The 144,179-nt window shown below is 40.1% G+C and overlaps 5 protein-coding genes and 1 long non-coding RNA gene across 8 annotated transcripts; 3 read left to right on the forward strand and 3 right to left on the reverse strand.

Annotated features, from left to right (window-relative positions):
• The first annotated feature begins 202 nt into the window (after window positions 1–202).
• On the forward strand, window positions 203–11,518 carry slu7 (SLU7 homolog, splicing factor). Of its 2 annotated transcripts, none has more exons than XM_047354192.1 (15): window positions 203–352; window positions 538–712; window positions 5,183–5,336; window positions 5,411–5,491; window positions 5,605–5,769; window positions 6,922–6,987; window positions 7,079–7,210; window positions 7,365–7,462; window positions 7,547–7,614; window positions 7,896–8,035; window positions 8,385–8,546; window positions 8,650–8,751; window positions 10,448–10,528; window positions 10,610–10,729; window positions 10,823–11,518. In XM_047354192.1, exons 2-15 carry the CDS (start codon window positions 564–566, stop codon window positions 11,000–11,002), a joined length of 1,698 nt encoding a protein of 565 aa, XP_047210148.1. In that variant the 5' UTR covers window positions 203–352; window positions 538–563; the 3' UTR covers window positions 11,003–11,518. The 2 variants fall into 2 exon arrangements, with proteins under 2 accessions (XP_047210148.1, XP_047210150.1); XM_047354194.1 differs by having other exon boundaries at window positions 10,451–10,528.
• A 151-nt stretch (window positions 11,519–11,669) lies between these two features.
• On the forward strand, window positions 11,670–17,274 carry c1qtnf2 (C1q and TNF related 2). The gene is made up of 3 exons (XM_047354195.1): window positions 11,670–13,432; window positions 13,719–13,976; window positions 15,736–17,274. Exons 1-3 carry the CDS (start codon window positions 13,405–13,407, stop codon window positions 16,374–16,376), a joined length of 927 nt encoding a protein of 308 aa, XP_047210151.1. The 5' UTR covers window positions 11,670–13,404; the 3' UTR covers window positions 16,377–17,274.
• Window positions 17,275–18,295: 1,021 nt separating this feature from the next.
• Window positions 18,296–43,894, forward strand: ccnjl (cyclin J-like). Its single transcript, XM_047352664.1, has 6 exons — window positions 18,296–18,542; window positions 19,175–19,282; window positions 25,690–25,900; window positions 37,853–38,152; window positions 38,244–38,403; window positions 40,123–43,894. Exons 2-6 carry the CDS (start codon window positions 19,205–19,207, stop codon window positions 40,643–40,645), a joined length of 1,272 nt encoding a protein of 423 aa, XP_047208620.1. The 5' UTR covers window positions 18,296–18,542; window positions 19,175–19,204; the 3' UTR covers window positions 40,646–43,894.
• Window positions 43,895–49,272: 5,378 nt separating this feature from the next.
• Window positions 49,273–50,300, reverse strand: LOC124860648 (gastrotropin-like). The gene is made up of 4 exons (XM_047354111.1): window positions 50,140–50,300; window positions 49,878–50,038; window positions 49,708–49,797; window positions 49,273–49,581 (listed from the first exon to the last, which is right to left on the reverse strand). The coding sequence occupies exons 1-4, from the start codon at window positions 50,204–50,206 to the stop codon at window positions 49,522–49,524; spliced, it is 378 nt and encodes a 125-aa protein (XP_047210067.1). The 5' UTR covers window positions 50,207–50,300; the 3' UTR covers window positions 49,273–49,521.
• Window positions 50,301–65,428: 15,128 nt separating this feature from the next.
• Window positions 65,429–89,510, reverse strand: LOC124859825 (alpha-1A adrenergic receptor-like). Its single transcript, XM_047352673.1, has 2 exons — window positions 88,135–89,510; window positions 65,429–66,537 (listed from the first exon to the last, which is right to left on the reverse strand). The coding sequence occupies exons 1-2, from the start codon at window positions 89,096–89,098 to the stop codon at window positions 65,972–65,974; spliced, it is 1,530 nt and encodes a 509-aa protein (XP_047208629.1). The 5' UTR covers window positions 89,099–89,510; the 3' UTR covers window positions 65,429–65,971.
• Window positions 89,511–102,657: 13,147 nt separating this feature from the next.
• LOC124860711 lies at window positions 102,658–104,721 on the reverse strand. 2 transcript variants are annotated; one of them, XR_007036423.1, is made up of 4 exons: window positions 104,431–104,721; window positions 103,825–104,021; window positions 103,622–103,704; window positions 102,658–103,421 (listed from the first exon to the last, which is right to left on the reverse strand). It is a non-coding gene; the product is annotated as an uncharacterized LOC124860711 (long non-coding RNA). The 2 variants fall into 2 exon arrangements; XR_007036422.1 differs by having other exon boundaries at window positions 104,381–104,516.
• Between the last annotated feature and the right edge of the window lie 39,458 nt (window positions 104,722–144,179).

Below are 144,179 nucleotides of genomic sequence, written 5' to 3' on the forward strand. Positions count from 1 at the left end.
AGCAAAGTATAATTCTCAGCAGAAGGGGCTGATCTTGATACAGCATAGAGCTGAGAGGGAGCTCAGTGGACAGAGGTTCAGTTAAATAAAACAAACAGGATTTAAAAGAAAAATAATGTATAGAAATAAATATGTAAAATGGTTTTACGTTTTCTGGATGTAAACAGTCTCTGAATTAGCGACTCCACGCCAGATGGCGGCGTTAATGAACCAATTAAAGTGACAAGAAGAAGAAGAAGAAAAAGAACATGGCGACGACGTCGTTTTGACCAAAACACCTAAAACAAAGTCCAAAAAGAGGCAAAATACGACAGAAATATCAGCTGCCTAAACATTCTTCGTTCTTATTAACGTAAGTAACAGTACATCATCTTAAAAGAAAGTTACGTGAATATTCATCTCACATTAACTCGTAAACATGTTAGCGAGCTAAATGCTCTGCTCTTGGTTGAAATAAACATTCAGTGCTGGTCCAACTAGATTTGTGGATCAAACGGAACACATTATGTAGAACTATTTTGTCCGTTTGATGTGTAGGTGGTTTAACTAGAAGAGATCCAATCATGACCGAGGAGACCAGTGCCAGTTCGGAGGGGATCGTGGGTCTGGATGAGCCCAAGAAGATGACCAGGGAGGACTGGAGGAAGAAGAAGGAGTTGGAGGAGCAGAGGAAGCTGGGAAACGCTCCAGCTGAGGTGGACGAAGAGGGAAAGTAAGTACACCCGGATGTACACTTATCATGCATAACATTATGACCATTAACACTGGTTGTTTCTTCATCATGGCAGCTGTTAGTGGGATATACAGGTCCTTCTCAAAATATTAGCATATTGTGATAAAGTTCATTATTTTCCATAATGTAATGATAAAAATTTAACATTCATATATTTTAGATTTATTGCACACTAACTGAAATATTTCAGGTCTTTTATTGTCTTAATATGGATGATTTTGGCATACAGCTCATGAAAACCCAAAATTCCTATCTCACAAAATTAGCATATTTCATCCGACCAATAAAAGAAAAGTGTTTTTAATACAAAAAACGTCAACCTTCAAATAATCATGTACAGTTATGCACTCAATACTTGGTCGGGAATCCTTTTGCAGAAATGACTGCTTCAATGCGGCGTGGCATGGAGGCAATCAGCCTGTGGCACTGCTGAGGTCTTATGGAGGCCCAGGATGCTTCGATAGCGGCCTTTAGCTCATCCAGAGTGTTGGGTCTTGTGTCTCTCAACGTTCTCTTCACAATATCCCACAGATTCTCTATGGGGTTCAGGTCAGGAGAGTTGGCAGGCCAATTGAGCACAGTGATACCATGGTCAGTAAACCATTTACCAGTGGTTTTGGCACTGTGAGCAGGTGCCAGGTCGTGCTGAAAAATGAAATCTTCATCTCCATAAAGCTTTTCAGCAGATGGAAGCATGAAGTGCTCCAAAATCTCCTGATAGCTAGCTGCATTGACCCTGCCCTTGATAAAACACAGTGGACCAACACCAGCAGCTGACACGGCACCCCAGACCATCACTGATTGTGGGTACTTGACACTGGACTTCTGGCATTTTGGCATTTCCTTCTCCCCAGTCTTCCTCCAGACTCTGGCACCTTGATTTCCGAATGACATGCAGAATTTGCTTTCATCCGAAAAAAGTACTTTGGACCACTGAGCAACAGTCCAGTGCTGCTTCTCTGTAGCCCAGGTCAGGCGCTTCTGCCGCTGTTTCTGGTTCAAAAGTGGCTTGACCTGGGGAATGCGGCACCTGTACCCCATTTCTTGCACACGCCTGTGCACGGTGGCTTTGGATGTTTCTACTCCAGACTCAGTCCACTTCTTCTGCAGGTCCCCCAAGGTCTGGAATCGGCCCTTCTCCACAATCTTCCTCAGGGTCCGGTCACCTCTTCTCGTTGTGCAGCGTTTTCTGCCACACTTTTTCCTTCCCACAGACTTCCCACTGAGGTGCCTTGATACAGCACTCTGGGAACAGCCTATTCGTTCAGAAATTTCTTTCTGTGTCTTACCCTCTTGCTTGAGGGTGTCAATAGTGGCCTTCTGGACAGCAGTCAGGTCGGCAGTCTTACCCATGATTGGGGTTTTGAGTGATGAACCAGGCTGGGAGTTTTAAAGGCCTCAGGAATCTTTTGCAGGTGTTTAGAGTTAACTCGTTGATTCAGATGATTAGGTTCATAGCTCGTTTAGAGACCCTTTTAATGATATGCTAATTTTGTGAGATAGAAATTCTGGGTTTTCATGAGCTGTATGCCAAAATCATCCGTATTAAGACAATAAAAGACCTGAAATATTTCAGTTCGTGTGCAATGAATCTAAAATATATGAATGTTGAATTTTCATCATTACATTATGAAAAATAATGAACTTTATCACAATATGCTAATATTTTGAGAAGGACCTGTATATTGTAGCAGGTAACATCTGTGTACTGAAAGTAAACGTGATAAGCAGGAAAATAAGCATGTATAAGGGTTGGAGTACCAAGTTGAGGTTTAAACATGGTTTATAGTCCTTTGTCTAACAATAATGGCTGCAAATTCCAGTCTGGTTTCCAACCTCTACATAGTACAAAAACAGCAATGGTTCAAATTTTTAACCAACTTCCTTACAGCTGCTGATTCTGAACCTGTTAGCCGTCCTCACGCTTCTGTTGACTGCAGCCTCACACAGTATCTTCCCTACTGAACTCCTTGACACATTAGCTTCTATGGATATCTGTGGCATACCCGTTAAAGTGGTTAAAATATTTTCTCCTCACATTTAGATCAAAGACATTAAATCTAGGCCAGCTCTAATCACTAACATGGTTTCTTAGGGTTTCTGTCTGGTGGTTATTTCTGTTTGTTATACATCCAGGGGATACGGGAAGTACACACCTGCTGCTTCCATAAGTTTTAGCAGCCTCTGTAAAGGCAAGAATTTTAGATGATGCCAAGGAAATGTGACATCATCGGTGACCTCAGAGAAGCACCCTAATCTGTGAAGGATTTTAAAGCCAGTTTGTAAATAATTTTTAATTAATCTACAGTGAGAAATATCACTGCAAATTGGAAAACATTCGAGGCAGTTCCCAGGCTTCTCAGGAAGGGGATTGTGAGTATATTCAACCTAAGGCCAAACTGTGCAATGCTAAAAATAAACAAGCAAGCACAGTATTGCTGTGACCCAGTCCAGACCTCAGCCGGATGAAGTGCTATGGTGGGACCTTAAGAAAGCCGCGCAGAAGCAAATGTGTGCAAACCTCACTGAACTGTAGCAATTGTGTAGAGAAACGGGGGCCAGAAGTCTTCCACATTGACACGAAAGTCTTAGAAAGTCATACAAAAAGTGGCTATTTAGTTTTTTTACATGACTATGACATATCCCTTCATTTAAACTGTGTTGTATACCAGGAACCAGTACTCTGTGTGGATCAGGATTTTGGTTGAATGTGTGATAGCAATAAGTTCACCATAATAAGTCCTGATATACTTAATCTCCTTTGTAACTGTGCATCAGTCTTGTGTTAATGTTTTAAGCTTTTGAGCTGTGTGTGCTGATGGTCTTCATTCAACTTGTTTTTGTCTCATGACTATAGCTGCTTGATTGTATTTTCTTTAAATGTGATTGGAGCTTTAACTGGTATGTGGATGACACTGAACCAGTTTTGCCTCCACGTCCATCCCTACCCAACCAACTCCTTCCCTCTCTGGTTATTTGAATGTGATTAAAGCTGTGGTCTCCACAAGGTTTCTCAAATTTTAACAGTGATAAAACATCAGTTTGTTCCAAAGTAGAGAGCTTTCTCATATTAATAACTTAGCTATTTCCCCTCAAATTAAAAGCTTCTATCTTATACAGCTCACATGAATTATGTCACTTATACCTCTTTTCTATGGGCTCTACTTAGCCTGGCTCCACTCCACTCAACCCGTGTTGCGAGCGTTTCCATTACTGTTTTTTTCCTTACCGGTACTTGCTTTTTTATGGTCCCTGTTCCTGAGCATGTATGACTGAATAAAGGCTACATGTGACATGAACAGACTACTGTTCACTGATTCACTTGCCATGGGACCAGGAGAATCAAGAAGGTTTTCGCTGAGGTAGCGCAGGGAAAAGTTAATGAAACTCAAGAGCGAACACAACAATATTAAGGACCACAATGGCTGGAGCGGGTCAAGCCGAAATATAATTTGACTTTTTACAAATCATGAACCATGCCTGAAGGCTGAAAGAAAAGAGAAAGGACACATCAGCCTTCTGAATTACACGCAGATGGGGCGCTGTTTTTAATAACATCCTAAATCAGCTGATCACGCGTAAAACCAGCTGTTCAGACGCACGAACGTTTCCGAAAACACACAAATGCAATAGTCCATATAGAAAATAGAAAGTAAATCCTCCTGCGATCTCACCGTTCGATATCTCTTAGAAACCAAATTAAAAAACATAAAAGAAGTCCAGCAAAAGTCTTTGTTTTCGCTCACAAGCGCTCAAAAATTACTTTAAAGTGACAATGTCAAACAGTAATATGCTACACTGCTGGCTGGGGCTTCAAGCTGTAACTCCAGCCGTTAAGTCAATAAAAAGGTGGAGCGTGTGGAGCTGGTACCATCAATGGTTTGCTTCCATATCTATAAATGGTCTTTTCCCATCTTTCAGACCCTGCTCTTTCATACTGGTTTGGTTTCATCTGGATTTAAATTCTAACGTCACTATTATACCAGAACTTCTTCTGCTGACTATTTTTACTCTTGTTCTTAAAACGGCTTCCTGTTCCAAATCAAAAAGCCTGCTTCTCATCTCTAGGGCCTTCATAGCTCAGATAATCTACCTCTGTGTACTGTATTGCGCTCCCAGGTTCTCCTCATCTGTTCACTTCACTGTTCCTCTGTCCGACTGTCATGGGAAGTAGAAGATTCATTGCCCCACATCTGCAAGTCCCTGTCACCAAATATGCACATTGACTCTATCTAATAGGCTTTAAAAACAAATAAGTTTAAACTAGTTTGATTCTTTTTGGCTCCGTTCCCTCTGTTCGATAATGGTGTTGTTTTTAATGACAGTTTGTTTACTTTTTTCTTTTTTAGTTTTCTGCCTTCCTTTTTAAAAGGACCGTAGGTGTTTTAAAAGTCGCTTATAAATGAAATGTATAACTATTAACTGGGGGTCCTTTTTCCTCTCCACCAGGGACATAAACCCCCACATTCCTCAGTACATTTCATCAGTGCCGTGGTACATCGACCCGTCCAAGAGACCCACACTAAAGCATCAGAGACCACAGGATGAAAAGCAGCCGCTGTTCTCATCCATTGGAGAGTGGTACAAAAGAGGAGTGCAGGAGGTAAGTATGAATCAGATACTGATGTTCCTGCAAGTTGGTTTTCATGTATTTATATCTCTTTTGACTTTGCACAGAATGCTATTACAACTAAATACCGCAAAGGCGCATGTGAAAACTGTGGGGCTATGACACACAAGAAGAAAGACTGTATGGAGGTAAAACATGGAGGCTTTTTCTGAATTGTTTCCCTCTAAGGTTAAAATATTTCTCCCTTTTTTTTTCTTTTCTTTTTTTAATGAACATCCAAATGTCATTTGTGTTCCCTCAGCGACCCAGAAAAGTTGGAGCCAAATTCACTGGAACAGAGATAGCTCCAGATGAACACTCTCAGGTCCAGCTCGCGTTGGACTACGATGGAAAGCGGGATCGCTGGAATGGGTATGACCCCGAGGAGCATCAGCGCATTGTGGAGGAGTATGCCAAAGTAGATTTGGTAAGGCGTGCGTGAGGAAACTTTAAACCCGAAAACTTGCTCCTGCTTGTGAGAGGAGGAGACTTTGTCAGCCTTCAGGCCATGTTCGCAATATTAGCTTCAAATGACACAGCGCCTTGCCAAAGTATTCATTCCCCTTGGCAGTAATTAGCAATATGAGCATGGTTTAAAAACTAATTACAAGTAAGAAAATATGATGTGTTTAACCCCACCCGCGTCAATACTTGGTAGAACCATCTTTAAATGAAGTTCCAGCTGCAGGTCTTTTGGAGTATATGTCTCTCAGCTTTGTACACTTCACAAAATCACTCAGGTTCAGTCAGATTGGATAGAGAGTATCAGCGAACAGCAATTTTTAATTCTCAATCGTATTTAGTTCTGGACTTTAAATGGGTCATTCTGATGTATAAATAGACTTTGAGCTAGACTTGGACTGAATGTTTCGGGTCATTTTCGTGCTGAAAGACAAACGTCCACCCCAGTCTCAAGTCTTTGCGGCCATTTACTGGTTTTCTTCCAGGATTGCTCTGTCCATCCGGCTTCCCTTTCCCCTGATGAAGAACAGCATCTCCTCAGCATGATACTGCCACCATCGTGTTTCACAGCAGAGATATTCAGTATGATATGCGCTGTTAGTTTCCACATGTGCTGTAATGTTCAGTTTTGGTCTCGTCTGTCCAGAGCTTCGTCTTCTGCGTTTTCTGTGTCACCTAAGTGGGTTGTGGCAAACTGCAAATAAAATTTTGTCTCTTTCATCATTTGTTTCTTGCCCCTCTTCCTTAAAATAATGACTAATAGTCGCCCTGTCAACAGATTCTCCCACCTGAGCAGTGGATCTCTGTAGCTCCTCCAGAGATACCAGGGCTTGATCAGGTTTTTATTTATGGTTTTGCGACTTAAGGAGTCTGAGTGCATAGACATGCCAAACTAGAAACCCGGTTATTTTTGGAAACCATTCATAACTTTCCCTTTACTTAATAACCTTTAGATAATTTGCGTTGGTTTGTCACATGAAATCTCAGTAAAATGCATAAAAGTTTATGGCTGTAATGGGATAAAGCGTAAAATAGTTTAAGGGGTGGGAATACCTTTGCAAGGCTAGTGCATTATTTCATTCATCCGCAAAGCTGTGTTTTTGTTTTTGTCTGTTAGGCCAAAAGGACGTTGAAGGCTCAGAAACTTCAGGATGAGTTGGCTTCTGGGAAATTAGACCAAAGTGTAAGTGATCTGTCAGCCGACAGACAAGACTTTAGTTATTTCACGTTAATCCCGAGGATTTGTAAAAAGGTTTTTGTTTCTCTCTGCATAGGAGCGCGAATATGACAGCGAAGACGAGGATGAGGACAAATATGCAGACGACATCGACATGCCGGGTCAGAACTTTGACTCGAAGCGACGCATCACAGTGAGGAATCTGCGTATCCGAGAGGACACAGCTAAAGTAAGAGGCAGAAGAACTGAGAATTGATATTTGCAGTCCAGCGATGGCAGTCTTTACTGATAATGTCCATTCTTGAAGAGCTGAAGTTCAAGGTTCAGATCAAATCAAACTCAGAATTTTGATCAACTGAACTCTGCGTCTCTGTCACCTGCAGTACTTGAGAAATCTGGATCCAAATTCAGCTTACTATGATCCAAAGACCCGAGCTATGAGAGAGAACCCGTACTCCAACACTGGCATGAACACTGATGAGTGAGTGTTGGTTTGTATTTTCTGAGTAACCTGCTTTTCACAGGCTTACGCCGAAACAGTCTCAAACTTTGGTTTGTCTTACAGGGTGGGCTATGCTGGAGACAACTTCGCTCGCTACTCCGGGGACACCATCTCCATGGCTCAAACACAGTGCAAGTCCAGCATTATTCCACTCAGCACCTCTTATTTACTTGTGTGGGAATTTGACTGAAGAAGTTAATTTAATAACTCATAAGGAGGAGAACCAGGTCATATTTGTGACATCTTTCACATCTAGTGATGCACAGATTGACCAGTGATTGTCACATTTTCTTGATTTTTGTGGCCTGCTTCAGATGAAGGCCGGTTATGATCAGCAGCTGGAGACGTCCCAGTCACTGTGAGGAGATGTGGTTCATGTGTTCCTGTAATAATTGCTTCTCTGTTGTGACAGTGTTTGCTTGGGAGGCTTACGAGAGAGGCTCCGAGGTCCATCTTCAGGCTGACCCCACCAAACTTGAGCTGCTTCATCGTTCCTTCAAAGTCAAAAAGGAGGACTTTAAAGAGGAACAGAGAGAGAGCATCCTGGAGAAGGTACGCTTGTTCATCAGACTGTTTTAATTGTTAGTCAAAGTGTCTTTTATGATGTTTTCTTTCTGCTTTTCTGTGCAAATGCAACAGCAGCTACATTTTACTTTAAGGACAGCAAGTGGGTCGCTGGTAGAGCATGGACACCATATAGTCCTCAGTGCTGCTGTCCCAGATTTCTTCTCTCTCTGCCCTTCTTCCTGTAAAGCTAATAAAGGCCACCGGTGGCACAAAATCCTAAGCAAATACAATAAACGATACTTTGAAAGAGTATTTAATGTATAGATGAAGTTATTTAAAAATGCTTATACTAAAACGTAACTTTTTTCGCTTCTTTTCCGTCGTGTGTCATCAGTATGGAGGTCAGGAGCACTTGGACGCACCGCCGCGGGAGTTGCTTTTGGCGCAGACTGAGGATTACGTGGAGTACTCCCGTCACGGCGCTGTGCTGAAGGGACTTGAGAAGGCTGTCGCCCGCTCCAAATACGAGGAGGATGTCCTTATCAACAACCACTCTGTGAGGGCAATAGACAAATAGCTGCTTTCAATGATTTGCTGTTTTTTTGTTTTTTTTTTTGTTCCGCCGTTTTTCAATATTCCTTTGAATTGTTTCTCCGTAGTGCATATGGGGCTCCTACTGGAAGGATGGCTACTGGGGATACAAGTGTTGCCAGTCATTGGTCAAGCAGAGTTACTGCACGGGACAAGCAGGAATTCAAACGGTAAGTAATGATGCAAAAAGTTGTTTTATTTCAGTAATTCACTTCAGAAGCTGAAACTCTCCTACATAGATTCACTCCCTACAGAGTGATATATTTTTGTTTACTTAATATTAAGTTTATTTTGATGATCACTGGTTACAGTTGATGAAAATACATATCCTGTTTCTCAGAACATTTAAATTATTATTTAAATAAATGTTTTATCGGAGACACAATCATGAGGGCGATTGCAGAATTAAGTTGTCCAGCAAACAGTTTCTGACACCCTCCACAAGGAGGGCAAGTTACAAAAGCTCATTGGGAAGGAAGCTGGCTGTTCACAGACTACTGCGTCAAAGCATGTTACTGAAAATTAAGTGGTAGGAAAAAATGCACAAGCAACATAGATAACCGCAGCTTAGAGAGTATTTTGAAGCAACGCCTACTGAAGGTGGATTGACAAGGAGTGGACTGTGGCTCCAGTCAGAGTCACTGCACTCTGGTGGATCCACACCATGGCCTATGACTGTTGTAGTCCTTGTGGAAATGCCACTCCAGAACCAGAGACATCAGTTGCTTGTTGTCCTAATTCCTCTTTTCTGATCAAAGTAAATTTGCCATTTAATTTGGAAATCAAGGTCCCAGAGTCTGGAGGAAGAGTGGAGAGGCACAGAATGCCATCTGCTTGAGGTTCCCACAGTTAGTGATAATGTGGTTAGCCATGTTTGCTGGTGTTGGACCACCGTGTTTTATCAAGGCGCAACCGTCCCTACCTGGACATTTTAAAGTAGTTCATGCTTCCTGCTGCTGGCAAACTTTATGGAGATCCCAGCAGGACGTGCTACCTTCCCACACTGTCAAAGGTACCAAAACCAGCTTAAAGGCCATGGTTTCACGGTGCTTGATTGATCAGCAAACTGGCCTGACCTGAACTCAAAAGAGATTGTGTTGTGAAGAGGAAGATGAGACACCTGAGCAGAACCACAGACTGATCGCCTCCATGCCAAAAACTATTTCTATCATGGGAGAAGAAGTGGAGGTGGTGGAGGAGTATAAATACCTCGGTGTTCACCTGGACAACAGACTAGAGTGGAGATGCAACTGTGAAGCCATCTACAAGAAGGGACAGAGCAGACTGTACTTCTTGAGGAAGCTTAGGTCCTTTGGTGTTTGCAGCAAGATGCTGCATATCTTCTATAAGTCTGTTGTGGAAAGTGTGATCTCTTCTACCATCATCTGCTGGGGAAGCAGCATCAGAGACTTAAAAAAGCTCAACAAGCTGATAAAAAAGGCTGGTTCTGTTCTGGGGACTCCTCTGGAACCTCTGGAGATCATTGTGGAAAGAAGGATTCTTCATAAAATGAAGAACATTATGGAGAACCCTGAGCATCCTCTTCATCAGACTGTCCTACAACAACAGAGTGTCATTTAATTTCCCTTTGGGATTAATAAAGTATTTTTGAATTTTGAATTGAATTGAATTGAATTGAATGCCACGCCGCATTGACGCAGTAATTCATGGAAAAGGAGGCCCAACCAAGTATTTAGTGCTGATACTGTACAGTACATGGCCATTATTTTCTGTAGGCCCCCATTTCTGTTTTAGTAATCATTTGAATTACTAAAAATAATCTTTTTGATGTGTGTAAATATATACTGTGTCTAAAGCCTGTTACTAATAAAGTCTCCGACATTGTTCTTTTTCTTCCTTAAACAGCAGAGCACCTCAGACTGTGCTCCGTTTGAAGAGGGACTTCAGGAGCCCCAGGAAGAAGAACAGCCAAAGTCTTTGCTGGAAGTAAGCACCTGTCTTAGGTAGATCATTGTCCGTTATGCTGTACGTTTCTTTCTAATGCCGAGGGGTTTTTTTTATTGCCAGATTCATCAAGATAAGATGAAAGAGAAGAAGAAGAAAAGGAAGAATAAAAAGAACAAGAAACACAGCTCAGACAGCAGTGACTCGGAGGATGAAGAAAAGAAGAAGGAGAAGCTGAAGAAGGTAAAAGTGTTTGTTGTTGGGAAAAGGGTTTTGATGTCTGTGATTTGGCATTTTTATTTGTGACTAGACTCAGCTCCTCATATGTCCACCCAGGCCCTGGAAGCAGAGGACAAGCGAGTGAAGCACATAGACTCGTTGATGCAGCTGGATGAGAGGAAGAGGCCCTACTACAGCCTGCAGGAAGTTAAGGCGCCGACTGAGGAGGAGATGGAGGCCTTCCGCATGAAACGCAGCCGGCCGGATGATCCCATGGCTTCCTTCCTTGGACAATAACCTCATCCTAATCCCTGTTGGTTATCCTAAATGTTCTGCAAGGACTCCAACAGAGTTACAGCTTAGTTGGACCACAACCCTGTACAGTATTTGATTTTCATCTCTGGACTTTACAGCAAATTGCAGAGTTTTTTCCACAAACTGATGAATGCTTTTTACTATTAATATAGTTTTTCTGAAGTTAATGTGTTGTCTGGAAACATTGTATTTGGCTTATGTTCAACATCTAAAATAATCAAAAATTTGGAAAGAAAAAAACCCCCATTAACCTGCATTATGTGGACTTATGTGTGGCACTTGAACTGTTTTTAGACAAAACAGTTTGTATAAATGATCTAGTGTTGCATCACAACATGCACAGAATAGTAATATCAAAGTTTCACATGTGTACAGTTTGGTCACATCTTCTATGGGAATTTGCTATAACATTTTCATAAGTCATAGTAAAATAATGTACACCTTTTATAAATTGTAATGTTTTGAAGTTCAGGATAAAATAAAAAAAAATCCCCTGGGCTTTTGTAGGTTGTGAAATAATCTAGATCTAACTTCAAATGTAGAAAAATCAAAAACAGATTCCACACTGTCATTAAATGGAAATTAACCCAAATAAAATTGCTAAGTATAAAACGGTTAAGTACACCACATGGTTCAGGGGTGGGTGGTCATTATCAGAGCCTGATGATAAACTGAGGAGATAAGTCAATCAGGAACACTGATGTAGATGGGATCATTGTCCTGTTTTATAATCCAGTTTCAGAGCTTCAGCTGCTGGGACAGATGCTCTCACATTTGATTTTATATTATGGTAAACAGATGAGTTCAAGACCATTTCAGTTATGAAAGGTATAGAGATCAACAAAACATGCCCAGATCATCACCCCTCCACTACTATGCTTAACAAATGATATCGCTGCTTTGGTCTGATCTGTCCAAAAGACACGGTTCCAGAAGTCTTGGAAGTTTATCCAAATGTAACTTTTCAAATCAAAGTCTTGCTGCCATAAAGTTCTTCTATTCATGCTTTGTTTAATAAATAATAGCTCAGTGGAATATGTGTTAATTCTTGAGGTTAGCTGGAAGTAACTTTAGAAACTTGCTAACACCAGATCAGTTTTATTATGACCCGATATGTAAAACCCTGGAACTAGAAGTGGATATAATTTTTTTTCTCTAGGTTCTAGGTTGAACACAAAGCAAAACTGCTGCAGTTGCTCCTAAAATTACTTAACCTATGACTGTAAATTTGATTTATTGGCAAAATAGTTCAACTGCAGCTTCAAAGATTACATCAAACAAGAACTTTTTTTTCCTTCTGGCAGCATTCCTGAGGAATTCTGGCCCAATTCATTAGTATTCTTAGGTCGGCTTGTTGTAACCGCCACTTTAATCTCTTCCAGGACGTCCTCTGAAACAAAGCCCTGGTAAACTTTGTGATATTCTTCAGCTCCAGTGATGTTCCCAGGATTTTCTTAAATCCTTCTTTCCCTCTACACACCAGATCATCACTAAGCCACTGCCATGCCTCATTGCAGGCGTATGCTTCATTCCTCCCCTTCCAGACATACTGCTAATTCAAAGGCCACAAACACCACTGTTTTGATTTTTTGCTCCACAAACTTCCGTAGTTGCTATCACCAAGTCTTGCTGCAGGTCTTTTGCAGTCATTTGAGAGTTTTTTTGGCCACCTTCAACGTCAGGTATCTGGCGACAGGGGTTGAATAACTTTGCGACCACAGTGGTCATTGAAAATCGGGATAGTGTTGAATAATTTCCTTGTAGTATTTGTTTTAGTCGTTTAAACTGTTTGCGGGTGTCGTGTTTATTGCAGACACTTTAATTAAAAATGTTGAAAATAAACGTTATTTTCAGTGGGGTTTGAATAATCATAGTTTCATTACAATAAATGAGTACTATTATCAAGAACAATGTCAGTAAAAGACACCAGCAACATAGTAACCTTAATAAAACATCTGCCATATTATACTGATCACAATGCTGTCAAACTCAAGTCATTCCATCCCCCAAACTCCCACAAGTGTTTATTTACCTCTTCATGTTGCATTTTACTCAGTTCTGCAGACCGCCTTGTTCAGTTAGTATTGCACCTACAATTCCTCCATATTACTTGCTCATGATACGTGTTTGGGAGCAAGTGATGTCATTGCTTCGGCTGTGTAATCCTGGTGAACTGTCTTGAATTTAATGACATCATGCCAGAAGTATTTTTTGGGCCCAGCTGTTGCATAAACAGGGTGGATGTTTTGAGCTCTGGTTCTCTGGGTTGAGCAGCTTTCTGCAGAGCTCCTCTTGAAGAATATTCAATCACCAGTTTACTGAACATTCATGAAGGGAACCTGCTGCACCTTAATGCTGATAAAAAGGAGAGGCAGAGCTGAAAAATGACCCCGGGACATGATTTCTCAACCGGTGAGTTGTTTCTTTGTCTTTTTAAAGTGGCGGACATGCTCCACTTGTTAAATGCGATGTACACAGCAGCTAACTTCTACTCAGCCTTTAAATAATAGACTTCTCACAAAGGACTGGGGAAACTCTTTAGCTTTAAAGATGTGATTGCTTTAAAGTCTAGATTCTGTCATTACTTTCCTCTCCTAGAATATCTTGTTAATTCCATGTTTATCTCCTTGTATGCAAACCCAAATCAATTTGAATGCCTTTAATACTTCCTGTCCCTCATCTTGTTGTGCCTCTGCAGTGCCCACCATGCTCCAGATGTGTGTGATCGTCTATTTGCTCTCAGCTGCCGTCTCCCAGTCAACCAATTCTTCATCAAACAGAGGTCGTAATTTAACCATCCATTCCTCCCAGCTGGTTTGCAGTCTACCTGGCCCAGCAGGACCGCCGGGACACCCAGGAGCTCCTGGACCCACAGGGTCCGTGGGCCCTATGGGACCGCCAGGGTTGGATGGTCCAGATGGAAAAGATGGAGAAAAGGGAGAAAAAGGAGATGGAGGTAATTCTGTTCTCTTCTGTTAGGGTTAATCTGATGATGCAAAAATATAATTGTAATTTATTCTACATGCTAGTTTTGGAAAAATCACATTAAGCATCAATAAGCCTTAATTGATGGCACCAATAGTTATTCCGCCTTATTAAATAACTCTCAGGAAGTCTCAAAGATTTGCTACATAAGTCTTTGAGGCTCATATAGTTCTGGTTCTGAAGCGCGAGATCAATGTTTGATCAGACTACACTGATGAGGGGCTGCAGTTGGTAACACCGTTGCCATGCTTGGCGTGCATGTGTGGATTATCTCCGTGTACTTCGGCTTCCTCCCACAGTCCAACACTGACTGTTGGTTAATTGGCCTCTCTAAACTGTATTGTTTAGAGAGGTTGTATGTTATATTTATTTGTATACCTTTCAAGTCAAAAACAACTCTTAAAGCAAAGTCAGCTTAAAAAGTAATCCTTTTTCTAACTTATTTCAAATTATATAATAATATTTCAAAAGCAAATGTTGCATATGCAGAGTTGCTGAGTGATTATTGTGTTTTGGATGAAAAGCCTGTTCTTGTTTAACATTTGCATGCTCAAAGTTTGTTTTTACTGTGAACTGTCTTGAATCACCACAGGTCCAAACATATGCAAGTCTCACCTCGACCACATACTATTTGTGGCCATCAACAAACTTATTTGACCACTCATCTTGGTTTTTACGCACAGACAACACATTTTAGCAGGGTTTGAGTTGGAGGGATTCCAGACGCTCAATATTAGTCTGGTTTATCCGTTTATAATATAACTGTTAGTCATGCACACTACAGATCAAGGCAGTAAATAAGAATGGGGGAAAGCCATTGCTGAAGGTAAATCACAATATTTCCTATTTGCAGTTTAACACAGCCATATAGAAGATAACAAACATGTTCTGGTCAGATGAGACCAAAATCGAACTTTTTGTTCCAAATGCAAAATTCCATGTAAGGTGGTAAACTAACACTGCACATTTGCCCTCTTTGAAACATGGTGGTGTCAGTGTAATGCTGTGGGGGATGCTTTTCTTCAACAGGGACATAGTTGATGGGTTGATGGATGGAGCTGCCTACAGGACAATCCTGAAAGATAACCTTTTAGAAAAACCTGTTAGAAGCTATAAGACTTGAGACCCGGGTGGAGGTTCAGTTTCCAGCAGGACAACGACCCTGACCATACAGTCACAGCTACATTGGGAGAGTTACGATTACAGCATATTCATATTATTGAATGGTTCAATCAAAGTTTAGATCTAAATCCAATTGAGATTCTGTGGCAAATGACTGAGTTTGAGAAACATTAGAAAGAAGAAAATATCAGTGTCCAGATAAACATACCGAAAGACCTGAGGTTCTACAAAGGTTTCACTTTTGGGGCTGAATACAAATATATGCCACACTTTACAGATTTTTATTTTTAGAAGAATGTCCATTTATCGTTTTTCTTCCTCTTTAAAAGTAGGCACTAATTAGTGTTGGTCTATCACATAAAAAGTCTATGTGTGGTTGTACCATGACACAGTTTGATTAAAGGGGATAGGAGTACTACTGAAAGGTTCTGTAATCAATAATAAATGTTAGTTGAAAATTAGAAGGGGGAGCTCAAACTTTTGTATTTTCAAAAATACAGTTAAATCAAAAATAAAATTCATATAGACCCTAATCTTTTGAATAGAACTGTTGGCCTCTCTGGATCCTGTATTGTCTTGTCATCATGTTTTTTTGCATCTGTTTTTAGGTGATCCAGGTAGACCTGGGAACCCTGGCAAGCCAGGTGTGAAAGGCCGTGAAGGCTTTATTGGCAAGGCAGGACCTCGGGGCCTGAAGGGTCTGCGTGGACCACCAGGTGTGCCTGGAGGACAGGGACTAAAAGGAGAGTTGGGTGACAGGGGACTGCAAGGAGCTCCTGGTGGCTGTAACTGTGGCACGGCGGCTCGTTCAGCTTTCTCTGTGGCTATGACAAAGAGTTACCCAAAAGAGCGAATGCCAATCCGTTTCAGCCGGATCCTGCTGAATGAAGGGAATCATTACAATGCCAGCAGCGGGAAGTTTGTCTGTGAGATCCCTGGGGTCTATTATTTCACCTATGATATAACATTGGCCAATAAGCATCTGGCTATAGGACTGGTGCATAATGGTCAGTACAAGATCAAGACATTTGATGCCAACACGGGGAACCACGATGTGGCATCTGGATCTACTGTTCTCCGCCTAAAGCAATCAGATCAGGTCTGGCTGCAGATCTTCTACTCAGAGCAGAACGGACTCTTCTTCGACCCCTTCTGGACAGACAGCACCTTCACTGGGTTTCTCATTTACGCTGATCAGGAGTTTCTAAACGAGGCGGATAAAAAGGCAAATACTCAGGATGACAGTTGACATTGTAGTCCTAAATTTATCCTGTTTTATCAGCGGATTTATAAAAATAACTGCATTTCTTTAAAATATGTTGACACCAGGGGGCGTACAGGTAAAGAAAACAAACAAAAAGACTCAAACTAAAAAGGTTTATAGACTGCAATAGTAATGTGTCTAACTCCAGCGAAATTGCTAGAAATATTTACCAGAGTGTCTGGGTGCATTGATCACTTGTGTTTTTCTGCCAATCTATGTTTTTTTTTTTTTGCCAACCTCCGTAATTAGTCGTTTTTCCCCCTTTACAGAAATGTGCATTTCTGGGGGTTAGTGTAAATTATTTCATTTCAATAAAAGAGGAAAAACTATTGATGCACAAACAATGAGAAAATATATACCGACAATTTGCAGCTTAACCCTTGTTTATGAATTAAAACCATCGTACAAATTTTTAATATTTAGGATTAAGATCACAAGCATTTATGTAGTAGAACTGGGTAAATAAAGCAATAATTTTAGGAAGCAAGAGACACGTGTTGTATCTTAGACTTCTTCCTTGTTTTGTTTTTGTTTGTTTATTTTTGTTTTTGTTTTTATATAATTCTTGTGCTACATCAGTTATTGACCCTGGACCAAAAATGTGAATATATTGAAGAGATTATGCAAAATTAGGTTAGTTTAGGTTAGGTTGTCCTTTGCATCACACACGCAATCAGATATAATCTAATCTAGTTTTTCATATTTTTTCCCCAAAGATTTGATGTTAACTGAAACAAAAACAGCAACATATGATCTAAGCATCATTTTAAGATTTGTTTCAGTAGAGATTATGCTGTAGGAGTAGTTTGATGCCTTATGTCATTTATCAGAATTTGTAAAGCAATCTGGGGGAGTCAGAAATAAAATGTAGCATGTCTCATAATTTTGTTACTTTGCATGACCTTTGCAAATCATAAATTTACAGATTATTTCATTACAGTACAATTATTTATTTTAGATTTCACACTTTCTGTACGACAGTTCATGAAATAATTTAGATTGTCGCTTCTGCTGCCCAGTGAAACCTTATCCTAGGCCTTCAGAGAAAATAATTCAATAAATAAGTAAATTATGAAATGATTACCCAAATGTACCATGAAGTAGTTAAAATGAATTAATCATGTCTTGAATATATTATCAATTATCAAATAAATATGAATTTATGCATTTTTAATTTATTTATCAGTAAAGATTTGAAGTATTTAATTACATATTTCATGGGGGTATGTATATCCTGTATCATAAAATAAATATATAAATGAGAAAAACATTATTTGTGATTGAAAAATAATTAATTGAACTTTTAGTTAATACTTTTGAGATTTAATAATTTTTCTATACTTGTAATATATTTTTTAGATATTTTTATTGTTCGATTAATTTTTGGATATTTTTTTTTCACCAGTCTTCACATATTCATAGTTATATTTAATCCGTTATGTATTTATTTATTGAATTGTGGCACTTTTAAACCTGCTTCCTTTAGCGTAGGAAGCATGAAATAATTAAATACATACTAAAATACTAAATCATCACTACGTAATACTACAATAATTACATATGTTTTTAATTAGCAATCAATTCAAATTAAATAAACGACTTCCATGATTTTAATTATGAATGGATTATGTTTACATTTTTAAATAATTAATGTGGTGCATTTGTTTACTTATTAGAGTTTTATTGAAGTTATCACATATTTATATTTGTATTTAATTAGATATTAATTAATTGGATTGTAGCATTTTTCGATAGGTTTGAAACCTATGCTAGTTGTAGTTTTAGGCAGTGACCTGGTAAAAACTACAACTCCCATGTTATGTGTAGGAGGGATCTAACGTGCGGCGCACGAGCCCAGCAGCAGCAGCTGGCGCAGCCGAAGAGGCTACTTTGTTACAGCCGAGCCACCGGAGAGAAAACGGCGGAGCAGATTGTGGATGGAAAAAGTGTGAACTCTTGCGGGGAAAGCTGGTTAAACCGCAGCGGGATTTTCTCGGCGGTGGCTGTTCGATGAGCTCTCTGGCGGATTTGAAGTTTTTGTTTTCGGCGACAGAGAGAGGTCTGCTTAAAAGTTGAGCCGCGGAGGAGTTCTCTCATTCAGGATGTCGGACTGAGACAAAGAGGGTCTGGGGGGGCATTCCCGACGGAGCGGTGAGTGGCACATGTAATAACCACTGCCGTGAAAAGTTAGCCATGGTTCAGGTTTTGTAAGAAAACCGGCGTTAGCTTGAGGTGCAGCGTCAGTTTGTAGCGTTAATGGGCTGTTTTTGTTTTACACGAGGGGATAATATCAAAGCTCGGTGGGCATCTTAGTCTCCCGTCGTGGTGATGTTTTACTAACGAATTAAATGTTAAATGTATTATCTACTTCCTGTATTATTTAAGAACTTTCCAAAAAGGCACATAACTGAAAGGCTTTATGAAAAATGTGGCCGAGCGGGCATTTAAATGAGCCATTTAAATTCCCGAGCAGAGAAGATGGCCTGTGTTGGCAAATAATTACTGCTGTTTAATTAGCACCAGCATTCTCCACGTTGATTTATTTTGTATAAAAACATATAATTAATACATGTAATCACAAGTCAGGGTACAATAATCATTCATTGTTCTATAATTAAATCATCTACGGAGAAACTTCAGCACTAGTCCTTCTGTCAAGGATGCTGTCTCTGCGGCTGCATTAAAGCTCCAAATGTTGTAGCTATAAAACTCTTTTTAGCCCTGTTTCCTGCACGTTGAGGTATCTGAACGTTGTTCCGTGTGGGAAACATCCATTTCTGCAGGTAAAACTTGATTGTGGACGCCTCCTCTGAATGGGAAGGATGGAGAGGGAGCTGCAGTGGTGGAAAGGACAGCTGGCTTCAGACATCCATCAGTCTTTACGCATTAAGGTGAGTTAGCCTCAAAGATAGATGTGTTCGTCAGGTTTAGAGCATCAAAGGACCTTTTAAATGACAGTAAGATCATGTGTGCAGGTTTAAATTTAAGGTTACGTATTTTACTACCTGTAATTCTGTCAATGATATCCCTCAATTTACATTAAAACATGAGGAAATTCCTGACCCGACACAGAATATTCATCACAAACATTGGCTTGAGTTTGATCATTTTTACAATATTGCCCAGAAACATTCAGCAAATGTTATCTGATTAATGTTCTGCTCAGTGGGTGTAATAGAAATGACCTGTGATAGTCCTTTATTCAGTGACATAGACAATGAATATGTTTCATAGTTAAAGACAGCAATGGAGAACATTGTGAATTGAAACAACCAGGTCATCTGCTTGAATCCTTTGCTAATGTAAACCTGATGGTTAAATTCTGAAATACAGCTAAAAGCTCTTGGTAAATTGTTGGAAAAGGGTCAGAACCTTGCCTGCAACAGGACTTTTCTCAGGTTGGAAATGGATGTGCTCACATGTCAGGTAGTTGGTTTTTGGGTGTTTAGGTACCTGTAAAGTTTCACTTCGTACTCCGGCTATGTCTCCAACAGGTAGTAAATAAATAGATAACAAATTGCACTCTTGGCGTGTTTTTCGTTATTTAAAGGGATTTTCAAAACTACAACCTGTAATTGTAAATAAGTAGTTTTTGCCAGGATGGCACAGCCAGTAACTGGGGAAAAAAACAGCAGCCGCGGACTCCCTGATTGTGACGTATCTATAATTACTCCCTCTTAACTTGAAGCAAGGTTGTTTTGTTTTTGTTACATGTCTAAGTCGGACTTGTTTTGACAGAACGTTTTTGAAATGTTTTCATGCAAATGTGTTAACTTGGGGTATTTCTTGTCTTGTATTTCTGCCGTCTGCAGCAAAGAAACCCTTTCCACAATAATGTTAACTCTGTATGTATGTTGAAAACATCTTTTAAAACAGTCGTATGGGGAGAATTCACCTGAAAAAGCAATAAAATAAAGTTTTACATTGACACCAGGTTTATATGTGTAGAGAATCTGTTTTTTAGTGTTTTAACAACTGAACGTCTGAGGAAATTCACAATGACACGTGAAAAGTTTAAGACCCTAAATCACTAACAAAAGACGTTTGATGAATGATTTATCCATTCTAGGGGTTAGAAAACATGAGGTTAATTGACTTCTTCGTTATTGCAAAAAATACATTTTCCCCACTTAAACATCAACAGAGCAGATCAATATTATGCCTTGAAACAAAAAGACACTCATCTTGCCTTCTTTTTCTAATGAAAAATCATTTAAACTTTTAAGTTAGAAATTAGTTGATCTCTAACTTAAGTCCTTGAAACATTAACAGACTACTTGGTTAATTATAAAAACAATCTTCCGATCTTCAGGTAAACACAATTTGGTCCCTGCTATGTGGCTTACAGCAATCCAGAAAAACAGATAATATAATATATTCTAGGTATATAGAACTTCTTGAAGTGCAGCCAGCAACGGCAGATAAAAAGTTGTTTTTGAGAAAATGGCGCCACCAGTAGTGTAATTGCGAAGAGACTGGAGCGAAACCAGTAAAGCTCTTTGTTTGGTGTTACTCCTTGGACAAAGCGAAACTTTTTGAATTGTCACCAAAATCGTGTTTCAGTTATGCGGCTATGTAGCTTATTTTAGCAGCTTTTAAAAATTAAATATTACATGTCTCATCAGAGATGCACATAAGGGTAAAAGCAGTTGTTGATGTTCTTGCGGAGTATTCAAGCAAACATGAAGTACAAAAAATATTCATGGCTCTGTTGCCTTGATTTAAATGTAACTGCATCAATAAATGAAGAGGTAGAAGTTAGGATTGTGTTTAATTATCCTCAAAGCATTATCACGCCCTTCCATTTGTGTCACTTTAATTGAGATATTTGTGACTTGACTGACATTTCCAACTCAGGGAGCCCTGTGGTGGTGAAGACACATCGAGACGTGAATATCAGGTGTCTTCATTTGTCGTAGACGGCGCTCAGGAGTGGAGTGATCTCTGTGGCATTTAGGACTTCTAACCTGATGTTTTTGAGTCACTTTGAGGCGTCGTTTGATTCAGTTTTCTCATGCTGGACATTGTCTGACTCAGAAAAACCGTAAGACAGAAAATCTGCACAGAGGTGGAAACTGACAGAACACCCACATTTTGTTTCCATGTGCTATATTTACTGTCAGCCCTATGTTGGGTTTTGGTTGCGCTGTATCTGTATTTCCGATTGCATCTCAAGCAACAGCCTCCGTATATTACGGTGTACCTTTATAGTACGATACCTTTGTTGCAAACTAAAGACTACAAATGATCACATTTATTATGAAACAGTGTGGTGTCTTCCTGCTGTCGAACGTGCATATGTTTAACTGTGTCAGCCAGCAGTGAGGATGCTCTGTACAGGGATTTCCCAATTACAAAACACCTTTTTGATTGTGCAATTTATGATGCATTGAAACACTGGAAGAGTTAAAGTGTTTTCTGACAGATTTATCCGTTGATCTCCTTTGCCTCACATTTTGTTTCTTTTTTCAGTTTTTATGTTTTGGCAGTGATCTCAGTTGTGTTGACATGCGTTTCGCACCTTCACCAGATGAGAAAATTGTATAAACTGGTATGTTAGATAATAGGTTAAACATTCTAAGGAGGTAACAAGGCACATGTAAGTGGGAAACAATGGGATGACATTGAAGAATTAACTGTGGAGCCATTTACAGCCAAAAATGGCGAATGTTAAGTCTAGTTGGTGCTAAATAACAAACTAGTTGGGTTAAAGAGTAATTTACAGTTAAAGTATTTTACTAAAAGGCTGAGACTGATGTCAGCTGGATCATATTATAACGTTTTAGAGAATTTACTGCAAAACAAGCTTACCTATTACTGAATTTATAGTCAATAAAAAAGTTAATGTTCTTTATTGGCACACAACATTATTGTAAATTGATTTCCTTTTGATTTTGTCCAATCAGTCAAGCAAAAAAGAGAAAAATGGTCAACCCTAATGAATATTATGGTCTGTGCTTGAAACAAGAAAAAAACAAACCCTCTTGATGAGCAAAGATAGTTTGATATTTTCTGGGAGATTACATGAACCAGAAAATATCCCAAGTCATTATCAGAGCCTCACACTGCGTTCAGATCTCCTGAGTGGCGCCTGCTCCCCCCACGTCTCATCCAGCTTTAATGACGTTTGCTGCAGCGATAATGCCCTGATGTGGGAGATAGTGGTGCTGTGTAGCATGTGGCAAATTATCAGACATGCAAATCGGCAGGCAGTTGTGGAATCCTTAATTACGGTGCCCCCCCAACAAAGGCACTTCTTCTCTCCATGCACACTCCACCACCACCTCCTCCCCAGCCCCCCAGACTGCAGCAGCCTCCTCCCTTCGACCACTCCACCCCCCTCCCTTCCTCCTGCTGCCCTTGCACCTCTAGATAGACAGATGGACCACAGGCAGTGGGAGGGGAGGAGAATTTTTGGAGGATTGGCTGATATGGGAGTTCGAGGCTCTGGGGGTGGTGCTGCTCCTATACATTGATGGTGGGGAGAGGAAGGGAGGGGGGCACTGTTTATTTTTGGATTCCATTGAAGTGTCAGTTGGAGCATCACCGTTTTTTTTAAAGTTGTGTTCAAAATAAGTACTTGACAGTTTGTGTAAGTCTGACCATGATGGCAGTTTTGCCCTCACAGCAGAGTCTATTGACTGTAAACATGTTTACCTGAGAGCTGATCTTAAAACTTGGGTCGGCTCCAACAAGCAGATATTTTCAATATATAATAATCAACCAGCAGCTTCCTGAGCTTTTGTATGTCCAGCCAGAAATATTCAGTGTAGTAATTGTGGGGGAAAAATAGCCTTTCAGAATCGAATGGCCCTGCATTTTACAGTGAAATGCCCAGCTCCAGATAAACCCATCAGGCTTTTAATGGTTGATTTTCATTCAGGTCTGATAAATACAGTTTTGACCAGTTCTAAAATATTACGCTTTTCTTCTATTATAACATATAGAAGAGAAAATATGCACCTGATGTGCTTTCATAGAGTTGGTAGTTTAATCCAACAGCAAATGAAGTATATCCCTAATTATGAATCAAATAATTGAATGAATGAATTAATTGAACTTATTAATCAAAGTACATTCTGTTGTGTGATGCATTTACAGACCAAACTTATTTTTAGTTTTGATGCAGTTAATAATTAGGGACAAATTCAGATTTTTTATCATTTGATCTGCCAATCACTGATCAGAGCTGATCAAGGGGATATACTGCTGTTTTCTTTAATACTGAGTTTTAATTCAATCTTTTGGACTTACAGGGGTTGGACAATGAAACTGAAACACCTGTCATTTTAGTGTGGGAGGTTTAATGGCTAAATTGGACCAGCCTGGTAGCCAGTCTTCACTGATTGCACATTGCACCAGTAAGAGCAGAGTGTGAAGGTTCAATTAGCAGGGTAAGAGCACAGTTTTGCTCAAAATATTGAAATGCACACAACATTATGGGTGACATACCAGAGTTCAAAAGAGGACAAATTGTTGGTGCACGTCTTGCAGGCGCATCTGTAACCAAGACAGCAAGTCTTTGTGATGTATCAAGAGCCACAGTATCCAGGGTAATGTCAGCATACCACCAAGAAGGACTAACCACATCCAACAGGATTAACTGTGGATGCAAGAGGAAGCTGTCTGAAAGGGATGTTCGGGTGCTAACCCGGATTGTATCCAAAAAACATAAAACCACGGCTGCCCAAATCACGGCAGAATTAAATGTGCACCTCAACTCTCCTGTTTCCACCAGAACTGTCCGTTGGGAGCTCCACAGGGTCAATATACACGGCCGGGATGCTATAGCCAAACCTTTGGTCACTCATGCCAATGCCAAACGTCAGTTTCAATGGTGCAAGGAGCGCAAATCTTGGACTGTGGACAATGTGAAACATGTATTGTTCTCTGATGAGTCCACCTTTACTGTTTTCCCCACATCCGGGAGAGTTACGGTGTGGAGAAGCCCCAAAGAAGCGTACCACCCAGACTGTTGCATGCCCAGAGTGAAGCATAGGGATGGATCAGTGATGGTTTGGGCTGCCATATCATGGCATTCCCTTGGCCCAATACTTGTGCTAGATGGGCGCGTCACTGCCAAGGTCTACCGAACCATTCTTGAGGACCATGTGCATCCAATGGTTCAAACATTGTATCCTGAAGGCAGTGCCGTGTATCATGATGACAATTCACCAATACACACAGCAAGACTGGTGAAAGATTGGTTTGATGAACATGAAAGTGAAGTTGAACATCTCCCATGGCCTGCACAGTCACCAGATCTAAATATTATTGAGCCACTTTGGGGTGTTTTGGAGGAGAGAGTCAGGAAACGTTTTCCTCCACCAGTATCATGTAGTGACCTGGCCACTATCCTGCAAGAAGAATGGCTTAAAATCCCTCTGACCACTGTGCAGGACTTGTATATGTCATTCCCAAGACGAATTGATGCTGTATTGGTCGCAAAAGGAGGCCCTACACCATACTAATAAATTATTGTGGTCTAAAACCAGGTGTTTCAGTTTCATTGTCCAATCCCTGTATCTGCAGGCAGATTTGTAATGTTTTTGACAGCTAATGTCCTAGGAAATTGCTTACCAGTCCTCATAAGGATTCTTTTTGTTATTTGCCTTTATGGTTTTGCATTTTACAGACTGTGTAGACACTAATCTACCCTCTACCTGTTGGCATCCTCTGATCGAACACATTATGTCTTGTTTACTCCTATTTACATGGCACACAACATTTTTAAAAATAATTCAGGTTATGCTTTTTTTTAAACCATCTGCTGTGTAAATGTGAACATGCCGTTCTAAATATTTTTGGGTTCTGAAGCAAAAACCAGAACCTTTTTTTTCTTTCCAGCTTATTTGAAGATGGTTCAGAAAGTCCTGGTCTGATTTCTTGCTAATGCCCCAGAGTGTCTTCTTTCCACTTTGAAACACATGCAGCTAATTGAACATGAATAGGAGATGTGTTAAGGGTGAAACCTAATCCTATCTGCTGCTGAACCCTCCCCAGACTATACACTCATGATCCCTCGGCCCATTGTTCATAGCCCCCTGCAGTGATCCATATTAGCTTCAGTTTTCTGCAGCAATGGCAAATTCAGTACAACTGAATCAAGGTTGAATATTGGAAAATTCTCTCTATTAGGTGGAAACTCTCTCCTTTATGTGAATGTTTTCATCTCACTTGAGAGCAGTTAAACTCAGCGAACTGGAGATGTGGAAGGATCTATTATGCATACCAGGCTCATCCCCCACATTTCTTCATCACTGCTTCCGCTCGCCTCATCTTTCTTTTCCCCCTCCAGGAGCTGAAGCTGCCCGTCTACCGGGCCCACTCTCCACAGATCGGCATGCGACGCTACTTCGCAGACTTGTTGGCCATCCTGAGCAATCGGTACCAGCTGTGTCCTACAGCACGCCACCTGGCCGTCTACCTGCTCGACTTGTTCATGGACCACTACGATGTTGCTGTAAAACAGCTCTATGTCATCGCCCTCTCCTGTTTGCTGCTAGCTAGTAAGTCCAGAAATGCAAATTAATCTTCTATGTCTGAAGAAACTGCACATTTGTTTAATTTTTTGTGGATTTCTTTTTTTTTTACTGAAATATTGAAGACATTATTGTTAATGGGTTTGGAGTAGTTATCTTGAAAAGAATGGCTTCTCTTTATCTGTAAGTAAACAGCTTCAGGCAGATATCTTGGTGTTATCTTCTGTGGTTTCTGCAACATGGCACAAGGTAAAGCATTTCCTGAAAGAAGGCTAATTTTAAGCAGCGCCCTAGACACCATCTTCACTTTCTAGACTGATCTGCTGTTTCTAACGTGAGCTAAAAAGGAACAGTGGTTGAAAAGATGCACCAATCAGAGTATTGTGGCTTATTGTGATTTTTCACTATACATAAAATCTAAATACTTTTTTCTACTTCCAGAACTGAATTAGTTGAAAATCGAACTGTCCTAAAAATAACACTTTTGTAGATTAATAAAGCGATGACTCTCTCTCTACATCTCTGAACACAGTAAATTTTCCAGGTTCTGAGAAGTTATCTAAACAAATATGGTTATATTCCACTTACTCTAAATAATAGACAGTGCCAGTTTAATTATAAAGGAGAAAAGGGTTGTTATATAAATTTATTGCATCTAGACCAGAGCCTTAGGTTTTTCTGTTGTGATTATACAGGTCCTTCTCAAAATATTAGCATATTGTGATAAAGTTCATTATTTTCCATAATGTCATGATGAAAATTTAACATTCATATATTTTAGATTCATTGCACACTAACTGAAATATTTCAGGTCTTTTATTGTCTTAATACGGATGATTGTGGCATACAGCTCATGAAAACCCAAAATTCCTATCTCACAAAATTAGCATATTTCATCCGACCAATAAAAGAAAAGTGTTTTTAATACAAAAAACGTCAACCTTCAAATAATCATGTACAGTTATGCACTCAATACTTGGTCGGGAATCCTTTTGCAGAAATGACTGCTTCAATGCGGCGTGGCATGGAGGCAATCAGCCTGTGGCACTGCTGAGGTCTTATGGAGGCCCAGGATGCTTCGATAGCGGCCTTTAGCTCATCCAGAGTGTTGGGTCTTGAGTCTCTCAACGTTCTCTTCACAATATCCCACAGATTCTCTATGGGGTTCAGGTCAGGAGAGTTGGCAGGCCAATTGAGCACAGTGATACCATGGTCAGTAAACCATTTACCAGTGGTTTTGGCACTGTGAGCAGGTGCCAGGTCGTGCTGAAAAATGAAATGTTCATCTCCATAAAGCTTTTCAGCAGATGGAAGCATGAAGTGCTCCAAAATCTCCTGATAGCTAGCTGCATTGACCCTGCCCTTGATAAAACACAGTGGACCAACACCAGCAGCTCACACGGCACCCCAGACCATCACTGACTGTGGGTACTTGACACTGGACTTCTGGCATTTTGGCATTTCCTTCTCCCCAGTCTTCCTCCAGACTCTGGCACCTTGATTTCCGAATGACATGCAGAATTTGCTTTCATCTGAAAAAAGTACTTTGGACCACTGAGCAACAGTCCAGTGCTGCTTCTCTGTAGCCCAGGTCAGGCGCTTCTGCCGCTGTTTCTGGTTCAAAAGTGGCTTGACCTGGGGAATGCGGCACCTGTAGCCCATTTCCTGCACACGCCTGTGCACGGTGGCTCTGGATGTTTCTACTCCAGACTCAGTCCACTGCTTCCGCAGGTCCCCCAAGGTCTGGAATCGGCCCTTCTCCACAATCTTCCTCAGGGTCCGGTCACCTCTTCTCGTTGTGCAGCGTTTTCTGCCACACTTTTTCCTTCCCACAGACTTCCCACTGAGGTGCCGTGATACAGCACTCTGGGAACAGCCTATTCGTTCAGAAATGTCTTTCTGTGTCTTACCCTCTTGCTTGAGGGTGTCAATAGTGACCTTCTGGACAGCAGTCAGGTCGGCAGTCTTACCCATGATTGGGGTTTTGAGTGATGAACCAGGCTGGGAGTTTTAAAGGCCTCAGGAATCTTTTGCAGGTGTTTAGAGTTAACTCGTTGATTCAGATGATTAGGTTCATAGCTCGTTTAGAGACCCTTTTAATGATATGCTAATTTTGTTAGATATGAATTTTGGGTTTTCATGAGCTGTATGCCAAAATCATCCGTATTAAGACAATAAAAGACCTGAAATATTTCAGTTAGTGTGCAATTAATCTAAAATATATGAATGTTAAATTTTCATCATGATATTATGGAAAATAATTAACTTTATCACAATATGCTAATATTTTGAGAAGGACCTGTATACACCACAGGTCAGATATTTGGAAGCAAGTTTTATTTGTATACTTTGCAAAAAAATAAACCTAATTATTATATTAAGAGTCGCTTATCAGAATATATATCTACAATAATTATGAGATAGTTGGTTTTAGACTTTACTTTCCTCAAAGTAACCTTCAGTGGATTTAATAACAGCATTTCAATCTTCTCAGCCCTAAAACTAGGCCCCTCTTTGTTGCTGTTGTTAACACTTCTTCAGCAATGATCTGGTTACATCAATGTATACTGAACAGCAAATTGAGAAAGATGGTGGCTGTAAGTGAAGTCAAAGTCTGATCGTGCAGTAAATGCATATCTAAAATCCATAGAAGTCATACTGGTAATTAAGAAAGGCAAAATTAACAGAAAATAGAATTTAATTATATATTTAACCAAATATTTAACTTTTATTTCCTAATCTGAAATGTTGCACAGCATTTAGAACTAGAAAATTTCGGAAGAAATTTAGACGGGGCCTGCCTCTTGGTGCGTGCTTCTCCGCCCGGAGCTTGCAATATAAAAATCATTGTCTTTGCTATTATCAGCTTAAAAAACAATTACTAGTAACTCTGGTAGACTGAGGCTTTTATTTTGAAAATTTTAGTAAGCCTTATTTCAAAGGACCAGCATAGTCCCATTTCCAACACTGGTTGAGCTCCAACAGTAGTGTGAAGCCCAGTCCTGTAATGTTCTATTGTTTAAAATCCTAAGGCTTTTATTTTGTAGAGCATGTTTTGTCTTATTTTGAAAGTCCAGCATGGTTGTCCCTTCAGGTCTGGGTTAGTTCCATTAGTTATATAGATCCTGCTTGCTATTTAAAAATCATTATGTATGCCATTATCAGCTCAAAAAAATCACTAGTAATTATTAAAGATTCAAGCTTTTATTTTGAAAGTTTCAGTAGGTTTTATTTTAAAAGGCCAACATGGACCTATTCCCAACACTGGGTGAGCTCCAACATTAGTCTGAAGCCCAGTCCTGCAATGATCTATTGTTTAAAGTGTAAAGGCTTTTATTTTCTAGAGCATGTTTTGTCTTATTTTGAAAGTCCAGCTTGGTTGTCCTTTCAGGTCTGGGTTAGTTTCATTAGTTATAAAGAACCTGCTTGCTCTTCTGAAACCATTGTGTATGCCATTATCAGCATTAAAAAATCATTAGTAACCATGGAAGGTTGATGAAAGAAATTGCCCTTTAGGATTAATCACTGTTGTCTGGATGTTGGAACAGCAGTACATGCTGTTTAAGTTCCCCACACAAAATGGCGGCCATGTAGTTGCCTCCTATCAAGATGGTCCAAGGGTTAGGGGTCGGGTCAGGTTTAAGCCATAGAAATGACTGAAAATCAATGAAAGTCAATGCAGAAAGATAGTAATCCATGCATGTGTGTGTGGGTGTGTGTGCGGGTGTGTGTGTGTGTGTGTGTGTGTGTGTGAGACACAGAGAGGCAGAAAGAAAGACAGAATCCCATCCAGACATATACAGTAGGAGATACACAGAGCTATAAATAGAACAGTGAGGAATGAATCAGCCAATCAGCAAAGAGCGTCAGTGTAACTTGACACCTGCTGTTTCTCACTCACGCAGCACCTCACACTCTGTCTCCCCTGGTCTAGGCTTTATAACATGGAGGCGCATGCTCCCGAACTACTGGCCATAACTCGGAAACCGTAGGGGCCATCGATGTCATTCTTGGACCGTTTTTATCAGAACGGACAGGGGATCGAGACTATTAACACGTTTTTGTTGAAAATATAATAATAAAGGCACAACACTAGGTGAAAAGAGAGGGAAAATGGATAAAAAGACAAAAATGCCTGAACATGCTCCCAAACAAAGTCTAATATCTCGGAAACCGTACATGGTATTTGAAATTTTTTTGAACTGTTGGTGAAAGCCATCCCTCGTCCCCGATCATGGAGATTTTCATAGCTCTATGTCGTTCACAGTATAAAATAGGAGGATGGAAAGAAATGGTGTCACTCATGGATTACAGGTCAAGCTCTCATTGAAAATACATGGGAGAAGGCCTACAGAAATCTACTGACTCTTGGCGATCGAGGGTGTTTGACAGAAAACCGTGAGACTTAGAAAAACGTTAATTACGTTGCCATGGTAACTCGAAACGCTAATAAAAGTAATAGCACACCTCCCGGGACCGAGCCGGACGTTTTGATATTTATATTGTGGGGGTGCGCGCTACGGTTCGGGCAGCATTAATCTGGACGGAAGAAAAATAAATAAGAGTCCAGTTCAGAGGTGAATAACAATAGGTGCCTGCCAAGCATTGCATTGGAGGCAATGCATGGCAGGAACCTATTAAACTCGTCAGGAAGATGTTCCCCTGGTGGCAGCTTATAGAAACAATAGAGCCTGTATACTGAAAATAATGGAACAGCATTTATTGAAATTGTTTCACACAATGAAAAGCAGTTATATATATATATATATATATATACATACATATATATATACACACACAGAAAAGTATTACAATAGATGGTACCCAAAACTAGGTTGGCAGCACTGAGTTACAAAAGACTTACACTAAAAGATACATAAGGAAGCTGCCAAACTGATGAGAGCGCAGCACTCGCTGATGGCGCAGTCCTTCTCAAACTGTCTTATCTTAAAAGATGGTGAAAAAAACCTGCTTTTAAAGATGATGTAGGTCTTAAAACTTGATATATATTTTAGTGTTCGACCAAAAAAACTCACTGCTTAACAAAAAACATCCAGCTTATGTCAGTTTTCACTGAGATAGATGGTTTCTGTTCTTCTGGCTGAATTTCTTTTCAAGCCAAAATGATTTCTGAACACAAATGGTTGCCAGTTTGCCTCTTCCTTCTGCTGTGAAATCTTGGTGTTTCTTCTTCCTTTGTGTTGAAGCAGGTGAGTTAATCATTCTTCCCCCACTGCTGCACAGTGCAGGTTGCTTGGTGGTTATTACTGCCTCCATGTCTGTCTGGTGATTAGCAGACTGTGAGCTTTTTCATGCATTAATGCAGCCCTTGGCATCATGGATAATTAGACTAATGATGCTGTCAGAATGGGAGTCTGGAAAAGAGCTCGTTCACTTGGGAGGGCTCAGTGTGTGTGTGTGGAGTCAAAGAAGACCATCTTCAATAAGACACCAGTCTCTCTGGTGAGATGTGAGACTTGTGAGGTTTTTATTTAAAAAGGCGAGTCTGAGAATAGATTTTAGAGTTTGCTCACATAGTTAAGTAAAGTATCATCTTGACCCAAGTGGAGCTTTGTTTTCTGAGTCTAACAGATTAATCAGATTTTGTATTGAATTGTCTGATCATAGCTTTCATTTGCAGTGGCTCTGTTCTGCATCTGCTCCTCCAGCACTCGGGGGACTCTCTGTCATGATTGATGAAGGCTTGAAAGGCTGTTGGATTCACAGTTGACTTAGATTTTCATCTGTCTTGAGGTGCTTTGGAATCTGGCCTAGTTATTGAACAACCTGCCTGGGTCTCACTGCTTCCCTTTAGCACAAACCATTGTCTTTCTTTTAACTTTCGCAGTTGGTTAATTAATCTGTAGCTTTTTTGGGCCTCTCAGCAGTCACTGCCTAATCCTGTTATTCTATTGTATGTGTGTTTTTTATAGGCACTTCTGTGTGTGTGTGTTCAGCCACAGATGATCTCCTCTTCCGTTTACAGGAGAGAGATTACGGTCCATTTTTAAAACCCTTTTAGGACTGAGTGTTATTGACTGTTGGCCACTTGTTTTGAGATGCTGCTTAGCTTTAAGAACACAATTAATTAGAGAAACCGCAATCCTGGGCTGAACCTATCATCCCAGAACCACAAAGTTTCCTTTGTGTGGCATTCCATGAAGTCCTGCAGGGATCACATCAGTCTTCCTGGCAGGTTTTAGTCCACAGACTAAGAGCTTTGCATCCTGCAGCTGTTTGTTGGTAGAGATGACATCATTAATATGTTTGTGTCAGCCAGAACAAAAATGTTATTGTTTTTTTCTGTTTTGAGATTGTTTTTTTGTTTATGCCAGATGTCTCTTGTCTGGATTTGCTTCTCATGCTCATTTTTAATACGTTTCATTGAATAAACCAGATTAAGTAACTTGCATTGGAAAACATCGAGAGCAATAAAGAACATCCTGCTGAAACGACTGAGTACATGAGGCTCAGTGGCATTGACCACAGAGTGCACATAAACGGGCCTCGGAGCCCCGGGGGTGGGGACGAGCTGTGTGCTGAGGGGCACCTGCCATATGCTCTCCGAGTCAGGCCTCAAACAAAAGCCAGTCAGTGCAAGCAGGCCGGCCAGCCAGACCCTTCCCACAATGGGGGGAAGGGGAGTGCACTCTCAGACGTGAAGGTTGTTGTGTATGTGTGCGTGTAGCAGGGTTCACCACGAGCTTAGTGACTATAGGAGGATGTGGTCACTATGGTAACTATGTGATAAACCTAAAGATTAGTTTTCCAAAGAGAATATTTGAATTTCTCAACACAAAGAGCCAAATGGGTGTCTAAAAGCCAGGCTTCCAGCGGTGTCGTTTTACCTTTCCGCTGCCGGCTTCATTTCCTCCTCGCTCCTATCACCTTGTCTGGGTCGGGCATAGAGAGTCAGTCCCGGGACAGGCCGGCCTGTGAAAGTAACCGCACATCCCCCCGGGGGCCGGGAAGTGAACGGAGCAGCACTTCAAAGGTAGGCTGGCTGCTGATGTTAAACAGGGTATATAGAGGCAGAGGGGGTGGGTGAGCTGGTGGAACATGTTAGAACATGTTGCAACCAAAAAAATGTATAAAGATATACAAACAAAGCTAAATACGATGAAGTATAATCTTTCAGTTTAGATCTGTATAGCAATCTTGATTTATAAAGCAGAAGAGTAAATGCCCCTGCCAAGTAAGATGCAGGGTGCTCCCATCTCATTGAATCCCACCCAAAACTCTGACACACATATGCATAGAACAGGGGTTTCTAACAATTCTCTATGGTCACCCAAGCATTCAGCTTTTTGGGTCAGAGGTCAGATTGGGCCTACATTGTTGGAGCCCCCAGGACCAGGGGGTGGCAACACGGAGATTATGTGACAGAGCTGTGACCAACCTCTCTCTCTCGCAGTGAAAGATAAAGCGACAAATGAGAAATGATTAAGAAGAAGAAGTCTCCTCACATCTGTCAGGCCAAAGAAAATATAAAGAAACAGTTAGCAGGAGTACTTCAGAAAGGTTTTCTTCATCTTCTTCTGTAATTACAAGACTATAAATTTATGATGGAAAGTCCAAATTTTCTGTAGTGTTGGTAGTTTTTCAGTTTAGGGTTTTTCTATATATTTAGTCATTATTTTGGGGTAAATTACCTTTGAAGCTGTGTCTAAAGTGTTGCCCATTTAGTATCTTTTTAACGGTTAAAAACCACAAAAAAACGTAGTTGCTGCGTGCGTCTCTGTTGTCTTTAATATGTACTATTTACCATTATTGGTAAAGCATGAAAGATGTTTGTTTGATCATTTGTTGAAGCCAGAACACTCAAACAAAAGCTGTTGGGTTTGCTTTAAACGGACCAGTTTGTTTCCCATAGTTTGTTTGGTCGGAGCTCGCCTGCAAATCACCGCTACTGCAGTTGACTGACTGCTAGGATGCAAGCGGACTCTCCAGCAAACCAAAGTCAGGAATTGAACCAGCTGCAAGGATAACATGTTCAGAGTGACATGCTGGAAAGCTCTGCTCACAGTAGGCAACTTCTTGTGAAAAGGCAAGTAGGGTAGAACCCGAAAGTAAAAACAGGAACCTCACGGCTGCATAAATCTGCTGTTGCTCTGTTGCTTGTTTTCATTTGGAACAAGCTGGCCGAACAGGGTGGATTTCTTCTCCATGCTTTTTCGCCCTACCTCAGACGCCTTGCAGGTAACGTTTTCCAGGTGATTTGGTCTGCTTTCTACAGTGCAGTGTGAAGGTGAACCAAACCAAGTAAAGGTGTGAATTCTTTTGTCATTTCCTGCCTTATCGAACAAAGTCCCCGGGACTGCCCTGGTATGAAAAAACTCTAATGTTCTGATTTGGGATCTCGGAAACTCTGGCTGGATGGAATTCCCTGTCTGAGAATACATCTCAGGTTTTATCAGTTCCAACCTATTTCCACCTTGACCTTTTACCCAAACAGCACACCTGGGGCAACCCTCTGCATCCTGGTCTGACCTCTTCCTAACTCCTAACCTCTGAACTCTGTCTGACTCCCCATCATCTGTAGGTGCTGTGACAAATGATCGATGGCTTGTGTTTGTATGGAGTAATGGTTTCTGGAGATAAAAAAGGAAGTTCTCATTTGTCTCTTCTTGCTTGCTGAGATGATAGGATCGGTTTGCTGCCTGCATTCCAGGTGAGCTGAACTCACAGGAGAGGAATGCTCCGTCCCATTCAGCCAGCATGCAGACTGACAAGAGACAACTGATGGGAGCTCTGGTGGGCTGGGGTTGGTGTAGAAGGGGGACAGAAGATAAAATACACATAATGTAGAGTTTGATCAGTCTTGTTAAGGTTAATGAAAACCTAGTTGGAAAATAAAGCATTTTTTAAATTGTCCTTTCAACTCTTTGCACCCACAATGCATTTATTCCCAATTTAAAAAGAGATGTTGTACATTATCTGTTTTCATCTGGCCAATGATTAATTTGTTGTTGGAAAAAAAATCATAAAATATAAATTTTATGATAGAAATATCCCCGACAGACGTAAGCATTACCAGTTGGTTCTAAAACAGGCAAAAAAGAGATTTGCTGTTTTCAAGTAAATCATTTAACATCAATAACTTATTTAATGTTTATTCAAGACAAGCAGGTTTAGACTTTTTTTGTTTTTATCAATGTGGAAAATGTAATTATAAATATAACCGAGGATAAAGATGGGGAGGTTGAATAATTGTTCAGTGATAAAGTGTTGAGATTTCCAAGAATACAAAGAACTCTGGAGTTAGATTTTTCCAAGACTTGCTTAGTAATATTTGTCCTGGGTATTTTAGTTGATAAGTAGTGACTCCAGACTGCTAAATATATGCATTATATGCACCCAAGCATGAAACAATTGTTTTTTGTCATTCTTTTCTCCAAATAATCACCTGCAAGGTCTTAAGTGCTGAGATTTTGAAACGTTAAACAATCAGCTTCACTGTAAATCAACTTCTTCACTAAATCCTTGAGTTTTAGGTTGGTTTTATTTTTTTAAATATAGACTTCTGGACGTTTAATTTTTTTTTTTTTTGGTGCATTCAGTCTCAAATGTATTTTACTCAGCCGTCATAGCTTTGTAGCAGGCTAAACTCCTGTTAAAATGTATTTGCGTCAGTAATTCTTATGTTAGTTCATCCAAAGCTGTAAACCAGATTTATGGCTGTGGAGCACAATGACTGAGGCTGGTTGCATTTTGTCTCTCCACTTCAAAGAGGCTGGCGCTATGGACAGGTTGAGGGCTCTGGTGGCTTTTTACGGCTGCGTTTTTGCGGACAGGTCACTGATTTAGAGGATATGAGGGTGAGAGAATGTGGCAAGTGTGCACAGACCTGGAAGGAGTCATGGTGGCTGTAAACAGCTCTGTTTCTTATTGTGCTTCCTGTTCTGCCAGAGAAACACCATTACTGTCTCCCTGCTAATTACACATTACTCCCACCTCCCCGCATGTTCGGGCTGCACATTTACGCGTCCTCCCTCCTGCCTTGTTTAATGATAGGTCGCAACTTCGGTGATAAACTTCCGCTGTGCACAAAGATCCTCCTCTAGCCACAGGGATGAAGGGATCAATGAGGTCTACAGCATGTCAGACAACTGTGGCTCAGAGTATTCCCTTCTAACTGTTGCTCAGTAATGTCAATAAACACCCCTATTTTCACTGTTGGGTTGCCATGGTTTTAGATCAGAAGATTAACTCCACAGAGGGTTTCTGTTGTTCCCAGCTTGGTTTCTAATCCGTGCAGAGGGAATATACAACCTACTGGCTCCAACATACCATGGAGAGGTGCTTAAACAGCTTGTTTCAATATAAGTCGGTTTTTTATGTCAGTATAAATAGTGAGGGCATCGCTTTGTCTCTTTAAACAGTTCTGTGTACTTTTAGGAATGGTTGTTGTATATTTGCTCACCTTTTAAAATAATCAGCAGCAACCAGAACATTGAAGCAGCGTTTGTCAGAAACGGTGAATCTCGTTGTAAAGCACTCTCTGAACTAGTTAGTATTGGTTGTAAAGTGTTTAGAAACATGTTTTATTGTGTCTTCATTATATTTTAATGTACAATTAGGAAATCTTTCCATACTGTTGATTAGTTCCACATCAGAGAAGGTCATAATAGCAGATGTCTCATACCAGCACTGCCTGAGCTTTGATTTTAGCTGGAAGACGAGTGTAGTTTGAATGCTGGGCTGTATCAGAGTAACCTGACACCCTCATTCCTAATTTTTGGAGAGGAGGCCTCTTGGAGCCTCGGATTAAAGGCAGGAACAACCCTCTTGGTTGGTCACGTGGACCCCTGTGGCCTCGGGCCTGTTGCTATGGAAAAGAGCACGTCTCTAAACTGGGAGGGGGCTGACCAAAGTGACATCGCTCTGGTGGATCTGGGTGAAACATTAGGTCAACTAACTGGATAGCATCTAATTCTTTGTCATGTATTATGTTTTTTAGAGGCAGATCTGTTTACAATAATTATTTTAATCTAAAACATCCCCTTGTTTTTACTGCTCCGTTTATGTTTATTCTGTCATGGTAATTAGAGCTGCATAAAATATTGCTGCTATGTCCTCATCTTAGTACAAGTATGTGTGTCATTAATGTCATGTAAGAGTGCTGGGGACGTAATATCTGCATGTAAAGATGTCGTCCTGTTGGATGGATTCTTACTGCAGTGAATACCCACACTTGACACCGCTCCTGTTCCCTAAAGAGCTAAAGGTCAAACAGAGATCTGTTAGCACTGTATAAATGTAATCACAAAATGTAACCATAATACTGACATCTCATAATGTTCTAATACTGTGCTGACCTAATAGTTATACCAAATAGTCTACAAATGTTTCCAAATTTGTTGGAGTCTGGAACGTATGTTCTTTTGAGTCGTGCATTTACTATCGTTTCATTTTCTGTCTGCTCCTTGTATGTTTCAAAGGGCTGCAACTAACGTTTATTTTGCTAATCGATTAATCTGTCGACAGATTTGTCAATTGATTAATAATCAGAGAGAAAAAGGTGTTTTAAGAGGAGGTTTTTTACAGTATTTGAACCAAGTGAAGCTAAAGCTGTGCCACATTAGGAGTTCTGGATGGAGCATATTTATAGACCAAGGATTTTCATCCTAAATGCAACATGTCTATATTTTGTACAATTATGGCCTAATTACTGCTCTGAGGGGGATTGTTCTTTCAGCAAACGGCATGTTTTAAAGTCTTTGTACTCCAGGTAAAGATTATTCAATTACTAAATTAGTTGAAGATTATTTCACTAATTGATTAATCATGATTAATTGCTTTAATGCTCAAAATGAATGGATGGACTTTTCAATAAAACAGCAGCTCTCCTTAATGCCTAAAATACATTTTCATGTAATAATTCTGAAGTAACAAATATCTATATCTGCTTTTTAGAGCTTTGAATGAAATCAGCTACCTGTGGTTAAATAAACTGTTGTTATGTTCTTCTTTTTCAAGGTAAATTTGAGGAGAAGGAAGACCGGGTCCCTAAACTGGAGCAGCTGAACTCTCTTGGCTTTATGTGCAGCCTGAACCTTGTCCTTAACAAGAGGGATCTGATCAAAATGGAGCTGCTGCTGCTGGAGACCTTCGGCTGGAATCTGTGCATGCCCACGCCTGCCCACTTTATCGACTACTACCTCCATGCCGCAGTGCAGGAGGGCGACCTCTACAACGGCTGGCCCTTGTCCTCCCTGTCCAAGACTAAGGCTTTCATGGACAAATACACTCACTACTTCCTGGAGGTTTCACTGCAGGGTGAGTTGGAGAAGAGGGGAGGTAAACTACTCACAGGGAAATGTCCAGGTGTTTTGATGAAAAATTTCATTTTGTTATTTTTGCCTTGTAGATCATGCCTTCCTGAATTTCAGACCCTCTCAGGTCGCTGCTGCTTGCGTCGCAGCATCCCGCATTTGCCTTCAAATTTCCCCAAGCTGGACAACTGCTCTCCATCTGCTAACAGGGTACTCCTGGGACCACCTCACCCCATGTATCGAGCTGATGCTGCTGTAAGAGACACACAAAGACACACATGTAAAATACAATCAAATAAACTGTGTGACCGCATGTAGGGATAGAAACGGTTTATTTCCACAACATTTTACATGTTCCCGTTGTTGATTTGAACATTGCCTTACTGTAGCCAGAACAGCATTATTCCAGGGTCTGCTTGTTGCAGAACTAGTGCTCAGCCAGTTGAGTTGATTTGTGTGAAGATCTAAATACATGGCGCTGCAGAAGATCTCATTTTTTTGTCACTGATGTTTAAAAGAGACTGAAGTTCCTGCCTATTTTTTAGCTTAAGCACAATCAGATTGGGTGGAGAATGTTTGTTTGAGAGCAGCAGTTTTTAATTCTGGCTATGGAGTCACAAATGAGTTTAGATCTGGACTTTGACTAGGGCATTCCAACACATTAAAATGCATTAGTCTGAACCATCCCATTCCAGCTCCGGCTGTATGTTTAGGGTCATTGTTCCGCTGGAAGGTGAACTCTACCCCAGGATCAAGTATTTTCCAGGATTGTTGGCCTGTTTTTAGCTCCATCCATCTTCCCATTAACTCCTTGCTGTCATTGCTTTAAAAGCTGCCCCACAGTATAATGCGACTACTGTGTTTCACTGTTGGGATGGTGTGAATAGGGTAAGTGCAGTGAAGGGCTGAAACAATTAATTGGATTAATCGATTGTTAAAATAATCGTCAACCAATTTAATAATTGAATAATCTTTAACTGCAGCATACAGACTCTGAATAACACATGCCATTTTCTGAAAGAACAACCCATTTACAGCAGTAATTAGGCCAAAACTGTACAAAAAATATATGCATTTTGCAGATGAAACACCTTTGTCTATAAATATGCTCCATCCAGAACTCCTCAACGCGCAGTTTTAGCTTCACATGGTTCAAATACTGTAAAAACTCTCCTATTAGGCTGCTTTTGCTGTCCGATTATTAATCGTATAATCGGAAGAAATAGTCAACAGATTAATTGATTAGCAAAATAATCATTAGTTGCAGCCCTAGTGCGCTGTTTGTTTTTGTCCACGCAGAAGATTGCTACTAGACCAAAGCCTTCATTTTGGTCTCATCTTAACGCCGCACCTTCTCTCACATCTTCCCTACATGACTTGTGGAAAACGCCAAGCAGAACTTCTTCTGGCTTTTAAAACAGTTGGTTTCTTCTTGCTGCTTGCCGATAAAGGTTTGCTTCTTCAAATGCACAGCTAATAGTTCTGCTATTGACAGATTGTCCCACCTGAGCGGTGGATCCCTGCAGCTCTGCCAGGGTCACCACGGGCTGCTCCTCTGAATAATGCTGTTCCTCCTAGGCCAGTCATTTAGATGGGTGACCATGTCTTAGTACTTTTACAGTTCTGCCATAGTATTTCCACTTTTAGAAGCCAGTGGGTGCATTTAGCTGGATTAGACGAAAGGGGCCTGAAAACAAATACGCACCAGTTATCAGATTTGTATTTGGGGAAAAAAGATCATGTATCATTTTGTTTCCTCTTCACAATCATGCTCCACTTTGTGTTGGTCTATATAAAGGTCATGACAACATGTGATAAAGGTTCACGGAGGAGTATGAATACGTTTCCAAGGGACTATATGTTTATGTTCTTTTAATAAATTTAGTGAAACAGGCTTTTTTGAATTTCCTTGTATTGAAGCCTCCACACTCTGTGTCATTGACTTATTTTTCCTGTTTGTTATGCTAATGACAGGGCTCATGACAACGATGTGAAGGAGGCAAATAAAACCAAATCCACCCCTCCCCACAGGCCCTCCTCTCTGCAATCCCAGCCCCAGATTTCTCACCTCTCTCCAGTATCTGCAATCCAGAGACCAGCCTCCTCCTCTTCCTCCACCTCCTCCACACCACAGTTGTTTTTCCAGCCAGACAGCTTCACACACCTCTCTCAGCATTCCCCGTCTCTGTCCCAGCTCCAAGCACTGGCTGACTCTCAGGCTTTGGGTCCAGTGGTGAACATGTCTCAGGACTTCCTTCAGAGCCACAGGATGGGCCTGCTAACAGGGCCCCCTGCTATCACTGCTGGAGGAGCATTCCCCACCTACCCAAGCCTAACCTCAGGTCTCCAGCCTGGGGCCCGTGCACTGCCTCTTCAGAGCCCCATTTCTGTGCAGATGGCTCTTGCTGGAGAGCCACGACACTGTCTGAGCATGGCCTACAGTGGGGGTTACCTGGGGGCACATCACACGTTCACAGCCGGCTGCTTTGACAGGTGACGCCAGGAGACGGAGAGGGAGCACAAACCCCTACGAGAATCCACCGTAATGCTTCTGTCCCAGCTCCCTACCCCGAAACACCCATTTACAGACCTCGTCTCCCTCTCCGTCGGCACGGCAACACTTTTAGCTACCCCAGTTTCCCCGCCGCTCTCACACAGACGCCTCAAACGTAAGCAGAGGGCCAGGGGCAAGACAGACCCGGTGGAAGTCATCACGCTGACGTGACGAACGCTCCTCTGCCTCGAGTTAAACCCCGAGGTGCTGCAGAAATCTCTCCACCATACTCTGAACTGGCTTTATAAATGTGTGTTATTACGAGACTGTCATCACTGTGAATGAGATGAAAGCAGCAGTGTGATCAAACAGCCACCTCATTGAGTGCCTGCTCTCAGTTGTGCTTGATAGCTGAGCCAATTTTAGAAGTGCACAGAACACAATGTATCTGTGGTAAATGCCTCTTGCTGCTCAACATTTTTTTTTTTTTTTTTACTTCTAATCCAAAAATGTAACAAATTTCATAGGAAATCTGGCTGATTATATTTTTTATGTAAGCCAACGTTAGACTAGAGATAGAATGAAATAATTGTAGGCCTATTGCTTTACTGGAGAAGCATAAAAAGGTTTTGAATACCTTTTTGAAGTTTCCTCTACATCAGCTAACATTTGATGCAAAGAACTGAGAGGCTTCTCTGAGAACTCCCAACAACACAAGACCTCAGAGGAGACCAAGAACTCATTGTTTCGTGCACAGCAGGCGACGTCGATCGGCTCAAACAGGCCTGTTCTCTTTCCCTCCTTCCAAAGTTGAGCTCTCACACCTGCAGGTGTAGATGTGGCTCTCCTACAAGCTTCTAATTTGTTGAAGACAAACCGATGTGACTGGACCAGCCTGGTGGAGACGACGCCGAGGTTTGTTGTGTTGTACATATGAAATGCTGCTGCCTTCTTAAGAACTGTTGGTTCTGTCTGTGTTAATGACTCCAATGTTTACATGAACCACTATCAGGGACTTAATCAAGATTACTTGAATATGATGCCATTGAAACATGTTATAACTTCTATTTATAACTTTTTATTTTTGTTTAGTTCCCTCATTTTGTTTAATGTAGTGTAGCTTTTTTTTTTTTTTAACCAAATTAGAAATCCACTAGTAAGTGAGTGTAGTTTTCTTTTTGTCTGTTTGTTCCGGCTCAGGTTTTAAGGCTGAAGCTGCCTTCTTTTCTTTTTTTCCACTTCTTTTTGTGCTTTAAAGTGGATGCTATTGTAGCATCTGTGCTCCCCTTATCACTGGATCATACTCCGTGTATCTGACTAACTGAATGCAGATGCTGCATAAAGGAACAAACCCGTTTCGTAGATGTGAACATCTGCATCCAGTCATCTGTAATTGCTTCTCAAATTTGTAAAGCTGCAGTCCTCCATCATCCACTTCCTGTTGAAGTGTAAACACATTCCCGGGTTCCCAGAGCCGATCACCATGCTGGTACCTTCACACAAGTTCTGTTTGGTCTAAATTAGGACCAGAAACTGTATAATACACAGAATTTTTAAAAATACAATTCTGTGAATAATCATCAGTAATAATTACCTGACCTCTAATAGAAAGATGTCATGTTGCTGAGGTTATTGAAAAGTGATTAAATCCCCAAAGCAGAGGAAGGCTAACAGCTAGTCAGACATGCTGCTGATTTGAGTAATTTTAATAAATATTAATGTCATTAATCATTGACTTTAGCAAATATCAACACCCTAAATTTAAAAAAATAAGACCGTTAAGCTTGCCGTTGTTTTCTCAGCTTAGTGTGAGTTCACCTCGATCATTTCCAAACAACTACGACACCTGAAAATGTGCAGGAACGTTCAACTTTTGATGCACTAATCACGGCCAGTGAATTCTCTCACTCTTGACAGACTTGTAGGAGACTGAGTCGTGTCTGATGGGGCCGGTTGATGTAACACCTGCCTATCAGATAATTTAGATAAATCACAGCTAAAGAAAAGTATTCCCACAGCATGATACTGCCACCACCATGCTCAGTAGGGATGGCATGTTCAGGGTGTGTGTTATACACGATTAGGCGGGAACAAAACGGAATGAAGTAAAAATAATTTGGTCGGCTGCACATTTACACACAGGCACAAAAGCAGTCAAACGTTTGTTTAATTGGTTCCAAAAACACTTATTTAGGTGATAAGGCAGCAGATACACAACATAGCATTTTGTTTTTTAGACCAAAAATTTAAAAGTTCATTCTTTCTTTGGCAGGTAAGCTACTGGTTACTGAAAAATCTCACCTCAAAAACTCCAACCCAGTCTCTTTAACATGGTTACATTTCTATGTGGTTTGATGTTATGGGTGGAAGTGTTAACATTTCAACTAATGGCACCAAATCTAGATCATCATTAAAATATCTGTTTATTTTGGAGTGTTGCTAATTGCTTGATCTGGATACTCTAAAAGTGAAATAAACTACTAAAAGGATCGAACGGTCTGTAGGTTTAGTGTTTCGGTTTTGAAGTTAAAAATACTTGTTTATTGTGGACGCTGCAGCATGGCCGTGCCCTGCAGTTGCTTTACATGAACTTCCTGAAAATGTGCAAAGATTCAGTAGCTGCAGCTCTGTGGTCAAACGTTTATATATGAAATTAATTATACTCTGCCTTTTGTTTTTCGACTTTGTGTACCATTTTGTAATATTTTATACATTCCTTGTATTTTTGAATTATGTTATAATTTTATTGTTTCTGCTGTTAGTGCGAACTAGATTTTTATTTTTTTTTTTTTTGTGTTAGGTTTCTGTTTGCAACTTCTTGTTGAGGTGTCAAAAGGTGCAATAGGTTGTCTCTTGGGTTTTTGCTGACCACAGCCATCACCGACTCCTGTAAACCACTGGTTCAACCTTTATTAACTTATTTTTTCTTATTAAATGTGTAATTTCCCTCAATCTCCACTAGTGGGCATTAGGCTCTGAACACAGTGAACATATTGCAGCTATATGCTACTAGCGATCAATATTACGTAATACTTGGAGCTATGAGTTTTTAAATGTTTTTTTTATTTTGCATGTCCTGAACATGAAAGGTGCTGTTGCCACTCACCTCAGCAGACAACACGTGTTCTTTGTAAAAGGGATGAAATGACATTTATTTTTATATTTCTTTCTAACAACCTGTAGTCTTGGTTTATTTCACACTGACTGATTTTATCATTGTGCCACAGCAAAATAAACCCACATTTGAGTCGATTTCTGAGACATGTCTATATATATGTTTTATTAAAATTCCTGCAGCATTCAAGGAAATTAAGGTTTTCACTTGAAATTAATTTCCAGGGTTACAAGCAAATGTGGACGGTGCTGTAATTCTTTATCATTTTAACAAATTCTTAATTTAAAAAAGACTGATTTCAGTATCAGGATCAAAGCTAATCTACTCAACCTATAATGCAGTTTCTGACATTAACATATGCCATTATTTTATATTTTTATATTGTGTTGCTGTGCTAGCTCGATAGGTACTTTCCCCGCAGAAATTATTTCTTAACTTTGATCTGAACCTGAACGTTTGGAGCAGTTTCTTCCTCCCTGATGTGTGGAATATTAGATTCATGAGCTGTATCACTCACCAGACCTCCAACAGAGTTATCATTCAGCCTCTGAGCTGCTCTGTCTTGACGTTCGCCTCCACAGCTCACTCAGAGCTTTCTGTGTTGCCGAGTGTTTGGCCCACTCAGTGACGGGGCCCTCTGCTACACATGAGACATTATGCTCTGATACAATGTTGGCCTCACTGCCTTCAACTTCACCTTGAACATAGAAGGAAACCACAGAAACTGAGTTTTACTGCACAGCAGAGTACAGTGGGGGGAGTCCTCATGGTAACAATGAATTGTTAATAACCAACAATATTACTCCATTTACCAACTGCAATGTGATAAAGGTCACATACTTCATATTATGCATTTTAACGACCATGGACAAAAGACAAATGTTTTGCTTTGCTGCAAGAGCCGTAGTCACATCCCACATCTGACCACATCTGCTTGCAGATATTCAAATAGCAACTGAAGTGACAAAATACTGGAAAGGCTCATGGGGGTTTCCAGATGCTTGGCTTTCAGTGGCCCATCTGTAAGGAGGTGGAGGTGCAGATGAAGATGGTGGTCATGCTTGAGGCCATGCTGCCTTCAGAAGTAAAGACACACACTGCTGGCTTCCTTTGAATATCTCTTCCTCAAAGAATTGGAGAAAGAAACTTTGGTATAGGGTTGCAGGTTGGGATTTGTAAAGCTGTATATCACTTGTTTTACGGTCCCCAAAGTTTGTATTTACATATTATCTAAAACAGGTATAGAAGTATTGAAGTGCCAACGGTTCAAAACGTTTGTAAAATAAAATCTTGTGGGATACAAGATACATGTTTCTTGCATCTTGTTGCTTCCTCCTAGCTGTGTGAGTTCTGACCTGTCCAGGTTTAGTGGTCTTAGTGCTGGCTGAGAGTTTCTGTGACTCAGGTCCTGCCACTGTCTGCAGTACAGGATCAGTTTGTATTTTAAACGAATCTCTTATCATTCTTTGAGTCAAACAGTTTTTTTTTTTATTTATCTTAAACTAAAATACAATGGACGCTAACTTGACAAAGTCCCACTTAAATATTATGGTATGAGTTTAGTTGCAGAATTGTACTTTTTGAAGTGTTTAAAAATCTAGTTTCAGTTTAATGTAGTTTTTTAAAAGTTGAGCGGCCTGATTTCCAGGTTTTAGAGAAAATAACCACGTAGCATCTTTTGATTATCACGTACAGCCACACTTTTCAAAGGAATTAGCTCCTGCAGGAATACTGTGACTGGAGGATCGTTGCTGCACAGCAACTGAAAAAGCAGTCAACTTATACACAGCACTGAATATGGAGAGGTTTTAACCTTCTAGCAGGACAGCAACCCTAAGCATACAGTGGAATGGTTTAAATCAAAGTCTATCGTGTAAGAATGGTCTAGTCAAAGTGCAGATCTAACTCCATTTAAAAATCTACAGCAAAACAGGTAAAATTCTGCTTACAGATGCTGTCCATCCAATCTGCCTGAGCCTGTGTTATTTTACAAAGAAGAATGGGCAAAAAATGTTCTAGTCTCTGGATGTACAAAGCTTATGAAGACATAATCCAAAAGACTCACAGCTGGAACTGCAGCAAAACTTGGTATTGACTCAAGGTGGCTGAAAACAAATACCTGCTAGACTTTTTATTTGTAAAGAAAGAATTTTCCTCCTAATTCAGTTATGCACAACTTTTTGTTGGTCTGTCACATAAATTCTAATCGAATAATGTGACCTCAATTTTTATTTTAATATTTATGTGGATTCTTAAAGGTCCTTGATGACTGCTTGAATGTCTCATCTGCTAAATATAAAGCAGTGCGCTGATGTACGTTTATCTGCCAGATTTCTTTTGATTTTCAATTCTTTCTTAACGTATTTACCAGTTGTGCTTGGTTAAATTATGTACACCATATTACCAAACATATTTGTCAGTCAACCTTTACATGTACATGACCTTTGATGACATCCTACTCTTAATCTATGAGGTCTAATTTGTTGATGGACCCACTGTGCCAGCAATGACAACTTTAACTATTCTGTAAACATCATCCACAAGGTTTAGGAGTGTTTTCATAGTTAGATGAGAAAACCAGAGTTGAAACCTCTGCTCTAATTCTTCCCAAAGGTCTTCAAGAAGGTTGAGGTCAGAACAGTCAAGTTTCTCCACACCAAACTGTATACACCTGCAGCCATGGAAGTGATTGTAACACCAGAATTCATTGATGTGGTGCTGTGACCCAATACTTTCGCCAATATAGTGTATGTTTAGGTTTATAACTATGGAAGCAAATCGTTACCATATTTCAAATGAAAAAGCATTTTCAGAAATGCTTTTTCATTTTAAGAATGTGGGTGCATTGTTTGACTCATAAATGAAATAAGTTATCAATAATCCTATTTGCATTTTAATTTTCTTCTTCAAGACTGCTCATTCTTTCACTTAATTAAAATGAAAAAGACATTTGAGATTTATTTTTCAAAATGTACCCCAGCAAATAGATACCAAAATTCAATTTGAAATGTAAAATTTGAAAATGAAAAAGCATTTTCAGAAATGCTTTTATAAATTAGTAATCCATCATCCTATTTGCATTTTCTTCTTCATGACTGCACATTTTATCCCATAATCAAAAAGAAAACAAAGCAGACATTGCTTTTTCGTTTTCATGGTCTGCCAGCAGAGTACTGCCCAGAAGTGGAAAACAAAAAAGCATTCCGAGCGGCGGGCGCAGCAGAGTGACGTCAGCAACTGCTCTTCCTCAGCTCCCTGCTGACCGAGCTACCCATCTTGTTCGGTAGGGGGCGCTGTGCACGTCTGCATTGCATTACATTGCAAACGTGCCGAGAAATTGATTGAATTGCAGCAGGACCGAGCTCAATTTGTGGCAGTGGCAGGACTGGTAACGATTTGCTTCCATATCTGCCTGTCGTTTCATGTGAAAAGTAAGAGAGCTGTTTTTGTAAGAATGACAAGAGCGCCTCTCAGTGGTAACGTAAGAAAAGTACATATATTGTAATGATTTATTTATTTAATAAACTTTGTCTTGACTTTTACAATATATATATATATATATATATATATATATATATATATATATATATATATATATATATATATATATAATAATATTTATTTAATTCTGTTTAGTCCATTAAACAAAGTTAGTTTGCTGGTGACAAAACGTGATGCACACACACACACACACACACACACACACACACACACACACACACACACACACACACACACACACACACACACACACACCACACACACACACACACACACACAGACACTGATGGGATTATGACCATCTCTGCAAAGGTTGTCAAACAACATGAAGTATTAAAGTGTTCTAGTAAAACAGCACAAAAGTCTCATGCTTTCACTCGCTACTTTTAATGCAAGCCTGAGGAGACAATCTCAGCTATGAAGTACGGCGGTGGCAGCATATTGTATGGATGTTTTTCTGCAAGAGAGAATGGTTCACTGACACAAAATGTATGGCATAATAAGGCATAATAAGGAAAGAACGTAATGTGAAATAATGAAGAAACATCTCAAGACATCAGCCAGGAAGCTAAAATTCCTGGGAAATTCAGCTGAGACTGAAGAAGACCCAGGTAGACGGTTTTGTAATAGTCATTAATTAATGACGGGAGGAATGAGTATTTCCAGATCATGAGATGTTAAAAAGAATTTTAGCTTTGCGATGTTCAGTGGTTGGTGATAATTGCTTTTAACAAGTGTGCTGATCTGTTTAGCTAAAAGGAGATCTTTCTGGTAATAAAAACAAGAACACATCACTCCAGTCCTAGCCTCTTTCCAATGGCTCCCACCTTTTTTATTATTATACTAAATTCACCCTTAAATTCAACTAATTGAAATGAGAAGGTCCTATCATTTCCTGCTGAACGTCTAATTGAGTATCCACACCCACAGTGATCAGATTAGCAGAAAGATTTTATTACTTTTTATTAGAACCCAAGATCCAGTCATAAGCATGAAGGAGTCAGAGCGTTTTCGGCTCCTGCCACACATCTATGGAACCAGGATCTTCTGCCTGTTAACTTTCCCAAATTGTCTTTTTGTACTTTAAGGCCTGTTTTATAGGGTGCTTTATTCTTATTTTTTATTCAAAAAATATATAAATTTTACACTTTTTTGTAAACACCTGATTTTTTACATATAGAGTAGAGGCTTCACAAATACAGAACTCTGTTTAAAGCCTCTGTAGAATAAATTAGTCGAGTTTGTTTGTTATTTCTACACTGATCTGCATCTGAAGTGGTCATAACGTCATTAAGGCATTTAAGAGCTTTTTTTCTGCTTTTATAAAAAAACATTTTACAAGACTTGCAAAGTGTTTTCAAAGAATGTTTAAGTGTACAATTTTGAACCTGAGGTCAAACCAGTCTAAACATTTCAGAGTAGAGTCTGTCAAGATTCATTGAAAACAGTACAGCGATTTAATTTATTACTGATTCATAAGCTGTTAATCAGACACCAGCCTGCAGCAGTTTTCTTACAGTGATTACACCGTGCAGACAACAGGGGGTGCTATTTCCATTCAATTCCAATTAAATCATTACTTTTTTACTAGTTTGTTTTGTGGCATCTCCTTGTGGTGTGCTGCCCTGGCAGAAAGCCATATAACCCATATCAGCCATCCTCTTCTGCTGGTTGAATGAATAAATGAGTGAATAAATAAATAAGAGCTTTTCCCTGTTAGGGGGTTTCTTTGAAAAACTTTAATTTTAAATAATACATGAAAAATGACACACCATCACCAACAAAAACTTTTACACTCTTGAAATATAAGAGTGTAAAAGTGTGTTTTTATTAAAATAAGCTATTGGGATATAAATTAGTGCTGTGATCTCAAGATCTTGTGGAGAATGCTTTTCACAGTTTATCAGACACAGACATGTAAACTATGTATACAAAATAAACATTGGAGTCATGCTAAAACATTTAAGTTATATTACAAGTAAAGAACAGTTAGGCAAAAAATTGGAAAGCAGGATATATGTAAGTGATGTTTATTAGTTTAAATGTAAATCTGGAGAATTCTAAACAAGATATTGTGTAACTTCATCACTTCTCCAAAATTAAACCCAAAACTCGTGACAGGCTCATTTCAGTGACACTGACAGACAATCTGCTTGTGACTTAGTTGCATGTGGTTTCACTCTTCCTCTTGCTCTCAGAGGCCAGATGAAAAATCGCTGCCTGTCTTTTCTTTTCCCGGGGAAACATGTTGGGTCCCGCAGGGCTAGATCCTCTTGCTTACTCTCTTCAAAGTCACACCCTTTTCTCCAGGAGTTACACATATCTGCACGGCGCACATGTCGGAAAACAGAAGTAAATAGGTTTTGGGGTTATATTATGACAAGCCATAACTCACGTTTAGCTGACTGAAGGTTTGTAGCACTGTTGCAGTTTCAAAGCCACCTCTTACCATTACTAGTTTATCATCAACAATCTCTGCTGTGAAGAAATATTCTGGAAACTGCGCAGAAATCCTTCCATCGTTCATAGTTACGGTGTCCTGTAGGTCACAAATATCGAAATGTCTCAAATAAAAGGATCAATGCTTGGCAATTCTTCCGTCCAGCAGAAGTGACTCACCTTAAAATTGACCCCTTTCATCGACTGCAGCTCACACTCCTGACCCAGTGTAAACGAGATACTCCAGGTCCAACCGGGGATGCTCTGTGTCCACGTGAAGCTGTCTCCATCCTGAACAACCTCAGTCACCACTTTGTGGTCTGTCTTAGCCTTCTGAAGCCCTGTGGGGGAGAAATGCAACCTTCGAAATAAAAATAATTCAGCAATGCTGAAATAAATGATTGCTCACTAGATCAATGTCTAAATAAAAACATCTGGATACCAGTTGCTTCCAAAAACTCAGCATAGTTCTCCTGACTCTCAAGCTCGTATTTCCCTGCAAACGCCATGGTGCAGACTAAGACCAGAGGAACAGCGGAAAGACTTCGAGTCAAAAAAGGAGTGGCGGAACGATTCAAATCTGCCTCTTCTATCTCACACACTGCATCATGTGACTGGCATCTGCACGTTTTAGTTATTTTCCCAAGCAGCAAGTGTCCTGTTGTGTCATGCAAAAGTGTTTCATTACTCCAGTTAGAATCCGGTTGTTTCACCATTCAGTGATAGAAACCCGGTGAGCAAGTTAAAGCATGTTGGGTGTCGTTAGTGTGTGTGAGAGGAATGGTTACATCCGTACAGCATGTAAGAACGGATATCAGAAGCCATTCATAAAATAAAACTGCTCAGCGGTAAGTAGCATATAACAGTAAAGTGGAAGGAAAGGGATTTATTGTTTTCAAAAACCTTTACAAATAAAACTCTGAAATGTTGTTAGTGCATCTGTTTTCTTTAAAGATACAATTTTGCTGTTGTTACAGGTTCAAGAGCTTTGGGGTATCTCTCTAACAGCTTTGCACATATCGGATGAAATTTCTGCACATTTCTCTTGACCGAGTAACTCCATTTCAGTCAGATTAGATTACTACCATCAGTCATCATTGGGTTTTAAGTCTTGCCAAAGTTTCTCAAGAACAGTTATCTCTGGACTTTGACTGGACCATTCGAACACGTGAATACACTTTGAACAATTCCTGCTGATCAACTTTCATGAGCCTGCAGAAGGATCCCCACAACAAAATGTTCTCACCACTACATTTCACAGTAGGATGGTGTGCTCAGGGTGATGTGAAGCATTGGTTTAGTTAAGGTCAAAAACATACATCATGCGTCTAAGAGTGCCTTATCCCACGTTTGGCAGGAAAAGTGACAATAAATTTGTAATGTTATTATTTTTTTCTGACAGCATTGTTTTTCAGTCATTTATGCATAGCAGCACAAAGATTAAGGATTGTTCTAGTAATTGTTCAGAGAAAAACTCCAGAAGATCACTGCATATTTCATCACTGCATATTTCATTCCATTTCCTTTATTTAACCATGGTAAAACCTGCAAATAGCAAAACCTGAAATACCTGCAAATGATAGTTAACGTGGGTAACACTAAGTTGTTATTTTTAAAGTATACAGTGCCTTGCGAAAGTATTTGGCCCCTTTGTACTTTTCAACCTTTTGCCACATTTCAGGCTTCAAACATAAAGATATAAAATTCTAATTGTTTGTGAAAAATCAACAACAAATGGGACACAATCGTGAAGTGGAATGAAATTTATTGGATGTGTCAAACTTTTTTAACGAATACAAAATTGAAAAGTGGGTCGTGCAATATTATTCAGCCCTTTGAGAGAAGTTAGTTTTCAGCTCTGTGAGGCGACCTTGACGGGGAGATGCAGCTGCCTGAGAACAGAGATAACACTTCTGCACAAAAGGCAGAAGCCTGTCTCTGCTGAGAGATGGGGATTGTAACTCTACCCTGCATGTGTCAAACTCAAGGTCCGCGGGCCAAAACTGGACCCCAGAAGTTTAGTGATTCTCTAGAAGTAGAGCCTTTTAATATGGTGATTATTTGCTTGAATGTTATTTTGTCAATCAATAAGCAGTTTTGTCTACATTCTGCCACAATCTGCCTTTTGAAAATGTTTTGAATCTTGCTCTTTATGTAAAAAAAAACAAAGAGAAATTGGCTAAAGTCTGCAGACACAAAATGAACCTGGATTGAAGCTCTAACTATGTTTATTTAATCTGAGATCTTCTCCAAATGCAACAGTATATGTCAGTCTACATGAGATACTAACAACTTCACCTACTGGTATAATATAAAGATCTGATTGAATATGTGAAACAAACAATGATGAAAGTTTTTCAACAGGTGATGCTCATCCAGGAGGAAGACAGTGTTCCTAGGAAATGCAGCTCATTCATTAACAATCAATTTTTCTCCTATAGGTGGAAGTTTTGCTGACTAATCATAGGCTGGATCTATGAAACATTATGAGCACAGAACAAATGACCAAGGTTCTGACTGACTTATGAACCTCACTGACCTGACAATGATAACATGACACCCAACAGACAACACCTTTAAGGTGGACCCACTAAGACCACCTTATTGATTCTTGGTGAATAAAAAAGAATTGAAGCGTTCAAAACAGACCTTGTGGAAATAAAAGGGGTTATGAGGAAACGATGTGCATTTTAAGAATAATAGAAGTCAAATTATGTTCAAATTTTTGCAAATAAAATTACTCTGACAGAGAAATAAGTAAGTAGTGTGTGAATGTGTGTGAATGGGAATGACTGATTTCATTGTAATGCATCTTTGAGGGACCTTAAAAGCGCTAATAAAGGTCTGATGTTCTGATGATCTTTGCCAAACTTATATCTTAATAAGGTTTCCAGAATCTTTTCCGAAAAAGCATATAAAGATGGCAAAGGTTCTACCTGTATTGAAAATACTGATAACCATAAGAAAGTTCATAGATCCGTCTTCAATTTTTCCCAATTCTTTTACAAACAGGGTATTTAAACTTTAATGTGGCCAAATGTCTGTATTTGACTTTCTGTTTTTGTGAAATAAATGTCTGTTTCATGTTATGTAAAAATTAGAGTCCTCAACAGTACCATAATAATATTAGGTCAGTTCTCTATGGTAAAACAAAAAGATTTTAACAGATGTTTAGACTTTTTCCAGTCAGGTTCAAAATGATTGAATTAGACTCAAACTTAACATAAGATTAAATTAACCTTAACAGAATTACTGGACTGGACTGAAATAGAGAAAACTTGAGTTAATTGAAACAAACTTTAGTTACTTGAACTAAATACAAAGCTGACTGAAACTGTATGTTGTATCTATAAAACTGGGTAAAACAAACTAAGATTATAAGATATAATATGCCCTTCATTTTTTCTGTTCATCAGTGAGTGAGTTTTTATTTTTATTTTTAATAAGAACTAAACCAAGCATTATTTATAATAATAGCAATTACCAAAAATAGTGATTTCATTTTTAAATGTAATAAGGACAGCGGCTACAGTGAGACATGGGGAAGACCCATGTGTCAAGGGGGGAATATGTTACATCTGGTAAAGCATTAATGCTACACCATACATTTTTCTGACTATGCAAAGAATTTTTTGCAGATCATGCATAATTTGTTGCAAACACGGGGGAAGAAATATTGCCTAGTGGTAATAGATCAACCTAGTTACACATTTCTTCCCCACATATGGTATCCCACAGATTATAAGGTCAGATAATGGAACTCATTTTGTAAATAAACTAATAGAACTAAGTTCTAAAGCATTAGGGGTCCAGTTAAAGATTGAGGACAACAATAGCTCAGGAGGCAGAGAAAAAGAAAAGAGGAGAAAGAGCAGCTACAGTATCAGCTCCTTAAATTGCAGCTGCAAGAGACCAAAGAGAAAATTAAATAAGAGAAAAATGATATAACTGAAAATGTAATGTTAGCTGCAGCTCAACCTGTTCCTCCAGCAGCACACACCCCTATGTCTATGACTGATCAGTGGTAAGGAGGGGGTTACTCCCTCCTGCACCCTATACATTTTAATAATTACAGGTACAGTGTCCCCGGTCGTGGAGGCGGATGGCATGTTGGTGGTCGGCTGGTCGTGGTGGATGGTGTGGAGCACCCAGAGGAAGGGGTGGAGCCAGGAGGGCACTGGGAGATGTGTGCTACAACTGTGCAGCGTGGGCACAGCAGATCCCACGTTGCCTGCAAAGGTGGGAGAGAACTGTCTGAATTTTTGAGTGGACACTGGAGCTACTTATTCCACCATAACACAGCAACCTCCTAAACCACTGCTCTCTACCAAGACTGTTTCTGTGATGGGCTTCTCAGGGGCTGCATAAATTCTTCCTGTTCAGATTGGGACTCAGAGATTAACTCAGCCTTTTGTGCGTTCACCCAGCACACCTGCTAATTTGCTGGGCAGAGACTTATTAGTGAAGCTGGGAGCATCAGTGCTGTGTGGTACTGATGGGTTAACGGTAACTTTTCCAGATGGTTCCTTTTTGGCATGTGGACAAATGCTTCAGCATTGACAATATTTTTACAGCCAATTGCAGAGGAATATGCTGACATCTACTGGAGACTGTTGACCGAACCTCGAAGCAGCATCTTCTCGGTGTATCAGCTGTGGAAACCCTGGATTCAAAGTCTCTGCCCCTGCACCTCTCTGCCTGACCCGCCCCATGTCACTCTGTTCTACGACCGTTGTCACACTGAATGGTACCAGATTTGTTTAATGAAACAGTAGAAGGTAGGACATGGTTTATTTCATTCAAAAATATTTATGTGGCTGCAACAGTTGATTTAACACCTGACCAAGCAGAATGGTATTTACTGTCAGATGAAGCTGTTCCTCATGTTTCTCTTTCTTTGCATCCTGAGCATCAAGCTAAGGAATTGAGAGGAGTGGTAAAGGGCTCTGGCAGCTGGGGACTGGCAGGACACCTCAGTCAACAACTTAAATTTGGTTATAGAGTTCTCAAAACAGGTTCCAGAGAAACCAACCGAGGGACCTCAGCCAACCACGTCCGAAGCTGAGTGGATCCTTCTGAAAGTCATCAAACGGAAGTGGTTAAAGCCCAGGTGGACGGGTCCATTCCAGGTCACAGAGAGAACCTCACATGCGGTGAGGGTCAAGGGCAAAGGAGACACGTGGTATCTTTGGAGCCAGTGTGCAGCAGCAGAGGCACCACAGAGATCGCTGCCAGAGGTCCAGCAGAACCTGAGGGACAACACCAGCACACCAAAAGATCTTTCTCACCCAATTCAAGGGGCAGAATAATCCCCTAGGGTGAGAAAGCGTTCATTTACACCTAAAGGTTAGTCTACACCTTAGGTGCACCGTTAAATCAGTGGTCCCACCAAATAGGGGCAGAATAATCCCCTGGTGAGACCACTTAGCTCCAGGTCAGTCTACACCTGTGAGTGAAGACCAGGACATCACACAGAAGAGGCGGATGTGATCGAGCTTTCCTCTCTTTCACTGGTGGTCGTAGCTGCTCTCCCACCGAGAATTAAACACTCTGAACTTTAAAAAAAAAAAAAAAATAATAATAATAAAAAGGTCTTTTGTGTTTCACCATATTGTTAATCCTCATCTTCCTTTGCAGGTACCTTCGAAATGAATGGGAGGTGAAAATCTAGGACCCAGGCCCTTTACGGGTTGGGTCATGGTAGGTGAAGGTGTTTTAGCATTCTTCATTGTGTGCCTTGGTTAGGTTGCAGGCACCTCTCCTCTTGTTAGGAAAAGACCTTAAGTATCTTCCTTCAACACACGCCCAAAGCACAGCTTTAACTAGGAGAAGGCGTAGACATATCATAAAACGGAGCGCAAACACCTTTGACTTAAGCAAAGACTCACCCACTTACATTGATGCAATAGGAGTTCCTCAAGGCGTACCTAATGAATATAAATTAGCGGATCAAGTCTCAGCAGGCTTCGAAAACATCCCCATTATAACAGCTTTGTTCCATGTTACTCCCAATAAAAACGTAGACCGCATCAACTACATCCATTACAATGTTTTACGTCTAGCTAACCTAACCAGGGACGCAGTAGAAGGCCTGTCTGAACAATTGGCACCAACCTCCCTCATGGCTGTGCAAAACCGAATGGCATTAGATATGTTGTTAGCAGAAAAAGGGGGCGTCTGTTCGATGTTTGGGGATATGTGTTGCACTTTTATTCCCAACAACACTGCAACTGATGGTTCCGTCTCAAAAGCTTTAGAAGGGTTAAAAACACTTTCAGCCACTATGCATGAGCACTCAGGACTAGACAATCCGTTAGAAGACTGGATGACTGGTATGTTTGGATGCTGGAAAGGGTTGATTATGTCATTGTTTATTTCCATTGCTGTTTTTGTAGCTATTATGGTTACCTGTGGATGCTAACGAGGAGGAGGACAAAGATTAACCTGTAAGAGTAAATTACAGGGCGTCTGATATGTATTACTGTCTAGGGAGCAGAAGGATGGTAGAATATTATATTGGCATATTTTGACAGACTATGGAATAAAGCACGGATCGACACCCTCCAGTTAGAGGGGTCACGACTCCCTGTCAAGACTTAGAAGGTTGTAAGCATCCTTGGGACTACAAAGGCCCGACAGGCAATAGTCCCTGGGCACAAGGCGTGGCATTGGAGGCAGGGTCAAAAAGCATTTTTCTCCTAGACATAGCTACTGTTGGATGGGTGCAAAAACTTGTTATCACTCATGTAAAAACCTTGTGTTGCAAGGCACCTGCACTATGCCTTCCTCCCTGTGTGTGTGAGATCATTGTTATCTCTGTGTGAACCAGCCTCCTTTCCGTCTCACACACACACACCCTGTCTGAACTGTCTGTTGAACTGTGTATATAAATAAAGAGATAGGGTGTCAAAAACTTTGTAGTTTCACTGCAAAGTGGGCTACCCTTGTCACAAGTAACTCTGACTGTATCGTTCTTACCTCTGAGTTGACTAAATAATACCTAACATTTATTGGTCCTTCGAAGCCGGATTAATTCAATAACCTTATTTCTCTTTGCTTTAACAGTGACTCTGGGATCCGTGGGGGAAGCCTGACGTCGAGTGAAGCACCGCTGCACAGCCTCCATTAGCCGGAGTGGCTGAAAGTCCCGGTGTGTGTGAATTCACACCTGGCCAGTGGGTTATTGCCTTCCTCTGCGCGGGGTGACTCTCACAGGGTCCAAAGAGTCACCAAGAAGTCAACTCCGAGGTGAGACAGTTTTAAAATACAGTTCATAGGAAAAGTACTTAACAGTCATTGGTAGTGCGTCGCCGGTAAGGACGCTGCATTCGAATGGTTTTATTCCACCGTGAAAGGAATAGTGACAAATTTGGTACAATCCCGCCGTGAAGGGGATTAAAGAAAACGACTGAGGATTATTCCCCTGCGAGGGAATAGAGTAAGCGCTATATAAATAAAAGAAGAAAAGTACTTAAAAGTCGTTGGTAGTGCGTCGCCGGTAAGGACGCTGCATTCGGATGGTTTTATTCCACCGTGAAAGGAATAGTGACAAATTAAGGTAGGGCCCCGCCAAGAAGGGGGCCAAATAAAACGACTAAGGGTTATTCCCCTGCGAGGGAATAGAATAAGCGCTATAAAAGTAAAAAGAACGGAGTAAATTGAGCTCATAAAATAACACCAAGTTAACTTAGAAAAATTACAAGGTACCTGAAACTAACTGTGTGACTGTGTTGTGTGTGTTTGGAGGACTAAGCATTTTAATAGAATCATAGCAGGATTCTGCTAGTCCTGTGTTTTCTTTTGCCCAGATTAAAACTACGTACTGGTGACTTTGGAGATTCAGGTCGGATTTCATTCCAGAAAATTAACACCGCTGCGAATTAGTCGCAGTAGAAGGCCGTGTTAATGTCCTCTCCATAAGTCTCATGCCAGTGACCTTTTATCTGGGACATTTATACTATAATTAAACTAACATAAAACATAATGGAGAAGAAACAAAGTAAACTAATTGACTTAGAATGGGAGGTAAAGTTTATGGAGAACTATGTAAAAGGAGCAGGTATGATCTGTCATAGATGGAATAAAAAATAAAAAACATGGGTTTTTGGGCAAATTAGATACAAAGGATGTCTTAAAATTACAAGGGGATCTAAAATTAGCAATAATGAAAACTAAAAAGAGAAAAATAACAAAGAACAATGGGGAAGAACAGAGAAAAAGCTCTGATTTAACAGAAATATGTACACGATGGCATAAAAATACGGATTTTCAGGTAACTTAATTATCACTGAAATCCTAAAACTACACGGGGATCTTAAACTGGAGATTATGCATTCAAAAGATTCAAGAGACAATAAAAAACCTTGCCAGGTTATAATTTCAAAGGGGACTTTTCAGTCCCTGAGTGCTCACAGTTGATAAACAGATTAAAACAAAAAGATGAATAAAAAAAAAACAACAATAAGAGCAGCTTTTAACTGACATAGCCATAATACTGAGGCCTTAAGAAAAGCACAGAAAAAAAACTTTCAGCTTAACTGAAAACAAATAAAGAGGGGCGGACTGCCACCCATCCCAGTTTAGAATACCAAGGTAGCCCCAAATTATAAAGACTAAGAGGTGGTTTTAGAGGACGTGGTAAAATAAGTTAAAAGAGGAGGTGACAATGTGGACAACATGGAAACTGTCCAACTGGACAACCCAGTGAACAATGACTAGAGTTGTTAAAGAAGTAATCTGAGAGTAAAAGATTTTGTAGGCAAGCATTAGTGAGAAACAGGTGCTTTAAAAATCATTCTATGGTGTTATACTACCAACAATATCATGATAAAATGCAAAAGATTCATTTTACAGGGAAATAATTCCATATTTGGCTCAGATTGTTTGCATTCTTGATTTTTCCTCTTTGAGAGAAGTTAAATTTCAGCTCTGTGAAACAACCTTGACAAAGAGATGCAGCTGCCTGAAAACAAAAATAAAACTTCTGCAAACAGCAGAAGCATGTCTCTGCTGAAAGGTCTGAAAAAAAATTGTAACTCTACCTCTGCATGTGTCAAACTCAAGGTCCGCGGGCCAAAACCGGACCCCAGAAGTTTAGTGATTCTCTAGAAGTAGAGCCTTTTAATATGGTGATTGTGTGCTTGAATGTTATTTTGTCAATCAATAAGCAGTTTTGTCTACATTCTGCCACAATCTGCCTTTTGAAAATGTTTTGAATCTTGCTCTTTATGTATAAAAAAAAAAAAAGAAAAGAAAAATTGGCTAAAGTCTGCAGACACAAAATGAACCTGGATTGAAGCTCTAACTAAGTTTATTTAATCTGAGATCCTCTCCAAATGCAACAGTATATGTCAGTCTACATGAGATACTAACAACTTCACCTACTGGTATAATATAAAGATCTGATTGAATATGTGAAACAAACAATGATGAAAGTTTTTCAACAGGTGATGCTCATCCAGGAGGAAGACAGTGTTCCTAGGAAATGCAGCTCATTCATTAACAATCAATTTTTCTCCTATAGGTGGAAGTTTTGCTGACTAATCATAGGCTGGATCTATGAAACATTATGTGCACAGAACAAATGACCAAGGTTCTGACTGACTTATGAACCTCACTGACCTGACAATGATAACATGACACCCAACAGACAACACCTTTAAGGTGGACCCCACTAAGACCACCTTATTGATTCTTGGTGAATAAAAAAAAAGAATTGAAGCGTTCAAAACAGACCTAGTGGAAACAAAGGGGTTATGAGGAAACAATGTGCATTTTAAGAATAATAGAAGTCAAATTATGTTCAAATTTTTGCAAATAAAAATTACTCTGACAGAAAAATAAGGAAGTAGTGTGTGAATGTGTGTGAATGGGAATGACTGATTTCATTGTAATGCATCTTTGAGGGACCTTAAAAGCGCTAATAAAGGTCTGATGTTCTGATTATCTTTGCCAAACTTATATCTTAATAAGGTTTCCAGAATCTTTTTCGAAAAATCATTTAAAGATGGCAAAGGTTCTACCTCTACTGAAAATACTGATAACCATAGGAAAGTTCATAGACCCGTCTTGAATTTTTCCTAATTTTTTTACAAACAGGTTATTTAAACTTTCATGTGGCCAAATGTCTGTGTTTGACTTTCTGTTTTTGTGAAATAAATGTTTGATTCATGTTATGTAAAAATTAGAGTCCTCAACATTACCATAATAATATTAGGTCAGTTCTCTATGGTAAAACAAAAAGATTTTAACAGATGTTTAGACTTTTTCCAGTTAGGTTCAAAATGATTGAATTAGACTCAAACTTAACATAAGATGAAATGAACCTTAACAGAATTACTGGACTGGACTGAAATAGAGAAAACTTTAGTTAATTGAAACAAACTTTAGTTACTTGAACTAAATACAAAGCTGACTGAAACTGTATGTTGTATCTATAAAACTGGGTAAAACAAACTAAGATTATAAGATATAATATGCCCTTCATTTTTTGTGTTCATCAGTGAGTGAGTTTTTATTTTTTATAAGAACTAAACCAAGCATTATTTAAAATAATAGCAACTACCAAAAATATTGATCTCATTTTTAAATGTAATAAGGACTTACTTTATAAAATATGGTAAAAAAGAATAATAAGAATTTGGAAAAACAGAGGCTTTAAACCTCTGCAGGAACAGCACTGACACTGTCAAAGGTAGATCCTAATACAGGAATCTGGAAGCTCATTCTGGCGTGGATAGTCAAAGTCCATCTAAGGATACATTTAGATGAGGCAGAGGGACAAATACAGGGCTTAGCTGAGAGCAAAGAGAGCAACATGCATCCTGCCCTAGCTGCTGTCCCACCTGAACTGTGGTCACAATCATCAACTGATGTAGGGCTTATAAAGGGGTTCCCACCATACAAGGTTAAACTAATATCTGAAAAAAGGCCATTAGTCCGCCAATACCCCTTAAAGCCAGAAGCTGAAGAAGATACTAAGCCAATAATACAAGATATGTTGAAGTCAGGAATATTAAGAGAAGCACCTGACGCTACATGCAAGGCATATCACACTGACATCGCTATTATTATCACAGCCAAACACAACTCTAAAAAGATGTGCCCTTTAAATCCAAGTACTCTAATACCTACTGCAGAAGATGGAAAACCACATTCTTATAAAGCAAAAGTTGAAGAAGACACCAAACCCAGACAAGACATTTCTCAAACCCTTATACCAGATTCATGTGTTGTGTTTGTAGATGGCTCAGCATCTAAAGATGAATATGGAAAGAATAGAGTTGGTTATGCAGTAACAACCATCGATAGGATAATAGAAGCTAAATCTCTACCCAATACATGCTCAGCCCAAACAGCAGAATTATATGCTGTCGTAAGAGCATGTGAATTACATGAGGGACAAATACTTACTATATACACAGACAGCCAATACGTTTTCGGATCAATACATCACCATGTTAAGATTTGGCAAAATAGAGGTTTTAAAACATCATCAGGGACAGAACTAACTCATTTCAACCTATTAAAGAGAAAATGTCAGATCTGCTATTTATAGACACAGACGTGCTGAAAGACGCCCAACAGTCAGCAACCAAGACAGAAATAAAGGCCTGGCTAAAGAGAGGAGCACAGAAAAAAGATGACATCTATCAGATAGAAGATAAACCAATCCTCCCAAAAAAGTTATACAACACAGCGGCTACAGTGACACATTGGGAAGACCCACGTGTCAAGGGGGGAATATGTCACATCTGGTAAAGCATTAATGCTACACTATAAATATTTCTGACTATGCAAATCATTTTTGCAGATCATGCATAAGTTGTTGCAAACACGGGGGAAGAAATATTGCCTAGTTGCAATAGATGAACCTAGTGACACATTTCTTCCCCACATATGGTATCCCACAGATTATAAGGTCAGATAACGGAACTCATTTTGTAAATAAATTAATAGAACTAAGTTCTAATGCATTAGGGTTTCAGTTAAAGATTAAGGAAAACAATGGAAGAAACAGGGAGGCCATGGCCCGAATGCCTATCCCTGGTTAATTATGGATGAGAATAACTCCAAATCAAACTGGTCTTACTCCATTTGCCACCTACTGTACATCATTGTATGGCTCCACCCACTATATTCTGAGTCTGAGATCACGTGACACCAAGTTGCTGATGTGAATTTGTATTCTCAAAGAAATAGTACATGGCAGACCGTTTTCTCTGCCCTCTGACATGAATGAAATAGAGAAAGCACAACAGGAACCTTCATTAGCTGAGTGGATGAATAAAATGTTGCAGACAAAAGAAGAACAAATGTCCAGTGGTCTGCCGATAATCTCTGCTCCTATCCCACAGAATGAGGCCTGGAGACCTGGTCCTGATTAAGACACTCCACCGGAAGGATTGGAGCACTCCTTGGTGGAAAGGGCCGTTTCAAATACTCCTGACAACGCCCACAGTTCTGAAAATAGCAGAGAGGCCTTCCTGGATCCATAAAAGCCACTGTAAGCCAGTTTTGCCGTTACAGGAGCCAAACCAACCGACGGGGTAGCAGAGGAAGTCCGGGTTCAAAGATGGCCCAGCGTCTCAAACCGGTGAAGAAAACAGCTGATCTGCGCCCAATTATAAAATGGCTCTCTGTAACATGTGGACAGGACTGATAAGCCTGAGCTTAATTCTGGTAGCAGGACTCTTTCTCTATCTAAAGCAGGATCCACAGGAGGTGATACCGAACCAGAAGAGATGGACATCAGACGGGACCCATCTCAGACCACTGACGGAAGAACATGACGCACATCCATTCCTACAGAATATCTGGTATTGTTCATGGTGGCATATGCAACACTGAACCAGGTAGAAATGCACGAAAATGAAGGGGACGATTATGATGACATGTTGTAAATAAATCACATCAAAAGCCTGAGTGTACTCATACATTGTATTTCATAAAATAACCTTACAGCAGAAAATCGGAAGAAGTTGTTGCTTAAGTGAAATGAGAAAAAGTACAATGATGACATAAACAGGGCAGATTTTTTAATTCTTTTATTTTTATGATTTCAAGTATTATTCTTTTATTTTTATGATTTCAAGTATCATTCTTTTATTTTTATGATTTCCAGTATTATTCTTTTATTTTTATGATTTCAAGTATTATTCTTTTATTTTTATGATTTCAAGTATCATTCTTTTATTTTTATGATTTCAAGTATCATTATTTTATTTTTATGATTTCAAGTATTATTCTTTTATTTTTATGATTTCAAGTATTATTCTTTTATTTTTATGATTTCAAGTATCATTATTTTATTTTTATGATTTCAAGTATCATTATTTTATTTTTATGATTTCAAGTATTATTCTTTTATTTTTATGATTTCAAGTATTATTCTTTTATTTTTATGATTTCCAGTATTATTCTTTTATTTTTATGATTTCAAGTATTATTCTTTTATTTTTATGATTTCAAGTATCATTATTTTATTTTTATGATTTCAAGTATTATTCTTTTATTTTTATGATTTCAAGTATTATTCTTTTATTTTTATGATTTCCAGTATTATTCTTTTATTTTTATGATTTCAAGTATTATTCTTTTATTTTTATGATTTCAAGTATTATTCTTTTATTTTTATGATTTCAAGTATTATTCTTTTATTTTTATGATTTCAAGTATTATTCTTTTATTTTTATGATTTCAAGTATTATTCTTTTATTTTTATGATTTCAAGTATTATTCTTTTATTTTTATGATTTCAAGTATTATTCTTTTATTTTTATGATTTCAAGTATCATTCTTTTATTTTTATGATTTCAAGTATCATTATTTTATTTTTATGATTTCAAGTATCATTATTTTATTTTTATGATTTCAAGTATTAATCAACATTTAACTTTTAATGGTCGCCGAGGGCGGCGGGGCCGTATGAGTATTTCCCACAAAATATAATCTGTTTACCGTCCGTGGGTTTTCGCTCATACAAAGTATTTTTCTTACTCGTTTTTATATTAAATGTTTTTACTTGTGATAAAAGGAGGGACTGTTGGATGGGTGCAAAAACTTGTTATCACTCATGTAAAAACCTTGGGTTGGAAGGCACCTGCACTATGCCTTCCTCCCTGTGTGTGTGAGATCATTGTTATCTCTGTGTGAACCAGCCTCCTTTCCGTCTCACACACACACACACCCTGTCTGAACTGTCTGTTGAACTGTGCATATAAATAAAGAGATAGGGTGTCAAAAACTTTGTAGTTTCACTGCAAAGTGGGCTACCCTTGTCACAAGTAACTCTGACTGTATCGTTCTTACCTCTGAGTTGACTAAATAATACCTAACAGCTACTGACTAAGCTTTTATTGTGACTAACTCTATGTGCTCTCTCTCAGACTCTAAACTTGAAAACTGGCTCAAAGTTGATCTGTTCTTTCTTTCCAGATGACTAAAGGAGCTACATCCATTAACATTTACTTTTCCTTCCCATAGAAAGTACTCCTGGATCAGTGCTTCTGTGTTCTCTTTGTGTCTCTGCTCTGTTCTCTCAAACCCCAGGCGGTCGTGGCAGCTGAGCCTGGTTCTGCTGGAGGTTTCTTCCTGTTAAAAGGGAGTTTTTCCTCTCCGCTGTCGCTACATGCATGCTCAGTATGAGGGATTGCTGCAAAGTCAACGCCAGTGACTGTCCACTGTCTCTACATGCTCATCCAGGAGGAGGGAATGCTGCAAGTCACTGACTGGATGCAATCTGCTGGGGGCATAGCTTAGCCTAGGAACAAATACATTTTCATGTAACAGCTTCATAACTTGTAGGTAGTTTAATATAAAAATACCATTGGGCATGTTGAAATAATTCTCTGCCTCGGCTGGGTTTTTATAATGAATGTGAATTAAGCTAAAAATGTCTACTTATTTGTATTGCTAGCAGCAGGAGTGATGGACAAATAAACACGTAGTTTCTAGTTGGTTAAAAAAAACATTGGTTAATCAATTAATAACATCATTATGATCAATGCCAAAGGAAAAGTCCCACCTCTTTTTTTAAATTAGTCAGTCATTTTCTACTGTTTATTCCATAGTGGGTCACAGGGGAGCTGGTGCCTATCTCCAGCAGTCTATGGGCGAAAGGCAGGGTACACCCCGGACAGGTCGCCAGTCCATCGCAGGGCAACACACAAACAACCATGCACCTAAGGGCAATTTAGAGTGACCAATTAACCTAACAGGCATGTTTTTGGACTGTGGGAGGAAGCCAGAGTACCCAGTGAGAACCCACGCATACACGGGGAGAACATGCAAACTCCATGCAGAAAGACCCCAGGCTGGGAACTGAACCCAGGAACTTCTTGCTGCAAGGCAACAGTGTTACCAACAGCTCCACCGTGCAGCCCTTTTCAAATTAGTATTTTGTTTAAATTTTAATTTATTTATTTTTAAAATTTTACTGCAGTAACAGATAAAGCTATATTGAGACTTATCTTATCTGCTACATCATGTACATTCTTTAAGTAGGAACATTTCTGATTTCCAGTTTCATGAAAACAGATGAAAATGAATAAACGCATTATTCCAGAAAATCAGCTCACCATAAATGAATGTAATGAAAGTTCCAATTTTTTAAACATTTGATCCAATCCAAACTAATTTTCCTTCTAATCATTGGGGTTCATGTTAACATCTATAATATAGCGAACAGTTGGTCACTAACGGAGAAATTAATAAATTGTTGCAAAGCAGCATTGAAATTTTATTTATGTTTTATTTATTGTTCCATCACATCTCTACAAACACTCACAATATATCTGAAGATTGTGCGCACAGCAGAAAAATACAGATAATACTTTATTTTCACAAAAAAACATGAAAATATCAGACAACTGCAACAGAAAGGTCATCCTATGCCTTGTCACTGTTTGTTTTACAAGAGGCTGGATGTTTTTATAAATCAGGTTCTGTCTTTTTATAGGAAAAATGACCAGTCTAAGCAAAAACTTTTGAATGCTTGGAGTGACTAGTTTTTTTTTTCATGTTCCTCCGAAGTATAACTAAAAATACATGCAGGTCTCTTTTTGATCCATAGAGGGCAGCAAACAGGTTTCTTAGTCACTGTTCACTGAGAGAAACCATTCATCAATTACAAACACAGAAATGAAGAGTAAATGAACAGATCTGCACCTCACACTGAAGACATCCCACTGACTGATGACACATCACAAAACGTGTACAGTGAAACCAGTGAAGCCTGTACTCCCTAAAAGCAATGAATCAGAAGCTGAAAGGAGTCACAGCTTGTCATCAGGCATAATAATGTCCCTGTTGAGCCCTTGTTTGTCTTTAATGTTCCCAAAGGTGAAAGAAAACACACCTCTGGTAGTCCCCTCAGCTGTTTTCCCCTCTCTGCTGTCCCCTCTCAGCCCTCCCTGTTGGCAGTTTGAGGGGTTGCCAGGCAGGAGGCTGGGTGTGGAGGGGGCTGAAGTGGTGGCTCCCCAAATATACAATGTTTCCCCCTCTGGGCAAGGGGGAAGACCCTTACTCAGGTAGCTGGGGCTGGGGCTGGCAGAAGAGGGCAGGGTGTGCTGGCTCCCGTTCAGCCAGCTGGAGGTGTGATCTGCTGAACTTTTCCGTGAGTTTCCAGAGGAGCTGAAGGTGGAGGAGCGGTAGTTGTAGGCTCTCCAGCCAGGGCGTTTCTGGTGGTGCCAGTGGCACCTCAAAATCCGGATGAAGGCCAGCTTGAACTCGCGGCTGTAGCAGGGGTAGATAATGGGATTCAAGCAGCTGTTGAAGTAGCCGAGCCAGAAGATGACTTTGAAGAGGGTCTCAGGTGGCCGCAGGTGTACATTGAAAGACCCTGAGGACAGATGAAAGAAGACAGATAAGTGGAAAAATAGCCAGCTGTTATTTGTCATGAAAGCACAGAAGATCTTATTTCCTAAAGGCCATTTTATTCTTATGCAATAAGATGATATTTTTAATAAATAACGTCTCAGTGTTTAGGATATTCAACATACAAATGCTTCTGTTCACCAATATCACCTAGCAATAAATCTGATACAACAGGGTTTGGTGCTTATGTTGACAGCTCTGGCAGTGAAATCTGGTCAAACTGTGCTCACACAGTGCAGATCAACCACGTGAACAAGGTTGTTAAATTTTGTATTAATTTTACAGTAGGAAAGTATCGATGTAAAATGATCTCTAAGCTTATTGTTTCTTTTAAAAGCAGTAATAAACCAAATAATTATGTTGATAGGCTGAAAAATTGTGATGAATCCCAGGAATTCATTTAATTGAGTTTGTTAACTTTTTTGCAACCCAGTTCTTTTGCTGGCAGCCCAAGGTAAGGAGCTGGAGTCACGGAAAAAGAGATTTTAATTAAATCCTCATATTAACAGGTTTATTCTGATTTAATTAGAATAACATTGAAAAGCTGATTAAGTTCCCGCTCCTTTAACCGCCACCTTAAAGTGGTGGAGGGGTTTGAGTGCTCGAATGACCCTAGAGGTTATGTTGTCTGTGGCTTAAATGCCCCTGGTAGGGTCTCCCAAGGTAAACAGGCTCTGGGTGACGGGTTAGACAATGAGCGGTTCAAGACGCCTTCATGTAGACCACACAATCAAGGCATGTGACGACGCCCAGTACGACGGAGCCGGGGTCCCAGCCTGGAGCCAGGCCTGGGGTCGGGATTTGTCGGAGAGCGTCTGGTGGCTGGGTTGAGAGGCCATCCCCCAGTGGGCCCACCACCTGCAGGGGGGAACCATGAGGGACTGGTGCATCTCTGCATCTATTGTTGATGCTGCTCTCCGTAGCTGTGGCCGTAAAGTCTGCGGTGCCTGTCGCAGCGTGGTGGACACCGGCAGTAAGGGATGCTGTCAAGCTGAAGAAGGAGTCCTATCGGCTGTGGTTGGCTTGTGGGACTCCTTTCACATTTCTTGTGTTAAGCTACTCTTTCACAAGCTGCTCAGTGGTCTGCTGACATATTTTCAGACGAAAGTAAATTTTATGTTTAATTGAGAATTGTAGGTCCCAGAGTCTGGAGGAAGCACAGAATCCATGTTGGTTGATGTCCAGTTTGTCGTTTCTGCAGTCAATCATGATTCCCGGGGCTTTGTCATCTGCTAGTGCTGGTCCACTTTGCTTTAACAAGTCAGAGCAAATTTCTAACAGGACATTTTAGAGCACTTTTGCTTCATTCTGCTGACTAGCTTTATGGAGATGTTGATTTCATTTCCTAGCAGGATTTGGCACCTGCCCACACTGCCAAAAGTACCAAAACCTGCTCTAATTACCATGGGGTTACTGTGGGCTTCCTTAAGATCTCAGCAGTGCCACAGGATGATTGCCTTCATGCCACGCCACACTGATGCTGTAATTCATGCAAAAGCAGCCTTGACCAAGTATTTAGTGCATGTAAATCTTACTGTGCAGCTGATTTACATGCACTTCTGTAAATTTTTTTTGTCATTCACATGTATTTTTAAATTGTTTTTTTTCTCATGAGCTATAAGCCAAAATCATTCAAATGAACAGAAATTAAGACTTAACATATATCACTGTATTGAATATATGTACTATGTAAAAGATTTGTATGTGCAAATAGAGAGTATTTATCCATCTCTAAGTGAAAAAGAAAAAATGTTCAAAAGATTAGTTGGGAATAAATAAATAAATACATCTGACAGCAGACTAACAGAAACTACCGATAAGATGTAACTTAGTGGTTAGGATAAGTTGTTAACTTGACTGCTTGTAACTCTTAGTTTCAGGTTTAAAGGAATTTAGGATTGCATGTTATATTTACCCAGCAGGTGGCAGCATTGCTTAAAACGTTTTGCACAGCATGAATCAAACCTCAGAGCGCAGGTCAACAGTCCCATCAAAAGAAAGATTTTGTATTTAGAAAGCCCTTCATAAACAGATAATGTTCTTATCTAAAGAAAAGCTTGTAACGATATCAAAATCAGACAATGATCAGGGCAACCCTGGATTCCTGTTTAATTCTTTGGGAGAGTTTATTCCTTTGAGACATGATCACTAAATGAAATGGAGGTTTTTTTTAGTGGGAGATTATGAAGCTTAAAGTGCAGTAACACACTTCAGCCTTCCACCTACAGACTCACACGGGTTAATGTAGTGTGTAATGCTCGGGAAGACAATTGTGAAGGAGAACACACATCAAGCAAAATGTATTGAAGCAGGTTCACAGTATATGTATAAGATTTTATGACTTTTACGCTTGCATCAATCTACAGTTGATGATGCTTCTTGCCCAGCTGTGGCTGAGCTTTCAAAGAGAAGAATATTCGATAGATGAGAAGAGGAAGTCTGCAGATGTAAAAAGCCCATTAATACACGCAGCAAAAGCAGGATTAGTGTGAAACAAAGAGACATTATGTGTTCGCATGGCAGCAAATGTGAAGAGTTCTTAAATTAAAGCGACCCACGTTCTTACATTATTATCATGCTCCCGGAGAGGCTGAGGATGCATCGTAATCTCAGGATTTCAAGTGTGAAATTAGTTCTTGTAATGTATGACAGACGGGTGCAGGCACCTCGGTTTTACTTGTTCAAGAATGTCAGATAGACAGCTTGAGTGACTCCTTACAGTACTACCTGTTGTACCTTACACTGACAAATGGTAAATGATGACGGTGAAAAGTCTGCACACACTTGGTTACTGTTGTTCTGGATGATAATACCACAAAATAAATAACACCTCTAACTTCTGTATGTGTGTCTAAGGCTCAGATTAAACCTGAGAGAGTCATCTTGGCCTCCTGAGCTGCCTGAGTCTGGATCTTTTCAAAGCAGCTGGAATCATATGATTTTTCTCTTTTCTGGAAACCCACTTAAATGTAACTGTGTGAGTGATGAGGACGGCTGGGATGCAGGGTATGCCACTGCAGAAACAGCCTGTCTTTATCCATCTCAGGTTTGGCTGCAGATCCTGATAGACTCTGATGGTAATGACTGCTTTCATCCCAAGCCCTGAAGGCTCAAGTGCTCAGGGAAAATTTTTTTATTGGTTCTTCAGAACATTTCATGTCTGATTTATGAGTACCCTTTTGCCAGACTGGTGTGTTGATCACAACCATTTAGCCTCCCATTTACTCAACTGGCCAGGAAATTAACCCAAATTTGGCCTTAATGATGCTAATGAGTCGCACGATGAATCCAAATGACCCTAAAAACTAGTGAGCAAATGACTCTTAATCAGTGAAACATAAAACTTCCAGCATTCAGTCAATGGAGCCTGTAGCAGTTTGCTAGAATTTCTGTGTTACTTTATAAAAACAGAAATGAAAAAAGGTATAATATTCTACGGTGATGAGGCTAGTAGCGATGTTGCCCTGCAGCAAGAAGGTCTTGGGTTCGAATCCTGGCCTGAGGTTGTTCTGCAGTTTGCATGTCATCTCTGTGCATGCATGGGTTCTCTCTGGGTACTCCTGCTTCCTCCCACAGTCCAAAAACACAAATATAAGGTTTATTAATCTCTAAGATGCCCTTACTTGTGAATATGTGTGTGCATGGTTGTTTGTCCTGTTAGTCGCTGTGATGAACTGGCGACCTGTCTTAGGTATTCTCCGCTGGAGATAGGCACCAGCAAGGGTAAAAGGGTACACATGATGGATGTAATAATTAATGTAAAACATTAATTATCACATGATGGATATAATAATTAATGTTTTACATTATTTTAGCAGTGATCGAAAAAATAATTTATTTTTTGTTTAAGTAAAAACTCATAATTAATGTTAAATATTCTGTGTAATATGTTTGTGTAAAAACAGTGATATTGTGGTAGATTTGCCCTATATAAATTTCATACTGGTTCATGTATGGATTATAAGAAAAACGTCTTACACTGAGGTGATTGAGAGCTTTAAGACTGAGACTTATTGTAAAATCCCTTTTCTTAATTTATTCAAAACAGAAATGTATACAATTCAGACCAAGCAGTCAGTCATAACTATTTCTGTTATGACACATAAATCAGACATTTGTTACATTGCATATCTGTGCCTGATCAAATTCGTTAGCCATAATTTAGAAGGCACAAGAAGAAGGCTTGTTTACAAACGTCATGGTTTGTGATGCATTTTCAAACTAAACACCAGCACTGCATCAACAAGGCAATGAGATCAATAAGGATTTGTTCTGCCAGACAGGATTGCATGAAGGTGCAGATTTCTGGGGAGGGATAAAAGATTTCTGCAGCACAGCTGGATCTGTCTTCCTAAATCTGGCCTTCGAGCCAAAACTGTAATCAAGAAATCAGTATGGTGGCTTACAACATGATGGTCATACAAAAAACACCTAGAAACAATCATTGGAACATTCAAGGGAATATCTGTAGTCACAGCAGTAGTTTATTAAAAAGGCCCTGATTGCATTTTGGTACGATTCCGACACTATGAAAAACTTCTTCATTTGACATTGTGATATTTAGATTAGCTTAACTTTTATCTTAATCAATGGCGTAGAAGATCAGCACAAAACTAGCATTAATACTGCTAAAGAGGTAGATTGCAGCATGATGCCGAGAGGTTGTTTTTTCCACAACAGACACTGGATGGCCAGTCGGCATTAAGAGGGGATATTTGTGAAAAAACACAGAAAAGTCCTTTGGCTAAACCTCTGTAGCTGCTTAATGGTGTTAGGGGGCACTGAAGTTGCCTCTTAATGGGTCAGAGGTGGGGTACATCCTGGACAGTTCATCGCAGTACTTACATAGAGACATAAAAGGTGCACAGCCATGCAAACACAGTTACTCCTAAGGACAATTTACAGTTATCAGTTAACTTAACATGAAGATTTTTGGACTGTGAGATAAACCGTTCCAGTAGAAAACCATGCATGCATGAGGAGGACATAGAAAAAAGCAAAATACAGAAGATTGTAGGGACAAGAGAAAGACCTGATACACACACCACAAATATACAGAGCAGTGTGTTTAAGAAAACACCATGAAAATACTGGAAAGGCTAAACCGAAGTTCAGATCAGAATATTACTGCAACTCCAGAAAGAGCAAAAGATCCATCAGCAATCAGGCACTGGGTGTTTCATCTGAGATACTAATCAGTCTTTTAAAAGAATATTTGTGCCAAATGTGTTGATTATTAAGAATACCTCTGTTTTTAATTTGGATGGCTAAGCCCCACATAAAAGCTTTCAAATGTTATTCTTCTTGAACGCATTAAAACTAAAAACAGCTCCTTTTTCAATCTGTAAATGCATCAGCTATCAGCATGTCCTTTTCACGCACTTTGTTTTGAGTTTAGATACATATGCTTTGGTTAAGTGGAGATGACCTGGTAATTCCTTCATTTGCTGTTGGATTACAAACAGCTAAATATATATAAAAATTATTGGTCCACGTTTGTAGCAATAAATTGCTCAATTAAAATACACACAAAAGTGTGTATTTTATACATAGAAAAACCACCACAAATGGCAAACTACGTAGGTGACACCAGATAAGTGCAACTCCATATTTTACAGTGTTGTGTGAGATAAGTGATGATAACAAAGTGGAACAAAGAAGTTCATACATTTAATAAAAAAAGTAATACTAAAATTGTTTTCACAAGCATGTTCTTACATTTCATAATGGATGTTGGATTCAATAAATTCCATAGGAATGATGAAGGGAAGGACAGATGCAGGGATGGATAGATGGATGGATGAATGGATGGCAGGATGGACCATTTACACCATTGAAAAGGAAATAAAATCTGTACATGCAAGGATTTTTCTATGCTTAATATCAGATTCTCTACTTCTGCACTTCTTGCGATTTTTTTCCCAGACAGCTTATCAACCTTCGTGATCAGAGTGTGTTTAACTGCTATTTAAAACCATCCATCCATCCATCTTCTATATACGCTTCTTCTTTACAGGGTCACAGGTGCCTATCTCCAGTGGTCTACAGGCGAGAGGCGGGGTACACCCCGGACAGGTTGTCAGTCCATCGCCTGGCAACATGGAGACACACAGGAATAACTACCATGCACAGGGCAATATAGAAAGACCAATTAACATAACAGTCCAGTTTTAGGAATGTGGAAGGGAGCTGGAGTACCCAGAGAGAAACCACACATACGCAGGACTCTTCTTGCTGCAAGGCAACAGTGCCAATAGCTGCGTCACTGTGCAGACCGCTATATTTTTCTTTACCACATATGTAAACACTTAGCCCTTTTATCTTTTGTTTACAGCTGCACAAAATATATAGGTAATTATAGATTTTATTATAGAGCAAAATATTGTGACTCTCTCACAATGAAATCTGAGAATCTGGGGCGTCAGATGAAGGTAAAACAATGCACTCTGAATCCTCACTTCATTTAAAGGTCTTTCAGATGGGCCAAGACAAACACGGACATGTGGTTCTGCCTTCCTTCTGGGAGGAGCTAATAAACATCCCGAGGCCTCTGCAAAGAATAAAAAGGTGGACCAAGGCCGTCACATTTGTGCATCTCCTTTACACAAGCACAGAGATAAAGGCTAGGAAACACTGGATCACGGCTGAGTGGCCCGTAGCCACATTGGGAACATATTTATTTGTTTAAGTTCTATGTGAACCCGCTCCATTTTTGTCCTTTCTGGAATATTTATGTTCAGGGCCTATAGTATAGGAGGATGTGTGGGGCTTGTGCTGCGAGACAATGGTATAAATACACAGCAGATAATAGCGGGAGGCTTGATGTGGGTGGTGGTCTCGGGTTCTTCTGTTAAGAGGACTGCTCGCACCTCCTTCCTGAGGACAGGCACGCACACATCTCACTCCGAAACACAGGAACATCTTAACAAAACTACGCATCCTGTTATTCTCGCTAATTGAAAGGAGCGATGCCTATTCTGTGCCATGTGGAGCACACACACACACGCACACACATGCACACACACACACAGAAACTTCTCCCTCCGAAACTCAGGCATCCTGTTTCATAACACCTATAAACATGATTAATGTGGCTCCGATTGAAAGCACTATGGAGCTTTTGGTCAAACTGCAGTGTTGAGATAATTTTAGGAAATCACGCTGATAACCCAGAGACCCCTTCCTCCTGCCCCATGGACCCTCCTGCTCTGCTCTGGCACCTTTCCCCTGCATCGCTTTGACATGTTGCACTCTCATTATTTTCCCTCTTCTAAAAAAATATCTCATCAGTTACCCCTGATGCACAGCTGACCATCGGTTCAATGAAACAATGAAAAACACACCCATAAAACATTTTGTTTTTACATTTACATAGACAGAAACATGAGTGCTGGTTTTTGATACATTTACCATCTATTACTGCCTGCTCGGGGGGTGTTAAAGAGCTGCATGAAAATATGTGCTATGAAATAACACTTGCCGTCCACTGATGATTCCGCTTTGTCCGAGCTGCGAGGGTGTGAAAGGAAAAAAACATTGATATGCATGACAAATGTATCCACTGATTGGTCTCTGTTCTGCAAATTAATTATAACCTGTAAAACTCTTTATGAATGCTGTTAAATCAATGAAGATAGAGTTTACCAGGGTGTATTATTGGAAGCAGAGAAGCAGTAAAATGGTCATAAACCTCTAGAGCTGTCTGTAAACTTTGCTGCCAAAATGACCTGTTAATAAAAGTTGAATGAAGCCAGGAATTGATTCTTACTCTTCTTTTTTGTCATTAGGACATATTTACTGGATTTGGGTCACAATAAAGATGAGATGCACACATCCTTCACCTTAAGCGGCTGTCTTAATATATGACAGAATTTAAATGACTATTCAGTTATCATGACGGTGAAATGTTGCAGTAGAAATCAATGCTGAAAAATATGTCAACGTTAAATGGAAATACAGAGCCTTGCACGAGATTAATTACTCTTGCACTTTTTCCAAGTTTTGTCTTGTTACAGCTACAAACCTGCATTTTGTTGTTTAATAAGAAACAGACAATCATAAAATAGTGCATAATTGCTGTCCAAATGCTTTACAAATAAAAATCTGAACATTGTAGTGTTCTTTAGCTCATCTGAGCCAATAATTTCAAGAACCAACTTCTACTGCAGCAACAGCTACAGGTTTTTGGGGTATGTCTCTACAAGCTCTGAACATCTTGAGATACAAAGTTTCTTTGCAAAATAGCTCAGGCTTAGTTAGTGTGGATGGAGAGCAGCAACTGGATTTAGGTCTGGAATTGACTGGGTCATTCCAGCTCGTGTTTTCATTTAAGCAATCCCACTGTAGCTCTGGCTGTATGTAGGGTTCTTATCCCTTTTGGAGGAGTAACTCCTCCCCAGTCACAAGTCTTTTCAGCCTGAAGCAGGTTTGGTTCAAGTATTGTCCTGTGTTTACGAAGATGTATATGAAGGTTGGCAGGGAGACAGAGACGGACTGAGGTTGGACTGATTATGGACCCAATTTCATAAGGATCTATGAACCTGGGCATGGATTTCAGAGGTATGTCTCTGGAGGACAACCAAACCTTCTAACCGGGTTGATACTGGGGAGCAGGAGATTGTTTCTGTTGGCAAACTTCTTATTTTGCTGAGCGGTGCGATGGAGTGCTTGGGTAGCAGACCTCCAGACCTGTTTACAGCAACGGATATCATGGTTGACAGAGGTTACGGCAATCTCTTTTTCGTCGGCTGGAAACAGAGGGGGCTGGTAACCGAAAGAGATCTCAAATGGGGAGAACCCTGTGGCAGATGAAACGTGTGCATTGTGGGCGTATTCCACCCAAGGTAGGTATTTATTCCAGTCTACAGGATTAGTGGACGTAAGGCATCTAAGGGTTGATTTTAGTTCTTGATTCATGGGCTCGGTCTGACCATTGGATTGTGGGTGATAACCTGATATGAGTGATACCTTGGCTTCCAGTGCTGCAAGGAACTGTTTCCACACTTGCGAGATGAATTGGGGTCTGTGATCGGAGAGGATTTCCTGAGGGATTCCATGTAACCGGGAGACATACTTCACCAGAAGCTGGGCCGTTTGGAAAGCAGAGGGAAGTTTCCTGAGAGAGATAAGGTGACAGGAATTGGAGAATCGATCTATTAGGGTTAATATGGTGGTCATACCGTATGAACAAGGGAGTCTGGTGACAAAATCCAAGGCAATGTGGGACCAGTGTCTTTTGGGTATACCGAGGTGTTGGAGATAGCCTGCTGGGGGTTGATTAGATGACTTGTTTCTTGCACAAACTGAACAGGCTTTGACATACTCCTCTTTATGAACTGATGGCCACCAAAACCTCCTAGAAATGACAGCTATGGTTCTACTGGTTCCAGGATGTGCTGAGAACTTGGAGGTATGAAACCAATGGATGAGTTTGTAGCGGATTGCCAATGGCACATAGGTACGGTTGGGCGGACCGGTTCTGGCGATCTGGTTCGGAGCGTTGAGCCTGGGTTACCATGCCCTCGATCTCCCAGGTGAGGGAGCCTGCAATGCATCTTGGTGGCAGTATGGTGGTAGGGTTATTACCTGAGTCGTCGGGGGAATATTGGTGAGACAGGGCATCCGGTTTCACATTTTTATCACCTGGTCTGTAAGAAATGGACAGATTAAATCAGGAAAAGAACATGGACCAACGAGCTTGACGGGAGTTCAACCGTTTTGCTGATTGAAGATAGGCTAGGTTCTTGTGGTCCGTCCATAATAGCACAGGATGTTCTGCACCCTACAGCCAGTGGTGCCACTCCTCTAAAGCCAGTTTAATAGCAAGCAGCTCGCAGTCTCCCACATCATATTTTCGCTCAGCATTGGATAGTCTGCTGGAGAAAAAGGCACATGGGTGAAATTTACCATCCAATTCTGAGCATTGAGATAACGCAGCCCCTGCTCCTGTGTCTGAAGCATCCACCTCTAAAGTGAACTGCTTAGAGGGATCTGGGTGAGCGAGGATGGGTGCTTGGGAGAACCTCTCCTTTAACTGTGAGAAGGCTGTGTCGGCTTCGGGTGTCCATTTAAATTGTTGTTTCGTCGAAGTCAGTGCTGTTAGTGGAGCTGCGATCAGACTGAAGTTTCTTATGAATCGTCTATAGAAGTTTGCGAATCCCAGGAAACGTTGAAGCTGTTTTCGTGAGTCCGGAGTGGGCCAATTGAGTACTGCTTTAATTTTCCCCCGGTCAGAGCGAACCTGCCCACCCTCTAGGATGAAGCCCAGAAAGGTGACTGACGGCTTGTGGATCTCGCACTTTTCAGCTTTTACAAAAAGCCTGTTCTCGAGGAGGCGTTGAAGAACCTGGCGGACATGACGATGTTCTGTTATATTTCTGGAATAGATGAGGATGTCATCTAGGTAAATGAAAACAAAGCTATTCAGAAAATCTCTTAACACGTCATTTACTAAAACCTGGAATACTGCAGGAGCATTACTGAGTCCAAATGGCATTACTAACTATTCAAAATGACCAAAGGCGGTCTTAAAAGCGGTCTTCCATTCATCACCTTGCCGGATCCGGACAAGGTGGTAGGCGTTGCGAAGATCAAGTTTGGTGAATATGGTGGCATCCTGGACTGGTTCGAATGCTGATGATAGCAGGAGAAGTGGATACTTATTTTTTACAGTGATTTCATTTAGTCCTCTGTAGTCAATACAGGGTTGAAGAGAGCCATCCTTTTTGCTTACAAAGAAAAACCCAGCTCCCAATGGGGAGGACGACTGGCGGATTATACCTGCAGCTAATGACCCAGGGTGTGAAATGTTAAAAAGACAACTGGATGGAAGTGGTGCACCAGGAAGGAGATCTATAGCGCAGTCATATGGGCGATGAAGCGAAAGAGATGAGGCCTTTCATTTACTAAAAACTTGTTTTAAATCCAAATACTCTTCTGGAACTTGCGACAAATCTGACGGCTGTTACCTCAGAAGCCAAAACGGGGGACAAGGGCGAAGCTGCGGACTGAAGACAAAAAGATAAGCAGTTAGTGGACCAGGACTCAATGCGACCCTCCTTCCAGTTCAAATGGGGGTTGTGATGATGTAGCCAGGGAAATCCTAAGAACAGAGAGCTCTAAGAAATGGTGGAAATAAAAAATTTTATTTTTTCATGGTGTTTACCTGAGATGATGAGTTCGAGAGGTTTGGTGCGGTGAGTGACTCGGTGGAGTACCTTTCCGTCCAAGTCGAGGACCTGATGGGGTAGATTTAGTGGTTCGATTTCGATTCTTGCTTGTTGAACTAAGGTTGATCGATGAGATTTTGTTCACACCCAGAATCAATGAGGACAGACAGACTTAACTGATGCTGGTTGAAAAGGAGAGTTGCAGGCAAGCTTAATCTAGGGGTTTTTAGGATAGTTTTCCGGTCCGTCAGCTCCCCCTTTAAAGGTGACGGACCTTCTCTTTTGGTCGGATTAGGCAGGCTGCGACAAAGTGATCTGGAGACCCACAATAAAGGCATTGGTTAGATTGTCTGCGTCGTTGTTTTTCTTCTGGGGTTAACCGCGTCCGTCCCAGTTGCATAGGCTCTGGTTCAGGCTGAATAGGGTTATTTTGTGGACGAGGTTGTTTGGGTGGCACAGTAGGTTGGGGTCTCACAGCCGTCCGCTCTAGTCGTGAGTGCCTTCTTTCTTTGATCCGATTATCCATTCGAGTAGCTAGAGCAATATATTCATTTAAGGTCTTGGGTTCCTCTGGAACAGCAAGTTAATCCTTTCAGTGCACACGAATTCCAGCTGGAAGCTGCTGCTAGTGTGCAAAGCTCTATGGAGAACTCTGATACTGGTCTGTTTCTTTGCTTAAGAGCCATCAAGCGACGAGCCACACTTGTCTGATCTAAATCAAAAGAAAAAGTCTGTTTAAACTCCTGGATAAATTCAGCAGAGTAACAACAAAAACTATTGTAATCTGTGAATCTAGCTTCTGCCCAACGGAGTGTTTTTGCTTTGATGAGTCCTATAATAAATGCTATTTTAACATCGTCACGGAGGAATGACCGTGGGGAAGGATTAAAGACAAAGGAGCACTGTAACAAAAATCCTCCACAACTTATGTTCTCACCGGAGAATTTCTCTGGGTTGCGGGAAGTGACGTCACGTGTGTACGGAAGTTGCTGAGAGACTGGGGATGGACCGGGGGCTCGTTGGCTCCCTCTGGTGCCTGGGATGTCCGGATATTTAGGGCGTGTTGTAGTAATAAAGCCATCTGATCCAGTTGTTGACTTGAATGCCGTTGCTGTTCCAGGAGGTTGTGAAGTGTTGATCCGTGTGATTGGATCTGGCGGCTATGTTTGGCTAGAGTCCTCCTAAGTGCCTCTGCTGGGTCAGATTGGCCTGAGTGTTCTGTCATAGTTTTCTTAATGGTTTTGACCCACATGCAGAGAGACATTCAGGAGGCAGGAGAAAAGTTTAAAAAGGTTTATTTTTTACAATGGATGAATAGTGGAACTGGAACCGGGACTGTTCAGGAGAGATGAAGGGAGTACGTTACTCAGATGAACGTATGAAGACAGTAGCAGAATGATTTTAATTAGCTTACTGGAGCTGGAGTTGAGCATGGTCGAGGGAGAATGATGTTGAGCCTGGGAGAATGGTAATGCAGCTACTGAGTCTACGAGTCAGTCCAAGGAGATGGTGAACTCTCAGGGGGGAAGTTCAGGTGAGGTCTTGACAGTTTGATTTTTATGTGTGTCACCTGGTGTGATTTCCGGAAGCTGCATGTGAAGGTAATTGTAGGAGGGTGAGCAGGGTTTGCTTACTGAGGCCAGGTATGTTTCCTGAAGGATTTGAAGCTCTGACTATGGCATGACCCTAAGCTGAGACTTAGAGCCAAGGCTGAAGGTTGCAGGAGCTTTGAGGCTTGCACTTGGAAGTCACCTAGGAAGGAGCACACGAAGAGGTAAACAACCATGAACTTTGGCATGAACACAGAACTTAGAGTTTGGCCAGATGACGTTACCACAAAGGCAAACACTCAGGCACTGGAGTGCTGACAGCTCCACCTTCTTATACTCCTCCGGATGAGTGAAGATGAAGAACACCTGCTACCCTCAGCACCAGGGGATCTTGGCAGCATCTAGTGGTGAGTAAGTGTTAGCAGCAGGCAAAACAATACATGAAAACTCCCAGACTCCGACACCCTCCGCCACAAAGATTTGTAGAGTGGATCTCTGCAGCTCTGTAGCTCTTCCAGAGTGATCATTGGATTCTCAGCTCCTTCTCTCTGATTAATGTGTTCCTTGTTGAGCAGTGTTGGTGGATGACCATGTGTCGTTAATTTATGCATAATTTTATCATGTCAAATGTGGTCCTTGGTCTTCGTTATGCTGTTTAGAATGTAGGAGACCTTAAAAGGCCAACAATTACACTCAAATGCTTTTCAATGCTTTTTGGAAAAAGGGGCTGGTTACACTATCACACCACCAACAAAATCCCAACAAATTACACTGAAGTACATAATTAACATGGCAAAATGTAATAAAAGTTTAAGTTGTATGAATACTTAACAAGGTGCTGCAACGTCTCTGTTTGTTGCCAAAATCTTAGTGAATACTTGAGGAACACTTTTTAGACTGATTTTATTTTTTAACCTGAAGGATATTGTGATGAAACACAGAAATGAATACAAATGATGGTCACAATGTCCTTGAAATTTGTATTTCAGACACAATATGCACAGAATAGGTACTTTTTTTTTCCAAAGAAAGTTGTGTGAAATATGTTTTATGAAAGGTCACCTTTGTCCTCATTTACCTCTATGTAGAACTGAAATACTAGTTAAGACAGACTCTAATCACAATAATTTTGATGTGAGATGCATCATATGTGAAGCAGCAATCTTCATCAATATTAAAATGTATGAAATCATGAGGAGCAAAATGTTTTCAGCTTGTCTTTGTAGCACAAACATGCTTAAAATTTCACATTTTTGTTATTGAATTAAATTTTTATAGAAGATCTCAAGACTTCACATTTGCTGACGTGAAAAACCAACCTCCATGTTGTGAACCACTGGTAAATTAATATTAATCAGATATCATGCTTTTATGGACTGCATGCAATGAATATAACCGACCAGCTGGATGAACCTGCCTTTCCTGTGCCTCATATAGATTTTAGTAGCTGAGATATAAATCACAGAGAGAGGTGGGGGTGTTGGGATGATGAAGAAAAGGCAGGAAAAGGTTGATTCATCACAACTGACATCAGTGTGGGATCCAACAATGATATTGCAGTTGTTTTGCTTATATGCAGCCCTTAATATAACTTGGCATGGGTCTGCATGAGTATGTCTGATAACCTCTGTCAAAAATACTATAGTATCACAGCATTTACAGACAAAATAAAACCAAAAATGTATAACATAATCTAACTGCTCATATTTAAAAAAATGAAAAGCAACAATTATACCTATTTCTGTAAAACAAACCTCAAACTGAGTGACGGGTGGCTCTTCTTTTATTGAAACAACATGACTGTCTATGTTTCTGGCAGCTGCAAAAAGTTCTGAAAAGACAAATTTGTTGTACTGGTAGGTGGAAGTATAGGAATCTTCTTATAGCCAGCTGACTGGCAGTACACAGCAACAGGCGGGAAAAGGGCATTGGTGTGTTACTCCACACTTCACACAGCTGGAGAAAAGTCCAGCAACACTTTCTCTGGCAGCTTATTAAAAGGACAGAAAAGCACAGAAAATGGATGAGTGAAAAAATGTAATTTATATATTGTACCAGACAGCCACAGAGGTCATTCAGGGATTTGAAGTGAACAGTTTCCTTTGACTGAATGGAGCAGAGCACCCCTCCCTCACCTGTTTCTCTGACATGTGGCTTTGTTTACAGGACAGTTGGCTGTCCAGAAAGCCACGACAGGGAAAATAAAGGAGCGTCGCCTATTACAACGCATCTCTTAAAGGAAAAGTTTAACATCCTAAGAGCCTCAAAATGGTTAATGTATTCAGCAGCAGACCACATGCCAGCAACCAGAGTCCATGGCTGGCTAATTAACCAGATAATATCAGTTGTTAGACTCAGTGTTACTCTAAAAAGTATTGCTGTGAGAAGTGGTAATATTATACATAATAAGCAGATTTCTTACAAACATCTACCTAATTTAGCTGGTATTTATTATTATTTAGCTTGTATTTTACCACTTTGTACATCTGGTAAAACAATCTTTTAAGTTGAGCCAACTGATAGCTCCCACTGAGCAAATTCATTTCACCATTTCTGACTGGAGTAGAATTTATTTCCTCCTGGAAAAATTTGTCTGTTGAATATAGAAATGGAATTAAATGTCAAAGAAAGAGCTACAGCTGTGCACCGCGAGACATACATTAATACACAAACTGTGGACTAATCCTGAGCTGATCTTAGCAAAAACATGGGTTTAAAACAAATATATCTGTGATTAACAAAATCAGCTTGGTAATTCTTTCCTATTTACTAATTTTAACGAGAATTGAATAGAACTGTATTTAGAAATAATAATGAGATAATAAACAATAGAAAGTCAGATGCAAATCTGTGTTTGAATGCTCACAAGGCCACCTAATTCAGCTTCTGATAGCTTGATAAAAACCTATTTTTTGCTCCTCTGAGAAACACTTGTTGGCTGAATGTCAGGAGTGATATGGCCACATCCCAGAAAGTAAAAAAAAAAAATGAAAACAGCAAAGTCAGGAAAATAGGAAGTCTCTGGCAAAAATTGGCAGACAGAGCTGGTGTGTGAAAAAGATGCTCAAATGCTGGTTGGAAAATAAAATGCAAGCATAAAAGAGGATAAAGTTTCATGGCCAGCAGGAGGTGGATGAAGAAATGTGTTTTTTTCATCACTAGGTTTGAGGGCTGCTTCAGTATTTTTGCTTAGCTTAATAATATTATCCAAATGAAGAATAACTTTATAAAAAGGTCAGTATAATCCAGTTTGATTAAGTCACCAACGGTTTATACAAATTTGAAAAATGTGAAAGGCATTTGTATTCTGCCCCCTTTTACAATTGTACCCCTAAATATAACGTAGTGGGACCAACTGCCTTCAGAAATCACAAGTTAGAGTCCACTGTGTGTGATTTAATCTCAGTATAAATCCAGTTTCCACATCTGTGAAGGCCTCAGAGGGACATTGGAGGACATTAGTGAAGAAAGCTTCATGAACACCAAAGAACCAAAGAACCAACCTGTCGGTCAGGTTGGAGAGGTTTAAAACAGAGTTAGGTTATAAAACAATATACAAAGCTTTGAATATCTCACAGAGCACTGTCAATGCAGTTTCTAAAAATGGAAAAAAATGGCAACACCGCAAGCCTAAAAAGACCTGGTACTTCATCTAAACTGACAAACTGTAGAAGGAGAGCAATAATCAGAGAAGCAATTAAGAGGTCCATGGTAACCTTGCAGAGACCTACTGCTCAGGAATGTGATGACAGGACAATTATAAGGTGTGCGCTTCACAAATATGTCCTTTATCAAAGAAAGGATGGACAAAGCTTGCCTTTAAACCTTAATACACAGTGGTGGCAGCATGATGCTGAGGAGAGGATTTTTCAGCAGGGACAGGGAAGCTGGTCGGAGTTGATGAAGATAACCTGAGTAAAGTACAGGACGGTGCTGTAAGAAAAACCTTTTAGAGGCTGCAAAAGACCCAAGACTGGTTACCTTCCAGTAGGACAATGACCCTACACATACAGCCAGAGACACAATGGAAATGTTTAGATTAAAGCTTTTTCATGTTTTAGAATGGCCCCGTCAAAGTCCAGACCTGAATCCAACTGGGAAACTGTCCAAATACTTGAAAATTAATGTTCCATCCAAAACTATTATACAAAGAAGAATTAGGAAAATTTCAGTCTCAGTGCAAAGCTGGTAGAGACAAAGTCCATAAGACTTTCAGCTGTGATTGCATCATAAGGTGGTTCTCAGAATAATTGCCTCAGGGGAGATGAATAGGAATACATGCCACACCTTTCAGATTTTTATTTGCTAAACATTTTTAAGACCATATATTAATTTTATCTGCTTTAAACAACAAAATACAAGCAAGTTTGTTGTTGTAATATCAACAAAATGTGAGAAAGTTTGAAAAGTTTGAATACTTTGCCAGATGCATCATATAAACATTTGTATTCATGATGGGAAATACTGAAGATTGGTAACAAAGTAGATATAACTCTAAAAATATTTGTTAAGAAATTAAAACCCTTTCATTTTACAGGTATAAATAGAGTGACTTAAACCAAAAGAACAGAAAAATTGATTTAATCACTCTCAAAAAAATAGAAAATGATCACATTTTAACATGAAGTTTAAGATGAATTTTCTAAATTTCAGCTGCACCCTGTAGAGTTTGGATGGTTGAACTGGATAAAAAATAATAATCCCTGTCCATATTTTAAGAGAGGAGCTTAGGAAAGCTTTTATTGTTTGTTGGTAACATATTTTGTGTATGAAACTGCATCAGCCCTGCAGAGCATTAGCTGGCAAAGTATTTACCTGTAGCCACTGCATGTGAACCTCATCTGTGAGGAGAAAAATGTTGGGGAATATATTTCCAAAGCATTTTTAAAGTAGTTACCTTTAAGTGGCTGAAGTTTTAAACAAGCACATTTTGTTTTACTCCCATATAATTCCCATTTGGGATTGTAATTTAATTCACTTTTGGATATATTATCTTGTCCATACTATGACAAAGGAATGTGACATAACAACTTTAAACCCAAGTAAGTTCAGAGACTGTGATTGAAATGTTTGGGCTGCTTTTGATCAATGATTGATGCCTTGGAATTTCACTAACTTTCTAAGAAAACTTTGATCTATTTTTTTTTATTATCCTGACATCATTTGCTTCTAGTTTAAAGTGTACAAGGCAGCCCAAAATTTTAAAACTTAGAACCAATGAGTCAAACCCAGTTGCCTCCTTGCCATTTATGTACAAAAAAAACCATGGTATTTACAAAATCTGGCCCAGACAGGGGAGATCAGCAGCGAAAGGAGGAGGTGGGGGCTCACATAATTTGTGAAGCTGCACTCGGGGGTCAAGACCTCTCAGACCAAAGGTCACTGAAGTTCTGTCTGGAAGCATGCAGTTTCACTTTCATCTCTGCAGCCTAAAAATCTGCAGCGATGGACGGGAGGGAACCATGTCCAGCCTCATAGAAGAAATAACTCGAGAACTACATGAACAAACCTGCACACAAACATGCACTTAACCCACGCATGTAATGCGTGACAACATACACACACACACACACACACACACACACACACACACACACACAGCCAGTCAGAGCCCCCACCAACACACATCGCAGATCGGTGACAGCATGCAGTATTAGAAAGCTGGGTTAATTACATGTGTGAAAACGGAAATCCCACAATGTGGGAGCAACACTCAGGGATCAACAGGAGAAGAGTGCTGCCTGCGATCATATCAGACCTGGAGAATTTTAATTCAGACCAAACTCTCACCAGAGACCAGACGCGCACAAGAAAAGAGAAAAACAATGACCGCAACAAGCTCCGTTTGGGAAAAAAAATATTTAAAGGAAATGTGCACTTTCTAAATAAAGATTCAGCCTCCTGCTATGGCACAGAGCTTCTATAGAAGATGAATATTAAACACTTTCCCATCAGGAAAGACTTAAACTTGCTTGTCTACTTTAAATGCACTTAAAATAAAGGGGGCATAGTGCTTTGTCTCAGTGTATCAGTATGCTACTCATGGAAAAGACCGCAGCATTGGGAGAGGAGAGGGGCTTCTTGGCAGTTTGTCCCATAGTGTTGCATAAATAGGCTCTTCTGGCTGACTCCTCTCACGGAAATCAACACTTTAAGGCTCCTAAATCTTTACCCCCAGTTTCCCACTGAGAATACCTTCCAGCTATTATATTTGCATCTTTGAGGATATGCAGCTCGAAGCCTACGGCATACACGCACATTCATCTGACCACGGGTGACAGACACACACAGGCAGATCCCCACAGAAGCAGTAATACAGTGCCTTGAAAGTATTTAGCTTTATTTCCATTTCATCACATTACAATCACAAATTTCTATAAATTTCTTTGGATTTTTATGTGCAAAAGCAACACAAGGTAGTGCACAACTGTGGAAGGAAAGTGATACATGGTTTAGAGTTGTTTTTTACAATTTAGAAAATTGTGAATTTGTATTCAACCCTAAACCCCACAATACCCAAAAATAAAATGCACTTTCACCAGCTACCTGCAGAAGTCACCTAATTAGTAAGATAAGTCCATATGTGTATAATTTAATCTCAAAATAAATGCAGCTTATCTGTGAGGGCCTCAGATGTTGGCTTAGAGCATTTCAGTGAACAAACAGTATCATGAAGATGAGGGTACACAACAGAGAGGTCAATCTCAAGTCTTTAGCAGCCTCTGACAAGGTTTTGTTTTACAGGATTTTCCTGTTTTTGAGCTCCATCCATCTTCCAATTAACTGACAGCTTCCGCATCCCTGCCGAAGAAAAGAATACCAACAGCATAATGCTACAACCACCATGTTTCACCAAGGCGGTGGTCTGTTCAGAGCAATGTACACTGCTAATGTTCTTCCACATATAGAGGTTTGCAAATAGACCAGAAAGGTTTGGTCTCATCTGACCAGATCACCTTCTTCAACGTTTGCTGTGTCCCCTTCATGACTTGTGGAAAACTTTAAATGGGACCTCTTCTTTCAACTTTCTTGCACTTTTCTTTCCAGTATTACATAAAAGCCAGATGTGTGGAGTGCATGAAAAATCTCTGCAGTTCCTCCAGAGTTAACATGTGCCTCTTGGCTACTTCTGCAAATAATGTTCTGCTTGTATTTATTCTCTGTTTACAATAGACACAGATGGATTTAGGTAAGTATTATGTTAAGTGACTTGTTAACAGTTGGTTCTGCTGGATCCTATTTAGGGGTATTAGATTAAAAGGGGCTGAATACAAATGAATACCTTGCCATACATAACTTTAAGGCAAATAAATGAAAACCAAATATGTGTTTCTATCTATTTCACAGTTATGCACTACTGTGTGTTGGTTGCTAACATAAAATACAATGAAACTTGTGGTTGTGATGTGAAAAAATGTGAAAAGGTTTAAGGGGTATTTTATGCTGTTGCAACACACTGACTGTGTTCCCCCAAATGGTCAAAGACTCAGGCAAATATTCATCATAATGAAGGTTCAATGAGCCTTTCTGTTGGGCCTTAGTCACCATATAAAGCCTTGATGTTTTTCTGACCAGCTTGCCCCATTTTCATACGCATATACTGTTTAATTTCCTCTGCAGTTTCTGAAACAAGCCCGCCAGTGTCTGTCACATCATGGATTCTCAACAGGGAAACTGAGCACATCAGAGTGAGGCCACAAATGGATTAACTGGGAGGGAATACAGCAAAAAATAACAGTAATTGTTTGGATAAATTCAGAAAGAATTCCTCCTGAAAGGGTTTTATTACCCTCAATTATTACCCTAAGGTCCCTCAATTAGAGAAGTAAAATGTCAGAAAGTCATTGTATTAATAGATTGTGTCTAACAGTTTGCAAAAATATGAAGTCTCTCCAACGCCCCCTTCCCCATTAGAAATGGACTAATAAGGATTTTTCTCTTGCTTACACCAATTTCCAGTTTCCATTGAGGTCTGATATGGCAATTGAAATGTGTTCATACATAAAGACTATTAGACAAAAAACAGAAATAGATGTAATAGTTGGTAAACCCACAGAAGATAAAAAATAACAATATTATCTACATTTACCAGAGAACATTTGTTAAATGCCCCTCAAGCTTTATCTGATTTTTACAGTACTGAGAAAAAAATGTTGTTGGTTTATGTGTTTCTATGGACTGTGAAAGGATGCATTGAATGTGCAGGAAAAAAATCTTATTTTTGAGTATTTGACCTGTTGATCAAACAGCAGTGAGGTTAAGGGAAAATCTCTGCAATCTCTGGCCTTAAATTTGAATCTTACATATAACCAATAAAAAAAAAATATATTTTAATACAGAAATATTGGCTTACCTGAATGTATGTCCATGTACTGTTCAGAATCAACATTTAATAGTTGTGTGGGCTCTTCTAGCAATAATTACTGCCCCAGTTTAGTGTTTCATGTATGTAAAGACTTTTGCCTTCCACTTAACCTCCCAATAATATTCCTGGAAGCAGCATATTGTGAACAGCCAGCTTCCACTGATTGTCTGCTGGACAACTGTCAAATCAGAACTCTTATCAGTGGTTGTAAAGGGCATTAAATAAATGTCCTGTATTAATAATCATTTACTGTTCTTTAAAAAAAAGAAGAGGGGAGACAGACAATCAGACAATAGGTGCAACTGCTACCCGCCCTCACTTCTCCTATGAGCCCTCGTGTCTGGTTTTCGTAAGCTGCAAGCCACAACCAAATATCAGAAAAGTTTATAAGGGGTATTTTTGTAAATTAAAAATAAAATACCTGTCATCATAACAGAGTATAACAGGGAGCTTTGTCAGATGTGACCTGCTGTACCTACCTATAGGTAAGGCCAGGAAAAAAGGCAGCCAGCATAGGACGAACATTCCGACCACAACTCCCAAAGTTTTAGCTGCTTTCTTCTCCCGGGAAAATTTCAGGAGCTTCACAGTGAGGGAACTCCTGGCCTGGTTTGCACGTCCTTTGCCGGTGCCCGGTGCGCCGGGGTCGTCATGTACCTGAGAGCCCTTGTGGATCCTGAGGGTGAGCTCGCTGGTATTCATCCTCTCCCGCATCACGCCCGCCTTCAGGTTCTTGGTTGTCCTCTTGGCTACGATATAGACGCGGCAGTACATGGCCAGGATGACGGCAAGCGGGATGTAGAAGGAGCCGAGGGAGGAGAAGAGCGCGTAAAACGGCTCCTCTGTGATGAGGCATACCGTGTCGTCCGGCGCCGGCGGCTGTTTCCAGCCGAACAGAGGTCCAATGGAGATGACCACCGACAGCACCCACACCCCGAGCATGGCCAGCAGAGCACGCCTCTCCGTCACTATACCCGGGTACTGCAGCGGGTGGCTCACTCCGATGTAGCGGTCGATGGATATTACGCACAGGCTCATGATGGACGCCGTGCAGCACAGTACGTCCAGTGCGGCCCAGATATCGCAGAAGATCCGGCCGAACACCCAGTAGTCCAGGATCTCCTGGGTGGCGGAAACCGGCAGCACCGTAGTGCCCAGCAGCAGGTCGGCCATAGCCAGGTTAAGGATGAAGTAGTTGGTAGGGGTCCGCAGGTGCCTGTTGCATACCACGGACAGAATGACGAGGATGTTGCCCACGATGGCAAACAAGATGAAAGCCCCCAGCACCAAGCCGAGCAGGGCGGCGCGGGTGAGGTCCAGCTCGCCGGGCCCGGTGTGGTTTCTCCCGGAACTGTTGGTGGAGTTGACCTGCACAGACTCCCACTCGAAGTCCGAGGAACCATTTTTTAACAACTTTGTTACATCGTCAATTCTCAAACTCATTTTGACTCACGACGTGCTCCATAGCAGGCTTTCTATCACTAATGCTAAAGAGTCTAACTGCGCGCAAGTGCTCAAACAACCCTACGCCCGCATGGTTCTTATAAAAAGTGCCGGTCCATGTGTCCACATCAGTCCATTGCGCAGCCGAGCTGTCACAGTGCAGTCCCTCTCCCTCCACACACATGAGGGCTCAGAGGAGAAGTGAGGGTGGTAGCAGTTGTCTCCTGCCTCCCCTCTTCTCCCACACACAGCGCTGCCACAAACTGACCAAACATACCCAAAACGAGCCGACAGAGTGCGCATGACGCACAGCACAAAGATAATTGACTCTTCCAAATGTTACCATGCATTTTATTTAAACAAATGTGTATGTTGTCGTGCAGATTTTTGCATTTTTCTGCAGAATTTATTATTTGTTGCTCTAGCCTCATGATGTTACAGCAAAGTTTGAAAAACTAAACTACTTTTATACTTGGTGGGGACATGTGCGGGAACACCCATTTCTCACTAGAGGAGGTTGCCTAATCGAACAAATAAAGTGTTGTGCAAAAGACAAAGTAGCCCCCCCAGCGGCTGGGGCCCAGCCAACCCGCCCCCCTCCATTTTTCTAATGGTGGACTGGATTTTGAGAGGTTTTTTGTTGCATCCCTTCAACACAGCAGTGTAACAAAAACCAAGAGCAAGCCAAAATCATCCATTAGGAATAGAGCAGTGCTTTCAACACGAAGTTGTTTTAGTTAATTTTTCCAAAAAATGGAAAAATGTCTTTAGGACAGAAAAAAAAAAAGTAAAACAAACAAGACAGAGTTACATGTAACACCAGGAACCAAATAATGATGTAGACTGCCATGCAACCATTTTCATGTCGATGAGCAAAGCTGGTAGAAATATACCCCAAAAGGTTTGCACATCTAGAGATTTACCTCTTGTTCCAAAATAGCTGAAGCTCAGTCAGATTGGCTGGAGAGTGTCCATGAACATCAGATTTCAAGCTTTACCTCAGATTTTTAAGTTGATTTGGCTGGTCCATTCAGATACATAAATATGTTTTGATCTAAACCATTCTATTGTAGTTTTAGCTCAATAGTTGGGGCCCCAGTCTAAAGTTGTTTCCAGACGCTAGGAAGTTGTCTTCCAGTAGTACCCTGTATTTCGCTCCATCTGTCGTCTCATTGACTAACCTGCCTCCCTGTCCAGCTGAGGAATAGCATTACCGCAGCATGATGCCATGTTTACTGTAGGGATGTGTAGCGTTTTCCTCCGTACTAAATATTTTGAATGTAGGCCAAAATGTAAAATTCCATTTTCATCAGACCAGAGCACCTTCTTCCATATGTTTGCTGAGTCTGCTATATGGTGCAGTATACTTTAAATTTGACTTTTTTTCAACAATGTTTCTTTCTGCCACTCTTCCAAAAGCCAGATTTTTGGAGTCAGTCAGTCATTTTCTACCACTTATTCCATAGTGGGTCGTGGGGGGAGCTGGTGCCTATCTCCAGCAGTCTATGGGCAAGAGGCAGGGTACACCCTGGACAGATTGCCAGTCCATCACAGGGCAACACACAAACAACCATGCACACACTCAATTCATACACCTAAGGGCAATTTTAGAGATACCAATTAACCTAACAGGCATGTCTTTGGACTGTGGGAGGAAGCCAGAGTACCTGGTGAGAACCCACACATGCACAGGGAGAACATGCAAACCCCATGCAGAAAGAGCCCCAGCTGGGAATTGAACCCAGATCTTCTTGTTGCAAGGCAACCATGCTACCAACTGCGCCACCATGCAGCCCCAGATTTTTGGAGTGTTCAACTAAATGTTGTCCTTTCAACAGACTCTTCCATCTGAGCTGTGGATCTCTGCAGCTCCTCTGGAGTCACCATGAGCGTCTTGGTTGCTTCTCTGAATAACACTCTCCTGATCTGTCAGCTGGATGACCATGTCTTATAGGTTACAGTTGCTCATAACTAACAAAAACACAACATTTAAGATTAAAAAATTGCGTCAGGCCAATGGAAAAAAAACAATTTAAAAGAGAAATGTGGGCTGAATGAACAGTATGTTTAATACCTGCTAAATGTTGTTTTTCAAAAGGTACTTTTAATCTGACAAACAAGCCTCATTGGAATGCATATTCTAATTTATTGTATATGACTATTGTCCACGAGGAAAGGAGCATGGTGTAACTTGTAACATGTTCAACACAACATCTTCACAGTGAACCATTGAGCAATAAAGGAATGCGTTAAATTAATTATGCAAACGGATGTATTTCGCTTGGCAGCAACACTGTGTACTTCCATTAATTAATTTATTAAATTGCACCTGGGTTAAAGTGATAATTGTAATAATGTTATAAAAAAAATTAGATAAAAACAGATAAATAAAATATATAAACAAAACATTATCCTAAACTGCCACACTGATTTGAACCTGTAAGAAACAAAATCTAAAAATATATAATATACAGTAATATTCCAAAAAGCTAATTGGGTCTTTAAAATTTATAAATAATGTTGGTATTAGTTTAAACAAGCAAAGAAAAAAGAAAAAAAGTAATTCCTTTCACAGATTGTGCACTGATCAGTATTGTTTTACAGAACACACAAGTGAAGCACAGTAAAGTAGAGTAAAACATTTAAAATGTTCCTTGGTCATTTTAATGTAATTCATATTTTTAAATAATATGTGACTTTAAAACGAATTTGGCTTTTGGAGTAATCCTATAGTCTATACAAAGAATCCAATTGTTATATTTATATTTTATTTTAACATTATCCAAAACCAGACAGGCCTGTGTCACGTGTCTTCAAGGTGAAAAGAAAGTACACCCTCTATAATTTCAGAGGTTTTAATCAATAAATGATTGATGAATGATGTTTTTTTGTTTTGTTTATCAAATTCTAAAACTATTTAAATCTACCATCAATTGTAAAAAACATCCTAATCATACAAAGATAAAACTAAAACGGAAATGTTGTGAGTATGTGATTTAAGAAGCCTAAAAGTATGCTAGTTATATCACCAGATTCTTCATTTAAGATGACGTGCCATTGAAAAGCATAAATGGTGAAGATGTTGGCTGAAGCTGGTAAAACAGTGGCATTATCCATGGTGAAACATATCCTGATTCAACATAGGCTGAAAGGACACTCAGAGAGGAAGAAATCATTATTCCAAAAGCAGCGTAAATAGCCAGAATATAATTTTCAAATCCATTTGAGGGACCTTAATATTTGGTGACATCTCCTGTGGTCTGATAACACTAAATAGTTTGTCCATAATGAGCGATAGCTCCTTTTCCATTGCTTGCAGAAAGCCCCAGGCTTTGGAAAGCCCAGGTCGTGTTTTGATACAAATTTACCCAGGTAATTTCACCTCCCGGGGCTTCACTATCATGGGTAAATGAACCTACTCTGGAGAGGGGCTTTTTAGCTTTCCCCGGGATTTGTCAAAGAGGCAGGGTTGCTTCGGTAATGGCAGAGGTTACTATACAAATTAATTAATTGCTTATCATCTATTAGTTATCAGCTGAAACAAAACAAACAAAAAAAATTGTTAGTTTTAAACGGAGTAAAGGAGTAATGCCATCGTCATAAGGCTGATTTAAATAAATGGCCCATGGAAATGAAAAAGAACATACATAATTCCCTGGGATTCCCATTACCCGAAAAACAAATCCGTGGGCTTTAAGTCCTGGGGCTTTCAGTGGAAAAGCGGCTATTGTTACCATTTGAAAAAAATGGTGAAGCTTGCAAGCTGGAGAACACCATTCCAGTTGTAAAGCACAGGGGTGGCAGCATCATGTTGTGACATTGTCATGCTGCGGGAGGGAACTGTGCACTTCACAAAATAGATTGAACCATGAGGAATAAACATTATGTGGAAATACTGAAACAAGATCTTAACACATCTTCCAGGGAGATTTCATAATGGGTTTTCTAAATAGTTGCCGAAGGATGCAGCCAAATCACTTACAAAGTGGCCTTAGGATAAGCAAGTCAATGTTTTGGAGTAGTCATCCAAGAGTTCAGATCTCAGTCCCATAAAGTGTCTGAGAACAAGGTTGCCCACAAACATGATTTAGTTACAACAGGAATGGACCAAAATTCCAGCAAAATATTGTGAGAAGCTTGTGGAAGGACACCCAAAACGTTTTACCCAAGTCATTTAGTTAAAAAAAAATCCTGCCAAATTATAAGGAAATTTATGTAAACTTCTAAATCTGAAGAAAGTAAAAATACACATTTTAAAATGTTCTATCTCTTATTTTCTGATACTTAGTGCATATAAATAATTTTTATAATCCTAGCTGACCTAAAACAGAAAAGGTTACATTATGTAAGAAGGCTATGAGTCTTTTTATCCCTTAGTGTGGCTGTCTCCTTTGCCCAGATAATATATCTACACCTCCGTAATCCTGTGCAGAGCTGTAAAGGCAATAGATAACAGGCAGGACACACACTGGACAAGTTGCCAGTCCTTCAGATGGCAACACAGAGAGAGACATACAAGACAAACCACATATTTCACACACATACTTAAGGATGGTTTAGAATGGCCAGGTCAAGATCCTTTGCTTTTCAACAATGAGAGGATGCCAGACTTCCAGGAGAAAACCCACACATTCAGGCGAAGAACATGCAAAGTCTACACAGGTCCCAGATAAGATGTATTCCCAGAATCTGTTCTTGTTGTGAGGCACCAGAATGGCACATCTCTGTCATGTAGTTATATTTTTCGTTTTGTCCAGCTGTTAATGCCTTAAACTGAATTTTTATCTCTACTTACGTACAATAGCAACTGCTGACAGGTTTTCTAAGAGTTCTACAACACAAACAAGAGCATTATTGCAGATAATACATGACTGAAGCTCATGTATGTTTGGAAAATAGAATGTAAAAACAATGAACTCGTAATGTGGGGGAAATGTACTACAAAATGCAAAGTCACTTTTGAAGCATATTTACATAAGTAGCACACTGTCTACTTTCCTTTTTCATGATTTAACTGAACAGTGTGATAAGGTAGACAATAAGCTGACAATCTGCAGCACATCCTAAGAAATTAGAGGCTTAGATTCATCAGTTGTCAAAGCCAACATAAACATTTTAGATTTTTTGTATTAAAACATCAAATCAAAGACAAAAATATTATAAATATTTGACATTTTAAAATATTAAACTTTTAAAAAAAACATGTATTTACTGCATTTGAAACAATTCTGTCCCTAAAGTTTGAAGAGCTCCCTCAGTTATTTGCACTGTGTTTACTATAAACACTCATATTATTACTGTAATGTCAACTTATTCCAACTATAACTTGTGGTTACAGCAAAAAAGGGAGTCGTTTAAAGTATTCTGTAATACAATACTTATACTCATGCAGAGTTGCAACTTGTGATGGATAATGAGAGGGTTAGGCCTCTGCTCTGCATCGCATCTACAAGTCCCAAAAATCCTCAGTCAGGTTCATGTCTGGACCCTGTGGTGGTCAGCTCATGTGTTAAACTGAACCACTCTTTCCCAGTTTTAGTCCGATGAATCCTAGCATTGTCCTCTAATGTGAGAAGGTGCCATAAACAACCCTCTCACATTGTTGTAAAAGGAATTTGTAGCCTCTGACTGCATCATTTAGGGTGAAATAACGTATTGTCAGCTAAAACATTTTATTCTCTGCAGTGTTTTTCCAATGACAAACTCTTAATATTTGGTAGCTTTTGACAAGCAGACCCTCTATAACATAGTTTGAGAACATATGGTTGTTTTATTGACAATGGATGCAGCATGAGCAGTTTTAAATGTGAAATTGATTTCTGCATGCTTATTTGTGTAGTCCTACGTAGCTGTTTGTTCCAGTCTGGATCCCCATTAGTCAGCAGGAATGATCAGTGTCTCTGCTATTGATTAGCTGTGGGATGTGTAAGCAACTGAGGGTCATAAGGAGGGTGTGTGTGTCTATCAGATAGAAAGAGACAGAGAGAGCAAACAATCGTTTGGCACCCATTAGTGTAATGACAAGAAGGTCCAACAGTCCTTTCTGTCAATGAAATCCCCCTCTATATTTATACCCCTTTTTCTTTTCAGTCATTTGTTTTCCTCTCCATATTTTGTTTCTCTGTGTTATCCTGTGGTTAGAAAGTCAGTTCTCTTCTATTAATTAAACTTCACTTAGGTACAACTTGGCCCTTTTCCTATCTCCTGCATTTGGGTCCAACACAACCATCATTCATGACATGTGAATTTAGATCACTGGGGGAAGGTGCAACCCATGTATAGTGTGTGCAGGAAAGGCAAAAAATGTACACCAACAAGAAAAAAGTAGGACGTCGTACTAGATATCACATCCTTAGAAAGATATCAATAAAAATATGTATTATAACTGACAAAGTTAGGACCCCCTACTCCCTAGTCATTCTTACCCCTTATATCTCAAATAGCTTCAGTGAGATGCTTCTTGTAGCCTTCAACCAGTCTCTGACAAATGTCTGAGGAAAGTTTGACCCACTTCAGCTGTGAGATGTTTGAGAGGTATTTTGCATATTCTGCCATGTTCACCTCAGACATCTCAATGAGATCAAGGTCTGGGCTAGTGCAGGATTTTTTTTTTCTTAATTTTCAGCCAGCTCTTGGTGGATTAACTGGTGTTTTGTTTTGGGTCATTGACATGTTGAAGGGTCCATCTCTAAACCATGACACTTCCATCTCCACGCTTCACATTTGGTATGAGTTTTTTTTCAGGAATGCTGTTTTTGGTTTATGCAAAACGTGTCCTCTGTTCTGGTATCCAAAAACTTAGCTGTCCAAGACTTTATTCCAGAAGTCCTAGACTTTGTCAGTGTTCTCTCTGACAAATGTCAGACTGGCCTTCATGATTTTCTTAGAAAGGAAATATTTCTCCTTATCTCCCATGAAATGTAAACTTCTGCAGGTTTGTTCTGATTGTACCAGCCTACACTTTCATATCAACAGTAACAACCAGTGGGAGGTCCTGTGAAGGCATTTTAAGGTTTTTGGAGACTTCGTTCAGGAACTTGAGGTCTGTCTTTGGAGGGAACCTGCTTTGACAGCCAGATCTGGGCATCTTGGCAGTTGTTTTAAATGTTCTCCACTTGTAGACAGTTTTCCCTTCAGTGAAATGGCCTCTTTGAATCCATTACCAGGCTTATAAATCGGTACTATATTCCTTTCTGAAGGCCTCCGATGTTTATTTCGGTCTCACCATTGTGTCCACTATCATTTCAGCAGTCAGGAGCACACCAGGCTAAATATCAGAGGTTTAAACAAGGTGACCCTCCCTCAAAATGCCAAGTAACAATGCTCTATCATGTGCGGCTGATGTGACATGCCTTTGTGAGATTTTAGCTATTTAAAAGGGTAAAAACGTCAAGGTTTTCTAATTTTAGCCCTCACCAGAAATTGCAATTTAAATTATATTTTACTGAAAATTTAAGTTTAGTCTTTACTATTTTTCTACATTACTTGGATTTTTCAGAATCGTTAATAAATACCCATATGTTTAAATATGTTAGAAAAATGCAGAATCTCCTGCTCTTCAGCTGAGCTTGGACCCTCCTCCACCCCATCTCCTCCATCAGGCTTTAAGCTCCTTCAGAGTACCTTATCTCCTCAGGCCTCCACTCCACCACCAGTATCAGGATACCAGGGGGAAGACTTCTCTAATTCTAATCCTAAAATGTTTATTCAAGCTCATGTCATTATCAGCATCCATGTCTTCCACCGGGATCCGAGCGCCAAAAGAAAACAAACACCAGCTAATAAACTTATTTAATTGCCATCTCTGTGTTTCTCTCATTTGTGAGTCTTTTCAGGTTGAAATATAATATATACATTTAAAAATAATTTTTATAATATAAAATGTATTTCCTTTTGATTGGGTCTGACATTTTGGTAGATTTCCTGTTATTGTTGGTCATTTATTGCGGGTCAGAAGTATACAGCACATCTTGATGTTTGTGTGACGCTGTCTCAATCAGTGTATTGACTGATGACTTTGCACCACTAGCAACTCCCTGCCAACATTCCTCTTGTTTTAATTGCAAAGATGTTTTTGCTATTTGCCACAAGGATTTTTGTTCTCTTTACCACAGTCCATTTAACCCTTGAGGCACCTTAGGGCCCGAACCAGCACATTTTGTTTACTACAGGTTTTTGAGCCAGTTTAAAGGCTAATTTCGGGTAAGTTCCTCAGGATTTTTTTATAGCTTAAAATGCTATAATCCTCTTGTTACAGGATGGACTGAACAGACTTACACTTTGTCAACACTTTGTACCATACAGACCAATACTGTAATCCTCACATTTTCAAATTGATTTAGTATGAGTACCTTATAAATGTAGGCCACTACTTTCAAAATAAAGGACAAACAGGTTTTAGGTGTGATAACCCCATCTATGCCACCAGGGGTAGGAGAGCTTTATCATAAAATTATTCAATAGAGGCCTTTTAATACATTTTAGCTTGTAAAATGGAGTTTTGAAAAAAATTCAATCTGGAAGACTCACCTCCACCACCGGGTCCATCCTATGACTCCATCATGCGTCTCCTCTCCAACCAATCAGCGTCAAGTCTGCATTCCTCCTCAGCCAATCACCCTTCAAGGCTTCGCTTTTAAGGACCTCCAATGATGGATCTCCCCGCTCTCCTGCCAAGCTTGCATGAGAAAGCCTGGGAGTCCTCTCTGTTTTGTTTTGGTGTCACTTGTTGTTGCTCTACAGAACGTTGCATTGCTAACTTAGTTCTGCAGAAAAACTCTCATGTGTTCAGGTATAAAACAACGCTGTATTTGTTTGGTACAGGTGCATACCGAGCAGGCAGGGCTGGACCAGATATTTTTGGTACGAATACATGTAACGTACACACCTAGTAAAAAGTATGTGTTTTTTAACAAAAAACTCTCAAATTGTTATCAATTATTGTCCTATAGTCAAGGCTGTAATAACCTCATGCCACCTATTTTGGAAAATATTTCACATTTTATTGTTTTTCCTTTGAAAAGTGGGTCTTCAAAAGGGCACAAAAAACATGACAGATGAAAATAAATAAGAAAAATCTTCATCCATCCATTGTCTATTTCTGCTTATCCTTGTAGGGATGGCTGGATCCTGTCTCCAGTGGTCATTGGGCGGAAGGCGGGGTACACTCTGAACAGATCACCAGTTCATTAAAGGGAAACACAGAGCGTCAAAATTATGTCAATTCTGACCTTCAAGGGTTGAGTATATAAAGCGGCAAAAATGCATTGACAATATTTGGTTGTCACAGGGGTCATGAGAATGGCCTCTGCTTTTAATTAAATGTTCTATGTGGCCATAGTGCTACATATTTGCCTCAAGTCAGTAAAAACAAATAACACATTTGTCAATGACTGTGTAGACAACAGGACATTCCCAAACCAGGGAAATGCCGATTAAGATTCTTGATACACGTGAATCATTTAACATTAGGCATTGGAGTCCCAATTAATACATTCAAATAGACACAAATTTTATTCATACAGTTACAGTCTACAATGAAGTCACATCCTGCCATTTTATTAATGTTGATGTGTTTGCTAAACTGCTGGGCTAATGTTTAAATGTTTACTCTCTACTTTGATATGGCTCATTAATACTTTGGTTTATAACACATTTCGATGCAGTGCCAGTTAATTGTATAGACAAAAGGCACAGAAGAAGTTGTTCTCCTGCATACAGAGCAGGTCATGTGGCACAGAGAGACAGAGAGCGGCAGCAGCCAATACAGTCTCTCTTTCACTGTGAACGGCGTTATAAAGGGTTACAGAAAAGATTGTTAGATTGTTGGTAAAAATCCAGATTTGTTAGATCAACAACATAATCTCCACAGCCTACAATACAAAAGTTCATGCTGTGTTCATAACCAGAAACAGTCTTACAAAACTCTCTAAAGGTGAACATACTTAATGAAATTTACTGCATTTCAATGAATTCATTGATCAGTAGCAGATCTCAGGATTTATTATCTGTTTTTCTTTCCAGGAAGTCAGTTTAATGTTTTCAGCTGCATGTTATAAGCCAAAACGTCCTGAAAATGTGTGTCTACTGCCAATTTTCAGTCTCTTTGGTTAACATCACTTTTTACTTTAGTTTGCAGAACTGATAAAGGACACTTCGAATGAAAAATAAAATATACTGTTCTATACCATGCACTTTGCAGACTGATAATGTTGTAGATAAGAGTTTTATTTGCATAAAACCAAACTAATTGATGGCTCTTCGCAGCTTTTAAGTGACATATTCCACTTTTTGAATATTAAACATACTCAACAAGGCCTGTATTGTGAAAAATAGTGAAAAGGATACAAAAGGTAAAATTATGCTTTAAAGTAGGAGAGATAGGATTTTTATGATGTCATTTTAATGAAGTTCTGGTAAACACAGAAAACTGCTTGCTGTCAGACTATAAAGGTTCTCAAGATGATTGGATTATTTCTGAATATGAGTCTTTCTAATGGAAGATAGGATAAACTTTCATGAAATATTATGTTTGGAACTCTGCAGTATGAGCACTGTGCTTTTTCTGCCAATCGGTTACTCTAATCGTTGTTTAAAGGTCAGCAAAGGATAAATTAAAAAATTCTGACAGAGCTAATTAACCCAGCCAGCCTACATGATTAAACAAGGCACTTTTTGATCTTAGGATTCCTAAATATAGTTCAAGAAATCTCTTATCCCTGATCTGAGCTCCTTAGAGGGAAATCCAATGTCCACTCTGTCTCTTAGATTCACTTAGATATTATGAGCATATTTCTTCATACATAAATCACTTAGAATTATCCTTTTCCATAACTATGAGAGGACTTTAGCACTGGGTTTAAGTGCATTTTTCTGCACATTACTCTCAGCTGAATACAGTTTTTTTTCTCAAAAAACATAAAAGCCTCTGCTGCAGTGTGTGCAGAACAGTACTACAAGGACAAAACTCGATATCAAGGGTTCTCAAGCGACATGTGGAAAGGTTCATACTTAATTTCTAGATAGGGTTAAAGGTCAAAAACATCAAGTGATGAGGAAATTCCTCATCAGACACTTCTGCTTGCTCCTGTTTTTATTCCTGATTTGGCTCAGATTCAAGAGGATCACCTTTTTCTCTTGGCAGAAGAAAAACGTAACTTCTAAATTATAGGAGGCACGGGGCTATTTGAATTCTTTTTCCAAATATGATTTGGTCTGCTGTGTAGCAATTGGTCATTCATTTAATCAATTAATTAGAAATGAAATTGAGGATTCTTATATTTCATCTTTGGAAAGTTTGTGTAAGTCAACATTTAGGGATCAGCTCTGAACCTAATGTAGAACAAATAAGTTTTGTCTGAGTTCTAATTTGCTTTTAACATAATATCCAAATTTTAAGAATGGCAAAGGCCCGGTTAAAATGTCTGGAGGATTTTACCACGATGAAAAGGTAAGAGTTGACACATTGGGATTTTCTTAAAGCTCTCACTGCCTCTGCCTAGGACCTGACCCAGGACTGGTGTTTTCACAGCAACGCTATACAGGTCCTTCTCAAAATATTAGCATATTGTGATAAAGTTCATTATTTTCCATAATGTCATGATAAAAATTTAACATTCATATATTTTAGATTCATTGCACACTAACTGAAATATTTCAGGTCTTTTATTGTCTTAATATGGATGATTGTGGCATACAGCTCATGAAAACCCAAAATTCCTATCTCACAGAATTAGCATATTTCATCCGACCAATAAAAGAAAAGTGTTTTTAATACAAAAAACGTCAACCTTCAAATAATCATGTACAGTTATGCACTCAATACTTGGTCGGGAATCCTTTGGCAGAAATGACTGCTTCAATGCGGCGTGGCATGGAGGCAATCAGCCTGTGGCACTGCTGAGGTCTTATGGAGGCCCAGGATGCTTCGATAGCGGCCTTTAGCTCAACCAGAGTGTTGGGTCTTGAGTCTCTCAATGTTCTCTTCACAATATCCCACAGATTCTCTATGGGGTTCAGGTCAGGAGAGTTGGCAGGCCAATTGAGCACAGTGATACCATGGTCAGTAAACCATTTACCAGTGGTTTTGGCACTGTGAGCAGGTGCCAGGTCGTGCTGAAAAATGAAATCTTCATCTCCATAAAGCTTTTCAGCAGATGGAAGCATGAAGTGCTCCAAAATCTCCTGATAGCTAGCTGCATTGACCCTGCCCTTGATAAAACACAGTGGACCAACACCAGCAGCTCACACGGCACCCCAGAACATCACTGACTGTGGGTACTTGACATTGGACCTCTGGCATTTTGGCATTTCCTTCTCCCCAGTCTTCCTCCAGACTCTGGCACCTTGATTTCTGAATGACATGCAGAATTTGCTTTCATCCGAAAAAAGTACTTTGGACCACTGAGCAACAGTCCAGTGCTGCTTCTCTGTAGCCCAGGTCAGGCGCTTCTGCCGCTGTTTCTGGTTCAAAAGTGGCTTGACCTGGGGAATGCGGCACCTGTAGCCCATTTCCTGCACACGCCTGTGCACGGTGGCTCTGGATGTTTCTACTCCAGACTCAGTCCACTGCTTCCGCAGGTCCCCCAAGGTCTGGAATCGGCCCTTCTCCACAATCTTCCTCAGGGTCCGGTCACCTCTTCTTGTTGTGCAACGTTTTCTGCCACACTTTTTCCTTCCCACAGACTTCCCACTGAGGTGCCTTGATACAGCACTCTGGGAACAGCCTATTCGTTCAGAAGTTTCTTTCTGTGTCTTACCCTCTTGCTTGAGGGTGTCAATAGTGGCCTTCTGGACAGCAGTCAGGTCGGCAGTCTTACCCATGATTGGGGTTTTGAGTGATGAACCAGGCTGGGAGTTTTAAAGGCCTCAGGAATCTTTTGCAGGTATTTAGAGTTAACTCGTTGATTCAGATGATTAGGTTCATAGCTCGTTTAGAGACCCTTTTAATGATATGCTAATTTTGTGAGATAGGAATTTTGGGTTTTCATGAGCTGTATGCCAAAATCATCCATATTAAGACAATAAAAGACCTGAAATATTTCAGTTAGTGTGCAATGAATCTAAAATATATGAATGTTAAATTTTCATCATGACATTATGGAAAATAATGAACTTTATCACAATATGCTAATATTTTGAGAAGGACCTGTACTCACTGAAAACACATGTTCAGTATTATGTTCTCAAGAAAGAGAAACAAATAACGACTTGGTCGTATTGAACAGACTGGACTGATTTACAAGGGGAGCAGCATGACATGTAAAAAAGTTGCACACACATACAGTCTCTAGTTTATGTTGCAGCCCACGACAATACAATCAGTGCTTATACAACATATTGCTTGTGAAGCAACATGTCTCACACTCACTGTGGATGTTTTTAGCCTAGAATTTGGCACATAGATGAAAGTGAAGCCCACACAATCTATATAGATACCAGCCCACTTGATGAGTGGGCTGTTGTTTGGAAGTGTAGTCAACCCCTACGCTAAATATGGACAACGAGTAATTTACAGGGATCCAGTTTATTGTGCATTGTGGACAAAAACAAACAAGAAATGTGTTTAATAGTTTAATAGCTTAATATTAAAAGAGATGCCTGGAACAGTAACATGTTTGAATACATCTGCAAAAACAACAAGGTGTGTTTGGTATTGATAGACAACCCTTAAATGTTGGCAAGGAGGTGCATAATGTCCAACACAAAACTAATTATTTTTTACAAAACAAAGGGAACAAAGGTAAAAAAGGTAGTAACATAATCTGTAAATAGCACAAACAAGGTTTGGTGAAAACTTGAATTGGCATCAAAAAACACAACGCAACTAAGATGAGCGATTTATGCAGTCAGAGGGGATATGACTTATGACAAAAAAAATCATTTTAAAGACAAAATCAATGACAAAACATTAACCTAATTGAATCAGAATGTGGGAGAGCAGCTTTCATCTGAGAGTTTAACATTTCATATCCATCTTAAATGTTTTTATCTGCCCTGTGGATCAGGCCATACAGTGACGGTTCTTGCATGAATGGTGCTCTAGGCGAGCCCTTCCTTCTGCCACCCCCACACAGCCAAACACACACCCACTACCCTGATGAAGCCTAGTTCACAAAAAAAAAACCTCATCTAACTTCCATGTTTGTCCTGTCTATATGTATTTCAAGTCAAGGTGGTCATAATGCCTTGAAAACATTACAAATTATATTTTTGTGTTTGACTAACAGAACAAACGTTTCATAGAGCTCAACTTGTCTTGTAAGTCTGTTCAGTGTAGAATGCTCCAATTGATGGTCAAATGCTGTCTGGACCTACAGTGACCCTGAAATGCAAACCACATCAACAAGTTACTAAACACAACGACAAATCAAAAAACACATTTAAAAAAACACAACATTTCAAAAAGCACAACGACATTAACTAAGCACAACAACAAATAAAAACACAACAACTACAAATCAAAAAACACAACATTTCAAAAAACTAAACAACATTTCAAAAATTACAACAACATATACCTACCGGAAAAGGTAGGTTAATGTTGTGTTGACCGCGCTGTTGGACGGACCAAAGCAAGTTTTGGCACAGTTCTTGTTCCGCCCTTTCTGCTTAACACAAGTTTCACAAAGCTGTTAGGGTTTACACTTTCAAAACAATACTGGGACACACATGGGTCAGATCACAGCACACTGTCACAATTTTGTCCAGTAAAACCACCTCCTCACCTTCACATGGCAGCACCATGCTCACTGGTTACCCAGCAGCAAGGTGTGTAAACATGACATCTATGGTATTTGTGAACGTGGTGGACACAGTTGATCGGTCGATGCAGAACAGGTGTGCCATATGCTGGATGGGAAGATTCAGCCTCAGGTGCATTAGGTCAGGAGGAGCATCTGGAAGGGTTAAAGTTTTGGCCGGTCTGTGGTAAACAGGGAAGAATCTGAGACAGCACACCCATCACAACAACAACACACAACTTTATATCAACTTTCAGCCGCTGCAAACAAATAACAGGTAGCAGAAAATCACAGAGTGACTGGCTGAGGTCAATCTGCGGTTAGTGGGGAAAACCCCCTCCAGCCGCCCGCTGAGCCTGCAGCCACTGCGGCCTGCCTGCGGTGCTCTGCTGCTCCGAAAATACCGGAGCACATTTCAAACTAGGCTCACTCTTGGTAAACTGACTGCATGGATGAAGTTTTGAGGTCGACTTTCTTGCCTTAAAACTACTTTTTGTCCGAAAATAATAGTGGTATAAACACGATAAATGTCTGCACTCACCTTCTCCATTGACCGCTACTGTTGAGTGCATTATGGAAAACCTAGCTTACCCAAGTCTGCCGAAGGATGGATCAATGCATCCTCGATATGGGCGGAACCAGCGCCATAGAGAGTTACGACACTCTTTGAACTCGCCGATAGGCGGTCACGTGGTTCATGTAGCTCTCAATTGGTCCAAACATCTCAGCGGTGTCAGTCAGTTTGAACGGCTTCAGGCGCGACATAACGCAAAAAACAACTTTTTTCACTCTTTCCAGCGACTTTCAGTAATTCATTAATAATGAACAGGTTACTGGTTACTAAATTATAATTTGAAAATCCAAACAGAAGTAACAATACCTATTATAAATGCTCTTTCTGATCTCCTCCGCATGCTAGCTCATGCTAGCATGGGATGCTATAACTGTATTCTTTGCCAGCAGTTAAGAGCTTTGATCAAACTTACCTTCAAATCTACATCCTATACTATGTGGAAAGATCTATTGCCTATGTATTTAAAAAAAATCATACAAATATTACAGATGGAAGATGAGCAGAATTAAATTTTTAAATTATTTAATTTAAAAGTCAAATAATTTTTAAAGAAATTAGGAAAATAAGTAGCTGTATGAAAATATGACTGAAGACCTGGGATGACTTCTTAATTTTTGTAGAATACATAATTAGTCTATTTTTTCCTACCATGCGAACTGAGTACTTGTATCTAAAACAGAGTTGATTGTGCCTGTAGTCTGACAACTAAAATTGTAATTCATTGACTAAAATGTTCATTTAATTGAAACTGTAGTTAAAATCGTATTACATGACAAAACAACTGTGAATTGTGCAAAAATAAAAGACCAAACAATTTATTGTAAGATATGTAAATGCAAAACTAGCTTTAATAAATAAGTACTTGCACTACCATTTATACAGTTTATTAATTACATCTGCACCAATAAACTGTATCTGATCAAATCTGGACAAGGTAAAAATGTGCCCAAGTCTGAATGAGGGTTCATCCTCCTTGGCATCATTGGCAGCAGTTCCCTTTGAAGTCAGTCACCACATCTGCTGACCTCGCTGAAAACAATACAGAAACAGTTTAGAGGACTCAGAATCAATCAATATCATAGCTGGAAGGTCATACTGGAAGGCAAAAAAAGTAAATGCCTTCCAGTAAATACGAAGAAAAGTAAATGTGTTTCTTCAAAACACTATCTATCTCTATATATTTATCTCTCTCTCTCATATATATACAGGTCCTTCTCAAAATATTAGCATATTGTGATAAAGTTCATTATTTTCCATAATGTCATGATGAAAATTTAACATTCATATATTTTAGATTCATTGCACACTAACTGAAATATTTCAGGTCTTTTATTGTCTTAATATGGATGATTTTGGCATACAGCTCATGAAAACCCAAAATTCCTATCTCACAAAATTAGCATTTCATTAAAAGGGTCTCTAAACGAGCTATGAACCTAATCATCTGAATCAACGAGTTAACTCTAAACACCTGCAAAAGATTCCTGAGGCCTTTAAAACTCCCAGCCTGGTTCATCACTCAAAACCCCAATCATGGGTAAGACTGCCGACCTGACTGCTGTCCAGAAGGCCACTATTGACACCCTCAAGCAAGAGGGTAAGACACAGAAAGAAATTTCTGAACAAATTGGCTGTTCCCAGAGTGCTGTATCAAGGCACCTCAGTGGGAAGTCTGTGGGAAGGAAAAAGTGTGGCAGAAAACGCTGCACAACGAGAAGAGGTGACCGTACCCTGAGGAAGATTGTGGAGAAGGACCGATTCCAGACCTTGGGGGACCTGCGGAAGCAGTGGACTGAGTCTGGAGTAGAAACATCCAGAGCCACCGTGCACAGGCGTGTGCAGGAAATGGGCTACAGGTGCCGCATTCCCCAGGTCAAGCCACTTTTGAACCAGAAACAGCGGCAGAAGCGCCTGACCTGGGCTACAGAGAAGCAGCACTGGACTGTTGCTCAGTGGTCCAAAGTACTTTTTTCGGATGAAAGCAAATTCTGCATGTCATTCGGAAATCAAGGTGCCAGAGTCTGGAGGAAGACTGGGGAGAAGGAAATGCCAAAATGCCAGAAGTCCAGTGTCAAGTACTCACAGTCAGTGATGTTCTGGGGTGCCGTGTGAGCTGCTGGTGTTGGTCCACTGTGTTTTATCAAGGGCAGGGTCAATGCAGCTAGCTATCAGGAGATTTTGGAGCACTTCATGCTTCCATCTGCTGAAAAGCTTTATGGAGATGAAGATTTGATTTTTCAGCACGACCTGGCACCTGCTCACAGTGCCAAAACCACTGGTAAATGGTTTACTGACCATGGTATCATTGTGCTCAATTGGCCTGCCAACTCTCCTGACCTAAACCCCATAGAGAATCTGTGGGATATTGTGAAGAGAACATTGAGAGACTCAAGACCCAACACTCTGGATGAGCTAAAGGCCGCTTTCGAAGCATCCTGGGCCTCCATAAGACCTCAGCAGTGCCACAGGCTGATTGCCTCCATGCCACGCCGCATTGAAGCAGTCATTTCTGCAAAAAGATTCCCGACCAAGTATTGAGTGCATAACTGTACATGATTATTTGAAGGTTGACGTTTTTTGTATTAAAAACACTTTTCTTTTATTGGTCGGATGAAATATGCTAATTTTGTGAGATAGGAATTTTGGGTTTTCATGAGCTGTATGCCAAAATCATCCGTATTAAGACAATAAAAGACCTGAAATATTTCAGTTAGTGTGCAATGAATCTAAAATATATGAATGTTAAATTTTCATCATGACATTATGGAAAATAATGAACTTTATCACAATATGCTAATATTTTGAGAAGGACCTGTATATATCTGAAACCATCTCTTCCGTCGATTATGATGGGCATCATGAGATCGTTGGGTAACAAGTTGGATGAACTCCAAGCCCTACAAAGTACCCAGCCAGAGTACCGGGCATGCAGTATTATGTGTTTTACTGAGACATGGCTGCAGGATCATATCCCCGACTCCAGCGTCTCTCTGCCGGGCTTTTTAACCATACGAGCGGACAGAGATTTAAAGAGGAGCTGCAAATGTAAAGGAGGTGGACTGGCAGTATTTGTGAACAACAGATGGTGTAATCCAGGACATGTTACTGTGAAGTGTCATCTCTGCAGTCCAGATATTGAACTGTTAGCAGTAATTGTTTGTCCATATTATTTACACAGAGAGTTCACCAGGTTTATTCTGGCAACAGTTTACGTTCAAACATCATCTGTTGCCGACACTGCATGTGATGCCATCAGCTCAGTTGTTGCTAAGCTAAAGACACAACATGCTTTTGTGGCAATTTCTGGTGATTTTAACCACACTTCACTCTCTGCTACACTTCCAACGTTTCAACAGTTTGTCAGCTGCTCTACCAGAGAAAACAAAACTTTGGATTTGTTTAATGCAAATGTCAAGGACTCATACATCTCTACAGCAAGACCTCCTCTAGGCAAATCAGATCACAATCTTATTTTTCTCTGCTCGAAATATAAGCCCCTTGTTCAGAGGCAACCTGTAATAAAGAGGACTGTGAGAAAATGGTCACAGAAAGTTGATGAAGCCCTTCGAGGTTGCTTTGAGGGTACAGACTGGGATGCACTGTGCTAGCCACATGGAGAGGACATCAATGCCATGACTGACTGTGTAACCGACTATATAAACTTCTGTGTGGATAACATCATCCCCACCAGAACCGTGAGATGCTTCCCCAATAACAAACCTTGGATCACCAGTGACCTGAAGGACCTGCTTAACAAGAAAAAAAGAGCCTTCAGAGAGGGAGACAGAGAATTACTGAGTGTACAGAAGCAACTTAAAGTCAAGATAAGAGACACCAAGGAGGTGTACAAGAGGAAGCTGGAGAGGAAGCTCCAGCAAAACAATATCAGAGATGTGTGGTCAGGGATGAAGAAGATCACAGGCTTCAAGCAAAAGGATGATCAGACCGATGAAGGTCTGGACAGAACCAATGAACTGAACCCATTCTTCAATGGGTTCAGTTCAGAAACAAGCTCAGCATCCTCCTCTCCTGCTCACAGCCAAACAGACATCCCACCCTCCTTTGACCCACAGGACCCACAGCTGTCCAGTAACACCTCAAATGTTTTATCTTTCACCTCAGCCATGGACCCTTCTGCTTCTACATGTTTGCCTCTGCACACCTCAGACCTCCAGGACCAGAAAGACTCCTGTCATCTGCAGAAATACTCGGATAATTCTGCAGTCGTGGGGTGGATCAGAGATGGACAAGAAGCTGAGTACAGGAAGGTGGTGGACCGCTTTGTGGCATGGTGTGGAAACAATCATCTCATCTTGAACGTGACTAAAACAAAGGAGATGATTGTAGATTTTAAGAGAAACAGGAATAAGTCAAAAACTATTTCTATCATGGGAGAAGAAGTGGAGGTGGTGCAGGAGTATAAATACCTCGGTGTTCACCTGGACAACAGACTAGAGTGGAGATGCAACTGTGAAGCCATCTACAAGAAGGGACAGAGCAGACTGTACTTCTTGAGGAAGCTTAGGTCCTTTGGTGTTTGCAGCAAGATGCTGCATATCTTCTATAAGTCTGTTGAGGAAAGTGTGATCTCTTCTGCCATCATCTGCTGGGGAAACCGCATAAGAGCCAGGGACTTAAAAAAGAAGCTGATAAAGAAGGCTGGCTCTGTTCTGGAGACTCCTCTGGAACCTCTGGAGATCATTGTGCAAAGATGGATTCTTCATAAAATGAAGAACATTATGGAGAACCCAGAGCATCCTCTTCATGAGACTGTCCTACAACAACAGAGTGTCTTCAGTCAGAGGCTTCTTCAGATCTGCTGTAAGACAGACACTACAGGAGATCCTTCCTGCCCACAGCCATCAGCATCTACAACGGCTCTGAAGAAATCTTCATAATGAGCTACAACAACATTTAATTTCCCTTTGGGATTAATAAAGTACTTTGTAATTGAGTTGAATATATATATATCATTTCTGATCACTTTGATTGGAAGTTGTTTTTGTTTGACAGCCTCCCCATCAATCAGTCAGCTCCAGCACTCCAATTCAACAAGAATACAATGACAGCAGTGTTACCTTTGATTGTTTAAAAGTATTTTTTGCTACTGTTCTGTGTATTGATACTGATATGTTCCAGTAATAATTCTTAATTTCTTGTTCTGTCTTGAGATAGATTCTAATATCTACTTCAATTTCACCCATGACTAGCAAATGCAAAACTAACAACATAAAACAAATGTTAAGTAACAGTCCTGCTGTAAATACCAGCTTTATGAAGGTATTAAAATCATTTTGTTCAAGCATCTTGATTCAGCTCCTATTATTTTTAAGGACAGAAAAATTTGATCTTGTCACCTTTGCAGTGATTTGTATGCAACAAGGTTCTGCAGTTCACTAAAGCCATTCTCGTGTGGTTTACCTGGAAAAGAATAAAAAAATTACTCATCTTCACCGTCTAAACCCGCCATGCTTGCAATGAGCTAGCTGCAGTTAAATGACCCACATGACTTCTGCATTCCATTCTTTCTAGAGAAGTCAATGGGAGAGTCGTAACTCTCTCTTTCTATGGCGCTGGGCGGATCAAGAACTGTGCCAAAACTTGTTTTGGTCCGTCCAACATCACGGTTGACCAATCAGCGATGTCTCATGTCTTCCACTGGTACCTATCTTTTCCAGTAGGTTAATGTTGTGTTTTTTAATTTGTTGTTGTGCCTAGTTAATGTCATTGCGTTTTTTGAAATGTAGTTGTGTTTAGTAACTTGATGTGGTTTGCTCCCCTTAAAAAACACAGGAATATCCTTTAAGTTTACACCTAAGCAAAAGCTGTGTATCAGATACCTGCTTTTCAGTGTCTTTACCCATCCTTGGTGTACAACAATATTTTCTTGCACTACTATACACACATGAGGGGCACACTTGTTTTTATTTCAATGGATTAAACAAGCAAAAGGAAACACTTTGGATATCCAACTCCTATGGCTTTTATTTGGGTAATGGCAGCCATGCGACATTCTGCCCCAGGCAAAATGCCTAATTACTCATGTCAAAAGCAGTGACTGGCCTCACAGCTAGACAACAACTGGTTTAACTCTTCAGTGTCTGGTTATTCCCAGTTCTTCCTCCCATCGGTCCAATTACAATTTCGGAACTGTCCGTTTGACAATCAATGCTTATTTTGTAAGTTCACACAGCTTACACTCTGCAGTATTGATCAAATATCAGTTCTTATATTTGAAAAATCATGAATTTCTGACAGTTGCCTAATTGTTTTAGGAATGCACTGTCTGGTTGTTCTTGATTTATATTACATTTATATTACGTCACTTTAAAATGAAAATACAATTTGTGTTCTCAAACTACATTACTTTTTTACAAAAAGACTTGTTGATTAGATTGTAGTAGATCCAGGTTGCATATTTTGATTGTTTTATATTTCTGTGGCTTTCTGTTTAATTTAGGATTTCTGCTTGAAAAGAGATATCTGTAAAAAGTACAACAGAAATAAGTATTTAAAAATCCTACATTTTCAGGCGCCATTCAGTTTTTAAAGAGAGCAGAGTGGTGAGAAAATGGGAAAAGAAGATAGAAGCACATCTAAAGCGCTTCGTTAGCACTTTTCCCCCCAGACAGCATTACCGTTGTATCTGAATGCCTAACAGATGAAGGCTGCACTGATCTATCATACAGGCTAAGGGTTGAGGTTTCCTTCTCAGCCAAGAAGAGATATTTCTGAAGTGTGACATTGTTTGAATAAATTACAGCCAAGTGGGAACTGGTTTCAAAATTAGAATACGAGTGTTTGCTGTGGCTTACAGCCAATTATAAGGACAATGCTAAATCTGTCATATTGTTTCGAACAGATTTGACCCACATGCAGAAAGCAATTCAGGAGACAGAGTTTAACGGTAAGGAGTTTATTTACAGGATGTTGAAATGTGCAGGAAACTGGAACCGGGATACCAACTGTAAAGTAAACAGAATGGTGAGCAAGGGGAAACTCTGGACCTATATTCTTAAATGATATTTCTGTCTTACTGATTTGAAGGAGAAATCCGCCAGAGGGGGGTGGAGAGACCAGCAAGTTGTTTACCCGTGGGACTGGAGACTGAGTACTGGTGGGCCAGGATGATAGATGGTCCAAGAGTTTCTGTAGTTGGTGCAATGGAAGAAGGAGGGTGGACAGGGTTCACAGCAGGAGATCCACAGAATGAAGGAATCAGAAGACTGCCAGCTGGTTTGATCCAATGAGGTAACAGGAGATTTGAGTCTTGGTTCATGGAGCTGGATAGTTTCTTTCCAGAAGATGGTAATCCTGGCTGGGTTTGATGCTGAAGGCAAAGTCAGGTTCAGGTAACCTGCAAGGCAACAAATCCACAATTACAAAAAGAGCAACGCAAGGTCAAGGCAAAGGCAAAGTGGCTTGAGCTGTACCACAAAGGGCAACACTTTGGCAGTGAGTTCTTCTTCTTCTTCTTGTTGGTGTTATTGGCGGTTGGCAACAAACATTTAGTAGCATTACCGCCACTTACTGGTATGGAGTGTGGTTCGTGTCGGTCTATCTATTTATATATATATATATTTAATCTTGGCAGTGAGTTGCTGGCAGCCTCCTCCTTAAATACTCCTCAGCAGATCATCAAGGAGATAGAGAACACCTCTCCTCCGGTTCAAACGCCATCTAGAGGCTAAGAACAGAAACAGACAGACATGGCACAGCTCCTGACAAAATCTTGTGTGAAAAGAAGAGCTTTAATGAAACAAATGTGAAGTATAAAGTCTGGAGTTTTGCTGCCTCAGTGTGTCGGATCATTATTTTAGTCCAACAGCTGGTACTTTCCATCCGCTGCATAAAACTTTCCATATGTATCACACCTGCAGTCAGCAGAAATCTTCTCTTTCACCAAATTTTACTCCCCTGGAAAAACAAGCAAGTTCCCATCTGGTTATCTTCAAAAGGGCAGAAGATTCACACTTAAGCTCACAGATGTGACAGGCAAAACCACCTGTAGTACATTTCCAAGAAACAACAACACAGCAGCCAGACAGAGGCCGGCAGGAGCTCTGTTAACTCATCAGTTTCTCTGGAAACAGACGTCTGGGCCTACAGCCGAATGTTTCTTTTTCAGATAACAAGAAATATTTTGGACAAAACGTTCTCATATCTGTCTTCATCAATTGCCTCTTCAAATGGGAAACAGGATTAAACTGTGCCTTGGGACGTTATTGAATATTATTATAAAGATGGGGAAGGAAAATGTGAAAATAATAAAGTCTGCCATCAAAACGTTTTCTTGTATTTTTGTTAAACTAAATTTAACAAGTTGTTCACGAGGATAAACTCCAGTATATCCAGACTAGGTCATGGTGGCTTAAGGCTTGTCAGCTGAAAAATGGCAGAGATGTCCATTTCTTTTCTCTCACTACAAATCAAACTGCTGATTTAACTTTTATAAATGAAGCTCTGCTAATCCTTTCAGCTGGAAATGGATACCTGCAGACATGGTGGAAATTCTGTAGACACCCATGACCAGCTGCAAGATAATTTAATAAGCTCTACTATGAATGCATAATACATCTACATCCCAGACTCTTGAGCCGTGTAATTTTAGAAATTATGTGCAAACAGCATCCATTTTTTACCTAATGGTCCCTTTATTCAGTTTCCACGAAAAAAAGTTCATCCACATCCTTCAAATCTTCATGAATTAGTAGTTTGTAATGCAAAAAACGCGTCGCTAAATGTCTGCATGTCAATAACTGACTGATGCTTATACTGAAGTCACCTAAAGTTCCAGAAGTTTTCTTCTTTTAACAGTAATATCTACGAACTATATGGATAAAAAAGTATCTAAATCAAGCCCAGCAGATGTTACTTTCAACAGCCTTTACAGCAGTTCTGCTCCTCACTAGCAATAAAGCAATGGTCTAAAAGTTTAATTTGGCAGCCATTTACTGGAGGGTAATACAGTGGCTTTCAAACACCTGGTGTTACAATGCTATTCTTTGAAAAAAAAAAATGTAGCCATGATAAACCAATTCAAAACATTTTTCACATCTCATGTAGCATTGATACTGTATGTTTCACAAACTTTTTATATGGAAAACACAACACTGAAATTAGCATCTGATTTGAAACTTCCAATTCGGCATGAAATGGGTGAAACAGCCCTTTAACAAGCAGTTAAACAGGAAGCTACAGATTCTATGCCTCTTCAGCTGTCTGAGGACAGCAGTAGCAACTTGCTAACGTTGATGAGCTAAACTGTAACGCAAAAGGTAAATATTCACACTCAGGCATTTTGCACAATATAATTTAAAAGTACTAAATGGAAAACCAATGTAAACATTTTATCTATCCACTTACTTTGTACCAGCTTCGATTGTGGTCTTTTAACATTGACATCAATGTGATTAAAGCACAGTCAACTCATGGTTAAAATAATGACTGGTTCTTATCTGGTATGCTGTAGAGGGTCTGATATTATTATATAAGACAACACAGTTCTTTATAACAGATTTATTGTAAATAAAGGAATACAGATAATTTTGAATATATGAAGATTTTATTCTCTCCAACCTATTATTTTTACCCCTTTTAGTGGCATCTGAGCCTTGACTAGACTCCAACTTGCGCTGGACAATAAAGCAATGATGATATTGTATTTAGGAACAAAACATGACAGAAACACTGATAAAGGTAGGCTTTATATTTCAATAAGACACACGCTACATGTGGTCTATCAAGTGGGAAAATATATTGAAATAAGTTAAAATTTGTTTTGCATTATTTCTTGCTTATACTGTAACATAAAGTATTTGTATTTTTAAAGCAACATATTGCTAGTTGAGAAAATTATTATTTTTTTACTTGTTTAATTGTAATCCATAATTTCCCACAATGTGTAAGATAACTGTTTGTTTAGTTTATGACAACCTCTGTAAATAAATGTCAATATTAATTAATAATGTAGTTTATAATTTATTTCAATTTGTACTGAAAGATGCTATCTTAGTAACTAGACTGTTAATATTAAACTGTATTGTGATAATTGTCGAAAGCTTCAATACAGAAAAAGATACTGTGATAATCTTTTTGTTCATATTGCCCAGCTCTAACTCCAACCCACCCTTTCACCCCACTAATTTAAACCATGTGCCCTAAAACACCAATTTGGATTTGAGAAACATTGAGAAACTACAGACTTATGAAAAATAAAAAGCAACATTTCCTGTGTCCCCCTTTAACTGCAGCTTGGTGAAAGTTGATATTAAGCAATCAAAACGGCGTTGAGGAGTGAGTTAAGTTTTTTTTCCTGCTGTGTGTATAAAGGAATTTGGCTTCAAGGACCCTTACCACTGAAGTACTTTAGTAGTTTTGTGGAGCTTAACTCAGAAAATTCCACTTTTTCCAGTGTGGCAGGAAGACATGAAGTCAGCCCGCCTCTGTTATTCCTCTGACCCGCTAAGTGAGGTATCACTTAAAGTCACATTCACACTGCTGGTCTGGTCCTGGGATCAGTAAAAGTAAGAAAATTCACACCTTCAGTTGGAGCGGTTTGCTTTCAAACAGAGATTTCTAGTCCGGGCCAAAAAAACATCATTGGGGTGGATTGTTTTGGGGGGCAGTATTGTTCCAGTATTGCGCTTCTTGAGAAGCAAAAAAAGCATGGAGAAGAAAGTCTGTCTTATCTGGGGTTCTGCTGCTACTTTGTTGCTCAAATGGAGTAGTGCACCTGCACCTCTTTACTATTTCTCATAGACAGACAAAATATTTTCAAACTCTTTCGTCTTCGGATTTCCTCTTTTATTATGTTTGTCTTCTCCTTCTTCTTCCTCTACTCAAATGGACTGCTCTTACGTCCCATCGTATGGTACGCTGGAAAGGGCACACTTTCACACTGCAAGCAAACCGCTTGAGGGTCCACATAAACCGTGCCGAAACTGGCCAAAGTGACCGTAGCCTGGCACAGTTCTTCTGTTTTATGTCACTCTTAAATGTTTCAAATCTTCAAAACAATGTTAATATAAAGGTGTATATGTAGGGTGTATTCACACTTTCCTGGTGTGAATACACCCTAAGACAAAAATACCTGAAGTAAAAATACAGTGGAGCTCTAAAATAATGATTCTGCCACAGCTTCTCAATCAAACTCAATTCCAATCTTTGTCAAGAACGTTGTCCATAATTTTTTATGTTTGAGCCATTCGGAGGTGGACTTGCTGGTGTCATTTGGATCAACGTGTCATGAAATGGTGAAGAACAGGACCGAAATGCAGGGAGGAAACAGGCAGTTAAAATTAATCAATCTTTCATAAAAAAAAAAAAGGAAATTTTAAATTTAAAGTCCAGGAGGAACCCAAACGAGAGGATAACAAGAGGAACACAAGAACACCAGCTAGTGAGAGCAACAGGAAGATCTGACCAAGAGCTGACTAGCAGGATATTTAAGCTGGAGTGTTGATTAATGAACGAGGACCAGGGGGTTAATTAGAAGGTGCAGCTGTGAGGGAAAGCAAAGAACTGAAGTTAAACTGAGGAAATGGCTTATAGAACACACAGGGAATATGAAAAGCAAAGGCTGACAAATCCAAAAATAAAGCAAAACACAAAACCAAAGTCCCAAAGATTATGACACAATGTTCTATTGGATAACTCAGGTGTGCCTAAGTTTAAGGTTATCAACTGATAGACATTCATCTTCAGGGTTTTCTGGAAGAGAGCAGAACTTTTTCCATTAATTACAGCAAGTCATCCAGGCCTGATGCAGCAAAGTAGCCCAGACCGTGACTCCACCTCCACTATGTTTGACTGTCAGTTTGATGCACACCTTTCAAATATACATAGGGACAGATTGGGGATCACTTTTTCACCTAACAAATGAAATCATCATTTGAAAACTGAATTTTGGATTTACTTAGTTTAACATTGTCTGATATTACATTTGTTTGATAATCTGAAAAATTTAGATAGGACAAAAAAGCAAAAACACAAGAAATCTTTAAGGGGGAAATATATTTTTACAGTACCATAATTGTGAATTACTTCATTTGATTAAGACCTGAAACATGCTTATGGCTGCAAAATCAAGGTGTTAGCGCACATTGTTTGACATAGACTAAAACAGGAGGAGGCCAGAGGGGAGCGTGTTTCAGCCTGATGAACTGTGCTGCTGTTGCAGAAGGTACGTTCATCAGAGGGGATTCTTGGCTGATGATGCCTAAAGCTGGATATGGTTTGGCAGGAGCACAAGCTCTACGTACAGAGTGCTGCTGAGTGGACACTTTGGCAGTGTGCTGAGCCCCCCACTATTTGATGATTGCCTCTGAGGTTTTATGAGCAATGGTGAGACTTGTTATGTCTCCAAAGTTTCTCCAGCAGATCATAATAATGATGAGCTCTTTAATCCACTTCAGTCTCAACGTTGGAAATTTGTGAAACCGAATTGTGCATGCTTTATGACTTAGGTAGATGGCATATAGTGGTCTCAAGTGATTGCTGGGTTTAAGACTGTTTTATTAAAAAGTCAGCTTTATTTCTCCATACCAATTTCCAGTGTAGATGCATGCCATTCCACTGTTAATGACATAGGCTGTTACTTACTGGATAAGGTTTTTCCATGATCAAAAAACTGTATTGCATTAATTTGCTTAACAAAAAGCCTCCAAGCTGCACATCATCACTGCTTCCAAATACCAACCATTTACCTGAAAACCTCCTGTTCCACCTGGGGGCAACAAGCCCACTGTGCTTGCTGAAAAGTTTTAAAAATGAGTGTGTGTCTGTGTGTGCACGTGTTGCATTGTGTTTTAAGACTGATTACCACATTCAGGAAAGTTGTGATTAAAGCCTGTTCAGGCTGTCACTGAAAGCTTGCCTGTGAGCCTGGCACAGATGTCTGTCAGAAGAAATTTGTTAAACAAAGTCAGCTGACAAATCAGTGTTGACATGAGAATAAGAACACAGCAGATGTGTTTCAGTCTGCTTTGTTCGTCCTCCTTTAATAGCAAGCCTTTAGCTGATGTGATTGGCGTCAATGTTACAACAAATCAAAGTCTTTGCTGTGAGTTCCACACTCTGTTCTCAGAGTGTGGAACTCACAGCTTTATCTGGGCTTTTAAACTTTTTTTTATTGTTTGAAAGAAGACAATAAATGGCCCAAACAGGAAATGTTCAGTACCTTCTACCAAGTTAGGTTTTTGTCACTGTTGGTTTGTCTCTCCGCCTGTTTGCAAAATATCTCAAAAAGTTATGATTAGGAGGAGACGTCTTGTTGGGAGGAAAACCAAGACCACAAGGGAATGAGGAAATGTCTCTCTGGAGTTCTGAAAATGAACTTCTATGTGGTATGGATGGTCTCAAGGAAACCACCCCTTATTAGACTCCTCCTGATGAGCTTCAATGAGAATCAGCTACACTGACTGGCCAGTTACACCCTGCAGGAAAGAGAGAGACAGAAAAATCAAGCCGAAATGCACAGAGTCCTGTGGATAAGACCGGATCAGGAAATTCTTTATGATTTTTATTTTTTAAAGATGTGTCGTAATTTAATAATAAACTTCACACTAAACTTCATAGTTACACTCTTACAGCATTTTAATCAAAATGTTTATGTACTTTATTTTATTTATATAAAGAAGGCCAGACCCCTGAAGACCTTTTAGGCAGCTGGGATTGTAGTTTTAGGTTGGGTTTTACTTAAACATTTGTAATTGAATTTTAAATTAAATTTTGTTAACTTCTATGGCAATTTAATTTGATCTTAGAGCTTTAAAAATTATTCATTTTCCATCTAGTTTTTCCCATTATTTAAGATTTCATTATATTTATATAGATATATAGAAATCAATACAGTTTTATTTCTGTTTATTTGTCTTTCTCCTCATTTATCCTTCTGTCTATGTTGTCCATACATTTCCCTGAAATTTCATAATTAAGGATTGTGCTTCCTCAATTCTACATTATACTGGTGCATTTCAATAAATGTGAATATTATTGAAAAGTTTATTTATTTCAGTAACTGAACTGACTGAGTAAAAACACAGCATACAGATTAATTACACAGACGGATGTTTTCAAGCCTCTATTTCTGCTAATTATGATGTTTTCGCTTAAAGCTACTATATAAATGCCAACAAAATGCTTAAAGCTAATGAAAACACAATATTTAATCACTTAGAAAATTAGAATATTACATCAGATCAATAATAGTAAAAATAATAAAACTGAAATGTAGGCTTAATGAAAGTATGTTTAATACCAATATAACAATGTTTTTTAAAAAGGTTCTTTTAATCTGACAAACGAGCCTCATCAGAACACATATTCCTATTTACTTACATCTGCCTTTATGCGATACGTTGTTCCAGTTATCTAATAATTATAATTTTATTTACTTAGATAATTATTCTTTGTCGATTGTGATTTTCATACTGTGACGTTTAACTTCTGTAAAGCACATTACATTTGATTGCATGACAAGTACTCTTTGAATAAAATCTGACCAATTGACTGATTGACTGATTGATTGACTGATGTTGCAAATAAATTAAGGGTGGGGAAAAACAAACAACACCGTCTTCAAAAGTTCTTATTGCACAAGCCAAACAAATTATAACCTTTCATATAGCAGGTTACATGTTACAGGGTGTTTTTTATAATTACTATGAAGTTATATCAGCCCGCAACTCATCTAGATATACTAAATAATTTTAGAAAGTTATGTGTTAAAAAGCATCCATTGGTTTTATAACAATATCTAAAATTAGTATGGCATCCTTTTGAAATTTCATACAGCGCCATTATGACTCAGCACTTTGAAACCAATTTGTTTTGCCAAGACTTTGCATGTTTATCTTGCTGTGAAAAGTTAACAAGTACAGTATGAGGTCCCCATTACCATCAGTCATTAACAAGCATGCTGGACGATCCAATCATACATAGACAGCCTCAATACCTTCATACTTGCCTAACGCACGGCCACAACAAGAATCTCAAAGTTAGACAATCAGATTTTGCCTCTTTTTGTGCAAACACGTGTTGCTCATCTCTCAAAAAAGGCTGAGAAACAACAAGATCAACCGATTTTCTCTAAGATCACAACCACATTCAGTCACCTCAAGTAGTGTGCATCAGTTTTACAGTTTCAGATGTATTGAGCCATGTGCCTTCTCATCTTGGCTGCTATGATGCCTGAATGGACTTGGCTTTTTGTGCTGTGGCATGTTATTGACCAACAGGGCAGGTTCTGGGCATGCATAAATGAGGGGGCAGGCATAAATGTTAAGAGGGCATCATCATGTGTTCACATTACGCTCCGGCATGTTTACTGTTGTTTTTGATTAATGTTTTTTTATGGGATTGGGGTAAACAGTGTGGTGCTGTGCAATTTGCCAGACTGCACTGGTTTCCCCCCAGCTAGGCATCCTTTGAACATTTTGGGCTGGAAAAAAAGTAGCTTTGGGCTTTTCACAACATTTGGAGGGTTTTTACAAATTATTAATGGGGAAATTCTGTCAAAATTGCTTCTGCTGGTCAGAACATTCACAGACATTTTTGGAGGCAGGTGCATAAGCCAAAAAAAGGACATCCATTACAACATTTATTTATAAATTAAAATAAGAAAACATGGAATTATCATGCTTCTATAGCCTCGATTTTCTTGGCATTATGCTGCAAAATTTGTAAATGAAATAAATCAATGTTCTGCTATGCATCGTAATCAAAAGAGACTCACTGTAGGTAGTTAATGTTAACAACAGGTCTATTATTATGCTAATAAAATCAAACAGACAGCTAAGTAACATACCTAGCAAAATGATTCCTAAAATGTTGAAGTAAAAATGCTTGCATGAAAAGAGCTCCTTGAGTAAAAGTGACGTTTACCAACACAGAACAGAGTTTTGGCCAACATGCTGCAATTATAAAATACTGTATGTTTGTTTCTACCATCAACACTTTATTACGACAGTTAGGCTACTAGACATTCAGAAAAATGGTTGTGGTCATGCTTTTTCTTTTCTTCTTCAATCTTTAACATCAAAATAATGAAGTGAAATTAGTGAAATAGTCTAATTTGTCTGTTTTGTTGTATATCTCCTTTTCATTTTATCTTCATTAAACCTGACAAACATCAGTCAACAGCTGGACAAGGCTTTGAAATCACAGATTTTATGAGTACAAAAAGTGTAGGCAATGCGTTATGCAGTCATCCATGGAGGCTGATGAGAAGAAAATGCAAGCGTTCTTCAGCAGGTGTTGCGCCAATATGAATTTGTGCGTATTTGTCTCCGCCGACATACGCGCAGACTCAAAGTGGATGTGCGACGGACATGAGATGAGTGGGTTTTGCCCTTAAGTTTAGGAAGAGGAGAGAGAGGCAACGCTGGGGCTTGTGCTTGTGTGATTGGGAATTGATGTGAGGGGGCCAGGCATTTGTTTGAGGGGACATCGCCCCCCCCTTGCCCCTGCAGAAAGCCTGCCTTGTTGACCATTCTTGATTTTTGCCTGTTTCAACCTGGACCCACTGACTGGACCAACCACTGTTGGTGGGTGCCATTCTTTAGCAACTGGTTCATTTGGACTGTTGAGAAGTCAGCCTCTTTTACCACGTCATGAATTTGATTGGCCCTGGTGCAGTCTAATTTTTCATGCTTAACAATAATTTCAGCTATACTAATTATGGTACCTAGAGACTGCTGTGGTCAGGGCCTACATCCTCTAGGGATAAGGCATCGGTATGATCATCGATGCATATTACTGGATTGGGCATCACGTGACTATCGCATGACACCCATGCGCTGCAGAAGCGGAATGCTTCTGCAGCTAGATAGACTTTGCAAGCATTTTTACCCTTCACCACAAGTGTTTTTGTCTTTCCTGCTCCCTTATGAACAAATATTAATTTACAGCACTTTGCTGCATTGGCGCCTAGTGCTTTCTTGTTTTGTATCCGCTCCCTCTCTGCTCCTCCTTTCTCTTTGTTTGTCTCTGTGTGCCTCTGCACTGCTGTGACAGACAGAAAAGAAAGGAGGGGGTGGTTGTCTGTCTTCAGTCTGGGAGCTTCAAGGAAGGCAAATACATGAGTGAGCTGCACAATTGGTATGGATTATTAATTTAGGGTGTATTCACACCAGGAAAGTGCTTTGGTCTGCTTGTTTGGTCCGGACTTTTTTTCATTTGGTGCAGGTCTCTTTCACATTGTACTTTTGTATAGTGAACTATAACTTGCAAAGACAGCCAGGCATGTGATGATGGTTGCTCCCATTGGACAGAAATAATGAGGGCGAGACAGAGCACAGACCTAGAAATTGAGAAAAACCTTACATGGAAGTAATGCTTGATGCATTTCTGTTTTGTATATTTGTGCAGTTATTACAGCTGCCAAATCATTGTGAGTGTCAAGAACAGTTCATTCAACGCAGGTTTCACAAAATTTTATTTCTAAATTTGGAATGGCCTCAGTGAATGTGTGCTGCAAGTCAAAGGAGACAATGTGCTATGTACGCCCTGACCCACAGCATGCTGGCAGCAGCGCTGCTAACCAAAAGACAGAGAATCAGGTCTGACTTCAGTGCATTCACAATTCCCAGCATTCACTCCGGTGGCTTGAAAGAAATATGAAAGGCTCCAAAATGGCCTTTCATATTCACCTCAGAAGATAACTGCACCAGGTTGCTGTTAGGAACTGGGCCGAGACCACCTCAAAAGTGGGTTACTGTCTAGTCATTTGGACTGGACTACAGTTCGCTTGAATGTATTCACACCAGGGAAATTAACTCTGGTTCGTTTAACCCTTAACAAATCAAGTGTGACATGAACCGAGCTCTTGGTCCTGCTCCTCGGCTATAGCTGAGTTAGCCAGACCAGCGTCCAGGCCAACAGGAAATGTTCCGGCGCTCCCGATGACCAGTCCTTGTAGGTGACATTAGTCAAATGAACCCTCTTTTAATAGTCAATATCAGTTTACAAATTTCAGCCTCAAGACCAGAAACCAACAAACTGTGATACAATAATCATAAATATGCATCTTAAGCTGTTAAAAGTCAGTTGACAGCATGACGACCTTTGTATCACAGTAGGTATGCCTGTCAAAACTATAATGCACAGTTCCCACACTGCTTATAGATTTATGTTTAGAGAAAGTACATATTTCTATGTATGGTAACATCAACAATTTTCTCAGCTTAAATTTTTAGACATATTTGATAAAAATCAGATAAGAAATAAGGGCACACCAACCGTTTTTGTGACAGTTGCATGCTCATTCCACATCACAACAGCATGGTTTTGTTGACATGACTCAATGCAAAGCAATGGCGCCTGCTTGCGCACGTCACTATCTATTTCAATTAATAGGAGGTGTCACCCCTTTCATTTGCTATGTTCTTCTCCAGTAGTTATGTATTGTCAGTATATACATACTGATAAGGCATAACATGTTGACCATCTGACTAATAGCATATTGGTCACCTTTATAAAAAAAGTTTATGAGAGTGCCCATGTCTATTTTTGGTGTGTGACATCAAGTGTTTCTTTTCTCTTTTACTACATTTCCACTGGTTTTGTAGCATACTGGCCAGTGGTTTTCGGAGAATACTGCACCAACATCAGCGTCAGGTATAAATGCCTACACTGCTTGTTCAGGTTCGCACGCCATCTGCAGAATACTGCGCAACACTCCGAACGGCAACTATAATTGAGCCTTAAAATGTATCTGAATCTCATAAAACACTAATAGTATAAAGGTGTCCAGTAGGGGCCAGGGAGGCAGAAGGGTCCACAGTGACACACTGGTCACAGAAATGATCCCATTAGAAGGTAAAGTCCAGTTTTCGAAATTCAAAAGATCAGGTTGGATAAACAGTCTGAAGTCCTGAACCAGGGAGACAGAAAAAGAACCTAAAAGTCAATGAAGGGGGAGGCAGAGGCAGATACAGATCACTGATAAATTGCTCAAAACCACAGGCAGAATGTCTCATAAAATGTAGGCTGGAGCGATGTGCCCTCAAGACAACAGGCAATCTGGCAAGAATTTGAGAAAAAAAAGTTTGAGTTAAATAGAGGCAGGCACAAGTGCAGGTATTGAGCAGAATAAGGTGGGAAGAAGGATGCATTTACAGCAGGCTGGGGAAATGCAGAGCAGGCTCAAACTGGAACATAACTACCTGTCAAAGTGACATCTAAATAGATCATAATCATAATTAGCTTTATTGCCAAGTTTGTACAGACAAACAAGGAATTTGACTCCGGTAGACTTTGCTCTCAGTGAAGATTTATTTTATTTTTTTGTATGTATACCAGTGAAAATAAAGAATTTATTTTTTAATGTACATTTTCGTTGTCCGATGAGCTAACCCCTCCCTCCTACTTCCCTATGTCTAAAGGGATTGCTCAATCCAGCTCTCCATCTAACGGGTCCGGACTTCCCCAAACCTGAAAGGTCTTACTAAGCAGGTTTAATGAAAGTTCTGTTTAAGCTGGTGTCGGAAAATGACTCGCCTAGCCTCTGACAGCCTTCATCCAAAAGTCTCGCCCTTCTTCAATTGGAGATCTGGACGACTGAGTAGCCTATCGCAGTCATCCACACTTTCAACAGTCACTTTTGTTCACGGCTGCTCATTCCCTAATTTTACAACTGGCTCTTGGTATATGGGCTAGGTTAATTTTAGTAGCTCGGCACGAGCCCCAAGGGCACGGTTTAAACAAACTTGGCTAAGGCAACCTATAAAAACCTCCTAAAATATCTTGGAACCAGGCAACAAGACTTTTTACCACCAATGAAAAACCAAAAAATATGGTGACTCAAATAATTGAATGTCCACGATTTAACTAGAATTGTATATGCTTTCTTTAATTAGTGACGCATTGGCAGGGATCAGTAACAGCTTAAATTCGGCAACACAAAATAATTTCAATAATATAAATTAATCAATTAACTCAACCTGTCTTTCGCTGATGCTGAAACTAGTGAGTTTGGAGAGGCTTTGAAGACGGAGGTTCATCCATGCACCTGATGGAGATTTTTCTTCTGGTAACAACAAGGGATTTCTTGAAGGGAATACGACTTAATCTTCAGTTTTCTTCCTTTAAGTGGCAGGCACTGATGCTCCAGGTTTCGATGGTTAAACAGGAACTTTGTGGTTATATGTCTCAGTAGACAGTAGTTTCCAGAAGCTGAAGAGTTGAAGGAAACCCGGAGACATAAATGAAGTTGATTCAGGACTTCCAGAAGCCTGAAACTTAGAGCAATCAGCTGTTCACCGATCAAGTTCACTTCTGTTGTCTGGATAGTAAGCCTTTAGATGAAATCAGATTCTTAATCTTGAGGCACAGTCCTTTCTGGGCCCACGGGTTGATCCTCTTTTTAATGCAGTCGATCAGTTGGGCTGTGTCTCTGTTCCTTTTCCATCTGAGCTTCATTTCTCCGTCCGATCTTGTTCGCTGGTCTTCTGCGAGGAAACAACCCCGTTTCTGCTTTCAGCATTGTTTTTATAGCACTTGATGCTTTCACCAGTCAGCCCCTTATTAGGCTTCTTAGTTATTGCGCAACCCTCTCCGCTCGGCTTCTTGGTTATTGCCCAATACTTTAGTCACGGTCACTGTGACCCACGGATGCTGTTGTTTCGGCCATGGAGATACCAATTATAAACCCACAGCTGGCTGTAGTCGCCTCCTCCCTTTCTTCTTTACAAAAGGGTCCGTTGTCAGCATACAACTGGCTCTCGTCACTCCCAGTCATTCTACAGTTCTTTCCCTAATCTGTTCAGTTTTAAACTTTACACAGTATTACACAATCCATTCTTCATCTTTCAGCATTTACTTTAAAACACAGTTATAATTCTTTTCATTCATGCTTCACAAATGATTAACATTATATTTCTTTCATATATAGCTGACTGATAATGTCAAACCTTAATATTTGTTTACTCTAATCCTCAGTTCTTAATCACATTTCATACATCTTTTAACTTGTTAATCAAAGATTGCTAATTTCATGCAATACATGTGAAAGAGGGACCGGTGCAAAGAGGATTGGGTGGCGGACGAAGGTGGAGACCTCAGCGGCCTGATCCCCGGATGCTTAGGCTGGCTCTAGGGACGTGGAATGTCACCTCGCTGGGGGGGAAGGAGCCTGAGCTTGTGCGGGAAGTCGAGAGATATCGACTAGAAATAGTCGGGCGCGCCTCCACGCACAGCGTGGTCTCTGGAACCCATCTCCTTGAGAGGGGTTGGACTCTCTTCTACTCTGGAGTGGCCCACGGGGAGAGGCGGCGCGCTGGTGTGGGTTTGCTTGTTGCCCCCCAGCTCAGCCGTCTCGTGTTGGGGTTTACCCCAGTGGATGAGAGGGTTGTATCCTTGCGCCTTCGGGTTGGGGAGAGGTCTTTGACTATCATTTCAGCCTACGGGCCGAGTGGTAGTGCAGAGTACCCTGCCTTCTTGGCGTCCCTGTCGGGGGAGCTGGATAGTGCCCCTCCCGGGGACTCCATTATTCTGCTGGGGGACTTCAACGCCCACGTGGGGAACGACAGTGACACCTGGAGAGGCGTGATCGGGAGGAATGGCCTCCCCGATCTGAATCCGAGTGGTGTTTTGTTATTGGACTTCTGTGCTAGTCACGGATTGTCCATAACGAACACCATGTTCAAACATAAGGGTGTCCATAAGTGCACTTGGCACCAGGACACCCTAGGCAGGAGGTCGATGATCGACTTTGTTGTCGTATCATCAGGCCTTCGGCCGCATGTTTTGGACACTCGGGTGAAGAGAGGGGCTGAGCTGTCCACTGATCATCACCTGGTGGTGAGTTGGATCCGCTGGAGGAGGAGAAAGCCAGACAGACTTGGCAGGCCCAAGCGCATAGTGAGGGTCTGCTGGGAACGCCTGGCGGAGCCCTCGGCCAGGGATGTATTCAACTCCCACCTCCGGGAGAGCTTCGACCAGATCCCGGGGGATGTTGGAGACATAGAGTCCGAGTGGACCATGTTCTCTGCATCTATTGTCGATGCTGCTGCCCATAGCTGCGGCCGTAAGGTCTGCGGTGCTTGTCGTGGCGGTTATCCCAGAACCCGGTGGTGGACACCGGCAGTAAGGGATGCTGTTAAGCTGAAGAAGGAGTCCTATCGGCTGTGGTTGGCTTGTGGGAGTCCTGAGGCGGCTGACGGGTACCGTGAGGCCAAGCGTGCTGCGGCCCGGGCTGTGGCAGAGGCAATAACTCGGGCCTGGGAAGAGTTCGGTGAGGCCATGGAGAAGGACTACCGGTTGGCCTCGAAGCGATTCTGGCAAACCGTCCGGCGCCTCAGGAGGGGGAAGCAGTGCTTTGCCAACACTGTTTATAGTGGGGGCAGGAGACTGCTGACCTCGACTGAGGACATTATCGGGCGGTGGAAGGAGTACTTCGAGGATCTCCTCAATCCTGCCATCACGCATTCCGTGGTGGAAACAGAGGCTGGGGACTCGGGGTTGGACTCTTTCATCACCCAGGCTGAAGTCACCGAGGTGGTTAAAAAGCTCCGCGGTGGCAAGGCTTCGGGGGTGGATGAGATCCGCCCTGAGTACCTCAAGTGTCTGGATGTTGTAGGGCTGTCATGGTTGACAAGCTTCAACATTGCGTGGCGGTCGGGGACAGTGCCTCTGGACTGGCAGACTGGGGTGGTGGTCCCTCTTTATAAGAAGGGGGACCGGAGGGTGTGTTCCAACTACAGGGGGATCACACTCCTCGGCCTCCCTGGTAAGGCCTACGCCAGGGTATTGGAGAGGAGAGTCCGACCGATAGTCGAACCTCGGCTTCAGGAGGAACAATGTGGTTTTCGTCCCAGCCGTGGAACACTGGACCAGCTCTATACCCTCTACAGGGTGCTCGAGGGTTCACGGGAGTTTGCCCAACCGGTTCACATGTGTTTTGTGGACCTGGAGAAGGCATTCGACTGTGTCCCTCGTGATGCCCTGTGGGGGGTGCTCCAGGAGTATGGAATCGGGGGCCCTTTATTAGGGGCCATCCGGTCCCTGTACGAGCGGAGCAGGAGTTTGGTCCGCATTGCCGGCAATAAGTCGGACCTGTTCCCAGTGCATGTTGGACTCCGGCAGGGCTGCCCTTTGTCGCCGGTCCTGTTCATAACTTTTATGGACAGGATTTCTAGACGCAGCCAAGGGCCGGAGGGGGTCTGGTTTGGGGACCAGTGGATTTCGTCTCTTCTTTTTGCGGATGACGTGGTCCTGCTGGCCCCCTCTAGCCAAGACCTACAGCATGCGCTGTGGCGGTTTGCAGCCGAGTGTGAAGCGGCTGGGATGAGGATCAGCTCCTCCAAGTCCGAGGCCATGGTACTCGACCGGAAAAGGGTGGCTTGTCCTCTTCAGGTTGGAGGGGAGTTCCTGCCTCAAGTGGAGGAGTTTAAGTATCTCGGGGTCTTGTTCACGAGTGAGGGAACAATGGAGCGGGAGATCGACAGACGGATCGGTGCGGCTGCCACAGTAATGGGGGCGCTGTGCCGGTCCATTGTGGTGAAGAGAGAGCTGAGTCGAAAAGCAAAGCTCTCAATTTACTGGTCGGTCTACGTTCCTACCCTCACCTATGGCCATGAACTTTGGGTCATGACCGAAAGAACGAGATCACGGATACAAGCGGCTGAAATGAGCTTCCTCCGTAGGGTGGCCGGGCACTCCCTTAGAGATAGGGTGAGGAGCTCGGCCATCCGGGAGGAGCTCGGAGTAGAGCCGCTGCTCCTCCACATCGAGAGGAGCCAGTTGAGGTGGCTCGGGCATCTATACCGGATGCCTCCTGGACGCCTTCCTCGGGAGGTGTTCCAGGAACGTCCCACCGGGAGGAGGCCCAGGGGACGGCCCAGGACACGCTGGAGGGACTATGTCTCTCGGCTGGCCTGGGAACGCCTTGGGCTCCCCCTGGAGGAGCTGGAGGAGGTGTCTGGAGAGAGGGACGTCTGGGCGTCTCTGCTGAGTCTGCTGCCCCCGCGACCCAGTCCTGGATAAGCTGAAGACGACGAACGAACGAACGAACATGTGAAAGAATGTAAAATCATCATACATCATTTCTTTAGATATACTTGTTTATATTTTTGCAAAAGATAAGACAGATAATATGCAGCAGATAATATGTGGCTTCACACAGGCCTCTCCAGTCTCTCTGTGCCAGAATATGAGAACATGCTTGTTTCCCTCCTACTGCTTCAACTGTATATTTTAATAATTATTGCATGGATTACACAAAAGGATATTTATCATAATTTGTATGGATTTACCTGTAGCAATTAATGAATGTTGCATGGATTACATGGAAAGATCTCACCTTATTTTGACAACATATATACACAACTGACTTTACAATGGAATATAGTGTGAGATCAATCCAAGTATGCATGGTTTTGTTCTGAAACTCTCACTATCAAGTATTTATTAGAGAAACAGTTGGGGGGAAGAAACTGTCTCTGTGGCGGCTGGTTTTCGCAGACAGCGCTCTGTAGCGCCTACCTGAAGGTAAAAGCCTAAACAGTTTGTATGTAGGGTGTGTGGGGTCTGTAGAGATTTTACCTACCCTTTTCCTGACCCTAGATCTGTATAAGTCCTAGATAGAGGGAAGGTCAGCCCCGATGATTCTCTCTGCAAATCTGATTATTCGTTGCAGTCTGGACCTGTCCTGTTTTGTGGATGAGCCAAACCACACTGAGATGGATGAAGACAGGACAGACTGAATGATGGCAGTGTAGAAGATGACTAGCAGCTCCTGTGGAAGGTTGTACTTCTTGAGTTGCCTCAGGTACAGTCTCTGCTGGGCCTTTTTCCAAACATTGTCTATGTGTGAGAACCATCTAAGGTTTCGAGAAATGGTGGTTCCTAGAAACCAGAAGTGGTCCACAGTAGACACAGTGTTGTTGAGGATGGTGACGGGGGCATGTGGGGGTGGTGTTCTCTCAAAGTCCATCATCATCTCCACAGTTTTCAGTGGGTTAAGTTCCAGGTGGTTCTGACCATACCAGTGTACCAGCTGATCCATGTCTTGTCTGTATGCAGACTCATCACTGTCTTGGATCACTCCAATAACAGTGGCTTCATCTACAAACTTCAGGAGTTTCACAGAAGGATCCCCTGAGGTGCAGTCATTTGTGTAGAGGAGGAGTTCAAGTATCTTGGGCTCTTGTTCACGAATGATGGAAATATGGAGCGGGAGATAGACAGATTGGTGCTGCGTCAGCAGTGATGCGAGCACTGAACTGGTCTGACGTGGTGAAGAGAGAGCTGAGTCAAAAAGCGAAGCTCTCAATTTACCGGTCAATCTACGTTTCTACCCTCATCTATGGTCATGAATTTTGGGTCGTGACCGAAAGAACAAGATCACAGATTCAAGCGCCCAAAATGCCAAAATGAGTTTCCTCCGCAGGGTGTCTGGGCTCCCTTTAGAGATAGGGTGAGAAGCTTGGCCATCCGGGAGGGACTGAGAGTAGAGCCGCTGCTTCTACACGTCGATAGGAGCCAGTTGTGGTGGCTCGGGCATCTGGTTAGGATGCCTCCTGGACGCCTCCCTGGTGAGGTGTTCCAGGCATGTCCTACTGGGAGGAGGCCCAGAGGAAGACCCAAGACACGCTGGAAGGAGTATGTTTCTCAGCTGGCCTGGGATTCCCCCGGAGGAGCTGGCCCAAGTGGTTGGGGAGAGGGAAGTCTGGGTCTCTCTGCTTAGGCTGCTGCCCCGGCGACCCGACCCGGGATAAGCGGAAGACAATGGATGGATGGATGGATCAGTGTGCCTTGCTGAACCTGTTGTCAGTTCACCACTGTTTCTTCTTCTTATCACTTAGTTGATAAGATAAGTGGTTGTTAGATGCCAACCACAGCAGACCAGGAAATAAACCACAAGAGCTGCAGTTTTGGAGATGCTTTGACCCAGTCCATCCCTCACAGTTTGACCCTTGTCAGACTTGTTCAAATTGCCATTGTTGCCCCTTTTTCTAGCGTCTAAGACATCAACCTTAAGGATAAAGTGTTCACTTGGTGCCTAATAAATGACAGGCAATAACAAATGCAATGATTAAATAATCAGTCACCATCACTTATTATACTGTATAGTATTTTGTTTCTTTTGCGAATCAAGGAGACAGACTCATTTTGTATCCAAACCATCCCAGATACACAGAGCCATGATGAGGCATATCCACTCATTTATAGTGAAAAGGGTATTAAGGTTGTGTGTCGTTTTGATGGCGAATAAACAAACAGAATGGTGCCATTGTCTCAGATGATCTCATAAAAGCTGAATTGAATGCATCCCTTTGCCTGGGGTTTGGCATAAAAATCACCTGAGCAAATAAATGTGAAAAGTAGTTATTTTGCCCTTGGCCAAAAAGGTTAAAACAGATAAGAAATTGCCCACCTGTTGACTGATAAAATCAATTTCCTTTGCAAAAGATAAGCATTTTTTTCTTTTAGCTCAAGCTGCACTATGATACAGTGTTTTGATCTCTTCAAAATGTACTTTGATTTGCTAAAACTCAAACATTTCCTACTCTGTTTAAATGATAAGCACATCATGATAAAAATCTTAATTTAAAATCTAAAAGAAAACATTTTGAAATGTATAAATGCATTTCTAGATAAGAAAAAGCTTAGTGTATTTCTGTATCGGAGGAGATACTTTCTTTAAATTTGCTTGGACTCAGCGTGTGAAACTAAAATGGCTCTTTGAAAGCAGCAAGACATCACTGATGATCTGACCTCAGTCCTAGAGTCTATGTAGTCTCAGCAGGCCTCCAGCACAGAAAGACAAGCTGTCAATGTAGACAACTCATGTTCTTTGAAAAAGTGATTCCCTGCTGCCATTGCTGGACTTAGAAATACCCAGTTCTAACACAGCTGTGGTTTAGATGGTATTCGAAGGTCATTACCTTTGTACAGTTTTCCATCACATCCCAAAAAACATGGAGCTCTATGTCAGAGCTTTACAGCGTTAGCTAAATCTAAGCTGACTTTTATTACATTACAAAAAGTTGTTTACTCTGGGGTTTATATGCAAACCATTCTGCCAACACTGTCATGTCTGGCTGACATTTTAGGAGGCTTCCATTACTTGTTTCACTTCCCGCTGTCTGGCCAAAGAAAATTAAAGAAAGGAAAAAAACAGTTTAAGCTTTGTGGCTTTTTCTCTTTTAGCTTTGTAAAAATCTAGAATGTGTGCTTTTTATGCCATGTAAACAACATGAAAGACAACAAATAGATGCAGCCTCTGAACAACTTGTGATAAAAACATAGGGAAAAGTGGTGGTATGAGCCGAAAACATGAAAACAATAGAAAAAGAACTAAAGCAGTTTCTGTAACAGAACATTGGGTTTTTTATCTTTTTGATGTCTCCAAGTTTTTGTCATGTGTGTTCATGTTACCAGTCATTGAAGGTTTGCTGTGTCAATGATACTTTACATTAGCTATTTGCCTTAATCAACTACAACACAAGTTGGAATCGTGGGAAACGTTTCACTTAGATCAACATTTTTTTGTAAAATCAGGAAATTACCAACATTAGATTTTTCTGCGAACATTTGTCTGTGTAAAATTTCAAACTGTTCATACAAAAATCGTTGAATGATTTATGTGGGCTAATCATTTTACAGTTCTTTTCACAGCAATGCTGCATATTCATGATGTTTTTGCAAGTATCACATGGTGTCACATGACAACCACAAACTTCAGTGTATTTTAGGGGGATTTTTTCACATAGACCAACATGGAGATTCTAACATCCAAATATCAGATGTGAGAATCTTTGGACAGAAAAACTGTTAGTTAGGCCTAGTTTAGAAAGAAAGCCAAAAGAAGTCCCATTTACAGCTTGACACAACAAAAGTCTGGAAGATGAGACCAAAGATGAAACTTTAAGCCAGCAAAATGTTATATGTGAAGAAAAACACTCTGAACACACAATCCCCACATTGAAACATGGTAGTAGTAGCATCATACTGTAGGCATGCTTTTCTACACAGAGAAACACATGACAATAATAAAAAAGACTTGAAGCTGTTATGGGCATTTACCTTGCTCTTTCTGCAACATTTCAATACAGAATATAATAAAGATTAGTGGTACACCTTCAAAAGGTTTTCTTGTCTAGAATAAATCTGAAGAGGTCATTCTGATGCTCCCTGAGTCCATGCAGAAAAGTCTCATCACATAAAGTCTCAGTAAAGATGTTTTATTGCTTTAATTGCTGGACAGCATTATAATTTAGAAGGTATATTATTAGGATTACATGTTTTTGCAGTCATTATTCCCTGTCCAAAATCCAAGCATAAACCGCATCTTGAGAGTTTAGTATGGGAAAGTGGATTTACAACTGAAAGAAATCACAAACCTCTCAAACAAAGTGGAAAACATCAGTGTCTATGTGTTGGCTTTCTTACACACTATGTACAAGAACATGTGAACACTTCACATAAACTTAGACACCACAAACGTTTGTTTGAGGCATTGTAATCATCTGAGTCTTCCAGGAGGACTTGCCAAAAGGGGAAAAAGAACACAAATCTAAATAAACTTCACATGGACGTTTGTAAATAAGTCCCAAAATAAGGCCTAAAAGATAGCTCTCTTGACGCTGACCATGGCCAAAGTTCTGCGAGGAGGGAAATATTTTCATCCTGAGAATTGTTCTGCACCATGAGATCGTTAGGAAACAAAGAGAAGAGGGGACTTTCTGCTGATGACCGAAAAATAGGTCTGGAGACTTTCAGAGACACCGAGAGGAAGATGGATGATCAGATGGATGTTTTGCTCAAATCCAATTAAGACATCCAGACAAGAATCCAAGTTTGAAGGGAAATGACTTTCAGGTGTTTTACCTCGCCAGTAATCAAACAAAAATATCAAAACCACTTTTGTTTGGTGTCATTTATCACTTACAGCACTGTTTCACAAACGTTTCAGTTTCTGAACCCCAACATACAAATAGAGACTTGTGATCTCAACTTTTGTTGGACAAGTCAATTAAACATGGTTGTACACAAATAGCATCACCCACCAGTGTATTGGTTTTATTGATTTTGAAGTACTGTTTTTTATCTCTTCAGACATTTTAAGTCTAAATATCCTTGTTGAAACCACCATTTCAGTCATTTACTTTGATTTCTGATGAGGACGTAAGGACCACACTGCTACTCTTTCCTAATGGTGTTCTGACTGACCACTGAAAAAGTATTCACAGCCCTTGATGTTTGTTACATTTTGATAAGTTACAACAACATAATTCTATGTATTATGTATTATACATATCTTCATCTATGTAGTCCAACACAACGTAGTGCATAATTGTGGAGTGGAAGGAATTAGTACAAGGTTTTCAGCATTTTGTAAAAAAATAAACGATATTTGAAAAAAATGTGGCATGTATTTGTATTTAGCCCCTCTGAGTTAACACTTTGAAGTTATGTCACTTGCAGATTTGCTCATTCAGACACTGACATTTTTGGATATTCTTCTTTGCAAAACAGCTCAAACTTAGAGTGTTTAATACAGTGGCCGGGGGGTGCAAAACACTTTTACAAGTACCAAAACAGATTTACATTTCAGAAAATAAATTTACACTTCAGAAAACACTTTTACGTTTCAGAAAACACTTTTACATTTCAGAAAACATTTTACATTTCAGAAAACAAATTTACATTTCAGAAAACATTTTACATTTCAGAAAACAAATTTACATTCAGAAAACAAATTTACATTTCAGAAAACAAATTTACATTTCAGAAAATCAACCGGAAAGGGAATGTACCAACGCCGAGGCTGACCCAGAAGTCAGCCTCAGGGCTGCATCCTTCGAAGGCCGTATTTGTAGGCCGATTACGTTACAGCGCGGCGACGAAGGCTGTCCCAATTCATGAATCAGGACTCCCTCAAATGCGGCTGACAAATGTGTCCTTATTTTGCCCGATTTGAAGGATGGGTCGTGAGTATCCTTCAGGTAAAAAAAAGATGTTTGATTTAACTAGCCAATAAACAAAGAGATCGCAACTTTATGGCTAATGTATGTCGACAACTTTCAATTTTAAGATAGACGGGAATTATAAAGTATTTGATCCCCTCTGGCTGTTCTTAGATATTTATATAATAATGCAGTGTTTTTGGTGTATTAGTATCTACTTGCTTTGATCACTTAAAATATCCAGAAGCATGCCTTAAAAATAATGTGTTTTTCCATCTCCATTCTTCCCTTTTCTAGACCAGACCCCTTTACTGCAGTAAACCTGAGTGTCCCAGTCCTGAAACGCTTCTTCAACCAGGAGGACACCAGGCCTGATTTTCAGCTGAGCAGGGAGTCTCTGGCAGTGCTGCTTAATCTTTTGCACCAGGATAGGCAACATGGATGGGTGCTACTATTGAGACCTTGGTTTTTCTTTTCTGGCTGGCAAGTGGCACATCCTACAGAGTGGTCTGCAGAGTGTTTGGGATGCCTCGCTCTACTGTCCATCGCATCGTCCACAGAGTTACAGAGGAGATCATGGCTATTCGTCACCAGGTCATCTACCTTCTAAAGACCCCTGAGGACTTAAGGCAGTGTCCCGTGAGTTTGCAGGGCTGGACGCCACAGAGTTTTTCTTAAAGCTGTGGGTGCAATTGACGGCTGCCATATCCGCATCAGGTGTCCAAGCAGCCTTGATGGTCAGTGCTACAGGAACAGGAAACTCTTCCCTTCCATAATCCTGCTGGCAGTTTCTGAGAGCCATTTTATTGACACGTATGTGGGCTGGCCTGGGTCAGTGCATGACTCTAGGGTGCTCCGCCACAGCCCACTGTACAGTTTATCCTCCTCCAGGGCATTTTATCCTTGCTGATGGAGGGTACCCATGCCTCCAATATCCACTCCCCCTCATCACTCCCTACAAGAGGACAAGACAAGGTGTGGGAGCCCAGCGCTTTAACAGCCATCATTCCAAAAACAGGCTCTATAATAGAGCCTGTGTATACATTATACATAATATATACACATACACATATATGCACCCTTTTAAATTGTTTTCAGGTCATAACAGCATGCGCCATCCTCCACAACATCTGCCTTGGTGCTGGGGATGTCATGGCCCCAGAGGATGATCCAGAGGAGGCTGTAGAAGAAGATGAGGGTGAGGTTTGGACTGAGGCAGTCAGCGTTGCTCTCTGGCGGGACCAGCTTTCAGCTGAGGTGTCTGCCCTGGAGGAGGTACCATCAGAACATGACTACTGTGTCAACCAAGTATAATATTATAGATGTGATTCATTTTTGAGGGGTATAACTAATTGTAATATTTTGTGAGCACCATCTTCTAAATCTGCATTTTGCAAGACAGACCCGGCAGAGAAGGCAGCAGCACAGTTGCTAAAAAAAAATCCCGACATACAGTTTACAATAAAAACATTGGTCATATAAAAAAAACTTAAACACAAACATGGTATACCACAATAATTTCAGTAGAGCTTTACATTCATTCAGTGGCACCAAGTTGAAGATCAGTTTGTAGTTGATTATATGTATTGGGAGCTGAAAATGATTTCTTATCTAGCTCAGTTCAAACCTTTGGAACAACAAACTTTAGAACTGTTGAATTGATCAGATTTTAGCATCCATTTTTCTTAGTTAAAAGACAAGACAGGTAAGATGAGCTGATGCCTAAAATGGTTTTGTAAACAAATAAATACAGATGACTGAAAGGCCGGCCACACAGGGACATCCAGTGAACTTTAGCATAAGGTGTACAGTGATAAGTAAGTGTTCCAGAGTCAGTAATGAATTTCTGACCCATGGTACACACTATCAAGCATCTGAAGACAGTGAACTGAAGCATTCATATGACAACTTCTGTATGGTCTTATTCCTCAGTTAGAATGCCAATTTTCCATCAAATCTTTTGTTTAACGAGTAAAACAATGTTAATGTTTGGTGTTTACCTGTAATGAAATCACTTCATTTTGAATAAATAAATACATAGAATAAAAAACTTCAGTGTTTTATTTCTCAATAAATAACTGAATATCATACCATACCACCATTATTTATAAGTCATTTCAAAAATAAATCAAGGTTCACAAAGTGCTGTACAAATGTAAATAAGATAAACATAAAAAATCAACCTCCTAAAATGTGACAACGCCTACAGTAAAAACTATCTTAAGAAGATTCTTAAAGCCAGAAAGACAAGAGGGCTGTCTGACATGCAAGGGCAGGTCATTTCACAAGCTGTTACAGAGAAGGCACGGTCACCTCTGAATTTATGCTTTGTTCTCGGCATGCTTAGAATTGCCACCAAAAACATCACTTTAGTTTTTTATTTTATTTAAAAAGTTCAACGTCATTAAGACATTTATGTCATTAAAACATTTAAACAGCAAATGTACTGAGAAACCATTAGTCTTTGGATGGAAAGAGACCCCATGCTTCCTGAAAATAAATCCAAGGCGGAGTAGCAAATATGGAAAGAAAAGAAGGAGGCTTAAAACCGAACCCTGTAGGACACCACATGAAAAAGAAGCAGTGTAGGATGCAAAATTGACAAAGAACGTTTGCCTCCACGAACGTTTTATAGGGAAGCGGTGTGGTGAAGATTGCATTGATCCCATGTTTTATAAGTACAGGATTCTTACTGCTAAAATCTATATTGCACATGGCCTCGCAAAGCCATCTAAATCTTTCACAAATAAAATTGGCTTTTAATCACACATAATCATTTCCTTCCACAGTGGTAGTAGTTGTAATTTTGGTGTCATTGTGAGGCGGCAGTAATTGTTCACAGCCACAGTGGTTTGCAGGGACTGAAGTTAGCAGACCCATTGCACTGCTGTGCCCCTGTTGTTTACAGTTGTTTTTTCTAGCTTGTCTCAGTAAAGCTTGATAAATGTTGGCCTGGTTGATTGTAATCATTGTAATCGTTGGCATTAAACCTTTAGAAGAGGCTCTTGTCACCCTGCAATATTTAAAACGTTTTTTACAATCATAACTGTCATCTTTTATGGATTTGCAATGAGCTGTTGTGGTGTACTTTCAGAGAATAAATACATTCGACCAGTTATATCGTATACTTTAAATTTATGTGATTGCTGTTGAAAATAAAGAAAACCCCTAGGGATGTGAGCTTCGGTTCCCTCAGGAGCAAACGATCCTGAAACAGCATCCGGCCTCAAAGTACGGAAATTCTTCTGCTTGTTAACCATCTGTTCAGGACATGAAACTGATTTTTTTTTTAACGACAAGAGCATGTTATAATAACTGGTATACAAGATTTATTACAATCTTTATCTGCTTAAACTATTGAAGAAAGCACAAACTAGTGCAGTTTAATATATTAGAAGAACACTAGGAGAACTGAAACATTTTTAAATCAAGAATATGTTAATTCAAGGCGTCTCTGAAGGACTTCACAGTGTTTGATGAAGGAGATATGTTTATTACTGTTCAATCCTGTGTAACCGCTTAACCATAGACATGTTTAGTTTAACAACAAAGGAACTCAGGAGCATTTCACAAATGCACATCAAACTCAAATTTCTGCAGGACTAAATAAAATGAAAAAAACACCTGCAGAGAGATTGTACTCACACAGGCCGAGTTGCAATCACTTCTTTTTCTTATTTCTGTTTACATCTCCAGCTGTGGTCCATGACCCAAGGCCATCAGACCACTTGTCTAGAGGGTAATCCAAACAACTACATGTTAGTCTGCTATGCATGGAGCTTCTGTTCTTATTTGTGGCTTCCTGTCTCTCCCTGTCTTTTTTGTGAGACACAAGCAAAATGTAGCAGCCAGCTTCCCATGTGAAAACTGACCTAGCTTGCCAAGAAGGTTGCGGCTCTGTCTGACCATCTAGTGTAAGTCAGCATTTATCTGTATGCACAATTATGACTGTAAATGTTTGGCTAGATATTAAAGCAGGACCACATAATGCAGTGCCAGATGTTGTGTTTGAGACATCCCGCCAAGGTATATAGTCCTCTCTTCAAAAAAATGCTTATATTGCTCACTAAACATAAATGTACAAAATCTGGTTTGACTCAGCAGTTCAGAGGGCATTTTAAAATCAGATTTTACACATAAACAACATATTCAAAATTAAAGTCACACCATTGTCTGTGTCACTAACAACCAAACAGATAAAGAGGTGCACATGAATACATTTAGCCAATTACAGCAGACCGTCTCTAACAGTTCTAACATGTTTTACCCATTAAACAACAACAATATATGTGTGAAATCAAGACAAAGAGCAGCCTGAAACCTGCCTTTTCCTGCACTCTCATCATTTAGTCCAATATTGTAAGGTCACTAAAGGCACAGAATGGACATAAGGAGTGATTATTGTGACCATTAAAGCACAGCAGCCTGTGTAAACAATCTGTGCTTAAAGAAAGCACAACTGACCCATTAGACCAACGCTGCAGCAGCCAGGAAGGAAAACTTTGTTTGGGGAACATGCAGTGTGCCATTTATCACACACTTCTTTCATTTTTATGTACAACATCATAATGTTATCATTTAAAAAGAGAGCGAGAGAAATGCTTTTTGATTAACAGCAGAGCTTCTCAGGGAAACTTCATGGTACACAGGAAGCATAATGATAATTACACTGACTCATTATCGTGGTGGATCTGAACTCAAAGGCAGTTCAGTGTGATTTTACGATACAAATAACATCACAATTATTTATATTAATAAAATAAAAATATTTGCTCATAGTTTATGACCCAGAAGCAGCAATGAGAGCCCACCATAAAGCAGTAATGGAATTCACATCAGAATCTAATGTCCCATAAAGAGTCTTAAATTATAAATAATTTGTTGACAGCTTTATATTTGAGACTCTAATCATTCAAATTCAGTCAGACGTCTTGAACTTCAGCTGATGTTGATCATACATGTCTCTACATTAGTGCTGCATCAAATGAAGAATTCCTTCAAGCTTATGAAACTGTAGTTAAAGTGGAAAACTTTTTAACAGTTGGAAAAAGTTTCTTTTAGCATCACTACATTTGGTTAATGAAGACAAGATGCAACCAGTGTGTGTGGCAGGCAGTCTGTCACTGCCTATTTTATGCAACATTTTGCTGGTTTTATTGTTTATTTTCAATATACCAACAACTTGCTGGCATATGATCGCCAAACACTATCAGATCTGCCTTTTTTTGTGAAGAATCGTGGACATTTTGACCATAGTGGACATAGAACTTTACCTCCACACTTATTGAGGACTCCAGCTGATCTCTGCTGTCACCTGCCTCCACCTGTTGTACCTGTTGTTGGTCCGGATGGGGCATTCCGGACCAACTCTCCACGTCTTTATCGCCGTGGTGTGAATTTCCAGAATCTGCGGCCTCTGGATTTCCTCTTTCTGACTGAGACTTGGTTTCTTGGTGAGTGCAGCGCTTTAGCAGAAATCTATTAACCTGGAGATAGTGGGCCATAACCCAGAGGAACAGCTCCTGGTTCAATACAACTTGTCAGACTGTTATGAATACTGTGGCTCCATTAGAGGCCAGATTAATTAAACCTAAACCTGATCCACAACTAAATGACTCCACTCGTGCTGCCAAACGTGAGTGTTGCAAAGCTGAGCATAAGTCATTCCAAATCCTAAGGGAGTCCTGGAAGAACTATCAAAAGACTGGGAAAGTCTCCAAAAGAAAACACTTTTCAGACATAATTGTATCTAACTGTTCCAAACATCTTGTGCTGTTTAAACAATTGATTCATTGTTAAATCCACAGCAAAGCTAATGCGTTGAAACCTCACCTGCAATTTGTGAACACTTTCTGCAGTCCTTTGTGACGAAGGTGACTACCACTAGGACCTCTATCTCACCCCTCGGTTTTTATCCTTTAGTATCTGTTTGATGTTCTGCTTGTTTTGACTGTTTTGAGCCTGCCACATTGACTTTCTTACATGAAAGTGTTGTTAATTTAAACCTTTTGGTTCTCCCAAGGACTGCTGTTCTTCGGTTCTGACAATTATTAACAGTTGTCTGCCTTCAGGAGTGGTTCCAACAGTTATTAAAGATGCAGTTTTTCAGCCTCTGCTTAAAAAACCTGGTATGGGTGCTGCGGTTCTTAGTAATTCTAGACCTATTTGGAAATAGGTCTTTATATCAAAGCTGCTGGAGAAGATTTGTACATTCAGGTGTTTCTTTTAGAGAATGACATTCTTTAAATCTTCCAATCTTGTTTTAAATCACTGCACTTTTAAATGTTTTTAATTATATATTTTTAGCTACTGACTCTGATGATTGTGTTGTTCTTGTGCTTTTAGAGTTAATTGCAGCATTTGATACAGTGGTGCATAACATTCTTTTGTCTAGTTTGCAGCAGTGGGTTGGCATCTGGGGAACAGCTTTTGAGTGGCTCAGATTGAACTGAAGGCATGAATGTCATTACATTTTTTAACCCTTAATGAAAGTAAGAGTTAAGTAATAGTATTAAGTGGATCATCAGAGAGATCTTAGAGCTTTTAGATCTGGGTTATCTTGGCCAGCATGGGAAGCTAACAGCTACTAACCCTGGTTTTAAAACGTATAATACATTTACTTTTGATAACGAAATTAAGGCAATTGTTAAATCCAGTTTTTTCAGCTTTGATAACTGGCCAAAGTACAGCCGATGCTTACAGCAAAACACTTTGAAACAGTAATTCATGCCTTTGTGAACACTGGCTGGATTACTGTAAATCACTGCCTTTAATGGTGCAAGGAGCGCAAATCTTGGGCTGTGGACAATGTGAAACATGTATTGTTCTCTGATGAGTCCACCTTTACTGTTTTCCCCACATCCGGGAGAGTTACGGTGTGGAGAAGCCCCAAAGAAGGGTACCACCCAGACTGTTGTATGCCCAGAGTGAAGCATGGGGGTGGATCAGTGATGGTTTGGGCTGCCATATCATGGCATTCCCTTGGCCCAATACTTGTGCTAGATGGGCGCGCCAAGGACTACCGAACCATTCTTGAGGACCATGTGCATCCAATGGTTCAAACATTGTATCCTGAAGGCGGTACCGTGTATCAGGATGACAATGCACCAATACACACAGCAAGACTGGTGAAAGATTGGTTTGATGAACATGAAAGTGAAGTTGAACATCTCCCATGACCTGCACAGTCACCAGATCTAAATATTATTGAACCACTTTGGGGTGTTTTGGAGGAGCGAGTCAGGAAACGTTTTCCTCCACCAGTATCACGTAGCGACCTGTCCACTATCCTGCAAGAAGAATGGCTTAAAATCCCTCTGACCACTGTGCAGGACTTGTATGTCATTCCCAAGACGAATTGACGCTGACATTATGCTAAAGCCAGATCATTTCCCTAAATTTAACAATGCACATTTGAAATGTCAGATCTTTAATATTTTTCATTAACAAAAACGGGCCAAAAAGTTAATGTTTTATAATACAGGTACTGTAAAATTTCATTAGACAAGAGTTAAATTAGCTGTCCAAATCTCTCCAACAGAGAGATATAACTTTCAAATATGCATAAATACTGTATTTAACATATTACGAATAAAAAAACTAGTAAATTTAGAAGAACTAGTAGATTTAGATTTCAAGCAAGTTTAGCATTTTGCTGTAACACTAGCTTGAAATAAAAACGGATGAAAGTACAGAGTAAATTGCTTCCTGCATAATGTGGCGTGGCTGGCATCAAAGCCTTCTCAATTATCTAAACACATTAGTTCATAAAACAGAGCAGGAAATTTTAACAATGCCCACAGCTGTGTTGAACAGCTTACCTGGCACCGCTCCCTGAACCAATCTTCATCAGCTCTCTCTCTGCAGGGCACTAACAGGCCTGCAGCAGACCTTCTATGTGGCTTGTTTGATATTTGTGCTACAGAAGTAACATGGAAGAGAATGAATCAAATTTGAATCTTTCCCACATGAAAAAAAAACTCATGAATCTGTGCAAAATGAATGTGTTCACATGATTAATGAGACATGTGATCTACCATATGTGAAATTTACATGTGGCAAAAGTGAAACACAAGAAAATATATGATTTAGCACATTTTAGGTTATAATGTCAGAAACTTAATTATCCATATGTATCATACAGAATCACAGCTAAAGTGTGGTACATGGTGTTACTTGGATCTTTGATGCACAAAAGTCTTTAAATTAGCCATGGTGCATGGTAATCAGGGGAAGAATACTTACTTCTCACTGACAATTTTATGTTGTGCTCAGATTCACCTCAATGAGTGCATTGCTTTTCATGAACTCTTAACTTAAAAAGGCTGCTTTAAAATTGAAGAAGTAGAGCTGAATGCATCTCCCTCGGGCCACATTAGAAAATGATCTATTGAATTAAATTGGAGGTGTTGTTTATTTGGTTTACTTTTTTATACAATTTTTTGTCTCTTAAGAAATGTACTGCCGGCATTCTTTTGTTACATTTTTTGTGGCTCTGATAGACAAACTTTGGGTGTTGTTTTATGCTTTGACAAAACAAGATGGCTTAAACAATCACGTTCATTGAAAGAATTTGTTCATGAAACATTTGTGATTTGTTTAGGGAAGTAAAAGCAAAATATCCTATCAGTTAATAAATAAGTAATATTTCATGTTATCTTATCAGAGTATTTCTTAAAAAGGTCTCAAAAATTCTTAAATGTAACTCAATGAACTTGCAGAAATCATGTGTACAGTGAGAGAATTGTTGGAGAAACGTTTGCCATTCCTTGTAAAAAACATTTTGTATATTCCTTCATACAATTTGATATTCAGGCTGTTACAAACACCTTTATTTTTTGTGGCAACCCAACAAAATACGTGATACATAATATGCATGACAACATTTGTGTACAAACATTATGTTTGTTCACATAAGTTTAGATTTAAACAATTTTAGAATCTGCTAAATGCACAATTGTGTACATGTAAAACCCTGGAATCGACACATGTGTACTTAAAATGCAAATGAAGATTTAGTTAATTAACATTATGCCTAAGCAAATTGTGCATTACATTAGAGCAGCTGTGTTAAAAACTTGGTCATATTAGAATACATTATACAATAACTTGCAAAATAATTCATACTTCTTAAGCTTTGTCACATTTTGTAACATTGCAACCACGAACTTCATTGTGCTTTCTGGGATCTTATGTGATCATGTGTTAATAATAATTATCAAGTGAAAGGAACATGATACATGGTTTTCAGTATTTTCTACCAATCCAAATTAAAAACGCAGGATGTACATTTAGGCTCAGCACCCTCAGACAAAACTTTGTAGAACCACCTTATGCTACAAATAGACCTGTACATCTTTTGGGGGCATGTCTCCACCAGCATTGTATATATACACCTTAACAAAAAAGGTTCTTTGACCTAAGCTATTCCACTTTAGGTCTAGCTGTATGTTTAAAGCCACTGCTGTGCTTTAAGCCAAATCCCTTCCACAGTCCCAAGTGTTTTGCAGCATCTAAAAGGCTCTCTACCATGTCCAGGTTTACATGTTCCCATTTCTCAACAGCAAAGCTTTCCTGACCTTGCAGAAGAAAACCATCACCACAGCATGATACCGCCAACACTATGTTTAGGGCTTCTTCCACATGTGTAACCTAATGCCTGTGGCAAACTGCAGAAGGGACATCTTAAGGTATGCTTATTGCTTCTATAATGACCAAATTTGTAGAGTGCACAACTAATAGTTGTCCTTTCTCCCACCTAAGCTGTGGATCTCTGCAGCTTCTCCAGAGCTATCATAGACCTCTCGGTTGCTTCTGTGATTAATGCTTTGCCTGGTCAGTTTATTTGAACGATC

This window comes from Girardinichthys multiradiatus, chromosome 23, assembly GCF_021462225.1.
Source record: "Girardinichthys multiradiatus isolate DD_20200921_A chromosome 23, DD_fGirMul_XY1, whole genome shotgun sequence".
NCBI lineage: Eukaryota > Metazoa > Chordata > Actinopteri > Cyprinodontiformes > Goodeidae > Girardinichthys > Girardinichthys multiradiatus.

What these genes read in the sequence shown, in the direction of transcription:
- LOC124860648 (XM_047354111.1), bottom strand. Translation starts at nt 50,206, where the DNA reads ATGGCGTTTGCAGGGAAATACGAGCTTGAGAGTCAGGAGAACTATGCT. An exon ending in TGAAAGGGGTCAATTTTAAG is followed by an intron (nt 49,798 to 49,877) that starts GTGAGTCACTTC and finishes TGTGACCTACAG; the next exon opens with GACACCGTAACTATGAACGA. An exon ending in TTGATGATAAACTAGTAATG is followed by an intron (nt 49,582 to 49,707) that starts GTAAGAGGTGGC and finishes TGCGCCGTGCAG; the next exon opens with ATATGTGTAACTCCTGGAGA.
- c1qtnf2 (XM_047354195.1), top strand. Translation starts at nt 13,405, where the DNA reads ATGACCCCGGGACATGATTTCTCAACCG. An exon ending in GGGACATGATTTCTCAACCG is followed by an intron (nt 13,433 to 13,718) that starts GTGAGTTGTTTC and finishes GTGCCTCTGCAG; the next exon opens with TGCCCACCATGCTCCAGATG. An exon ending in GGGAGAAAAAGGAGATGGAG is followed by an intron (nt 13,977 to 15,735) that starts GTAATTCTGTTC and finishes ATCTGTTTTTAG; the next exon opens with GTGATCCAGGTAGACCTGGG.
- LOC124859825 (XM_047352673.1), bottom strand. Translation starts at nt 89,098, where the DNA reads ATGAGTTTGAGAATTGACGATGTAACAAAGTTGTTAAAAAATGGTTCC. An exon ending in TTTCCTGGCCTTACCTATAG is followed by an intron (nt 66,538 to 88,134) that starts GTAGGTACAGCA and finishes ATCTGTCCTCAG; the next exon opens with GGTCTTTCAATGTACACCTG.
- ccnjl (XM_047352664.1), top strand. Translation starts at nt 19,205, where the DNA reads ATGGGAAGGATGGAGAGGGAGCTGCAGTGGTGGAAAGGACAGCTGGCT. An exon ending in ATCAGTCTTTACGCATTAAG is followed by an intron (nt 19,283 to 25,689) that starts GTGAGTTAGCCT and finishes TTCCCCCTCCAG; the next exon opens with GAGCTGAAGCTGCCCGTCTA. An exon ending in CTCCTGTTTGCTGCTAGCTA is followed by an intron (nt 25,901 to 37,852) that starts GTAAGTCCAGAA and finishes TTCTTTTTCAAG; the next exon opens with GTAAATTTGAGGAGAAGGAA.
- slu7 (XM_047354192.1), top strand. Translation starts at nt 564, where the DNA reads ATGACCGAGGAGACCAGTGCCAGTTCGGAGGGGATCGTGGGTCTGGAT. An exon ending in GAGGTGGACGAAGAGGGAAA is followed by an intron (nt 713 to 5,182) that starts GTAAGTACACCC and finishes CCTCTCCACCAG; the next exon opens with GGACATAAACCCCCACATTC. An exon ending in ACAAAAGAGGAGTGCAGGAG is followed by an intron (nt 5,337 to 5,410) that starts GTAAGTATGAAT and finishes GACTTTGCACAG; the next exon opens with AATGCTATTACAACTAAATA.